This window comes from Desmodus rotundus, chromosome 1 (genome assembly GCF_022682495.2).
Source record: "Desmodus rotundus isolate HL8 chromosome 1, HLdesRot8A.1, whole genome shotgun sequence".
NCBI lineage: Eukaryota > Metazoa > Chordata > Mammalia > Chiroptera > Phyllostomidae > Desmodus > Desmodus rotundus.
In genome coordinates this window covers 168,870,665-169,014,843 of record NC_071387.1, presented here as the reverse complement: position 1 = coordinate 169,014,843, position 144,179 = coordinate 168,870,665, and the positions used below count along the sequence as shown (strand labels likewise).

At 44.4% G+C, this 144,179-nt stretch overlaps 1 protein-coding gene and 1 non-coding gene across 2 annotated transcripts; both read left to right on the top strand.

The window, feature by feature from the left end:
- The first annotated feature begins 42,732 nt into the window (after positions 1 to 42,732).
- On the top strand, positions 42,733 to 42,840 carry LOC112321224 (U6 spliceosomal RNA). The gene has a single exon (XR_002976504.2). It is a non-coding gene; the product is annotated as a U6 spliceosomal RNA (small nuclear RNA).
- Positions 42,841 to 49,619: 6,779 nt separating this feature from the next.
- Positions 49,620 to 143,975, top strand: MAP1B (microtubule associated protein 1B). Its single transcript, XM_024578422.4, has 7 exons — positions 49,620 to 50,074; positions 57,950 to 58,051; positions 118,135 to 118,217; positions 120,656 to 120,796; positions 128,539 to 135,049; positions 137,910 to 138,148; positions 139,406 to 143,975. The coding sequence occupies exons 1-7, from the start codon at positions 49,891 to 49,893 to the stop codon at positions 139,559 to 139,561; spliced, it is 7,416 nt and encodes a 2,471-aa protein (XP_024434190.2). The 5' UTR covers positions 49,620 to 49,890; the 3' UTR covers positions 139,562 to 143,975.
- The last annotated feature ends 204 nt before the right edge of the window (positions 143,976 to 144,179 follow it).

Genomic DNA, 144,179 nt, shown 5'->3' with positions numbered 1-144,179 from the left:
AGGAGAAGCCTCCACAGCCTGGGCTTGCAAGGTGGGAGCAGGGAACTGCCTGCCTGAGACTCAGGTGGAGTTTTCCTCCCAGGCAATAAAAACAGGTTGAGGTTTTTGTTGTTAGGGTCACTCATATTGATCTTCTATTGTTAGATTCTCTCTCTCTCAACACACACACACACATACAACTAACTGAAGACATGTTAGACTGAGCCCAAAAGAAATAAAGCTGCCAAGCGCAGACTAGACTGTTGGTTGGAAGAAGGGAACTGCTACCCACGACCCCGTCCCCACGTCTGTGGCAGTGGTCTAACGTCAGGGAGTGTAAAAATCGCCTGTGAAGCCTGATAAAAATGTGAATCCCCAGTGAAAACCTTTTTACTAATCACAGTATGCAGCCACAGTATTCAGCATTCTCTCTCTCTCTAAAACAGAGAAGAGTATATGCAAGGCCTCTTTAAGCAATAAGACCCCTGGGGAAAAGAATTCAAAAATGCATGGCTCCAAAGTGCTTCCATTTGCAATGGAGATGCTGAGATGCCATCCAGCCACTGGGGGTTAGACAGTCACAGGAAGCCTTTAAGACAATGTGAAGTGATATTCCAAGTTGAGGTCATGGTGCTGGACCCCCGGAATCACCACGGTGGGGTTAACGGTGTGTTGCTGCAGAGGGGGGACTCGGCACTCTGGCTGGCTGGTGCAGTAACCTCTCAAGGTCATGGACGATCCAGGTCCATTCACTGGTTGTTCAGATTTGGATGCGCCAGCCTCAGGGTTTCTGCACATGAGCAAAAGGCCTGTTTATTTTTATTTTAAAAAGCAGCATATGAGGTTTTACAGAACAAATATTTTGGAAATTTATGGCCCTTTATCACTCTTAGGCAGAAATTTCAAATCAGCTTCTTCATTTTTTAAAACAATGAGCCTAGAGGGCCGCTCTATCCAAATGTAACCATTGGACTCTGAAATATCTTCTAGACAACTTGGACACCTCCGATTTAAATATCAAACATAATGTGAGCTACAGAAGTAATTTTAAATTTTCTACTGACTGTATTAAGAAAGTAAAAAAATATAGAACTGATTTTAATACTATGTTTTAACCCAATAAATCCAAAATATCATTTCAACATGTAATCAGTATTTTAGAAATTACTAATGAAATACTTTACTTACTTTGTACTAAATCTTCAAGATCTAGTGTGTAATTTACATCTCAGTTTAGACTAGCCACATTTAAGTGCTCAGTAGGCACATGTGTCTGGCAGCTACTGTGCTAGACCGAACAGGTACGGACCATGGGCCACCCCGGGACAGAGAGAGGGCTGAGATGGCATCTGCTCAGCCCAGCGATGAGGAGGCACGAAGGAGGAGAAGCTGGGAGTGTTGATACATGCCTCATAGACGACCCAGAAAGAAATGCTACTAGCTCTTCCTTCGACATACATGCACAGTCCTGTGTCTTCTCACCCCTACACTGCTGCGCCATGGTCTCACCTAGATCACGTCTTCCTGGTCTCCCTGTTCCTACCCTCGCTCCCTATAGTCCATTCTCAACACAGTAGCCAGATTGATCCTATTAAACTATAAATCGGATGATGATACCTCTTCTCCTCAAAGCCCTTCAATGAATGAATGTCCATTTCACTCAGAGTAAAAGCCAGAGTTCCTTGAATGGACCACCAGGCCCTACCGGTTCGGCCTCCCCTCCCCCCAGTTACCTCTTCTACTTCCTCTCCCATGTGTTGCCCCTACTCCAGCCCCACTGGCCTCTCCACTATTCATCAAACATTCCTGTTACCTCCCATCTTAGGGACACACTCCTTGTTCCCGCTGCCGGGACATTCTTCCCTTAGACACAAGACATCTGCAAGGCTAATTCCTCATTTCCTTCAAGGTTTTGATTAACACCTTCTTTTAGACATTTGCCCTATATAATAGTACAAATTACTCCCCTTCCTTCATCCTGTCCCTCCCCTCCATACGGTGAGCCCCCCTTAGCTGGCTCCACTCTATAATATACTTACTTTGTGTTTATTACATATTATCTGCCACTTCCCCAAATGTACATTTCATAAAGGCAGGAATCGTTATTTTGTTCACTGCTACATCTGCAGTGCCTGGAATAGTGCCTGGCACACAGTAGGTGCTCTATAAATATTTGTTAAACGAATGAATGAGTGAACAGGGTGGAGGCACCAGCATGTCAGCCCTCCATCGGTGCAGAGAGAGGGTCTGTCCCAGCCTCCCTGGCCATCGTCCTCATCTTCCCAGCACATTGCAAAGGTTCTTGAAGGAACAGCCAGGGCCAGAGTTAAATAACCTTCCTCATTGAATGGACTCTTCTTTTGCAGCAAGGATTATTTACTGGTTTTCTTTAATCCTGGACTCTCTTGAGAAGTTGATGGCAACTATGAATGTTCTCCCCACAAAATCCACAAAGACACAATTTCAGGGAATTCATAGGGTTCTGATGCCAATCTGTTAGAGCCCAGGGACCTCGCTTTAAGAATTTCGGCCCCAGAGGCTCACCCCCACTCAGTTTTTCTATCTGTATTTGAAATCAAATCTTTCTGCTGCTCCAAAAATAGAAACCATATCCAGAAATAAATTATATAGCTCTAAAGCCTGAAGCAAACTTGAATGGTGATATAGTTCATCTTCCCACCTCCAAACAGCACTGAACTGTGTCTGCTCTTCCTAGGAAATCTGCACTTTGTGGGGGAGGCAGTTCGACACCATGCGTCTGAAAGATCTTCCTAACACTTCATCTAAATCACTCCTGTTTTAAGATTAACCTGCCCTCTCCAGTCATATCTCCTGGGAAAACAAAAACCCAAATGCTTATTTTGAAAATGGATTAGGATGCCCCTGCTCCTTCCTCCATCTCATCGCACAAAATAAATAGACTCTTTGGCCTATCATCCAAGCCAATACTCACTGAAAATGCCTTTGCTCAGGAGGGCTGGGGCCCTGGCTCAGGCTGGCCCAGAGACTCGTCTGAAGACCCAGAGGAGCAGGGCTGAAGGAAAATGGGAGGCCTGTAGGGGAGAAAGTCACACTTTCCAGGCAACTCTCCTCCTTTGCCTAAAATGTGGCGTGTGATGACCGAGAAAGACACAGAGCAGGGGTTCTTCACACTCTTCCCCAGCGCAGCAGCCTCATCCACAATGCCGTCCTGATCTCAGTTTAGGGACAACTAATGTGTTTCTGTCTCCGGCAATCAGATGGTAATCTTCAAAAAGGCCTCTTAATGGAATGAGATCAAAGTTAAGTTTGAATTTCAGTTAGTCATTGACTATAGCCGAAAAGCTTTAAAAGATCCTTTACAAACAGATCCTCAGAACTCCTTTTCTGAAGCACCATTACGTCAGAGAATAGTAAAGCTCCAAGGGCCAGAACTGAAACTGCCTGGGAATTCCTGAAGTCAAATGAAAGCACGGCCGTCTGCATCTTCCCAAAGCAAGTTCTATTCACTGGGCAACAAAAAGCAGGCCTGTTCAGGGGGTTCAGACAAAAATTGTTCTGTCAATGTTTTTAGTCGCGATTGCAGTGTATTTATAAGAAATTGCCACAGGGTTTGATGAATTGTGAGACTTCCTAAAGGAACCAGAATTGCACAATCAATGAAACTGAGGATAAAGAGAATACATTCCCAAAGAACCCAGAGAGTGAATGAAAAGTGGAATCAACGTATTGATTGTTCGCAGCTGTCTTCTCTTTGCCACTTGAGACTAGAGGTTATGGAAGCATGAGGTTTCAGAAAACCTTTGACATTAGCGAGCCCCACAATTCCCTGTGCTGCGTCCACGGAGTCTGCTTGACGTTCATCCTTTCCCTCCATGAACAACACACCACTGATAGGAAATTCACTAGCTCTCAGAGACCTAATTTACTGAAAGGGCACTGCTGATTGGTTTATGGTTAGACTGTTCCCTCCCTTGGCAGTACTCACAAAAATGGTTACTCTCAGGAATATTGGAAAGGAGAAACTGACTGTGAAGAACCGACCTCATGCCTTGAATGAGTTAATTAAAGAAATACGGGCTTTGGGGACACCACACGTTTTTCATGGGAGGGACTGGGCTCTGGAGAGTTGCCGGAAAACTTGCCTTCTGGAACATACCCATTGACTACTGGGAATGGAAATCCAAAGTGGGCAAGGGGGCCTGGGGGAAAATGTCCTGGCTTGGGTCTTATGCACAGGCTTTTTCCCCTCCACACTTGAAGCTATGCCCGTAAATGTGTCCGACCTCTTCCTTTTACACATGGGGGGACCCTGAAGAATTATCCTTGAGTCTTCAGGCTGAACTGGTTGTTTGGTTTAGGGAGTTTTAAGGAATCCTTCTTTGATAAAAAAAGATCAGTGATTTAATACTTTTTGTGTATGTATATGTATGTGTACACATCAAGCTTGAAATAAAGAAGTCAGTTTTTCCTTTAGCTATTATAGTCCAATTTCTTGAAGTGTCAAGGCCGTGAAGTTTACCAGTTTGACATGTATTATGAATCGGGTCTTTGTTAGAATAAATGGAAATCTGACTTTCTTTGTAGCAAATGCAAGGTGTGACTATGTATTGTATTTTGAGACCTGGATAAAAGTGGGATTTTTTCACACCATTTTTATAGAAGTATTGATCAGTTTTAAACTTACTTCATGTTTAAATGAGTATTTTTCCCCCAAAGTAGAATCGAATCTTTAGCTCTCAACCATGAGTGCTGGGTTAATCCAAGTTACTGAATTAGCCGACAAGAATACTGTTAGAGCTCTGGCCGGGGAGTTCAGTTGCTCTCGTACACCGAAAAGTTGCAGGTTGAATCCCCGGTCAGGGCACATACCTAGGTTGGGGGTTCCATCCCTGGTCAGGGTGCATAGGACAAGGATGTTACTCTCTCTCATCAATATCTCTCTCTAAAAAAAATCAACAAAAATATCCTCAGGTGAGGATTAAAAAAATAAAAGCAAACTGTTAGAGAAGGTGTGCCTGGTTTTACCTGAGGGCTGTCCTGCTCTGGAATCTGATTTTTGCTTCTGAAAGTCCCTAAGAACCAGGCCCTTATTTTGTGTGGGTTTTTTTGTTTGTGTTTTTTTGTTTTTTTGTCTTGGAAACAGACCTTTGTACTATACTTCACAAGACCAGGGCTGAGGGGGTTGGTTGAAGATCTTAGGAGAGCATGAAAAGAAGTTATTAGAACATTCTGAGAGTTGGAATGCAGTGTGAAATAAGATATTGAAAGTAGGCATGTTGGAGGATTCCACACAGCCTTTTGGAGAACGAGCAAGCAGTTTGGTGCTGGATGCTGCATGGGCAAAAGCACACAAGAAGGAAGATATGGAGAAGGAAATAGATTCAAGTAGTGGAAATCAGGTGGAAGAATCTGGATCTTTGTAACAATTTTTTCTAGCCCATGGATAAAAGAGATAGGATGACATTTTAGGTAAACCCTTATAATTTAAATTTTTTGGTACATGGATGTTCATAGCATCATTATTCACAACAGGCAAAAAGTGAAAACAGTCCAAATGTCCACCAACTCACGGATGGATGAACAAATGTGGTATATCCATACAATGGAATAGTATTTGGCAATAAGAAGAAATGAGTACTGATACATGCTACAACGTGGATGAACCTTAAAAATTTTTCTCAGGGAAAGAAATCATATACATGTTCTATAATTCCATTTACATAAAGTGTCCATAACAGACAAAACCCTAGAGACGGAAAGTAGGTTAGAAATTGCCTAGGGCTGAGGGTAGGAACGGGAAGTACCTGTAAATACGAGGCTTCTTTTGAGGACAGTGGAAATGACGTAAAATTAGTGATTAGTGTAGTGATGGCTGCATAACTGGAACCTTACTGAAAATTATTGAATTGTAGATTTACAATGGGTGGTTTTATGGTATGAAGATTATACTTCAGCAAAGTTGTTAATTAAAAAATTACTATCTGACTGTAGTCTCTGTTATTATTAATTATTATTATGAATTATATTTTCAAGGACTCTGTGCATGAGGTTATGGTCATTATGTCTTTAAATAAATGCCTCCACTTTTCCTTAGGGGAAAGGTTTCGCCTTGCTTTTCGTTGCAGGTGGCCAGAGTTGTGCTCAGATGCTGCTCACAGGAGTGACCAAGTGGACAGACACCTGGTTATCTCAAGACAACTGGCCAGAGATCAGGAAGAGGGGTCATCTTCCCCAACGCTACCCGATCCCACCCTCATAAAAGCATTACCTCTTCCTCTGTCATTGTGAGCCTATGACTATCCCTTGAAGCCCAGAGGGACATTGGTGGCATGATGGGTGTTAGAGATTGTGGGGTTTCAAGGATGAAGAGCACCTAGCAGTGCAGCAGCAGAAAGAGTGCCCTCTCCTAGTGTGGTGGGAAACAGCATCAATAGTCATGCAGGCCCGGTATTAACAACAAGGAGGGAAAGTAACTCAGGCTGGAGGACGACTTCCGTATCCCCTCCACTGACATTATTCCTTCAAGGCAGGTGGTTTTGAATTGCTATGAACAGTCTCATATTTACATAATGGCTTGTCTGTTTTTTTTTTCTATTACTCCCAACTAATTGCTTTAGAATAAAATTGTTATTTCCAGCAGACCCTTCATCCTAGGAGCCTGTCTGAGCATATGTAAGGTTTGGGTTTTTGCTACTTCAAAGTATAATACTGAGCCTTGTGCTAGTGTTACAAATCTTTCAACATCAAGGGTTGAGACAAGGTCTCAGACAAGCTAGGATTAGAGACACCTCCTGTCCCTCTCATCATAGGTCGTGGTGAGGACAGGGGCTAAACGTGAGCAGGGTTCAATTTCGTAGCTTCTAAGATCTTCATGAAATCTCCATGGTCTGATTTGGGCTAAAACAAGAGTATGGGTCTTCTAAATTTTCAAACCAACAGTGTCAACACTATCTCAAGTTAGCTAGCCCCGAGTTCCTGAGGACCACGCGACTCGAGCAGGTAGACATAAAAATAATTTCTGTCGTGATTTCACTCATTGATCCTATGTCCGTCCTCGGGGGCTGGACAGAATCAAAGCCTTCTTCAACACAGCAGCCCTTCATACAGATCAAGACATCTGTCAAACACAGTTCTTCTAAAACTTCTTTAATCCAGGCTAAACATCCCTGGTACATCAGATATTCCTCAGAAGACAAGAATCTTCAGTCTCGGCTGGAAGAACTCTGTTAGTGTCTCTCTTACAGTGTGCTACCAACTTTAAGTTCTCATCTGACAAGAGGTGAACATGGTGTGACTATCACCCTCCTCATCAATGACAGTGACAGTTATTTGTGGGACATAAAAGCAGTGCTGAGAAAGAATTCTGTCTGGGCAGGAAGAAAAAGCGACTGTCTGTGGCGTTTACCATGAGCAGGTTCTGTGAGGTGCCTTATAAACAATAGCCTATGAAGCGGATGTGGGGAGAAGGCAGTGTTTCTGCTCACTCTCAGGGCTCACTCTAGGAATGAGAATTTTGACTAAAATCACCGACTGGGTCTACCTGTTCCTGATGTCACCCTCAAGCCTCTTTCACGCGAAAGCTTACAAAGGCGAAAAGATGATTCATTGAAAATGACTAACCTCATAGTATGAAAAAGGAAGTGCATGTACTTTTGTTCAGAAGTTTACTAAGCATAATCGTGTCTAATGGCAAGTAACAAGTCATTCAGCTCAGATGTTAAGTGTAACTGCTTTTCACTTGGGAATCACTGCAAGCCTTCCCCGGGGTGAGTAAGGAAGCAGCCTGTGCCCCAGTCCTTTCATCATCCTGCGTCTGCATCACCCACCCTCCTGGGCACACAGGTCCAGGTCTGGAGCACCAGTCTGAGCTGTTGTGGCAGCTTGAATTAAACAATCATCACGTCTGTGATTGCTTCACGGTTAGTCCTTAAGTCCAACCTTCAGGAACTGTGTTTCTGAACGTGTTTGGGTTCCTTTAATAAACACTCCACCCCAGCTACATTCTCGGTGATCAGCAAGCATGCCCACCCTCGGAGCTGTAGCCGTGGGGATGGCTTTGAGTGGGCAGAGAGGAGGAGCTTGCTGGGGCAGCCTTTCCCCTTCCAGGGGCCTCCAGGTGTCCACAGGAGGAATAAATCAATGCCAGCAGTAGGTTTTCTTCTAAAATGTATTTCATATTGAATACATATGAAAAATGCTAAGTGTAATTATATAGTTGTTCCTATTACAATGTGACAACCAGCCTTTAGGAAGTGGTCTTTCATACCCAAGAATGTGAAGAAATCACAGTGCGAGAGCATGTGACTTCTAATCTTAACAGCACTGACCAAGTGGGCATTGCCTGGATGTGTATCATTGGGGTCCCTTGTCTCTTACATTACATTTAACAGACATTCGCAATATGTAATAGTTAGGGATGCTTTTAATACCAAGAAGTAGAAAACTCAGTTGGTTAACAGTGCCTGATGCAGTTAAAAATTGGGTTTTCTTACCTCATCAGTAAGTACTCAAGAGGTAGGCGGTGGTAGGTTTGGTTCCGCTGCGCAGGGACCAGACCAAGGACCTGGGTCTTTCTGGCTTTCTGCACAGGCGTCTTCGGCATGTTGCCTCATGGTCACAAGTCAGAGGTTGCCTTTCCAGGCAATGTGTTCACATAAGAAGGAAGAGAAGGGAGACAGGGCACAGCTCCTCCTGTGTTTTCCTCTTATCTGAAAATAAAATCTGTACTAACCCCCCTAGCACACTTCATTCATATATCTCATTGGTGAAAACTGGGTTGCTGGCTGCAATGAGGTTGGGAGAGGTAGCATCTGGGAAAAGGGAAGGATTATTATACCTGGTTTAAAGAAATCGCGATTGGCAGGATGGATCTAAGCATATGGTCTCCCCCAAGCAGAAGGATTCAGGGACGGAGACCTCTGGGCAGAGAGCAGTGATGGAGTGCCATGCGCTATTGCATACTGAGTGTATACACCGCAAAAACTCGCTTCCCAGGGGTCAGACCCTAAGGAAGGAAGTCTTAAATGAAAAGCCAGGTCTTGTTCTCAAATTCTTTCTGAATCAAATCAACAAAAAAGCAGAATTTTACAAAGAAAAAAAAAACAACCATGGACTTAGATTTCTGAAAAAGTTGAGACTAAGTATCCAGTACAGTAGTCCTCCCTTATTCACGGTTTCCCTTTGCGTGGTTTCAGGTACCTGCAGTCAAACGAGGTCCAAAAATATGGGATGGAAAATTCCAGAAATAGAAAATTCGTAAGTTTTAAATTGCACAGCATTCTGAGTACTCTGTCTCATCGCTGGGCGGTGTATGACCCCGCATCTTTACAAGAAGCATGGGTACAGTGCAATGAGCTATTCAGAGAGAGAGAGCCCACATTCATAGAGCTTTTATAACAGCATATTATTTTGTGTTCTATTTTATTACTAGTTATTGGTGTTAATCTCCTCCTGTGGCTAATTTATAAGTTAAACTTCATCATAGGTGTGTATATACAGGAAATAACATAGTACGTATTGGGTTTGGTACCATCCGCAGTTTCAGGCATCCACTGATGGTCTTGGAACATACCCCCGTGGTAATGGGGGCCTACTCCATAAGGCAATTAGCGGGCTTCACTGTGTTAAGTATATCAGACTATTACTAATCATGGAGGTGCTGCTTGTCATTACTTTTCTGCAATGTATCATTGAAAACAGAATTTTTTATCATGCTAAAAACAAAAAGGATAGACTTACTGAAAACATATGACAATGTTTGCTATACTACACAGTTTATTAAAACACACTTCTCACTTTTTAAAAGTTGATGTTGTGCATGTCATTATTTATAAGAAAAAAATTTACCTGCAAGAAGCAGTATTGTTTAGTGATGTCAGAGTAAGCTCTGGAGCCAGGCAGATCTGGGTTCATACTCTGACTTAGCACTTCCTGGCCTTGGTCAGCACACAGTGTCTTTCCTTGCAAAATGTGGATAATGGCATTGACCTTGAGTCTTACAGGAGTCCATGCTTATTAAGCAATAGGTAAGCCCTTGATTTTGTCCAGCTCAATGTTTTTCTTGTTTTTGTTCTAAATAAAATAAAAGTATTGGACTTAATTTTAATTGTTACTGATAACAAATGATTTTTTTGTGTAAAATCTTGATTGTCGTTGTTTACTTTAATCTAGGCACGCACGATATCGTGTGGTTTCTCCCTCTTGGTGTTCTGCCAAGAAAGTAGAATTTAAAAAATATTCAGTGTGTGTTTTGATAACAACCCTCTAATTAGACAGTGACTTAAACAGTCTGTGTTGTGGATCAGGCCACACCTAATGGAGTTGCTGGCATTTCCTAGGTGGCACTAGAGATCCCCCTGGACCAGCCATCCCTGGCTGCAGCAACTTGGGTTTGTCATTAACCCTTCGTGCCCAGTACTTAGGCTCCAGGTGCAACAGCTTTGGGCCTTCACAGAGCAGTGCTGAGTTATGCTGGCTTTTCCTTCCCAGACTTTCCAAGTTTCCCCCGAGAAATCTTGTCTTGGCCCACATGTCCCCACTTCTGTTCTTGAACAACACATTTTTTTGACTCAAGTATAAAATAGGACTATACTATAATCCGGCCCACATTATGCCATTTTGTCCTCCAGAACATCATAAGACACTTTGTCAAACCCATGCACATAAAGTTGCCTAAACTAGAAGTCAGGAAAAGGCACTGGGTTAGCTCAGAATGCTTGCTTGTGCTGTTGTCTCCCTCCCCTATCAGACAGTGAGAGCCGTTATGGTAAAAACCATGTCCGTTTTGATCGCAATCCTAGAGACAAGATAAATAATTGTTTTATAGTAATTTACAGACTGACAAACCAAACCCATCTGTTTCTGAGTGATGACTAATTGTTTTTTCTACATGCTCCCATGAGTGTCCTTCAGTAATTATTTTCTAGAAAAATGTCCATGATCAATGTCAAAGTTGTCACCACGGTGTAGAACCCATCTCTGACTTCTGCAACCTGACTCTTCCCTACTAATATCAGACTTGGAAGAAGAGCCAGACACGGGTAGCATGTCTGACCACAACCAGGGGAATGCAGGATAGCATTGTTTTTGTAAGGCAATCTAAGCAAAGCTAAAACCAGATACAAATAATGTTACCTTGGAACTAAGGGGATGAGGAATCTACTCATCTAAGCTCTTCTAAAAACAACGGTTTGTTCTAGCTTTTAAAATTCTAGGCTCCAGCATCTCTGAGATGGTTGAGGTGGTATCATACAAAAGCTGTATTTGTTCCTCTGGAGAGGATGTCTTTTTAAATAAATTCTTTACCAAACATGAGGCAAGGCAAGGGTGGATTCTGGGAACCAATGCCACTTGATGAAGTGTTGTTCTTTGGTTTATGAAGTCACCCACATATCGCCTTCACCCAGGGGACTTTGTAGCAGCACTGACTTTAAATTACTGGAAAAGACCAGGGTAGCCATTCATTGCAGTTGGCACTTCCACCCACTCAGAATACCACAGAATGTGGTGAGACACAAAGAATAAAACTGTTCTGGCCGGCTAAATGGAGTATAGAGAACAGAGGGGAATTGGTGCTTCTGAGAAGCATCAGATATGACTGTTTCGTCAGGGCTGCTGCTGAAATCTCCAGAGGAGATGGCTTCTCAGAAACAACTAATAGCCCAGGACAGAGCTTGCAGCAATGGACATGGAGACTTGGAACAGGCAAGAGACTTCCTCGAGGTCAACAGAGTGACCTATTTTGGTGGCCATGAAAATGCACCACTCAAAGCTCCTGCTATGGAAGACTAATATCTCCAGCTGTCACCCCCTGGACTGACCACTACACTCATGCCAAGGCCATGCTTACCCCCAGCTGTTTCAGGGTACTACAGTAGGCTCGTTCTGTGAGAGGCAGACTCCTCTAGGGATAGCTTTGCATCACGCACTCCCTGTAGGCTTGAATCTTTCTTGAAACTTCACTGTACTCTGAGGGTCTTCTTACTTGCCCTCCTTCCACAGAAGGCAGACCTCTACTGCAGTCTGAAAGCTCTCCTTGCCTTTCCTGCTCTATCCTCCAAGAAATCTCTTGCATATCTAATCTTGGTGTCTGTTCCTTGGCAGACCCAAACTAATGTATTTAGCAGCTCCTTGTCCAGTCAGCTGAACAGTGTTACTCATCAAAAACAAAACAGACCATACATAAAAATGGACTGTCTCGATCAGAGTGAGAAGAAAGAACAAATATATTTCTAATTCCCTGAAAAAGCCCAGAGAGCTTCTCGTTTTATTTTTTTTCCATTGGACAATCAAAAAATACTTGTGTCTCTCATAACTTATTTGTAAGATAAGTCCATGGAGGACACGGACTCAGTGGCTTCCAGAGCGCTCAAAGGCAGGAGTATGGAGGGCAGGGAAAACCAGACAGTTCTTTTAAGCTCCACTCTCTGTGGGTATTTCCATGTCCTCGTGGGCTGTGAAGGTGAATTATCCCGGACACGATGGTCCTATCATCCTGCAGGGTCAGCTCTGCTGGGCATGCAGGTGTTAGGCAAAGAAGAACAAGAGATCAAAGGTGAGAACTGTGGCCCCCTGGTTTGGGAAGGTAGGCAAGGGTTTGATTTCTAACATAGGGCATTCAAGGAGTGAACAGACATCCAGGTTCACCTATTCCAAAAGCAGCTGGGAAAAGATATGCAAAGCTAAATGTTCCCTTTACAATAGTGAAATTCCTTCTCCACAAGTTTTTCCTTCCTTTGGAGTTCTCCTGAACCACACCATGGTCGCCATTGCACTCACCCCCCAGGAGAATGCTGCATCTTCCTTCCCTCCTCCACCTGCAGTACTGTGCTGCGCTGGTATATACCAGGGGATGAGAGCTGACTGTCACCTTTCCCAACATTGCTTCCAGTGACTTCACATTGTCAGCTTGAAGTTGGCCATGGTGGGAGTATCTACATCATAGAAATCAGCAAATGCTACAAATCAGAACCCTGCCCTCAAATGGGTTGTTAAATATTTACCAGCAATTATCAATAACTGCCTAAGAGTACAATAAGGATAGGGAGAGCCGTGGAGCCCTAAATAGGCTGGTCGTGGAAGACCTTGATGTTAAGGTGGCATTTGGGCAAAGACTAGAAAGAGATGAGAAAATGAGCCATGCAGATATCTGAGGCAAGAGCACTCTTGTCACAGGAAAGAGCAAATGCAAAGTACCTGATGCAGGACTGTGCTAGGTTTTCAAGAGACAGCAAAAAAGTCCAGCGTGGCTGGAAGAGAGTGAATGCAGGACAGAGAGGTAGGGAATGAGGTCAGAGATGGATGATGGGGGCCAGGCAAATCGTGAAAGACTTTTTAGGTGATTATAGGAATTCAACTTTTACTCTGAGAAAAATGGTGAGCCATGGGAGGTCATAAAGCAGTAAAGTGAGATGAGTATGACTTAGATTTTTAAAGGATTACTTCTTTTAAAAGGGATCCTTTGTGAAGAATAGGCTGCAAAGGGCCAAGGCAGCTGCAGAAAGACCCATTAAGAGGCTATTGCAGCAATCAAGGTGAGACAGGATGGTGACTAGCACCAGAGGGCTAGAGGTGGAGGGGTGAGAAGTGGTCATATTCTGGACATAAATGAGGTAGAATTGTTATTAGCAAGTAGCTTTCAGCCCAATAACAGAAAGACCTTTCTAATAGAGTTTTTATAATCCCCAGTGAAGTACTAAGCTCTCTGTACCTGGAAATAATCGGGAAGAAGCCTGAGAGCCGCCCATCAGAAATGCTATAGAAGAGTTTCCCATGCTGGGAGAAGCTTATACCCACTGGCCTCTAATATTCTGCAGTGGCGTAGGAGCTTGGCTACACAAGAAAATGTTTCTGTTATGTGACAACCGAGTTAAGGCTAAGGGAGCAAATAGAGTGGATGTAGTTATTAAAGTGGCTTTATTTCTTTTAATGGTCTTTCTTGGATCTATAACATAATGTAATGTCATATATTTCCAAGGAAAATTATTAACTATTACACAGGGTGGGGCATAAGTAGATTTAAAGTTGTTTGTATGAAAAAAATAACACAATAATTAGCAAATAATAATACAAGAATAAACTGTTTTGCATACTCACACCTGTAATACTAATTTTGTCCTACCCAGTATTATATTGTATAATTAGATATAGTATAATATGAGATATTATATAATATAAATTATATATAACAAAACATCTAATATATTAATACTTGAGGGGGCCTGATATAATTGGGTATGCATAATATATGCGAATGTTATTTTTGACATAGGCATATCACCTCACAGGGTTTGATAGTATAGTTCGGTGGGGGTAGGTTAGCGTTGTGTCGCTCTCCGTGGTGCTGAAACGCCGGTGGTAAAGGGATCGTGTCCTCTCAACTGAGTGACTCATCTCTCATGGAAGGGAGGTTCCTGGGCTTATGAAATCACAGGAGGTATACATGGGGCGGTTTGGGGAGGTAAAAAAAAGTAAAGACAGGATGCTCTGGAATTCAGAGTATTACAATTAGAAAGGATTTCAGGGAGTATCTAGTCCAATCCCTTGATTTTTCAACTGAGGAAACAGAAATAGAGAGCAAGCCTGTTTTTCGTAACTAGCAAAGATCCAGGACCCCCCATAATCTGGGATGGGGTAAAATGAGAGAGGGCTAGCCCAGTGGGCCTGTTCCTAACATCTCTGACAGACCTTTCCACCAGTTAATTTTCTCTCATCATGGGATCCCATTTACCATCCCAGTGAAAAAGCCTCCTCAGAAATATGCTTGGGTTTGCACATGAATTTTCTTGTGCGATGAGTTTACCCCTTGCACCCCCAACCTGGACTTTATATCTGTGTCATTGAGCTGCCAGTGTCACCCCAACTTCCCAGGTCTTTGCAAATGACCACTACTTTTTATTAATTTTGTTGAGCTTCTAATTGGGGTCTTTCATAATTTCTGAAAGATCAGGACTTGAAAGAACTTGGTACGCATTTACATGTTATCTTTGTCCATGTATAGCTGACTATGTGGTCAGCGAGGCTATAGATCTGCCATTTGGCAGGACACAATTAATGAGACTGCTGAATAGGAGAAGGAGAAGAGGGGTAAAGCACCCAGTGATCAGTTGTGCAGATGTTCAGTAGAGTAAGAGCTCAGGCTATAATCTGGTTAATTTTTACAAACAAAAAGAAAGAACAAGAGTCTGCTGACATAGATAATCACACCGATTAAGCTGGTGGGTGCTTTCCTTGCTTGGATTATCTAGGTAAATACAGATGTGCCTAAGAGATAAGAGTTATATATGTGAGGAAGCCACATTAAATATTCATGTTAAAACTTTGTTAAATTCTAATTAAGTGTGTTTTTTAACTGGGCTGACAGACATTAATAACTACTGAACTAGTGAATTGCAAAATGCCACTGACTCCTGATCTGTAAATAGAACAAAGCCATCTGTGCAGTGGAAAGCACGAAAGTTCCTGCCTCCCCCTCCCAGAGGCTCATTGTAACCTCGGTCTCAGATGGAGGCGGCTCAGCTGCCCTGAGCACTAGCTTTATCTGGCCTCAGGGCCCCGGGGCCAAGAGCAGGTGTGGGCCACATGCCTAGTCTCCCCAGGGGCTAGGAAGAGCAGCCTGGAGGCTCAGGCTGCAGACAAAAGCAGGGAAAGAGGACTTTCTTCACTGTTTCTGCCTGAGTCAGTGGCAGAGCTGCACAAGGAGGGGAAAAGTGGTTTTCTTTATTCAAGCATCCCCTCCATGCCTGTGTCTGAGAGCACTCCAGATCAAGAAGGTGCTTTTGTTAAAGTCTATGTCCAAGACTGAGTCTTGAGGTTCTCATCAATATGCCATTTAAGGTCTGCACAGGTGAGACCAGGGAGGGTGCATCTGGAGAACCCTCCTGATGACTCAGCTTCCCCTCCATCCCCACCCCCAGAACTGTCCCACTCAACTTCTACGGAGATGGTTTTCCCCTCCAGAAATACACTTGCCATTGCTACTCTGCCTTTCTCTCATGCTAGATCTTTACTTTTTCTTTTCTTAACACTCCCCCCCACCCCCCATCCCCCACCACCAGACACACACAGGAGTGAATGTATTAGTTCCTTCATGCTTGTAAGAAAATTCCCTCTTACAAATGTATTTTAGCAAATGAAGCAAACATACTGGTGAAGACAGGGGCCTCCATCTTTCGTTATGTGATCCAAACAGAATCTCAGGAGCCGTGGTTTGCCCTTGTGGAGGAACTCCTGTCTGGATGTGGAGGTTTACAACGCAGCTAAGGCAGGACCCTTGCCCAGGCCTTCAGATTTCTCTGGCTCAGGGTGTTTCTGATCGCAGGGAGGTTTCAGTGGGGGAGGTGGGAAGGCAGGGGCTAAATAAATGGTTGGGGGTGGAGGAGGCTCCAGAAGGGCTGTGTCTTGTTCCTGTAAGGGCCTCAGGAGGCCACTGTGCAGGGCCTGATCCTGTATTGCAGGCTGAAGCCAGCTTAATTGCTGGTAATTAAGGCAGGATCTATAGTTTCTGGGCATGCCTGGTGGGGGAGGGGCTGGGTTTCTAGCTGTGGATGGGCTGCAGGAAAGCCAGTGGCTGCTCCACTGAGCTTGCAGCTTCACCACTCCCAGCAGGGCCTGTTGCTAGGCAGTTTTCAGCACTAGGAGTCTTTGCAAACCTGCTCTTCAAGGATGGAGAATTGTCTTTTCAAAGGAAATCAAGGTAGACTGGAAATAGTCTTTGTTGAGAATTTACTGTAGATTAGGTGCTAAGCACATTTAATTCTCAATAGGTGAATTTTTAATTGATGATGATAATAAAAGATTAGATAATTAGTCAAGGTCTTCTATTAGCACACAATGCCAATTTAGTTCATTGGATCCTGAATTCGTGCCTTCAAGGCCCATGCTCTTTTGCAGAGGTTGCAAGCTGGCAGCCTATGAAGCTGGTTCTTCCCTTCAATGTGCCTGGTCCCCACATTGCTTTAGAATACAGAAATGTCCAATAAAATTCAGGATTTATGATTGTCCTGAAAAAAAAAAAAAACCCACGGTAAGATCCGCCAACACCGGCCCCTGTTTTGCACAGCAACAATGAACAGGGACTGAGTAGCTGCTGCCCCTTCTAGAGAGGGAACTGCCTGTTACCCTGAAGGTTTCTTTTTTTTTTCTTCAGTTCATAGTGCTTCCTCTTGCCTAACTCATAGTCCATTTCAATCACTTTTGGAACTTGCCTGGCCCTTGTTGGCGTTTTGAGATTGTGACACCGCCTCTGGGAATGCAAAATAGAATAAAGCATAAAATAAGGATCAGAGCTAGAATCAAGGAATGAGGCAGTGAAGCCCAGTTCCATGAGCAGCAAGTGTCCTGGCACTCAGCTCACACTCAAAGAGCAAAATGTTCATTGCCGAGGCCGGTTGATCCCCAGTCTCCTTTTCAAGCTCACGGAGAAGCAGAGGAGAGCTGGGAGAGGTGCACAGAAACCTCAAGAAGTGTTGTAGTCTGAGACAAGCAACCTTCTTGTCTGCTTTTAACAGACTTTTCATAAAGCTTTGCTGTGGCTCTGCTTTATCATCCCCGCCTGAGCTTCCAGCTGGACAGAATCCGAAAGCTAAAAGCCTGCAGAGAAGGTGGGCATTTGGCTGCCCTAACAGCTGCACAGCCACAGTAGCCTGCTTGCTTCTGGGTAATCAGGTGGGAAATTTCATCTGAGTGTCGAGTTTCCTGCTGTATCAGTCTTCTCCAGCCCTGCAGCGTTCAGACCCACGGTGTCTGCATGGGCAACCCTGCTCTTTAAAAGGCTGAGGTGCCTTTTGGGGAGGGGAGGACAATCAAACAATTTAATGGTTTTCTTTTACCAGAAGAATCAGCCACTGTGTTCAAGGCGTGAGCCATTCTGAGGTGGTTCACTGTTGCAGTTCAAATTTTGAATACCTTAGGGTAAGAAGAGAATGATCTCACATCAACACCCCCAGGGAGGTACTGTGACCACCAAGCTGAGTGCCCGGGATCCAGAGGGCTTTGTCCTAGAATATGTCTTCTGTGCATAAAAGTGACAGTTGAGGGTGACTAGGCTTTTCTCAGCACAGCTGTCATTTTCACACTTTCATGTCCAGGAGACTCTGGCCCTATTTGTATGCACTCTAGTCTCTTTCTCCCAGACTAGTGCATCAGGATTCTTTACTGAAATATCTCAGGGAGGGCTGTTCTTCCGAAACCTCAGCCTCAAAGGTCCCTGACTCCAGTATGGAGCAGAGGCAATATAGCAGACCCAAAAGGGCAGGGTGTAGACTTACATAGCCCTGGGTTTGTGTCCCGACTCTGCCACTTGCTAGCTGGGTAGGCTTACTGGTCTCCTAACCTCTCGGAGCCATTTTCCCCATTCAAGAAATACATAATGAACCTATCTCTCATGGTTGGAATGAAATCTCTTCGAAAGAATGCAGCATATAAAAGAGCTTACAACACTTGGGCCCATAGGCAGTGTTTAATAAACAGTCTCACTTGTGCTGTCCCTGTCAACATCTCTGATTCTGTCTCTTCCTATCCCCCTCTCTTACTCTCAGTGTTGTTTCTTTTGATAAGAACATTCTTTTCCACCTTTCCCCTACACTTGTCCACCTCCCTCTTCTCTCCCCCCACCCCCCACACTGTCTTCCCTCGCTTCCAGACTCGATCAGGTCCCTAGGCTGAACCCTTTTAAACCACCTTGCACTTTCTCTTCATAGTGCTTACTGCTGCTTGTGAGATGGTGCTGCTCTCCGTCTCTCCCACTACATTTAGAACAGAGTAAGAGCAAGGTTCAGCTGTTTTATCCACTCTTGGGTCTCAATTACCTGGCAAATAGTAGACTCTTAATAAATACTCATCGAATGATTAATGGATGACAAAATTCAGCTTGAATTTTCTTTTGATTATATAATAAATGTGCAGTTAACAGTCATGTGTTAAGAGATCTTTATAACCACATACAAAAATTAACTCAAAATGGATCAAAGATCTAAATGTAAGAGCTGAAACTATAAAACTCTTTGGAGAAAACAAAGGTAAATTTCATAACCTTGAATTTGGCAGTGGAATTTTATAATATGACATCAAAAGCACATGAAACAAAATGAAAAATATAGACCAATTGAATGTCATCAAAATTAAAAACTTTTGTGCTTCAAAGGGTATTATCAAGAAAGTAAAAAGACAACGCCCCGAAAATATTTGCAAATCATATACCTGATAAGAAACATATAAAAAAAAAAGAACTCCTACAACTCCAAGAATTAAAAAATAAATAAGGCAAAGGATTTGAAAAGGCATTTCCCCAAAGAAGATATACAAATGGCCATTAAACATATGAAAAGATGCCCAACATCATAAGCCATCAGGGAACTGTAAATCTAAACCACCATGAGATACTACTTCACACTCACTAGGATGGCTAGAGTCAAAAGTCAGATAGTGACAATCATTGGCAAGGACGTGGAGAAATCAGAACTCTCATCCACAGCTGCTGGGAGCACAACAGTGCAGCCACTTTGAAAAACAGGTTGACAGTCCCTCAAAGGTTAAACATGGAGTCACCATTTGACAGCAATGCCACTTCTAGCTATGTTAGATAGGACAAGGGTCTCAAGGTCTGGGCTGTTCTTACCAAATGCTATTCTTGCTAAATAGTAAACTGTAGCACAGTAATGTTTTGCACAGCAGCTGTAGACAGGATGAGCTGGACAAGAACTCAAGCCAATAAGTGTATCCAACTGAAATCAATGTATAATTGACCAAATAGTGTATTTAAGCAAGGGTTAGGCCCCTCTTTTGAGAGACAGAGCTTTAGGTATGAATCCCCTGTCTCCTTTACTTGTTGCAGGTAAATAAAACTACCTGCATCAACCATGTCTCATTCTGGGATACAGAACCCCAAGTAGTGAATCCCTGGAGTTCGGTAACAGCTACATACCCAAGAGAAATCAAAATATGTGTCTACACAAAGACTTGCATGCAAATGTTTAGAGCAGCATTATCCTAATAGCCAAGAAGTAAAAATAATCCAAATGTTCACTACCTGATGAATGAATAAATAAAATGTTGCGTGTCTATGCAATAAGATATTATTCGCCATAAAAAAGAATGAAGTATTGATACATGCTATGACACAAATGAACCGTGAAAACATTATGCTATGAAAGAAGCCAGACACAAAGGACCACATACTGTGTGGCTCCTGTATGAAATGCATTATATGAAATGTCCAGAATAGGGAAATCCACAGGTACAGAAAGTAGATTAGTGGTTGCCTAGGGCAGGAAGGATTGGGAGTTAAAAGCTAAAGGCTACAGTGTTTCTTCTGGGAATGATGAAAATGTTCTAAAATTCACTGTGGTAATGGTTTTGCAACTCTGTGAGTACACTAAAAACCATTGAACTGTATACTTTAAATGAGTGACTTGTATTGTATATGCGTTACATTTCAAAACAGAGAGAGAGAGAGAGACCATTAATGTCTCTGAATTGTTAGAGACTAGGATGCATGTGGCTCTCTTCCCCACAAGATGGGAAGACAAGCATACATGAGACGATGGCTGTACAAGTGGGCTGGGATCTGTGCTGCCCTGGGAAACAAGCGTTGCCATCGAGAAAGCACAGGGCCTGGGGAAGTGGGAAATCTTGCACAGGAGATATTTTAAACTCCAAACACAGAAATTACATCCTGTGACAGTTGGTGGTGACACTATATTTTCTAGTACTGTGGTCTGATTTTTCACATGGTTTAGTCAGGTTGGCCAAGCTAGATGGACTGTTTTGGTTTTTTTTTTTCCTCCCCCAACTTGCGAGCACAGAGCCTGATACCCAGCTTGGGGTGACTGGGCTGTGACTGGGGATGGAGCCAGAGGCAGGATTTAGAGCTTCCTGTCTGAGCTGACCTGTCTCTTCCAATCCTGACTGTATCACCAATGGCTTCCTTTTTGCAAAAGGCTTTCCCATATTTTCATTTGTTAGCCTACCCCACAGCCACAGCCTGGGAGGGCAAAGGATCACGCTAATGTTACTGTCTCAAAGTAACTGGAGAACAGGAAGAGAAGGGAGGCTGGTCTTACTGGAAGGTCATCCAGGGGGCAAGCACCTGGCTGATCAGGGATTAGCATAGATGTCACTGTCTTGCTAAACCCAAAGAGCCCGGTTGTTTCTTTATCTCTGAGGTAGGTTTGTGGTCATTTAAGGACCAAAAAACATCAGTCTGAACCAATCTTTATTTTAGGACTAGAATAAGTGTGTGTGTTGAGGCAGGGAGGCAGATCATGTCTTTTAAGAGAAAAAAACATGTAAACAATGTTACGAAAAAGTGTTCATGATCCCCAATATTTCTGAGCCCCTTTAACATCTAGATCTTGAGATGCGGAAGGTTACCTTAAGCCAGCCTCAATGTTCCTTTGGCGACTTTGTTCTATTTAATATATTGTTTAATGTATTTGTTCATTTAGGCCATGACTCATTGCTTCTCTGAATTCTATTTTTAGCTGTTGCTCTCAGTTGGATTTTTCCACATATCAGATGCTCAACTACGTGTCTAAGGGGACAATGTCTGCCTCGGGGATGAAAAACTAACCATATACTTTTATTATTTGTAAGTTGTAAAAATGTCTTTCATTTTCCCTGAAACTTGTTAAGATTGAGGCACCATGCTACAGAGAGTATGTGATGAAATGCATATTGTTTTAAGTATTTTATAGGGTATGATACTGAGATACCCAGAGGAAGATGGGGCCTACCTACCTGTATGCTATTGTCTAATACTACAACATCTGACACCTGACCCCTCCTTAGAAAAGAACCTGGTAGTGACATGGACAGGGGTGACCAATCAAACATGCCATGTAGCAGGGGAGTGAGGCTGTGAAAAGCTGAAAAGACTTCAGAGAGAAGCAGAGGCTAGAATGGAGGGTGGCCAGGAGAACAGATTCAGAGAAGGGCAATGAGGCCTGAAGAAGACAGTACAAACTTGAGCTGGGACAGAGGGAACCTCAGGATAAAAGGATGATAATGGAGACTAACCAAGATGGAGAACCAGCCCTGGCCAGTGTGGCTCAGTTGGCTGGAATGCTGTCCTGTACAGTAAAAGGTCGTGGCTTTGATTCCTGGTCAAAGCACATGCCTAGGTTACAGCTTGGTCCCCGGGCTGGGGCACGTACAAGAGGCAACCAATCAATGTTTCTCTCCCTCTTTCTCCCCGCCCTTCCCCTCTCTCTAAAATCAATAAGTATGTCCTCCGATGAGGAGAAAAAAAATGACAAAAGAGATTGTGAACCACATGATTGTCAAGAAATAACCATTTCTTACCTTTATTTTTTCTGAGTTTATAACTGATGTATGCATATATTTATGGGTAAATGCCCCAAAAAGTGATGGAATTATATGTATCAACTGATAACAAATTCTGGAGAGGATAAATTGAATGGGGGTTGGGGAAAGTGGGATGATTGTTTTTTACTCTAAATACCTGTCTGTTGGTTTTTTAAATAATAAAAATGTGTTCATATATACCTTATGTAATTAAATAAAAAATAAATAAAAGACAAAGAGAGGATACAACACTACATGTACCCATTGTTAAAAAAATAAAATTAGAATCATGTAACTAGAAGAAAACAAAAACCATCTGTAACCCTTCCACTCAGAGATAACTATACTAGGGAAGCATTTCTCAACCAAACTCAGAATGGTAGATTTGGAGTCTAGGCAGAAAAATTCTCCACTGTTAGGGAAAAGGGTACCACACCAATAGGTTTAGGGACACGGGGCCAGAAGTGAGATTCATGCTAAGGCCTGAGCAGATGTAACCATCAGCTAAGTCAGAAAGAAGCAAGCAGCTGGTCAGGCAGTGGGTTGTGGCCAGAGGCCAGAGATCAGGGTTTAGAGGAAATAGCACCAGCAAGAGGGTCTTGGGGACTCAGATACTAGAGTCCGACATCCATCCTTAGTCCTGTTTTCGTTCTGTAGACATAAATGATAATGTCCTCAGCAAGAGGTCCAGCATTATAGTTGGATCTTGCCCAAAATGGATGCCGAAATTGCGCACAGAGTTCACACTACCACACAGGGAGCTCACCCTAGGCCTCTGGTGGAAATAGTTCTGGGAGGGAGCTTCTGAAGAGAGGGGTCAGTGGCCTTAGTGGTCAGTCTCAGATAAAGGAAGAGAGGCCTATGACTGAAAGGAGAGTGACTTAGAGAGAGTCCAGAAGACTCCAGAAGCAATGGGGATGCTATTGGCATTGGGACAGCCCTTCGTTGTGTGGCCTGTCCATGCATGGCAGGAGGTTGGCCACCCCTGGCCTTCTTTCACTAAAGATGCCCTGGTTAGAAGATGACCCAAAACGCCACCAAACATCCAGACATCTCTATGGTCTCAGTACACACCCTTATTTGGAAAGCACTGGATTGAATGCCCAACTAAAGGAGCATCAGTGGGATGGAAACACCCCCACTCATTCTCTCCTGCTATAGGAAGCTGAACTGTGGCTTCAGATGATGCTGTCTGGGCCCCAGAGAGGGTGTTCACTAGATGGGTTCTAAATAAGAAGAGAAATAAGGGAAAGACATGAAACCAAGATGCACAGTTGGTAGGAGAAACACCCCCCACTCCAACCTCTGAGGGAGAGAGCTAAAAGCCCCCTGACCTGAGCAAAGGCAGAAACCACCAGCTGTGAATCAAGACATCCATGCCAGTCCTTTGGACTTTAAGACTTTAACTTCAGATTTCACACTTTTTTTTTTTAAGGAGGCTGAAGAAGATAGCCAGTTGTTCGATCTGCTGTGAACAGTTAAAGAAATGTGCTCTTAATCTATCAGTACCTTAAACACCTCTTGAGATACAGCCTGTCACATCAATAAGATGTGGCACCTCAGCATCTCTCCAGATTTAACCACTTGGAGGGAAAGAAAACATTCATATTTACAAAGGCTATAGATAATAATCATCCAAGACACCTTGGTTCTAGTTTGAGATGCACATTTCTAGGCTTCCCAATAACTGAACAACAATGCAGTGGTTGCAATGTTAAATCAAGAAATCAGTCTCATTTTAAGCAGAAAATGCATTGTACTTGTGAGTTTGCTCATATCCATCTTCATAAGCTAGTTAATTGCTTGGGAATACGGGTATGTATGTGTTCATTCTGCTTCCCCTCCCCCGCTTAATGCTGTTCTATACAAAATTGCTCAAAGACTAAATACCCAGCTCAAAACATACAAAAAATTTTTGAGGTATAGAACAGTAAAGCCTACTGTGGCGATTGTGAGTGCAGGACCTTGGGGGGAAAACCCACAGATACTCTAGCCCTTGGAGGCTTCTAGTCTAATTGGAAAGGAGCCCCCACATTCTCCCACCCCTTTATAGAGAAACAGAGGCAAATCAGTAAGGGTGTCTGAGAAGCTCTCATTTCCTCCTTTCCCTGGGGCCCCCATCAGCTCTGGATGTCGCCCTGCATCATTAGCTCAGAGGCCAAGGATCAAAGCAGCAGCAACAGAGAACATGTATGAATGGTAACCCTGGGCCAGGCATCACACCAAACACTACACAGGCGTTATTTTATTTAATCATCACGACAACTCAGTGAGGTGAGTCTGACCCATCTACAGAGGGGACACTGAGAGACGCCAACTGAGGTCTCCAGAATGCCCGCCCTCCAAAAGTTTCTGACTGAGAGACAAAGATACCACCACCACCACAACAACAAACTTCCTCTGGGAAGCTCTGCCGTCAGAGCGAGCAGAGGTAAAGGAAGGGCCTGGGTCAAGGGCCGATACTGTGGCCCTAGGTGTGACCCCCATGCCCCCACCAAGGTGCTATCCAACATTCATTTTTCCAATACTCTCCCCCAGGCAGGTTTGCTGTGCAATTTTGGTTGACGCTGTTGCTGAGGGTCACCTAAGCCACCCCGAGTGAACAGGAAAAAACTGGCTCCCTTCGCCTGTTCCTTCTTTGCTTAATCAGCATCTTCTCCTGGATGCCGGGAGCAGCTGGGGTTAGTGAGCTGGAACCCAAGCAGATCGATACCATGTGCGGTTGAGGACATCGTTAGCAGAGTGCTAATGCTCAGTGCAGATTGGCCGGTGTGTCAGTCGCGGCGTCGAGGTTAAGTAGACTTTGTCTAATGTCAGCAGGAGGGTCACCTTACCAGAACATGGGACATTATTCTGCATCACTCACTCAATACAGCTCTAGAGATGGCAAACTATGTTATTTAAAATTTGGAATAATGCTTTGTATGCAGTGTTTGCATAAATAATAAAAATGCCACCTCTCAATATACACAGTAAACATATATATAACTTACATGTGAGTATATATATTTCAAACTTTAGACAATATATCCTCCAATCACATTGTGTGTAAAATATCTTTCAAAAATTAAATGCAGTTTTCCTTGTACAGGAAGAGCATACTGTAAAATATCCAGATGCCAAATTCTTTTGCAAAATGAAAAATACAATGGTAATGTAATATCGTTTACTTGTTTTGCAACATCAGTTTTTCTCGTTAGGTTTTTTTATTTTTGGTTATCATTTTCTTAAATGAGGGAAGAGTGCTATTGCAATTAATAATGACTTAGGCAAACTTGAATTCCTCCTCCTGATGTTGCTGCCACCTCCCCATGCAGGGGGAGCCTTCGTGGTGGCGAGCAGAGTGGAGGGTTATGCTACATATGCTGTCTTCCCTAGATTGCGTAGGGAGGCATGGTTCTTTGCTTGAGGTTAAAATTTTCTGTGGCTCTTTGAGAACCATGAATAAAACAGGAACACATGCTCACTGAAAATGGAAAACTAATACATTTTTTTCCTGTTGGAATATTTGCAAGAATACCTCTCCTCAAAATTAGAGATAGTTCACCAAATTTTGCTAGCTGAGGTCATTTATACAAAAATAATAACTACATTATAGGCCATAGATTCTGTCTGCCCTTAAGGACCTTACATTTTTAAGAAAACTCCTGCACAAATGCAAATGCACAAAGAGAGACGTTTTGTCAGATGTCTAGTCACACAGATAAAATTGTCCTGCTTGTCATTTTTCTCGCCTGCATCCTTAATAGGGAAAGAGGAATATTCGGTCCCTGTTGCCAAAGGCAACCCCAGGTCCTGGAGCACAATGCCACAAAGAAATGAAAATCCTTTCAAAGCCAACAAATAAAGATGAATCTCCAACTATAGGGAAAGATAGCACTATCTGGCTACCCCAGGACTAGAGACTTTACCCAGTCCCCCATAAGCCAGAAGGCTGGAGTTAGGGGGATTGCAGAAGACGTTGACCCTTAAAAAGACTCCACAATCTGAACTCTTTGCTGAGCTATTCGACAGAAGTGCTGTGGAAAGCCAAACCGCTGAAGCAGCCCTACACGAGTCTGGAATAAGAAGGTAGAACTAACGCTAGTGTGAAATGCTTACTTATGTAACTGTTATCTTTCTGGGGCATGTCTGAGCAGAGGTGCACTACAGTCTGGTACCTTGTTATATTGGCCTTCTGTTGTATTCATTTAAAACAGCTTTCCAAATAAACTACGAGACCCTTTAGACACCTTGGAACCGTGGCAATGCACATAAATATTTGGGGGCAATAACAACACAGGTAATGATATGCTTCTGAAGTCTTCCACAAATACACGGGAAAGTGCTTGGTTTACAGTGAAAGACTACTAAGATATAAGATTAATGATTATATAATGTGTTATATATAACATGTAATAGAGATATATTTAAATCTCCCTCTGTATATAGTACGTACTCTACCTTACAATAAAATGTAAGATATAATAAGAAAGAATACTAAGATGTTATTCCCTATGTTGCTGCTATTTACTAGTGAAAGGGACTGTTCAATGCAGGAGATCCCCTTGTTAGAGAGAGACTAGAGTTGGAAGGAATTCTGGGACAGAGAGACTTTTCCTAGGCAACAGAAAGGCACAGACTGTACCTGGATGATCCCAGCCTAATTCGGACCATTCTAGATAATTCAGAAAATCTGCGTATCTCATGAGCCAGTTAGCCCTGTTTGAGCTGGCTTGCCTGTCTCCATCGTCCAGACGGGCCAGAGCTCTGCCACGTTTACCCAGACACTATGCTTCTGTGTCTGCGGACCCAGGCTGGGTGTTGTCTGCAGGGTGCCAGTTCCATCACGCTAGGAGAGCTGGGGTGCTCCACATACAAAGAACTTGTGGGAGAGCTGGAGATCTTAAAATTACTGCTGCCAGTTTTCTTAGGGGGCCTTTGAAAAATCCAAACAACTGTCTCCCTTTCTGTCGTGTGCCTGTCTGCACGTGAGCAAGGACAAGAAACCCATCCTCGACCACGCCTTCTCCTTTCTCAGCGGAAAAAGAAACTTGCAGCCCGTAAAGCTGATAGCAGCAACCGCCTGCCTTTTAAGAAATGCTGTGACTGTAACCCATCATGTCCTCATTGTACATATTATACGGGTCCCTCAATATTTTCCAGGTACAGCGCTCTCCACTGCTGCTGTGGAAGACAAAAGAGGATCCCTGTCTCAGGCAAGGAGCACCCCTGCGCCTCAAGGAAGGGGAGCAAGTCATCAAATGACATGAAAAAGTGGGGCGTGACTTGAGTTTATGTGTTTTCCCATAACCTTTTTTTAAAAATCGAGATGATTTATTCATATTATTTTCATTGAAGGTAAGATTCTTTAGCCCATCTTCACCTTCCCATGACCTTGGCTTTTATGGTGTGATAACTGTGTTGATTACAGTCATGTTGGATACAAATCAGCTCTGAAATAACCTAGACGACAGCCTGTCCGAGAGCTGCAGATAAACAAGGAGGGCTGCGTTTATTAAGTGTGGGAGGGGCTCCCACAGGAGGTGTGGCCTGCGTGGTGGGGGCAACCTTGCCGAGAGCCGATGGCACAATCAGAGCAGCATAATCACCCTCTTGCCAGCTTTTTCCATTTGGTTTCCCAGTCTGCCCTTGGAAAAATAAAATGTGATCCCATCCCTGATGTAACTGGTTTCTTCCAAGGCAAAGCTCCTAAGAACTTTTTACATTTTGCTTCTTCCTCAAGCATACTAATCATAGCTCCCACTTTTTGAGCATTTTCTCTGTGCCATAAATGACTACGCATTTTATAGGCATTGATTATCTCATTTACTCTTCACAACTGCCCTGGGACATGGATTATTTTTACCTCCCTTCACCCCTGAGCAGTCTGAAGTATGGAAATGGAAGGATTTGCTCAAGAAGTGGCTGGGATACAAATAGAAGCTTGATGCTCATGTTATGCAGAATATTGGAACTTTTCTTTTTTCTTTTTTCTTCTTCAACCTTCATTTTTTCCCTCCAAGGCCTTGCCTTGATCTTCAGCCTTCTCCACTTCAACGTTTTAGGGCTGGTGCTTAAATTGTCACTGAAAGAAATGACAAAGACCTACAGGCCACAAACATCAGTTTCTGTATTGGTGTCAACATCGGGTGACCAGAGGTCTAAGTCAGCAGCTGATGCTGGGGTGTTGGGGAGAGGGAGCAAGGACTCTTTTTTTTTATTCTTTATTGCCCAACACAGGCATCATCTTGGAGCTCCGGAGGACTCCTGAGATGCATTGAAATAAGGGGCCATTTAGAAGGGCCTGGGGTCTGCAGGGGGCTCTTCAGAAGACCGCTGCCTCCAAGGAGCTTTTGGCCACGGAGCCCGTTTCCTCCCCCAAGCGTAGATCTCTGAGTGCACATTCTAGCTGTGGCTTCTAAGTGCCTATTTTTATCCCTGTGCAGTTATTGATGGGCTGAAACGTCTTTTATTTTCCATTGACATGGTCATCTTTGGCTATTTATTTAGGTGGATAAGAGGTCACGAGAACCAAACGTCACCACCACATCCACAAAACAGCAGAGGAGCAATGATAAAGCCCTTTGATTTATCCTCAGGGAGGCCACTCTCTGAACTGATGAAATGACTGCAGTCCTGTTTTAATATTCTTGGTGGGACTTTTCAGTATCAAAGGTCTCAGATTTTTTAAAAAAGAGTTTATCATTTGTATCTGCTGAGTAGAGATTTACAATTTTGAAACGATGGTGCTTGGCCTCAGGGCTGTGTGAGCTGCTGCGCTGGCCTCCTCCTGCCCTGTCTCCTTAGAGGACAGTGGTTCCTGCCCACAAGGGCTGACCAGCCCCACTCACCAGATCAGGCCGTGTTACTCCTCAGCCCCTGCTGGAGGGTCAGAGGGCAGCTGCCTGAGCACTGCCCTGCCCCTGCCATCCCTGTGGCTCTGTGTGTGTGTGTGTGTGTGTGTGTGTGTGTGTGTGTGTGTGTGTGTAAGGGGGGATGCCCATCGTTACAGCAGCTCACAGAAATGATCTGTGTGTCTGGCTTGACGTCTGTTGCTGGTACCTTATGTTATTGGGTTGGCCAAAAGTTCATAGCACTTAGTGGTCTTTAATTTCATCGGAAACAATTTTGTAGGTTGTATAGTGACAACTGTCACATCAGCATGCATTTAAAAAAATTATCAGAATTGGTGACTTTTTGTGCAGACATTTTAATATTGAAAATGGAAGAAAATATGCAACATTTTTGGATATTATGCTTTATTATTTCAACAAAAGTAAACACACAACTGAAATGCAAAAAAAATTGCATAGTGTATGGAGAAGGTGCCATGAACGATCAAACGTGTCAAAAGTGGTTGTGAAGTTTCTTGGCACTATTGATATTTTGACCAAATAATTCTTTGCTGGGGGGCTGTCTTAGGCATTGGAAGATGTTTAGCAGCACCCCTGACCTCTACCGACTAGAAGCCAATAGCAGGAGATAGCTGACATACTCAAAATATCCAAATCAATAAAGTTATTGGTGAAAATGAAAAATATGTTTTTTATTTTACGAAAAAAACCCATACAGACTTTTTGGCCAACCCAATAAGTTCCTGACAAGCCTGCATTCACCATCTTCCCTTCTTCAGGGGCAACTGAATAAATTCTCCAGAAAACAAAGGTTCCTTTTTCAAGGATCAAGAGACTATGCACCCTAAATTCCCTTCCTGTTAATTTTGCTACCAAAAAGAAACTTCTCGAAGGCCATCTTTGTAAAGGAAACTCAAGAGGGAATGTTGTACCATTGGCCTGTTTTTCTAAGGGAAGGCACAGAGAACATGTGGAAGCATCAGACTTTTAAACCCAGAAACCAGATTTGAATTGACAGCATAAGAAATGTAGGTTTTCCGTAGGTGATGATTCATTATACTTTTATTTTTAATTTAACTTTTGAACAAGTAATACAGCCACATGAGCCAAAATTCAAAATTTATACAGTGAAAATTCTCCTACCCTTCCTGGTTCCTTAGCCCCCGAGTTTTCTCTCCTGTGTGCCCTTCCAGAAACATTTTATGCATGTACAAGCAAATAGACATCTATTCCCACTTCCCCCACAACTAGTAGTCCATTATATTCAGCACCTTGCTTTTTGTTGTTTTACAGTATATTTTAGAGATCTTTCAATATTGGTACATAAAGCGCCTTCTCTTTTGTATAGCTGCATAGTATTCCATAGCGAATGCACTATTATTTCTTTTAAGATTGCTGCTACTGTTGACCGATAATTTCCTATGGTTTGTCTATTGACATCGGGACTAGTCACTGAGAGCATCTGAGAACCTGTCTATTTGGAGGTACTCGAACACGAGATAAGTTCATCATATGGCAGTTTGAATAATACCTAAGAGACAGGTTCCCTGAGAGTTCCTTTTGAATAGTGCCAGCTGAAGATGGCTGAGAACGTGGCCCCCAGAATCCTCCACAGCAGGACATAATGTACTGGGTGGTTGCTAACAAGGCTTCATCTACTTTTTCAGCGTTTTAAAAAGTACATGTGAAACATTAATAAATGGTATTTGATAATAATGTAGATATTCATCCATGTGTGCTTAAATGAGGGTCATTTTACCATTTGCTTTTAAAGCACTACAGTTACTACATTAAAACAGAAAATAATCTGGCATCTGCTCCGTTCCGCCATTGCACTTGACTAGGGTAACGGTCCCTTTGCCTGGTAGTGTGCACTTCAAATGCAGTAGAAAAAGATTAATTGCCTTCTAATTTGGCCCTTAAAAGGTTCAAACTGGCGCTATAGTGATTCACTTTAAACAATATTTGAACTGTATTTGATTATAGCTTTCAAATCCATTTGCTCCCTTTCTGAAGCTACATTATTTATGTCACTGACTATTATAATAACATCTATTTTTGATAGACCCTAGGACCATGCTCCATCAGCCATATCACGAGAACAAAGGCTCTCGGAACCTGTGCCACAGCGGGGAAAGACATTATGAGTGCGGGAAGTGGCAGCAGGTGGGACCACTTTCTGTGAAATACAGTGTGGAGGGTTCACCTGGAAACAGATGGTCAGGACGAGCTGTCAGGTTGGGTTCTGAGTGGGAACATGTTGTGCGGTGGCCCTCACAAGACTTGCTTTTAGATTGCGCGCAGGCCATTGGGAGACCCCAGCCGAGAGGCCGTGTGGCCCGTCTGCCACGGTTCCTTTACGGAGAAGAGCTGAGGCCAGGCACCCGGCTTCCCTGCATTGTGATCCCTGTGCCAGGCACACGCTAGGTGTTCAGTGGTTGCTTATTGAACTGAGCTATTCCTGCCGGCCTCGCTGGGGACATGAGAAAGTAGTTTACGGATGTTGGCCAGGTATTGCCAAGTGAGGGGGAAGAAATCAAACCAAGGCATACAGAGGGGAACTTATTGAGACATTAATGAGCCTTAAACTTCAGGACTCTTCACTTGTTCGGCCCCTTTCAAGGCCCTGTACATATGTTTATATTCAGAATTTTGAAACATTTTATTAAAGAAAACTTCCCAATTTTATAAGCTTCAGATCCACAAAATCTATATCTACTATACCATATAAACATGATTCTATTTTCAAAATGGAAAATTCTATTCAAAAATAGTGTAACAAATATGTATGCAGCATGCTCCAACGCACACAAGTTAGTGAGGATATATATCAAAAATATTAAAGCTGGTGTTCTCTGAAAGTGGTTATTTACTATTTTCCATTTTACTAGAGTGACCAAGTGAATTAGTGCCATGTTAAAACTTACATTTTTTATTCCCATGTAAGAAGCATTCCTTTGAATTCACTAACCTTTTCCCAACTTTTACTTCCAGTCATTATCATATTTCTCCCCATCCAGCACTGGAAATAAAACTGTCTTTTCAGATTCCCTATAATCATAACTCTAATTTGGGGAAGTAAAATATAAATATATGAGTCAAACAGGCTCTCTCTGAGTTAAAATTCTCCTATTCGCAGAAGGATGCATGCCCGCTGTTTGGCAGATTTTGGCAGGAAGTTGGAAAAGAGTTGAGAGCTCGTCTCTCCCACATGCCTTGGTCCCATCTCTGAGCTCCTCTAGTCCCATCACTCCCACGGTCACACTCTTCCACAGTCACACACGTCAACCCCAAGTGTCTTTGCTGACTCACGTCTCTCACCATCACCTGGTGAAGCACTTGCAATCTGAAACTCTGGGCTTGGTTATAAAGAAGAGAGTGGCTTTTAGGCCTCAGTCCCCGAAACCCAGGACAGCAGAGGCTGCATCCCCTGGTTCAAGTCTCCATTAGAGCGTCTTAGAATTAGACTCTTAGAACTGCCTTCCGCGGCAAGAGCTGGCGACGTCGAGTCGAGCACTGCTCGTTCTCACCGTCCCACACTCTCTCTGTCAGAGCCTGTCCTCTGGGGTATTTCACCTGTCCCACCACATTCTGGGCGTGGAGGTCCAGGCACAGGGAGGAGGCAGCAACAGTGATGTTGTCCTGAGGTCACTACCCTTGTCCTGCCATATTCTCTGTGACCCTCAAAGAAGGCCACAGGACAAAAGACCACACTGTGAGTGGGGAGCTGTGGACATGGTGGGGGTGAGGAGGAAAGAAAAAGAGGCAGACCTGAGGGGTAGGAGCTGACTTGGGAGCCACAGCATAACTCTACAGAAATTTCATTAATTTATTAATTCCATCACTCATTCAGCTTTTCAAGCATTCAACAGATGGCACATGCTCTTGCTATGTGCCAGGCACTGTGTTATATGCTGTGGGTACAGACAAAGGTGAACAAAGTAGATACTGACAAGGCATTCAGGTTTTTCACAACATGGTGAGATCATTTCCTGGTCATTTTTAGTATTGTAATTTTTCTAAAAATAGACACAGAAACATACCCCAAAAATACAGAATAGCAGTCTTTAAGCTTTCTAATAAACTTCAGTTACAATAAGCTGAACTTCTTAAAAATATTAGCATGGGTAGAAACCCCATACTTGCCATCTCAATTTTGGCACCAGCCCTTCAGTGGAAGGTAAAAGAAGGCATAGCACCATCCAAAACATGAAGATTTCTCTGGAAAAGAAACCACTTAGAACAGTGACAGGCACATAGGAAGCACTGTGTAAGTGCCAGCTATCATGATCATCATCATCTTCATCATTAGCTTAGGGGAGGGGCACAGAAAATGCAAAGGTTTGGAGGTGAGAGAGGGCATAACATGTTCAAGGAGTGTAAACTTCTAAGAGGCAAAAGGATAGTGAGATATTTGACTGGAGAGACAGGTAGCAGACAAACCATGGGGAGCCTTGGGCCTAGGGAGCCACCGATGGGTTACCAGTGCCCTCTACTTAGGGCCTCATTACCCTTCCCTTTGACTTCTACTCAGATAAAAGGTTGCTTGGCATCCTTTTCCCCCTTTACCTATTCTGACATATCCTCAACATAGCTGTCATGGCTTCCCATCCTTCCAGAGCAGGGCTCCCATTAAATCACTCCCCGACTCAGAAACATTCAGTGGCTGGCCAGTAACCACAGAATCCAGCCAACTGTCTCAATCTGGCACGCAAGCATCGCTGTGCTAGGGCTGCAGCTTCCCCGTCCACGCCCTCGTTCACTGTCCCCCACAAGACGTCTACATCTGGCCTCTACGTGTGGCTACTTGCTTCCAATTGTCCCTGTGCCTTCAACACCCTCCCTAAATGTCCCATCTCAATCTGTTGAAAATGTGCACCTTTCAAAGCTCTTCTCAATACTGCCTTTTCTTAGATCCCAAATAGTGTATGCCTTCTCGCATCTCCAAACACCCCCTTTGTATTTCCTCCAAAGTTCTTTATTACCCGTGCACTGGTCTGTTTCTCAGCACAGATCATTGGCTCTCTGAAGACTTCCTTTCATGGAGAACCTTTTGGGGTAAAATACACTTTAGGAAACGCAACAGGAAGGAATGAAACCAGACTCCAGGGTGGGTTCTCCCACATCCTCACCACTTTGGTCTGTTTTGTTTTCTGGTGGAGGAAGCCCCGGAGTCCTCTGTAGAGAGTGAAGCAGAAGATGAGTTGCCAGGGGAAGTCATGGCCACAGCACACTCTAGTCCACCTGGTCAATCACTGAGCCCAAGGAAATGGCCACTCCAGGATGTCTTTCAATGTAATTAAAACTAAGCCAGTCATTAAGGCTGTAGGTTGGAGACAAGATGCATGAAAAGAGATAACTCCATGGCTGGAAGCAAATCATATTATTCCCCTCCGCTCCACTTCCTTCCCTCCTTCCCTCCACTGAAAAACAGCCCCGCCGGGTGGCTGAACCCACTCAGCCTGATGCCTCCCGGCTTACCTACATACTCTGGTTTGTCTCGTTTCCCTGCTTAATTACTGTAATCAGCTTTCTAAACTTTTGTAAACTCAACACACTGAATAGTAAGGTTAATAAAACTGGTGAACCCCTTTGCCATGCACACAGACTGTTTCTATAAAAATGTCCAACGTATTATTAGCTCAGATTTAATCATCTTTTCTTGCATCTTCTAATTTTTTCCTAAGGAATCTGTTGGCTTTCCATTGGGGGCTTTACTTACTCAGTGTGAGATTTTTAATTCCTCTGGACTTGTATATTTATAGCTTCTAACATTTCTGCACTGAATAATTTCACCAGAGAAAATGCATCTGGAAATCAAGAACCCGAACAAGCAGGAAGCTCCCTGCAGAAGCACTGACTGGCCGCCCCTGGATTCATCTAAAACAACTTCCTGTTCACTCTTAGTTCACAGGGCTGTCAGAGGATGAAGTAATAAAAATATTCAAGCAGAGGGTATTTTTTAAAATCGAAGGATCAATCTTCAACATCGCACATATCCATTCAACAACCATTTGAGAGCCTCCTCTGAGCCAGGTGCTCAAGTATCTGGAAGACACACTGAATTAGGCAGATGTGGTTCTCAGACCCTCCCTCATTCTTCTCCAGCCCCCTGAAGCTTACACACTAACAGGGGCAGACAGGCTTTTAAATAGCTTTTCGGGAGCCTAGGAAAATCAGCTATAGGTAAGGTTCTTTTAGACAGAACACATAGGTTCAAGCAGAAGACATTTCTAAAAATGGAATTCTATTTAGAGTATAAATAAACCCTAGAGGCAAAAGATACTTTTTGCTTTTCTTTGGGGTGCAAACTGTCCCTGAAAAATAGCAAATCCTTTGAACTGAATTCCTGTACTACTTAACAGCATGCCAAGAAAGTAAAAACAAACAACACTGAAGGTCAAAAATGGGGATGCAGAAAAATGGAACACGGGTAAGTCACAGTTATTTCAGGGAGAAAATCCGTGATGACCACAGTATGCAGAATGTAATGAAAGATCCAAATATAGAATCCATAAGAAACCTAAGTGGCTTGAAATTGATCAAATAGGTCAGGCTCTGCTGAACTGTGACCAACACAGAGCCTTGGAAAAGTGTACTTCGCTTCCTCTTTCTGCAGCTGGCTGGGTTATGCAATCTAGAAACAACTTCCAAGTATGGGCTGGGTGACAGGGAAGCTCTAAAGCCACACACACACTTCCCCGATGACCCCATCATCAAGGCGTAGTGGGGACTTAGTCACATCAGGTACTGGATCCAGTCCAGCAAAAAACGAGGTTAAGGGAAATCAGCCCTACTGCCCAAGGCTTGCAGAAGGTGCTGAGCTAACAGAAGAGACAGACGCTCTCAGCATCTCCTGTAACTTCAATTGACATCTACTGTGCTAAGTGCGTTAGTTGTTTTTCAGCGTCATTCAGTGCACATGTGAAGTAAGTACCACTATCACCCTACTTTGGAGATAAGAAAAATAAGGCAGAGAGAGGTTTAGCAACTGGCCCGTGGCCATTTCTGCTGTTGAATCCAAGAACCAGAATGAACTCAGAGCCTCCGGTTGTAAGCAATCAGCTACAGCTACTCCTTTCCCAAGACTACATTTTCTACCCTGGGATGACGGAGACACTTCTTGCAACATTTACCTTGCTGTTCACTCTACTAATGATGCAAATTTTACTGTGATTAGATTGTAACTGTATTTGAAAGACATTGTGAAATAAAATTAATTCCCTCCCAAAGTCGAGGGAAAGTGGGTAAGGGCGAGGTCAGGGAAAGTTTTATCAGAAGCCAAATAAAATAAGGATTAAAAACATGGACAGAGGCAAAAGCCCTGAGAAGGGGGCGATCGGGAGTCAGCAGTGTAGTCCAGGCATCTGCACCGCCAGCTGGCTCAGCTCCCAGGGCACTGGGGCCAAAGGGAAATTCGGAGGGGAGGGGACACAGGCTAACTTCATAATCTCAGGGAAATGTTGAGAAAGGAGGTCATTTCAGAAAATGCTCTTAGGGCTCAGGTTGTCAAGAAAGAGATTCGAAAGGGCATCAGGGCCTCCCCGTGGATACAAGAGGCTGCAGAAGGAGAAAGGTGGGGCGTGACCAGTGCCCAGGAGAAACACATCAGTGGGGACTGAGACAGGCAGCCCAGCCTTCCTGGGGCAGACGTCGCCTGACAGGCTCTTGATGGAACTGGCACCTGTGCTGATGCCACAGCCCGAGTCAGGGAGAGCAGGGCCCTGCACCCGACTAGTGTCCCTGGGAAGAGCCAGGATGCAGGTAAAAGGGCAATTCTGAGTCTATTCAAGACTCAGAATTGATGGCAGTACGTGCTCCGGAGTCGTCAAATGTCTCACAGTGAGTGGGGGGAGGTAGGATGGACAGAAAAGAGCAAAGAACAGGAAAGCCCAATTTCAAGAAAAGTTTTTAAAAATTTACTCAGTGTCTATAAAAAGACATGTTCTTTGGGAAGCTCTGAGAGCACGAGAGCACCACCGAGAAGATAGGGATGCACGATTAGTACCCCAGAGGCGGCTCCTCTTGCTGTCCTTAAGCTCTTTTCCTATCCTTCATGTTTAGGCAGCATGACTTTTTTCCATCAAATATGTTGATTATTTAATAATTATTATTCAGGATGAGAAGCCAGGTACACAACTATGGGTCCAACTTCCTGCTGCAGTAATCACTTCCTGGGATCATTGCCACCCCCTCCCCCGCAGTGGCAGCGAGGGCAGTGGTGGATCCGGGTCTGGGGGCGGGGGCGGCACGTGTGGCTCAAAGATGAGCACAGTGGCCTTCCTGTTCAAACGACCCAAGCAGCACCCTCCCCCACACTGCACACTGCACGCCACTACGTCACGCCACTGTCACGATTCAAGTAAAACACCTTTCCAGATCCAGTCCGGGCCTGCTTTTACAGTTTCCCTTTGCTTTGGTTTGTTTTAAATCCTGATGATTAATATAAAGTCTCAAATGTTTACAAGGCAGTCGATTTTTATATTTACCACAGGAAGGCATATGGTTTAGGAGGATGAGAAATGGCAATTTAGTCATGTTTCCTCAAGGTTGTAATAATATCTGTTAGGGGTAGCTGTAATAACCTCCCCCTGCTGGCTTGTATTCTGGAAAAGGAAAGCATGAGAATGCGGAGACACAATGTTACTGAAGTCTGCCACAAACCGCGAGGGTAGTACAAATGCCCGGTCGCATGGGCACTGTTCTGAGCCTGGTCTTCACCCCACGCTCCTGTAGTTCCGGCAGATTCTGAACACTCTTTAGTGCCAGTTCAGGCTTTCTGATGCCATGTCCCCTGTGGCCAGCTCCTCACTCCCTGCTGTGGCTGGAGGAACGGTGGTTCAAGGGCCTTCAAGATGCCACCTCATGCCATGTGGAATCTGTGTCACTTCATAATCCTTTCATATGCATGTTGTCCAGTGAAACCTCTTTTATTCTTGTCCAAGGAATGTTTAAAATGCCATTCTCCACTTTCCCTGGTTTTCCATATCTGCACTTCTCTCCCCTGAAAAGTATGCTCTATGAGGGCAGGGACCGAGTTTGATTTCCTCGTCACTGCAGCATCGTTGTAGGAACTACAACAGCAGCTGGCACACGGTGGGTGCTCCCCAAGGATGTGCCAACTGATGAATGCACAAGCGACCAAATACACGATTACCTCTCCGTGCGCTGATATCACAGCTTGGAAACCTTTCTTTTCATCTGTACGCGATATTCCTTTTTCCTACCACCTTGTAGAAATGCTCACACATACACACAAAAAGAACCCATCTCTGATGTAACTAATCCATAAGCAACCTGTAGAATTCTAAAGAGAACCAAGCTCCTTTCAGAAATGGCAAAACTTGAAATACCGTCTAATGAGAAATCAGATACTTGCTGACCACGGCCACAGTTTTATAAAGGGCAGCTTTGATTGTATTGCTATTTTAAATCCCAGGGGTTTTCAGATGTTCGTGCTCAGCTCCAGCCTACCAGAGGGGGAATCCCATGTACCCTGGCTGTGCTCTGTGAGAAGCATGAAGATGAGAAGTGCTGAGTCGGGCAGCTTCACCGGCAGTCCCATCCTTCATCTGTCCCAGCCCAGAATGGGGGGTGGGGCTGGGCACAGCCACTCAGAATGCCAGGCTATATGGCAGCTTCCCAGAAGGAATTACTTGAGGAATAGTATCTTCCAAAGTGGTAACAAATCACCACAAACTGGGTGGCTTAAAACAAAACAAATGTATTAGTTGACAGTTCCAGGAGTCAGAAGTTCTAAAATCGAGGTGTCAGCAGGGTTTGATTCCTTCTGGAGGGTCTAGAGGGGGAATCCACTTCCTTGCCTTTTCCAGTTTCTAGCCGCCACTCACATTTCTTGGCTGGTGGTCCTCTTCCTCTGTCTTCAGAGCGAGCAGGGAACCTTCAAATTGCAGTCTCTCTCCGTCTCTCTCTTCCTCTCTTGTCATCACATTTCACTTTCATCATCACATCTCCTCCCACTCAGACACTCCTGTCTCCCTCTCATATGGGCCCTCGTGATTATAGTGGGCCCATCCAGGTCATCTCCCCATCTCAAAATCTGACTTAACCCCGTGTGCAAAGTGCCCTTTGTCTGGAAAGGCAGCGTCCTCACAGACCTCAGGGGGCAGGATGTGACCGTCGTCAGGGCCATCACTGCATCTACCCCACCACTCCGTCTGCTTTCTTCCTAATAGCCTCATAGAGTGGCCTGCAGGTCCTCTCCTCGCTCAGAGCTGAGCACACGCACAGGCTGCTGGAGGCTCCCTTGTCACCTGTTCCCTCTGTTTGGGTGCTCCTGGTCTTCCAGGCGGGATGCGCCTGCTTCTCCTTCCACACCCCTTTGAGCAACGTGGACCCTGTAGGCCATTCTTTTCCGCCACTTTGCACCATATTTGCACGTGCACATGCTGTTTTCCTGACTGTCCTGAGCCAGGAACCAACTCTCTGTGCCCTCCTGGGACCTAGAACAGTGTGGCAGGCTGCAGGTGCTCAGCTGTCACTGCTAGTGCCCACCAGAGGACACGTGAGCCACTTCTCCTGGGCCTGGTGCCCTCCAGATGTCTGCTCCAGGAGTCCTGACCCAAGACCCCTCGCCCTCAGCTCAGAGCACCTCCACTATCGAGTGATGGTCCCCTTCCTGTGAGCTGGCTGGACTGAACAATAGTTGCCCGTTCAGAAAATATTGTCCCCGGGGGCTGTCTGTGGCCCGGGAAGGCAGCCTGCAGTTACGCCTGCTGCTTCCCACCTTGCGCAAGCAGTGCTCGTTATTTGCTTTGCTGTTTGCTGCAGCAGGGGCTGCTCGTTGGCGGTGCTGGCTGAGACGCTCCTGCTCCAGGCAGCTTTGGCTATTCCCACTGTGATTCTCTTCCCCTCAGGACGCCACCCTCTACCTGTGTGGGTATGACTCACTTGGCACTTGTACTTGGTTAGAGCCTGAGCTTAATAAAAAGGCACTGGTTGAAAACTCCCCAGGCTCATTTTCAGCCACTCCCTGGGTAGCCCTTGCCTCAACCCAGGCCGAATCTTACCTCCCCAGCTGTCAGGAAATGCAAAAGTGAGAACTGTTTAATTCTGTGGACACTGGATAAGGTTTGGGGCTGAAATTGAAGTGGATTTAAGGGCAGAGTTGGTGAGGGAATGCAAACATGAAATCAAAGTTTCTGCTCTGACACATTTCAAAATCAACCGGGGAGAGAGGTAAGTTACCAAGTCATTGAAAAATTCTGCAAAATCTTCTATCAGCAAAGGGCTGTGGAACGGAAAAGATAAGTGGATCCATATCTAATAGTCATCCTTTGGATAAATCCGAAATATTAAACATGAAATCTGAAATATTAAACATAAATCCCAAACATTAAACCAGAAACACTCTGGGAAAATTTTTCTTGTATAATCTCAGGATGACAAAGACCTTTCTAAATATAATACAGGATCCATAAACCACAAAAGAAACAGTAGTTATATTTAACTGCATTAAAAAAATATCTCCCACAGAAAAATCTACAGTACACAAAGTGAAAAAACACGTGCCAACTGAGAAAAAGATATTTGTAAGTCATATACAGAAGAAGGCTGAATTTCAATGTATAAAGGATACCTGCAAATCAATGAAAGAAACACTAGCCATCCAATGCGAAAATAGGCAAAAAATGCAAAAAGTTGACAGAAAAGAAAATGCTGATAGAGCTGGCCAGCCTCATTTGTAGTAAGAGAAATGCAACTAAAATTAAAAAATCAAAAATCAAAATCAAAAATCACAAAGTTTGAAAACATTTATATCGTGAGGAATCAGAAGTCTTGCCACCTACTGTTGGTAGAAGTACCGACTGGTACACAAGACCTGCAGCGGGTAAAGTTTCAACATCTATCAAAATTACAAACACATATCCTTTGACTCAGTACTTTTGCTAGCAATTCATCCGATGGTTGGTTTCCACCCTATGGGAAAAGACATACATAGAACCTTATTTTCTGCAGCATTGTTGATACGATCAAAAGATTGGAAGTGACCGTCAACAGAGCAGTGACAAAAATAGCAGACTGGTAAGTTATTATATTTGCCCACAGCGGGATTCATGCATAGGTCAAAGGGAGGGGGAAGCTCTTCATGACAGCTATGGAAATATTTCTAAGATATCATAGGTGACAAAAGCAAGGTGCAGACCAGTGTGTCCAGTGAGCTGCCTTTGTGTTTTAAAGAAGGGAGGAGTAAGCTGTTTTCAAGAATAAACAGTGTAGTTCTTCTGGTGGTTTTGCTTAAGCTGTTCTCTTCGTGTAGATTGCCCTTTCTCCACCTCTGCTTACTGAAAAATTTTTTTCCAGGAAAATTTCAAATATCTCTTCTTGTATGAGCCTTTATTGATCTTCTAAATTAAATACTCTCACTTGAACAAAACTGTAAAATTGTTAGAATAGTTTTAAGGTGTTGGGTAAGATATCCTTCTTAAGCAAGACAACCCCCAATAATTTATAAATTAAAAAGACTGATTTAACTTACAAGATACTTATTTAATATTCTATATGGCCAAAAACATCCTAAATGGACACAAACCTAACAGATGAAGCACCATATACTGATAACAAAAGCTTATTATCCAGATTATATGAATACATCTATGGCAGTTGCTCAAAAAAGTTAAACATAGAGTTACTATATGACCCATCAGTTCCCCTCCTAGGAACTCAACCAAAAGAGATGGAAATATGTGTTCACCATAAACTTGTACACAGAGTTCCTAAGAGAGAGAGAAAGAGAGGAGCTCCTATAAGCAACAAACATAACTCCAACAGTCCAATAAAAAAAGAGGCATATATTAAGAAAAAAATGCTGTTAGTTAAAAAATAAATAAAAGCAAGTAAAAGTGCTCAATTTTAAATAACAAATATTTTTCTCTGTTTGATGAGCAAAAATTACAAAGATTTATACTATGGCGTGGGGAAACAGGCAATAATGTAGTGGGAATATAAATTGTTAAGTTATCTTTGTATAGTAATTCGGCAGGAGTCAGTAAATGTTAAAATTATGGATCACCTTCAATCTATCTACTCAACTGCTAGTACCTGTCCTCAGAGATACATATATGCACATAGAAGCACTTAGCACCTAAAAGCATGATCATCACAATATTATTTATAATAGGGGAGAAAAGACCTCTTAAGGGATCACCAATGGGAAAAAGGTGCATGAACTATGGTAAATTCATTCCATGGTATATTGGGCAGTAGTCTAAAAACTACGGCAGATTTCCACATATTTGCATAAAAGATAAAGGGAAATGCCATTGACGTACAGAAGGTAAAATACCCTGTGTATAGGAGAATAGCTCTATGTAGAAATGCAGGGTATAGATGTGTATATATACACGGAATACATACATAGAATATAGCAATAGTTACCTCTAGAAAGAGGAATAGAATTATGGGCGGGGAAGGAGAAACTTTGGTTTTCTGCTCTACACATTTACAAGGTTTTGTTTGTTTGGCTGCTGTTGGAAGGTGGGGATGGGAAGACCCAGTTCACACAGCGAGACGAAATTTGATCTCAGTCAATTGGCCTCCTAGTCTGAAATTTTCTCCAGTGTTTCACCAAAAGAAAAGAAGAGGCACTTTCTGAATCAGGAATGATTAAACAGTGTTTGCTTCAGCAGCACAGATACCAAACATTGGAACAATACAGGGAAGATCAGCGTGGCCCCTGAGCAAGGATGATACGCAAATTCATGAAGCGTTCCATATTTTTAACAGTAAAATGACAACAAACTCACAACTATCAACAACTGAATCTAAAAACAAACAAACAAAAAAACAAACTAAGCAAACAACTAGAACAGGAACAGAATCACAGGAATGGAGATCACATGGAGGTTATCAGCAGGGAGAGGGAAGGAGGAGAATGGGGGAAAAGGTACAGGGAAATATAAGCATAATTGGTAGGCACAAAATACACAGGGGGAGGTTAAGAATAATATAGGAAATGGAGAAGCCAAAGAACTTACACGTATGACCCATGGACATGAACTAAGGGGGCAGAATGCTAGTGGGCGGAGGGCTAGACAGAGGGGGATAAAGGGGAAAAATGGGACAACTGTAGTAGCATAATCAATACAATATACTTTAAACAAAGAATGATTAAACAGAAGTAAGAATGAGGCATTTTTCTCTGGCTATGAAGGATACCATTAACCTAAAGAGTCACTGCTGAGAGTGAGACCCACTTATCTTACGCCCACAGAGAAGTACTGAGCCCACCACGGCACAGCATATAGATTGCTCTTCTAAAATCTTCTCCAGTGTTCTATACTAGGGTGTCAAACTCATTTTTCCCGGGGGCCTCATCAGAAGGGCCGAATGTAACTTTAGGACTGTATAAATGTAACTCCTCCTTAACTAGGGGCAAGGAGCTTGGCACTGCTGCTGGGTAGAAACAAGGTGCCGGCCGGATAAGACAAGGTGGAGGGTTGATTCGGCCCTCGGACCTTGTGTTTGCCACCTGTGGTCTACCCACTATGCCGTACACCTGAAACTAATCCCAAATAATATTGCATGTAAAAAAATCATAGGAATGAAGTAGTATAAGATAATAACAGAATCAATAAAAAGTACATGCGTATATATACAATAGAAAACTACCAGTAATGACAAATGTAGTTTTTGGTAAACATTATTAAAATTGGTAAAACCCTAACAAGGTTGAATAATAAGACAGAATACAAATTACCAAGATCAAAAATGTAAGAGACCTTAAAGCCGTCAAAACGATAACAATAGCCACTTCTTGGGAAGTTTAAGGGAACTCAGGGAAGCCATATACATAAAGCACCTAGCATGGTAACCTGGCTTATAGAAGCCACTCATGTAGTCACCATAGGCTCTTATTGAGCACGGGCTGTATGCGGGCACTGGGAATCCTCAGGTGAGCTGGCGGGTGGGCATGAGTGTGGGTGGATAGACGTGGTTCTGGCCTCCATAGAGCAGAGAGTCCAGTGAAGATAGGCAAATTTTCATAATTACATATAAAATATAATATTGCAACGATGCCAATGTGCTACAAATAAGAATTGGGGCATGGGACTAAAAGCGAATACATGAAAAGATTAACCGATACGGTGAGGAAGGACAGGGAAGGCTTCCCCTACGGAAGAATGGTGAGATGCTCCCTGCAGACAAGGAGACGTTATTAACAGGTGAAGTTAAAGAGTAAGCATGAGAGTGGGAAGAAGTCTTGCATTGGGAGGAGCGTGGCCTGATATAAGGTCAGTGTGGCTGACGCCGAAAAGTAAAATTGAGTGGAAGGCTAGACAAAGCTGGGCAGACAAACAGGTGCCAGACTTTGTGGGACCCTGCAGGTTACCTGAAAGCACAGGTGGCAAACACACGTCCCATGGCCGAATCCAGCCCTCCACCTTGTCTTATCTGGCTGGCACCTTGTTTCTACCCGGCGGCAGCGCCGAGCTCTTGCCTAACTGTTAAGGAGTAGTTACATTTACACAGTCCAAAAATTACATTCGGCCCTTCGAAGGCAACTGCGAGGCTGATGTGGCCCCTGGTGAAAATGAGTTTGACACCTCTGCCCCAAAGAGTTTAATCTTCATCCTAAGAGCAATGGGAAGCCTCTGAAGGGATCAAATAGGGGTGAGGTGACACAGCCAGGTGAGAAGAGATCACCCCCCTCGCGAGTGAAGCAGGCATGGGGTGTGGACACACTGACGGCCAGCGGAGGACTTGAGGGGCTGCTCAGGGAAGAACAACAGCTATAACCACTTCGAGCTCATAATCCAAGTGCAGCTGGAAATAGCTCAACAAGAACTGCAATCGACAATGGACTGATGAAGAAAATGGCAGTAAATAAAGATAATATGAAGAGAGAATATTAATATTAACTTCATGTAATTGTGAAATTATCTCCAGGATATTTGTTAACTCAAAAAAGCAAGGTAAAAAAGTTGCGTATATTTGCTGCTGTTTATCTAAGAGATAAGCATTTTAAAAATGGAAGGCTAAGTAAGCCAAGGGGTGGGGAGAGTTATTTATAGGAACAGTCAGGGGACAGGGTGGAAGAGAAAGGGACTGAGACTGATGGTCTTTGAAAACAATTGTTTTGTAGATTTGCCTGTGAAACCACATAGTTTACATAGTTACAAAGCAAAATTAAGTATAAAAAATCAATTCATAAAAACCGAAAATGAAACAAAACAAATAAACCTAATTAGGTGTTGAGTTAGTGCCACAATCATAAAAAAAGGAGTTAATTGAAGTTACCCTACAACTGCACCCCTTGAGCCATATCTAACAGCAAAGAACACTGCAAAAAAATGTCCAAGCTGCTATCAGTAGCCCTGTTGCCACCAGTAGCATTTTCATTGTTATCCTGAGATGTTTATGCATGAATTGTGGGATAAAATTAACAAGTGATCATTTTGGCGTCTTTGGCAACTGGGAATTTTGTTCTCTGGTGTGATACATTTGAAGAACAAAAATAATCAGAAACTACTTTTAGTAACTATATCGTTGGGGAAAATGTTGTATTTTTACCCGAGACTCCTGTTAGTACAATTTGTATATAATTTTTGGATAAAGAAAACGAGAAATTATCTGCTCTTTTCTTCTATCACCCTTGTTGTCTTGGAGAACTTGAATTCTTGGCCTAAGAGAAAGGAAATACTGATGTAGGATTAAAGGTTAAGCAAAATCCTGTAGTCCTCATCCTGATTGGCAGTATTGAACTCGTAATGTATTTCATCTTGAAAAAAGAAACTACTTCCAATTCTTGTCCACTGACAATATCTAGAAACAATAACCAAGACAGTAACAAGTCACTTGTGATATCCAGATTATGGTCTCTAAACACCATTTCCCACGTAAGGAGCCAGGGCTAGAGAAATGGCTAATTCCAGGTTCTGGGGCCAGATATGTACAAGGTGAGCCAGGAACATCTTATGATACCACTGGCTAAAGACAGAAAAATTAAAATAACACAAAAATAACTTCCTGTTACATTTTTAATAATACAATATTAGTAATCACCTTTGGAGGGTATTAAGGAATTAATTCATTATTTTGAAAATTAGTAAATAAAGAGAGAAAAATCTCGTATTTACTCTTTCTTTCCTGCATAAACTGTACCTCAGGCTAACCAAGTGACAGGGAGATAGTTCTAACAGACGTGTTCAGGTGTCAGATGAAGGAAGAATAATAAAATTAGAAAGTTATTACTTTCCAACCATTAATTAAATAATAAATCTAGGTGATGATCATCAATGGCTGCTAAGATCTCAGAATGAGTTCAGCCAGAGTCTTCATGTGCCTCCTGACGGAAGAACATGATGTCATCTAAGAAGGAAACGTACCAAAACCAGAAAAAGATCAAACCTGTATCTGAACAAGACTTTAGATCCAACTATCATTGCACAGAAAATTCAGGAGATGGAAGAACATGTTAAATAATACAACAAAAGTGCAATGAGCAAAATTCAGAATTTGGGAAATTCTGCAGAACAAATGTTTTTACTATTCATCAAAAAGTTGCAAGCAAAAAAAAAAAAAGATCAGATGGGAACCCATAGATTAAAAGAGATTTAAGACATATTAATCAGTTGAAATAGATGGACCTCATTTGGATGTTGATTTAAACAAGCAAACGGTAAAGAATCACTTGATTGTGGATAATGGGTGTATGGGATAAAGTAGAGAGAATTACACTATTATAATATTCTCTCTACTGGGAGAATATTCTCTCTACATTCTTCGTATGTATAATTCTCTCTACTTTTATATGTGTCTGAAACTTTCCACAGTAAAATGTTAAATAATAATTAACAGCAACAAAAACAACTAACTTCCAGTGAGCACTTCTTACATACAAGGTGCTGTTCGAAGCTCTTCACATGCTCCCATTGCCCACCTGTCGGTGAGGTGGGTGCTCATCCCCACCATGCCAGTGAGGAAACTCAGGCATCGGGGGGCGGGCTAAAGGGAGGGTGTAGCTGTGAGTGCGCAGCACACAGAGTTCATTCTCGTGTTGTCCTCTATTCATTGCTGGGTTATTTTTCACATGAACAACTGTAGACCTACTTTTGCTCACCTTTGACATTAGTTTTCCCCTTCCTGCTCCTGGAACTGAACTTTTTCTTCCTCGGATGGGGATGGGAGTGCTCCTTTTCTAGTTTTTAGTATCACTTAATATTCTCTTCCTGTTTCCGAGGTGTTAGCATTTGAGCCCAACTTGATGTCACCTGCACCTGTTGTAACAATGCTTTTAATCGATCAGCTGGGAAACTGGGACAAATATGTCTGCTTATCAGCGATGCGTTGAGTGTTTACTCTATTCCTCTCACCGTACTAGGTACTTATATTCACGGCCATATTTCGCTGTGTATAAAGTGCACTCTTGTGCCCAAATTTCTGAGGGAAAAACAAGGATGCGCATTACATGAGTAGGACTAGGTACTTAAAAAACCAGCTTTGCTTGTTTTTGATCACTTCAAAGCCCGTGTTACACAAAGCGCAAAAGCATCCACGGTGGACTTGAAAATTCCTTTATAATACGAATACATAAATAAATAAATAATTGAATTAAAAAATTAAAACAAAATATTTTTTTCCTGAAAGTTTGGGCCCAAAGCGTGGGTGCGCATTATGCACAGCAAAACACTGTATGTCGTTTACTCCTCTTTTACACGGTTACAAAGTTATTCTTCCCAGCATGTAGATAAAGAGACTGAAGGTCAAAAAGAATGCCGCTCACCCAGAGGTCTGGAGCTGTGCAGGAGCGGCCAGCAGCTCTAGTCTGTGTCTCTGGTTTCCAGCACGTGCATGACCACGTAGGTGGTTCATGGTCGTGGCATTTAATTGCGCTTCCTCACCCAGTGAGAAAGCTCTGTTGCTGTTGTCATTCAAGCTTCTCTTATGGCATGCAGAACAAATCAGTTAGGTGTTAGTATGTCCTCAACACCTCTCTAACCATAGCTAATCTCCATTTTTACCCTAGAGAGTGCACCTGGGGTCAGAGTCCTGAGCAAATAACAGTGGTGTAGAGCAGGATATGCTTAATCGTAAGGATACTTTCTATTTACAAGTGATACTGGTGTTTCCATTTATACAATAACAAAGAATTTCAGTTACTTCGGTGCTGGCCTCACCTCTCTAACCGCAAACGAATGCCTTCTCTTGGCCAGGACAGAATCTGTTACTTCCCTTGGAAACTCTTTGTCCCTGTTCACTGGTGAATGCATCTCACCAGTGAGCCTGTGTCGGACCCCCAGCGCTGTGGGCCAGATGGTTATCTTTACTCCCCACTGATCGGACTCCACGCATGCAGGATGGGGCCACAGCCTTTGGCTGCCCATATGTCTCCCATGCCTGGGTTTCAGGGAAGAGCTAGGGGCTAAAAATACATCACCCATAAGTCAGGGTTGTTAATACCTAGGACAACAATCTATTTTGGAAATCTTAGCATATCCAGGTGATTTTTTTTTTACTAATGTTCATTCTAGTATTAGACCTATATTAACTGCTCTAATTTCCCTCCATTCCTCTTTCCTGAGCCTCCAGTCCCCCAGTCCTTTCTGATGGTACCATGTTTGCACATTTTGTTCCTTCCTTACCACCACCATCCCTTTTGGGGGCAGAAGCCATATTCAGTATGTTCATGAGAAATGGTTGTAGACGGGCTGCCTTAAACACTTTTATGAGTTCTTCTAAACATAGACAAAGGCAATAAAAATTCCCAATGCTTCATATATTTTAAAAGGCATCATTGTCACATGAAATAATTTTGCTTGTGTGTTCCCTGAGGAACTGAAAAGTACATTACAGTCACTGTAATCTTGCTGGGTAGAGACAGTATCTTCTCTTTATTCTTTGCTAAGTCTGATACTATCTGTTCAGCATATTATTAAGAAAATAAATCTGTGTGTAGGCTAATATATCTGTATTCCTCTCATTTCCTATGAATACCACAAAGCCAGTACTTTTTCATCATTGGGCCTTGCGGAGTAGGGTCCAAAGCCTAAACAATAGGTTTAGGTTTTGCGTTTTTAAAATGTGTTCTTTAAATGAAGTTAATTAATATTGCTAAGTACTTCCTAATTCCACAAGGCCAAAGAAAAAACAGGTTCTGTCTTCCTGGGCGGGGCGCCCTGAACTTGATGCGGGCCGTGCTAGCATAGCTCCGAGAACCTGGCTTCATCACAGGACACAAGGCAGAGGCCTGACTTGCGCCCCTCGGACGAGGTAAACATCCCCATTCTGCAAATGGAACCCCGTCCTGTCCTCCTGCACAAGCAGGGTGGGGGTTGGAGCGGTCAAGGGTACGTGAGGATGTAGGTGGGAGTGTTTTCACAACCGCAGCCCAGCCTTAGGGTTCCCCAACCCTTTGACTGTCGGCCGTGCCCTGACCATTGTCCGCACACCTCGTCCCTCCAGCTTCCGGGCCCGAGTGAGATGATTTGCTGCAGATGACATCAGCCCTGGGCCAACGGCTGGAAGAGCGGAGGCAGCCGCCCCGTGAGGATGTGCCGGGTGGTCCTTTCCTCCTCCTCTTCCTCCTCCTCCCCGGCTCCTCGCCTAGTCTCCATATAAAAGCGGCATCACCCCACCCGCTCTCACTCCCCACTCCTCTCCGCCGCGCTCTAGGAGAGGGCGGAGGGGGAGGCGGCGCCCCGCGCCGGGAGGAGGGGGGACGCAGGGGGCGGAGCAGAGACAGCACCTTCGGAGATAATCCTTTCTCCTGCGGCAGAAGAGAGGAGCGGCTGGAGCGGGACACCTCGCTGGGGCTTAGCGAGCCGGCAGGATGGCGACCGTGGTGGTGGAAGCCGCGGAGCCTGAGCTGTCCGGCAGCATCGCCAACCCAGCGGCGTCAACTTCGCCCAGCCTGTCGCATCGCTTCCTCGACAGCAAGTTCTACCTGCTGGTGGTGGTCGGCGAGATAGTGACCGAGGAGCACCTGCGACGCGCCATAGGCAACATCGAGCTCGGTAAGAGGCCCTGCGCCCCCAGGGGACGCGCTTGGGCAGACGCCCAAACGCGACCCCACCCAGGGCGCAACAGCCACCTTCTTCTTCAGGCTCGCCCCACACCCACCCCTCCCCGCCACCTCCCAGACACTGTCTGGGCTGTTTTCTGAGCTGATTTCAGAGAATAATGCGAATTTGATTGAGATCCGCATTAGGAGAGTCTCTCCGAACCTTGAAGGCTCAGTCACCGGGCTGGCGCTGCAGGTCCGAGCTAGCCACCATCTCTCCCGCTAAATGAAATGCAGGTGTCAGAGCAGTAGAGGCCACAATAAAGCCGCAGTCGCAGGAACCAAGGGCGGGGGGGGGGGTGTCTTATGCAGCCATTCCTTTCAGCCCCCTTCTCACCCCCACAAAATAATGGACACCGCCCCCCCCTTCCCATCAGACCCGAGGCTGAAGCACCATGTGCCAAGGCCCGCGTGGGAATCATCCTCACCACCTTGGCCACTTTAGCCCCTGAGAAATGCCTTTTCTGGTTTAAACCTTCGGATCTTCTCTTTCCTGGGAATGACTAGGCTGGTCCCAGGGCCACGCCCGTCCCCCCTCCCCCCTCCCCCGGGACGCAGATGGAGAGCCGCTTGCACTTCGTTCCCGGACGGTGCCCGCCTCGCTACCGCCCCTGGGACCTTGGTTACAGCTTTGAGAAAGGACAATGGGACCCCAAGTTGTGGGGTGGGGCTTCTTCTTTTAAAAGTCTCCGCTTCGGGAGTGATGGGTTTGGGGGGGAAGATAAGGGGGTAGGTGGGCAGGACCCGCGCCTCTGCCCGTGCGCGCACTGAGAGCGCGCTCTGCAGAGGCCGAATAGCGGTTCGCCAGGGACCCTGGGCGGGGCCGGGAGGGTCCTGCGGGCGCAGCCTCGGGTGCGAGGACCGACCCGCCCCTCAGCCCCACCAGGGCTGCGGCAGTGCTTCCACCTGCCTCCGCACTGCGGCGCCCCCATTGGGCGCAACCCTCCTGGGCCTCTGGCTTGGGGGTGCCGCGTGCCCCCACCTCTTCCTCAGCCCAGCTTTGTTGCGCTCCAAGCCACCGTCTGGGCGGCCCTGGTCTCTGCCTTTCCATTCACCCTCCACGTCCCAGACCACCCCTCGCCCCCGACGGAGGTTTCCAGGTCCCCCCGCAGCCCCAGCCCGCGATTGTCTCGGGGTGGTGCTGAAGCATTTCTGCCGGGAGACACCCGCGGGTGGGCGTGGTGCAGTCCGCAGTGCGGTCTCTACGGCGGCCCGAGGCGGACAAAGGGCGTTCACACAGCCTTCGTCTCCCCCCCTCCCCGTCCCCCCAAAAAGACTAGAGGAAAACCTCATTTTAGATGAGAAAATAAACGCTTGTCCGTCATTTGCCTCTGCATTTGGAAATGGCAGCTTGTCCCCAGAACAAAAGGCTGCAGGGTGTGGACTGGAGTTGCAGACCTGGTTCTTCTTTTGTTTAACTTTAAAGCACAGATTTTCCCCTTTAAGCTAAAAATAAAAATGTGGGCAGTGTGAAGACTATTTTATTCAGGATAAAAATCAAGAATAAAAGATTTCGATAATGAAATGCCTTACTAGAGCATCTCAATAACACTTCTTTTCAAACTATAGGCCTTTAACCTGATCTGTTCTAATTTATTGTATTTGCACATTTTCTCCTTGGAAAATTTCACACGTACTGACTTTAGGTGTGGCTCCTTATGAATCAATGACTTTGGCTTTAATTTTTTTTTTTTGTCAGCACCATTGGCAGGGAATAATAATACATTAGGAGGTGCTTGCCTGTCTATAAAATTTTTATAACCACACAATGTGGTACCATAGAGGGGCCTTCAGCCCCATTTTAGAGATGAGGGCCTGGAGAGGCAGGAAGGATAAGGAGACCAGCTCAAGGTCACAGCACTTGTAAGTGACAGAAACGCAGCCTCTGCAGCATCACTGGTGTTTCGCTCGGCCCTGTCATGGTGTTAGTGCAGGGCAGGCTAGTATCAGAGGGAGATCAAGCAGCAATTTTCAGTGCTTGTCTTTGTATAGTCTTTCTACTTGTGGGCTGCACCCCTTGCCGGGAGGTGGTTCAGAAATCACCTCCCCATTGTCAGTATCTTCCTGCTTTGTTACCCTGTGCATCATCTTTTCAGTACCCCATTTCTCAAGGGGTTCATTCAAGCTTCTGTTTGAGGATAAAGTAGATGCATTCAAGGACTACTGTGAGGTGCTCTCTGTCCTTACTCTTTTTTGCATTACTAACAGTGATAAAGTTCAGATTTGTCTTCCTGACATTTTTAAATTTTTTAAAGATTTTAATGAAGTAGTAGTTAGGAAAAGGCAAGAATCATAGATGAGGAACTCAGTAAATTTTCACAAAATGAACACACCCATGTTCCCCAGATCAAGAACCTGACACTACTGGAATCCCAGAAGCCCCGTCATGTTCCCTTTCTAATCATCATGCTTTCCTAGTTTTCATTCCCTAATTTGCATCAGGTTTTTGTGTGAAACTCCGAAATGGCTGTATTGATCCCATTAAGAATCAACCAAGTGAGTGAACAGAGCCACTTCCTTACACTCAGTAACAGATGCTGCTTTTCCTCTGGAGATTGCTCTCTAGGGTCCCGGGGTCTCGGATGCAGCTAAAGCTGCAGAGCTTTCCAGTGCTAAGTGGTCCCACAGCTTTCCAGACTGTGGGGGATGACTTGGCAACATGGCAGGCTGGCTCTGTTTCCCGTGCCTGACATGCTGCTGCCGCCTCTGCCTGCAGGTCCCAGCAGGGCCTCCTCCAGAGGTCACTCTGGTACCTTTGCTGTGGCTGCTGGCGCCTGTGGGCCACACTGTGTGAAGCAAGATGGAGATGCTCCAGGGGCTTGGGCTCTGACTATGTGCTGCATGCAGGCTGGGAAAGCAGTTCTGTACCTGTTACTCTTACTTCCTGATCTGCCCTCCTACCTCAACTGATGCTCTGTGGGTTTGGAGACCCTGGTGACTTGGATTTTTGCTATCCAATTATTTAGGAAGCCTAGAAAATCAATCTGTAGGGATATAGTGGTAATTCAGTAAATCACCAGGCCTGAAACAGCCCAATATAGATGCTTTGGAAATGCTTCTTGAAACCAAGCAAGGGAAAATGAATGCATTTTCTCAACTTCAAAAAGCGAAATGCAGGGTTTGGTCATTTCTTCTGAAGTTTGAAACAAGAGTCTTTCCTCGGACTGGTGTAGATTTATTTAGTTAGTTATGCAGGACTTTATGCCAAACCATTGTCATTACCACCAACTCCTGGTCCTTGGAACCTCCTTTGCCCCCTTCCTCATTAGCCCCCAATGTGGACATCACAGCCGTCCCATTTTGAGCAGAGCCCCCACTCTCCAGTTTGTTTTAGAACATGGACTACATGGACCCATGCCTTGCAAACTGAGTCCTGGAACTTTGTGAAAGGAATTTTCATTGCTTTATTTCATTGTTTTAAAGGGATACTAAGTGTCCGTTTAAGGCTTTCAATTACTGTTAGAGAGTATAACTTTCCTTTAGGTAACACTGGAAATCAGCAAGATTTGTTCATAGAAAGATACATGTGTATAACAACTACTGCCCTGGATTTTTAGATGTAAGTTTAGCTGAATACATTGTAACTTTCTGATGTCACTTTATTGAATATTTTCAGTCTAAGATGGCTTAAGAGAATTAAGAACCCAGGAAAGTTTGGGTTTTGGTTTTCATTTTATTTCAACAGGAAAAAAAAATCAACACATGGTCGTGGTTAAAGTAAATGTTAGAGAGCGTTAAATTTATAGTCATCTGTATACTTTACAAAGTCAAAAGGCAGATGGATTTCAGCTTGGACTGCTTAATCGGTATTATCTAAGGGTTCTACGGTCCATGCTGAAATATAAGCCAGTCTCCAAATTTAAGGTCATTAAATTGATGATTCATTGTTAATCTTCTCTAAATGCTTACTTTTAAGATAAGCTTTACAATAAATAAGTTACTATAAATGTCTTCTTTTGTTTGTTTCTAATGTGAAATGCTATCCAAGACCTAAATTACTTATCAGCAGTGTTTTGAAATGATGAGCTCTGCATGTAAGATATCGTCAGCATTATACATAACATCAAGTTGTTGGCTTTAAAAAAAAAAGGAAGAAAGTAAATCGGAGGTTAGGTCAAGGAAAACAACATAGGGAAACTTCTCTGAGAAATAAAACCTTGAACTTAACAATTCCTTTCTTTCTTCAGTTGATGATACTAATCTGACTTCAGATCACTTTTCTGCATGATTTTACAAACAGAATCCCATGGGTATAGATTGATCATTTAGGTCCTTGTAAAAAATATTAAAAAGCCAGTTTCTCAGAGGGAGCAACTGAAGCTCATAGAGGAAAAACAACTTGTCAAAGGCCCAAAGAGCTGTCAGATAGAAACCACATGCCATTTCAACATGGAAAACCCATGGTCAGTGTGTTTTGCGGTCTTCAGTCTACTTTCTCTTTTTGGAATATAGATTTTAGCCTTTAAGTGGAAGGTGATTTTTTAAAAAGATTGTTGGTTTCATTAACTAATCCTGCAAAATGCTTGCATGATTGGTAAACTTGCTCACATCTGACCTGTATAGAGCTAGGCACCCCAGCTCCTCATTGTTCATCTTGACTTCTCCTGTGGTGACCCCCCCCCAACACATACAACCTTTTCTCCTTTTTCCATCAAAAACTTCACGTGCATTCTAGCGTCCCCTTTCTGCACTACTCCCCTGGGGTCGGAGACCTGAAGGGAGAGATCCTTTCGTTATCCCCTCTCCTTGGCTGGAGAACTGGCTGACAGAGTAAGGGCACTCCTCTCCGGGGTTGGGTGACAGCCCCAGATTATGTGGGAGAGTTCTCAAGATGCCTGGCTGGAGGCCAGCTCCCCAGGGGTGACTGATGCCCTCTGAGCCCAGAAGTTCAAGAAGTAGAGGTTTATCTCCTCCAACTGGTAGAGCTATTCTGCTTTGCCCTCACCTGGGTAAGCCAGTAAAGGGGCACAGTCTTCTTAGAGGGCTGGAGAAGCAAAGTCTCAGGGAAGAGCTTAACTTGCTGTTTATTGAGGGGGCAGGGCAGGGGTAAGTCAGAAAAAGGGCCAGGAATTTACCCTGGCTTCTCTATAACCTATCAAAGACTGGACGACCTGCTTCTGAAAGCCTCTTCAGAGTGACCTGTTTTCTGAGAGCGGACACCCCACTGCCCTCTCCAGCCATGAATTCAGAGGGGAGAATGTGGGAAGGGCCAAAGAAGGTTTTTTGGTGAGGGTTTTTTTTTTTGGTCCTAAGAGTTCTAGAGGGCCCACTAATGGCTTCCTCTTAGACATTAAGGGGAGATACACAAACCTACTAAATGCAGCATCAACCTTCATTGAGAAGTACTATTTCCCTTTACTAATGTTATCCAGTAGAAGGCACAAAATAATTACAAAGTATTTTATTTCTAAAATTGGTGTAGAAAGTGGCCTGGTTCCAAAAGTTTCCTTTCTAACTAAAATAACCACTAAGTCCATTATAACCTTTATTTTATAAGTGGTAGTAGTGATTATGCATTGTTAAGAAATAATTTGACTAGAAATTGCTTCCTTGAAAAGAGAACTTTAATGTTTTAGTTTCATTGGTTGTATAAAACCAATAAATATTTTTTTATCAGCTGTTTACTAGTGTAACTTCAAAATTACTCAATATTTTTTCTACTATTTCATACTTTTTCCTTTGCTAAATTACAAGTCAAACAGCCAGGAGTTTGTGAAATATAGAGCATTTAACGGCCCATGTCGTGGCAGTTTAATTGAAGGCGAGGGAAAAGTGGCAAACGACAGTGTACGAGCCTGGCTACGTATAAGCCTCGATAAAGTCATTCAAATGATGTCGCAATTTGAACATTACTCAGAACAAAGGCAGAAAAGTTGTATGAATTTAATTTAAATACACACGTCTCATTATTGACTTATTGACCCAACTTGACAAGCCAGAAGATAAAGAGGAGCCCAGACCTGGAGCACAGAGGATGCAATCAACAGTCACTAATTAGCAGTTCAGACCCCGGTTTTCCACACTAGGCGAGGATATAGTGCATATAGGGTGAAGTAAAATATTCTAATGAATTCAGACCTCTCAACCTGTCAAGCTTTCTGTGAAACAAAAAGATCCCATTTATCATTTCTGCACTAAAAAGATGCACAAAATCTCGACATGCCTTTCTTGTTAAAATTTAAATGCTCCATTAGCACAAATGCAAACTGAGACTGTTAATGTTTCCAGGGAGACCCATAAAATTCTCCCTTATAATTTAGCCTCTCTTTAGGAGTGTTAACTCTTTCACACCTGAATTCTTCCCATGGATTGTAGGAGAAATTTCTACTTCCATTTAGTGGCTGTACATCTTTTGGAAAATAGCCTTCATAGTTGAAAAGGTGTTTTTGATGTACAGTCGACTGAGTTCCCAGAATCTTTTTGTAACGTGTGTATTTCTTTATCTATCTATCTATGTATCTATCTACCCACCTTTATTCTTTGCAAGATAGGAAGCGTGAACGAGAGATAAGTGGAAGTAAACGCGGATATGATTTAGGCTTTAGAGATGTGTGAAAATAACACACTGTCGTACATACTACCAAGTCTGTGCTCGTGACTAACGACCAGCAAAAATGACAGTGTACCAGCTGAGCTATACCTAGAGGGTCAAGCCCCTAACCTTAGCAGCTTTGCGATAAACGATGGTTGTTCCAGAGATTTGTTCCTGGCTGTGCTGGATGCTCCATGCAAAGGGACAGTTATGGACACTATATACTGGCTCTGCCATAACCTTCTCTTTGGAAAAATATAAAAATACATAAAGAACACATGCACACTCCAAAGTTTTGTGATTGCCCGGTTTCCTGGGCTTGCTCCCCAGATCTCCCTTCTGTGATGTCCTCTGGGTTCCACTGCAGCCCTCTCCTCTGTGAGGGCAGGAGAGCAGAGGTCAGGGGGGCAGGGCGGAGAAGGTAGGGGGCAGGGTGTCTGCAGTCCTTGCCCTGGTGTTCTTCTCGCCCCAGCTTCCAGCCTAGTGAGTGGAAGCCTGAATGTCTGTGGGAATAAACAGTGTGCAGCTTGCAGCTCTGTAGAAAGTTCATAAAATATAAAAAGTTGCTATATGTCTTTGCCTCTAGATACGAAAATTCAGCATAGCTAACAGGTGTGAATGACAGAGCTGCCTGCCAAGCTAGTCAGGTAAAACAAATGCCTGGGAGGACTGACAGGCCAAGTCTTGAAGATTGAGATCCGGCCTTTTTATCAAAGATCGCACAAATTTTGGATCGATATCCAGGGGTTGAGAAACCAAGGTCGAAAAATGGGACAGGTGAAGAAAAGAAACCATACGTGCACGCCAAGTGCACAGGGGCCCTACTAAAGGCAACGAACGGCCTGGGCTCGAGTGTCAGCCCCATGTGTCTGGCCTTCCCACCCTCATTCTACATTTTCTTGCTACTTACAAGTGGGCCATGGACAAGCCAGATGGTCTGGCGGCCTTTGGACAGCTTCAGAACTCACCATCTTTCTGTCCTTTCTGTTCCCTCCCTGGAGTAAAGCCTGTCATTTTCCTAATAACTGTTTTCTTTGACTCTCCCAGAAAAGCTGCATTTACGCTTTATGAGGGGCAGAAGTTCAGTCTACATTGCCATTTATGCCTCCCTTGTGGCTTGGTGGAGAGATCCCCCCAGGCCTCCCATCCTGTGGGCATCACTGCTCACCACCGAGCTCTTCCGAAAACGAGTTTCCACATCCTCCCCTAAAGCCTGAGAAATGTCACTGATATTTTCCAAACCTCTCTGAAATGACTAACTGGAAGTCTGTCAACTGTCTTCCTTTCCCTCCTTAGGAATCCGATCATGGGACACAAACCTGATTGAATGCAACTTGGACCAAGAACTGAAGCTTTTTGTATCTCGACACTCTGCAAGATTCTCTCCTGAGGTCCCAGGTGAGGCTTGGGTTCAGTCTTAGTTAACTTAGAATTTGACAGGATGGCGGAATAGACCATTGACCGGAAAGCTTTGCCTGGAACATCCAAAAGACTTTCTTATTGCTGAAGGATTCTTTGTGTTTGTTAGTATTTACTAGGTTAGCCAGAAGCCATATTTTAAGAAAGTCAACTCTAACTTGTCACTGTGTGGGTTTCATATTTTGTGGATTCTTAGTGAGAGGTGTTGAAGTTCTGGGGTAATTTTGTTGTTGTTGTTATCTCTATGTAGTCTGACTTTAAGGGATTGCAAACTATTTAAATGTTAATTTTACTCAAATGAAGTTATGAATATAAATTAGATGCCTCCAGAATCTCACAACGCCCTTCCTTCCCAAGAAAAAAGAAACATTTGCATTTCCAAATGAAATTTACATCATCATTTCATTCTTGCAGTATCACTCCCTTTTCTTAGTGTTGGTTAAAAAAAAAGTCTGAAATTCCACTGCTGTTAAAGTAGCCTTTCTTTCAGAGATGAAAAAGAATACTACAGAAAAATTAAAGGTAAGAACACCAACATTGGTCGTGAATGTGAAGATGCTCCCACTAACCAGACACCTCATGGGGGGATGTACCCTGGTCACTGGAAAGAGACCAGGCCGCAGCAGGTCTGCCCCAGTAAGGCCTGGAATGTGTGGGTTCTTCATGCAGGAAAGATTTCCCAACATGAGTCCAGGTGATTTTGAGAGCACATTTATTAAAATTGGGGACAGTGAAACAAAGGAAGGGCTTATGATAGAAGAAGCAAGATCGTAGCAACAGGAGTGAACGTAGGTGGAGCTACCCTGGCCCTTTGGAAAGAAAATCACAGAGGCAGAAGAAGTGAGCCAGCTGGGCTGCATGGCCTCAGGAAACAAGGCAACAGAGGCAAAAGGAAGGCTCCTGGAGACAGGTTTAGGGGGTTAGCCTGGGACGAGCTGCCACTGCCTGCTGCTCCCCTGGTTTCAAGTCTCCCAGGAACCTCTAGAGCTTAGGAGAAAGAAGGCAAAGATACAAGCCTGCGGGAAGAAGTGGGGGAAAGACATGGGCGTGCCTTAAGGAGAGCACGCACCAGGTTCTTTGTATAAAGGTTTTTATCTGTTTTCTAAAGGTGGAGAATTTTAGGGGAGGTCTCAGGGGAGGATTTCAATCTTAGGGGAGGAATATTCACCAGCTTTCCTGGTGTGTCCTTTGATATGCTGATGAATCAAAATGAGCACAGGGAGGGGTCAAGGTCACTCTCTGGTCAGTTTCACCTTCAAAGGCTGTCACTGGAAAGGGACCCGGACCCAGGCAGGTCTGTCCTGGCACAGTCTAAAAAGTGTAAACCATTTGCTCCTAACGTCCTTGATTAGGGAAGATGAGATCTTGCGATTTATTAGCCGGCTGTAAATTGCTTGGCCACCTGTCTCAGTTTCCCCATTCTACTCGCCAAGGAATTTTCCTAGCCTCTTACTGCCCTGCCTCACCCTGACCCCTAGGCCTGGGGATGTCGTCAGACTCACCCATCTGGTCTTCCCTTGTAAACAGTGACCCATATTTCTCCCAGCTGATCACGTTTAAGATGATGAGCAGAGTTATGGGCCCAAAAGACTCCAAACCTGGGACGTTTTTCTCCAAAGCTCTGCCATTGATCCATCATAGATACTGTATTACATTTCATTTCTTGAATATTACTTAAATTTTATGTAAAATAGAACAGAGAATACTCTTTTCTGTCTACATGATTTTGTTGTATGATTGCTAATTTTATGGGCGTTGATATAAAATCAGGAATGGGGTGCAGCCTTCTTTGACTGACCACATCCTACTCAATTGGCTCTGTCACACCGAGACTGGAAACCACTTACACACAGAATGTCAGTGCCTTCAGGAATCACCCTTGGCTGCAGCAGTATGCCCGCGAGGCAGTCCCAGTCCTTCTCTTTGAGTTTGATATTAGAATGAAATCCCATGTATTCGAGTTAGTAGATGCATTGTGGCCTTCAAAGGTGGACTCGAGTGTGTGCACTAAGAAACACATAGCAAGAGCTGGCTCTTTAGAAGTCAGACATGCTGTGGAGCCACGTGCGAAACCAGCCCTTTGTATTGAGAAACAGAGCGGTGTCGAGATGGTCAGCCAGCACGGGATTTGCGGAAGGGAAGGGGCAGTATGCGGCTGTGCCTCTCGTTGTTGCTCTCTTGTATTTTTATGTCATGCACGTCTCCATAACTCTTAAACCCATCTTACAAGAAGACAAATAAGGGACGTACCCTTTTCCAACAAGTCTGTTTCAAAATGAAAATTCAAGCTTTTGGCCTTTCTCTGTAGGTTGTTCTGGCTTTCCTACTGTGACAGTTTGTGAGACTACTTTTTGGGGGGCAGGTAGCAGAGCCTGTGGTTCCCATTGTGCTCGCTCACACTTGGATTGACTTTGTAGAATGACAGCTGTGTACTGCAGAATGAAAGCCTGCAAGGATTGCCAAAGCGGGAACTACTTTTGGACCAAAGACCTACATTCCTCTAGTGGACTAGGAAGGTCAAGTTTCCCCTCCCCAAACCACCGCTTTAGCCCTGTGTACATTCTCCCTCTTTTTCCTGCTGTCGTCACCTACAGTAAGGGCGGGTCACCTATCCAGTGGTGTCAGCGCTTTGCTGGGTGCTGTGTCTAGAGATCAGTTATAAGACTAGTGATAACCTCACAGTCCGTGAACAGCTCGTGCAGGCAGCACAACCAGATTTGTTCCTTTGTACTAGTTTTTAAACATGGTTTTCAGGTTCAGTTTGCCTTTTTCTCCAGGAATGCAGGTCTCAGTCAAGCCCACCCTGACAGGCTTAGTCATCTTGAACAAATATCCTTTAAGCAGGAACCTGGACTATGATGCTTGCTCTGTGTAAAGTGGGGGTCGTCTTGTGTGGACAGTGAGGCTGTAGGTGCCCTGGGTCTCAGAGAATGTGAGCCCTGGGTTCACTAAGGCCCGACCAACGCCCCCTCGCTGTGATTCTTGGCCTGGTCTGTCATCTAGGGCGTCTCACTCTCCGAAAGCAGTCGCGGCCTTGCCTTCCCTGAAGATCCTTCTGCAGACAGCCACTATGTGCCCAGACCAGGTCCCGCCCTTGTGCCCCGGTGTGAAACCGTTCCCGGTCACATCTAAGCGGGGCTCCGGCCAGACCAGCTATCTGGAGAGAAAACGTTAGGTTCTCGCACCAACCTCCTCAGGCTTTCACTCAAATGCAAGTTGAACAGTTGCGCCTTTTCAAATCAGAGTAACAGCCTTACGTTCCCTGATCTTTATTACTTCAAATACTATCCTAAAGTGATTTCTATGGTATAGCATGTTTTTTTTGTATCTTAAGCACGTTGAATGAAAATCATTTTTTATAAGTCTCACCACAAGAGTAGAAATAGGCTCACTGTGCGTCTTTGTCCATCCCTGTTGGCTTATTTCCCTAATTTAGCTTTAGATCTGTGTACATGGGATGGGAGGGGCTGTGTTCTGGGAAGTGCTCCATGACTGTCAGTGTCAGACAGACATCATCTCAAAACAACAAGTAAGTACCTATGGACCATTCCCGGGACAAGGTGTACCAGGAGGAAAATTAATTTTAATTTTGTTTTTTTTCCCATCATTGTGTCACGTCTGCCTATTAAAAATATTTAAAGATTTTGAGAATCCAAATCCTCACCAGCAACATAGCATAATGATCAAGAGTGTGGATTCTGGCCCTGACCGGTGTGGCTCAGTTGGTCGGCATTATCCAGCAAAGCAGAATGTCACCAGTTCCGATTCCCAGTCAAGGCACATTCCTGGGTTACGGGTTCAGTCCCTGGTTGGGGTGTATATGAGAGGCAACCGATCGATGTTTCTCACATCGATGTTTTTCTCCTTCTCTCTCCCTTCTCCTTTCTCTAAAAATAAAGAAATAAAACCTTTTTTAAAAAGTGTGGATTCTGGATCCTAGGTCTGACGATTGTTTGCTGTAGGATCTTGGACAAGTCACTTAACATTTTTATGCCTCAGTTTATAAAACAGGGACAATCATTTCTACCTCATAGAATTTTCATGAAGATCAAATGGATTAATACATGTAAAGCTCTTGAAACAGTACTTGTCACTTCGTTAAATAATAAACGTGAGCTAGTGTGAAAATTGTCTCCCTTGCTGAAAACCTATTTATTTGACTTGGATATTTGGAGATTGTTATTACCTATGGGAAATACTAGCTTTAGGTATTGGCTTACTTCCTTTTGGTAATGGTATTACAATTTGTAGTAAAGATGTTCCTCAGAGAAACAACTGCCTCTGGCATTATCGGAGGGAACATAGCTGCTGATTATGTGTAGGGGGCAGCAACATTCCATGAGTGAGTTCAGGAAGGCCCTGTAGGTGTGAGAGCAGAAGGGAGGAGATGAGGGCAGGGTTGAAGACCACTTGCAGAATGGGCCAGTTAGTGCCATGGAAGGATGCTGATGTGGGTGAGGGTGCTAGTCTGCTTTCTCATTGTGATAATCTTTTCATCTGTGGGGGAGGAAAGTATTTTTATTTACTTTTCCAGGTTCTGTTAGCTGGTCTAGTAATTAAATTGACTTAGGACAGATTCACAGGAGAAAAACATATTTAATCTCACAAAGACAATGAGACCCAAGGAAGGACAGGTTGTGCGGTTGAGGGTTTTAAGCCACCCTGAGCTAAGGAATATAATAAAGACCTGGAGCTTCAAGGAGGAGGAGGGTGATTTATAGGACAATAAGAAGAGCAGACGTTTGGTAATCAGATGTTTGCCCTGCCATATAGGCAGGTCGTTCATGCAAAAGTTATCTTTGTTAATAACTTTCTATGAGTCAGGCCCCCTAATTAAATTCTTTTAGGTAGTTAAGGGAGAAGTAAAAGTTTTTCTACAGTCTGTTGGGTCTTGCCTTCAGCTCAAAAAAATCCACATGCCAAAGTGGCATATTTTGAGGTTACATATTCTGCTCCCCTTCGAGGGGCAACTTCTTCCCCTCCATTCGACCACACGATTCTTTCTTCTGCTCTCTACAGTCAGCAGGTGACTACAGACTTTGCCGGTTTTAAGACATGGAGATTTCTTGTGGTTTATTTTCTTAGTCAACTGAATAAATAGTAAGGCCGTGGCATATTTACATTTTGTCGCTGGTTTTATAACTCCTACATCGCATGCACACAAACCTTCATACAATGTGATTGATTTTGTGACGTGTATATGGGTGGTTCTGTTTAAGAACCCAGGCCTTTTCTCTCGAAGATAAACAAACCACAGCTGAGCGTGTCAGATTTGTGCTGAGTGACTGCTAAAAATATCTGGCCTGGAGATTGGCTTTTGATGGAGAATTAAAATCAAGTCCCTTGAATTTAACTCATGTGAATCCTCTACTCCCTTTGACATTAATGAGGCAAGGTTTTATAATATTTGCCAGTAGAATGATAAGAAAATGCAAAAACGCCTTTAGCAAAGGTCTAAGATATTTTCGGTCGTCTCCTTTCTCTGTCTAGACTTGTATGTTTAGTCTGCCGTTGTACAGAATTATAGCCTAATTGTATGTGCCTCGAATGCATCAACTGCTCTATGACAGGGAGTAATGAATGTGCTTCCAGCCCAGCTCCCAACCTTTAAACAATAAAGCACACAAATACACGTTCACTTGCATCCAGGAGGCTGACTTAACCCCCGAGGAACCTGCGATTTCAAAAGGAACTTTATCCCTCCCGTTGTCTCTCTCAGGTGCCCACACTCGGGTACAAGGCACTTGCCCCACGCCAAGGGGGCTTGGCTCACCTTTACTCATTGCATCGCCACCTAAGGTTATTAGAAGAAAAGCCTTCTTTTTGTTGAAGTAACCAAACCTCTGTTTGACATCCACTGAGGCCAATGCCGCTGGCCTGGGAAGGAGACTCCCGTTTTAATGCAAATCACTTGCCTTTCTTCCACTTGCCCTCTGCCCTCAGCCTTTCCAGCCGGTGGGTTGCAGTTGGTGGGGTGCTCAGCAGCCCCTCCCGCCCCAGGGCTCCCATTCACTGGAGCGGTCAACTGTCTGGTTGCCTCCACCGGAATTCCTTTGAAATGATGAAAAGGCCAAACTTTCCAAAGAGAATAACTGGAATTTTAAAGTGTATGCAACACAAGGCGTAATTCCTGCGAGGTTTACATTTTGCACAACTTTGAAACATGGGGATTCTTTATGTCTATAGATCCTCACACACTAATGTATTTTTGCTGCGGGCATGGCCACTGAAAGGAATAATGTGGTGCTTCATTGTTGCCACTCTGGCGCCTTCATTCCTTGGGGTTGTTGATGGCTCATTCAGAGCACCCTAGAAATACCGATTCCTTTCACTTTTTTTTTTTTTTTTTTTTTTGAGTAGAAAGGATGTTTTACTCTACCGACTGTAATGGCACTCTTAGCGGCTCCTAATGGGCACTGTGGCACCACTCGACACAGACACGCATAGGCAGGAGGGTGGCAGAAAATTGTTTGCCTGGGCCCAATAACCATTTGGGGAAATGTCAGTAACCCACCGTTAAATCCAACCGAGTGCATTCCAGAACAGCTGCTGACACTGCCAGCCAAGGACAGCTTTTGTCTTTATTGCAAAGACCAAAGAACCCGTGGTTTCTGCTAGTAGAGTTTTTGTTGTTTGTTTGTTTTTTAAGCCCTTAATATCGGCAAACCACGAAGCAACAATAGTCCCTCTACTCTTTACTGCCTGCTCTTACATCTTTCTCTCTGGGACATTTTGTTCAGCATTTATGAGAGCGTGCTAGAAATAATGGTGGAAGATGAGGAATAAAGCATAAACTAACAGATTTCTTTTTTCTTAAATGTCAAGTACTATTTTTGAGTGCTTATTAATAAGCAAGGAAGTATAAAGGGATAGAGAGAGAAATAAGGTGTCCTCACTGTTTATAATTTAGTTGGAAAAATGTCATTCACAATTACAAAAACACTAACAAAGAGTGTTTTTCTTAATTTACAAATTGTTGTGTGAGAGAGAGATTTACTCAGGTTCCGAAAGAAGAGAAGGGGTGAGAAGGGAGAGCACAACAAGCATTTCATTTTGATTGTTCAACCACAGATGTAGTGGTGGTGACAAAGGTTACCCAGGTACCAGCTCCCCCACCCGCAGCCGCAACCCAGGACTCACTAAACGCTACCCAGGCAACCATGGAGTCTCCCCAAACGTCACACTCCAGGGCGTACGCCTTTGTTTTCTCTGCTGTGGTCCACGGGTAATTTCTATTCCCTGGGAAGTTAGATTTCCTTGGTCCTAGATAAGTGTGAGAAAGAAAACAGGGCCCCTGGGGAAGTACACTGAAAAGTGACCACAGGGACCGGAAAATTAACATAAACACAAGACAAAAATAATGTTTGCTTAATGAACTATTCCTACCTAGGCTCAAGAGTTGCCTCTACTCAGGACTGGTGAGATAACTGCTTATAGCAAATGCAGCAAGAGAGTCTACACGTGATTTAAAAATGAAATTATCGAAAGAAAACCAAACAAAAAGCCTAGGGAAGACCGAGTTTTACCGGGCGTGACCCCTGTCCGCAGTTGTATCTTACCGCAGTTTAGAGACTCAGGCTGGGCTGGCCTCTCAGCATTGCCTTGTGGGGTTTATTGCCTGAGGGGTTAGGGTAAACACACCCTGAGGACGCCGTGGTTTGGAAAGTCCTTAAATGGCCCTTTCTTAATCAGACAGCTTTCCCTGGGGGCTCTGAGTAAGGAGCCACTGTGGAGCATTCTGAACCACATTCACAGGCTTCCTTGTCTGCACCTCACAGGACCGGTCTGGGAAGGAGCCGCTGGTGCCCTGGGGCAGCACCCATGTGTCTAGCTACTGCCCCAAGGATACTGCTCCCTAAACCAGCTGCCGTTGCCGTCAATGGAAATGTCAGATTTGGGGGAGGCCATTTGATAGCAGTAAAACTATAGACGGGATAAATTCTGCACTCCAGGCCAGCAGCACTCTCTGTGCCTGCAGAGCTCCCCAGGCCCTTGGGGCAATTGTTTTCTGCCTTTTAAACTGTTACCCAGAAGTTTGGATGCGGTGGGGGTGGGTTGAGAGGGTGGGGTGGTGGGGAGAGGGAAATTACAATGAGGAGGAGGAAGGACCGGATATCTTACCGTCTAATCCATTTGGTAGGAGACAATCTTTTCACAGTGTATGGTGTATCTTTTTAGAAGGTGCCCTATGAGCAGCCCCAACCCGTCATTAAATATTTACGCAGTAGTTCCTGTGGCAAGACAGTCCAGTCCCTAGCTCTGCAGGCCATGGAAGACCGGCAAGTAATCCTGGCCTGAGGGTTGTTTACAGCTGGACATGGAAATAAGGTAACCAGCAGACCAAGTTAGCGTGTCGAATGAGAATTTTGTGGGAGGATACTTCAGTAAACTCTTTTTGTTCAGGATATTTAAAAAATGCACATGCATAAAAATTACTCACTAAAATCATATTATCTACCCCAATTAAGTGGAACTACAACAAATCTAATGCACTGGATTCTCTTTGTGACCAAGGAATTTTGGATCCAAACTGAATTAATTATTCCCTAGTTTGGAACTACATTTTAAGCTCAGCTCTTTAATTTAATTATGAAGAGACTGAATTGCTATTTTAAGGATCTCTTCCTTCTGAACGCATAGGAGAACGAGACTGCTGAAATGAATGCATAGGCTGGATTTCAAAATTGTCTTCATCCTCGAGTACTGGAACGTTGTCCATTGGCAGACTCGGAAGTCACTTGGGAGAAATTGTGAGAGGGAAAGGCGTTATGGAAATAAATCTGGAGCGATTGGTTTACTGCCTCGAGGCTAGAATGGAATGGACACTTGGAGAGCTCTGATTCAGCTGTTCCTGTATCCGGGGAGTAGGGAGGGGACTGGTGTTGTGAGCTGCTTCCCAGGACCCTCCTGGAAGCCTGACCCAATGCAGCAACTCTGGCCCCCCTGAGGCTATTGTTGCCCATGTGGCCCCCTTTTAGTTGCTGGGAGGACTTTTGTTTCCTGCACAATAAAGGATCAGTGTACCTGAAACTTTGTTTTGCTAGCTATTAGTTCTGTAAAATATTAATAGACAGTCAGTGGGAAAGAATTCCATTGTGAAATAAATCTAGTAACTAAGGCATACTAGATCTGACTCTTTGGGGAGTCATAAAGTAAGTAACTGCATAGAAAAAAACTTGTTTAATTTTGTGTAACCATAAATTTTCTTAACCTGTTTGATGAGTCATTTCTACCACGACTTGTCCCAGGGATCTGGGTTTCTCTAGAACACCGTTTGGAAAAGGATGGACTAAAACGAACTCTGAGTCTCTTCCAGTGTTTATACAGTGGTGCAGTGGTGCAAAAATAGGTTTACAGTAGTGAGTACGCAAAACACAGAGTTTCTTCTGGTATTGTTATTAATTTATTGTATTATTTTCCATATGAACACAGATTCCTACTAAATTGCCTCATCACTGACACAGAGAAGGAAACTTGTGCTATTCTCTGTTTAGCTTAAAATGGGTTTTCATCCTGGTTTTAAAATACCAATGAAAGAATTTAGTTTAGAAAATCTGCCTGTTCCATCTGATAGGGTTATTAATTTTAGGGGAACACGCACAGCTTTATGACACTCAGGCTGATTTCCTAGTTTTGGAATTCTTGGCCCTCAGCTTTCTCCTTCTGTCTTTACCTTGCAGATGAACCAAAGCAGATGGAACTTAATGGCTATTGCGCAGTGCCAAACACCTGCATGGAAAGTACTTGAAAAGTCAAATTCCTGAGTGTTTTATCTGCATCATGCCAAACAGGAAATAGCTGCATTTTTTTTTCCCATTGTCATTAGAATTTCCACATTGATGTTTGGTACTGCGTTGGGCCTGGGATTAGCTCCTTAGTCACAGATCTTTAGGAAGAGGCTGAAGATGAAATCTCCTGAGTTCTGGGGATCATGTCTAGGTTGACTGTGTTCAAGTGCTGGTACAATGTTCGTTATGGCTAATTGAGAATGGCCTGCATTTTAATACGCATGATCAGCTATGCACATCTTGTCCCGGGAGCCCTCAATTAGCACAACACAATATAACGAGTCAGAACATGCCGATATGATCGCCCTTGGGGAGCAGTGCGTAAATCACGTCACTGCTGCCCGTGTGCAGCTTGCATGAAGGCAATCAGCATCAGGAAGTCGTGACCGTCCAGAAGGAAAAGTGATTTTTATGGTAATACATCATATGATTGTTGGCATCTAATACCTGTAACAGTTTCAGTGTGCCCTATTCCCTAATTTAATCATGTTTGCAAAGAGTGTTTAATCCACTCACTAAAACCTACGTGTAATATTATTGCTACATCAAACCCCACCGAATGTTCTAAAAACCCAAATGAAATAATCTATGTACAATAACAGCATTAACGATAGTATCTCTATGGATGGGAAGTATGGTGGGCTTGTTAATCAAATATTCTAGTTCATAGAGAGTTGCCAGTAGTTCTTGTGGGCTTATTATTTTTTGAGGTTTTAGAACTCAGTGATATAGTCCTTTCTTTTTTATAAACATGACAAATTTATCTAGAATTGACTTAGAACTGCTAAACCAAATTTGTATGTTAGCCCAGGATATGTTTTAACTATTTACAGAAAACATGCACTTAGAAATCTGTTATCCCTTCTTCTTCCCAAACAGAGTGATATTTTGAAAAGGAGTTTTTTAAAAGGAAGCCTTGCACTGCTTGAGTGAATATTGGCGTTTTATTGGAGCACAGGCCAAGACAGATGAACCCACACAAGAGAATGCATTTTGCCACCTTCTTGGAACCTAAACTCAGAACAATCTAGTTCAGTCTTCCTTGGGTGATTCAGGAGGAGAGTCCCCTATGCCACAGGTCCTCATTATGAAGGCTAGTCGCAACTACTCTGTCAGAAAGGGGGCTTGCTGATTAGAAAAAAGCGAGTTCTTATTCCTGAAACTTTAGTGAGCAGAGCCTTTATATTGGGGTTGGCCAAATGGCCATCTCGATTTTAATATGATTGTTATTTCTATCTAGAACAGTGAATATCTTGCATAGGATATTATACTGCTTCTGAAAATAAATCATTCATTCTAGATACTCAAAAGAACTCAGAAATGCTATAGAGAAAGAGAAGTGTGGAGAAGGTAATAATGGCAATTTTCTAGATAGATTTGAAAAAAAATCTCAAGAGTTTCTCAAATACGCATCGGCCCACTTAGTGGTCCTTTGCATGTACAACTAGTACACCCCACTCCTAAGGCCCAGCCATTAAGGAGATCATTGTTTTTTCCGTGCATCATCTTACCTCCTAATGAGCTAATAAACACAAAACCCAACCAAGTGATAAAAGAGATGAGAACTGAGATTGTTTTTAAAGACATATTGTCTGTACTTTAAGGTTGTCCAGGACAGCTTTACATCCTAGGAATAGACAGGTTGTATGGCTAAAATTCTGTGAACATTTACGTGCCCATATGTAATTACATGGGTGTGAATGACTTAGCTTTTATATTATTTCAAAACTATCTTCCCTTTTAAAGAAGCATTAGAACGTCCACGTAAATGTCTGATGATGAAAAGGCCATTGTATGTGGGTGGACCTCCTTTCCTCCCCTTGTTTTCTCCTCTGTGTTACTCGTGCCTCCCCCCCCCCCCCCCCCCCGTACCTGAAGTCATCTACGGTGTCTCCCTGCTGTTTTTTTTTCTTCTTCTTCCCCCTTTTTCCTAATATGCCCTCTCTACTCTCTTCCATCGTAGCCTTCTTTTCTCAGCAAATAATGCTGGTTTGAGTTATGTAATGCTATTGGGGTTTGCTTTCTAAAGAATCATTACATTATGTATTAGTTATGCATATTATACTGTGTCTTATTTTTGTTTTATTGTTTTATATGTAGAACAGAGACTATTTGGAGCCTTTGGAATAACATTCCAGCATATAAATATAAATGAAATAATTTGGCAGATTGACTCATTCCAGGGTTGCCCAGAATATGATTCCATCATCAGATAGAAATTTCTGTTACTAGAATCCTTTAACCAGCAAATGGATTTTCTATGCTTGGTAAATAGACTCATCAAAAATATGAAAAGAGTTGCTCCTGGCCCCCCCAAAACGTTTCAGCTTACAACTTAAAAAGAAGGGAAAGAAAAAGCGAGCAACCAAACCAAAATCTACTTCGAATGAGAGAAGTGGAGACCAAAGAAGAGCTTGAATCATATGGCTAGAATTTTTAATTTTTCAGGAATCTGACTTTTCAGAAATGGCTTTTTCCCAATTGCAACTAAATGATAAGAGAAAAAAAAAACAATCAGTCTTAACCCCAGAACTAAGGAGGCCTTAGACTCATGTCCCTTGGGAAAGAGTCTTAGAATGGTGCCTGGCACATAGCAGCAGTACACATATGACAATGAATGATGAGGTGTTATGGGTTTGGGAAAGTATAATTAGCTCTTAGGTTTAAAAATAAGCCCTGGCTGGTGTGGCTCAGTGGACTGAGTGCTGGCCGGCCAAACCAAAGGGTTACTGGTTTGATTCCCAGTCTAGGGAACCTGCCTGGGTTTAAGGCCAGGCCCCCAATAGGGGGCACACAAGAGGCAACCACACATTGCTGTTTCTCTTTCTCCCTCCCTTCCCCTCTCTAAATGTAAATAAATAAAATCTTTTAAAAAAAGATGCATAACAACTTAAAAAAATTGCAGTGATTATATTGCAAACAATTTTTTTATTACAAATTTTCTTTAAACTTTGAGGTGTGGCAAAATGTTTCTTTACAGCCTATCGATTAAACTTTCAGAGGCTTGGCAACCTGGAAGTTCTGGTTAAGAGCCAGTGTGTTGAGAAGCAGTGAACAGAACCCTTGAGGGGTGAGGGGTGAGGGTGGAGGTAGAAAATCTATGCTCTAATCCCCATTCTACTGCGTAGATTTGTTCTATTGTGGACAAACTATTTATCATTTATGAACTACAGTTTTATTATCTCTAAGTTCCCTTTTTTATTTGGTATTCTGTGATATAATATCAAGCCATAATGAAAGAAGTCATGCTAGTATATTTTTTAAAATGGATTTTTCATGCAAAGTTGATAAGCATAGCTAATGTGCAAAGCCAAGATGAATTATCTATGTAAAGGTTTTTGGAATTCTTAGGATAAAATTACTTGCTTGGCTGAACAATGAATTAAAACACACACACTCAGTCTTCTCATTGAACAAATACATATTGTTTGTCATATGGGATCTGCCGCTGTGTCAAATACTGAGGTTAACAGTAATAAGCAAAATAAATAATCTGCAGTCCCTACATGGTCTTGCATGGAGCACTCTGTCAAGGTAAGGAGGCAGACATTAATCACATTGTCACACGAGGATGTTTCACAGTCTGTGCTACGTGCTAGAGAAGAGAGGATGGAGCTATGTAAGGACATAAAGAAGGAAACCTAGTACGGGGAAAAGTGAGAGAACTTTAGAGCTGAGATTTGTGCTGAAAGCTTTTTATTTTATATTTAAAACATTGGACACTGTATTTATGTTTCCTTTTTAATGTAACGGTAGCAATTTAGCCTCGTTTCACAGGTTCTAGACTATACAGATCTTTCTTGAATTTCACAGGAATCAATGTGAGGTTACAGTAGCACGCTTCTTAGGAAATAGGACCAATGAAACAGACATGATTTTAAAAATATCTCTGCGGAGATATCATCATTCTTGTAAGGATTCCACTACTTTGCGGTGAGTTAAGAATGAAAGTAAAAGGGCGCTATCTGAATTTTCACTGGCCTCTTAAAGGCATGGGGTTAATTACAGAGTTGCTGGGCTGCAACAAGCCCGATGATAGACAGGTGAAGCAACCAAAGTTTCTGGATCAGAATTCGAAGGTTTCTGTTGTAATCTAACTATGGTTCTTGAGTCCTTCTGGAACATGCCCCATGTACATGGTGCTTAGAGGCTCGGTGCCTTCTTCCCAGCAACTGTCCTGTGTCTGCTTCAGAGATACTCCCCTGGTAATTGTCACGGCCCCGTTAGCTAGTAATCTCTTCCTGATGGTGTCCCTTTTTTAGACAATTTATAAGCAGCCTTTCTCTTCTTTTTGTTTTTTTAATCCTTACCTGAGGGTATGATTTTATTCATTTTAAAGAGAGGGGCAGGAGAGAGAGAGGGAAACATCAGTGTGAGAGAGAAACATTGATTGGTTGCCTCCCTGACTGGGAATCGAACCTGCAACCTTTCTGGTGTACAGGACGACGGCGCAATCAACTTAGCTTCCTGGCCAGACCTATAAGCAGCTTCCTCGCATCACATCTCTCATCACTTGCCATCTGTCGTTTACCTTCTGGTTTAAATGCCCACTCCTCCTCTTCCCTGCCAATTGGTATCTCTTGGCCCAACTTGGTGATGGTAAAAATCTCAACTTTTGTACAGAAAAATACTTTATTTTTGGAGGATATACCTGAAGCAGATAGCCCATGTATTATTTGAAACCTGTGCCTTTTACTGGAAAAAAAAAAAAACCCTGGATTTACCAATTAAATCTAACACAGAACTGACTTTCCTGTTGTATATAGAATTTTAGGTAAAGGAGCTAAAAATTTACTTGCATGCAGATGAAATTTCTCGGTCAATTGTTTTCTCCTAAATCTTGTCCACTCTCCTGATTCTTATCTGAAACTAAAGTATATTGTAAAGAAATGCAGAGATATAAATACTTCTCATTAATTTTTTTCCTGAAATGTTCGGGACACTTTCAGTCTGCAGACCTTAGTCCTTTTCTCTGATAGCAAAGCTCTTTTCCACATATGTCCTTTTCATTGTTTCTATTCTTACGGCTCTGATTTCAGCCTGCAAAATATGTGTAATTCTTTTACTCAGACTTGTGTTGTACTCATCCTCTGTCTCGTCATGCTCCCCTGGGTGTCTTCCTGGGTTCTGGTGAGCACCTTGCATTTGTCCTGTATCGCACATATTCTGCGGCATTAGTTCTGGTCTTTACTGCCTTGGATGCAGACCACGTCCACCACCTTTTGTAGATAACAAGTATCGTTTTCTACAGTTTTATTTTATTCCCTATTAAAAGTCATTTTTAAAGACAGGTTTTTGACCAAGTCTCAAGACGATGCTCATTTTTGCCTTGTGCTGCAAAATCTTTTCAAAGGTCCCATTTTTTGTTTGTTTTCTCCTTCTTGTACGAGGAGAGAGGAGAGGTCTGTCCAGGCTCAGCATTTGCTAATAGATAGGGTTGAAGAGACTCCTTAGTGCCTTTCCCAGCTCACATGGGAGCTGGCACTTCCACCCTTTCATAACAAAAACCTGGAAGTCAGATTCAAGTGCACGTTCCCCACCCTGTGTCCATGGTCCCGTAGGCGTTCACCTGGCATGGGATGCTGTCTGAGTTTCTGCCTCTGAGAGGGAATTCAATGGGACCTGTTGTTCTTTACACAAACGAGATGTGAGAAGACCATATACTAGCATGCCCTCTTCTCTGGGTTCTTCCTCCCTCCTTCTCCTTAGCAGTGCTTTTCCTGAGAAACCAGTGCACTCAGGCTGTAAGGCAGGACTAAGGTTTTCCTGCATCCCCAGCCTCCGCCTGGTCCTGAAGGCTAGGCGCTGCAGGAGGGGTGCCAAGTGGTGGGAACCAAGTGTCAGTCATCAGCAATGAAGGACTGAGACCTCTTTTCCTGGTCTTCGCATCCTGGACTTAGGGGCAGGTTTTTGAAGAGCAAGTCAAAACCGTTCCAGCCTTCTTTACCTCTGGCAGAATGGTGAAGGGTGGGGACTCAAGAGCTACAGTGCCTGAGTTCAAATACAAGCTTTATTCACCGCATGCTTAAGTTCTCTGTGCCTCGGTTTCCTCATCTATAAACCTGCATGGCTATGGGACATAGAAAGCATTGAGAGGGTGGCTAGAACATGTTAAGTGCTCTATAAATGTTAGCTGTTGTTAATATATGTACTGTTCTGAGGTGGGACACATTTTCCAAGTGTTCAAAAGTGTGTATTTCAGTTCTCTTTGGTTGGTTCCTCCCCCTGCTGAACTCCTCTACCCTCCACTTGTCAGCATAGGACCGCCTCTTTACTTTAAATCACCATGGTCAGTTTCTCTGGTTTTGTGTATTTTTATGAATATTTCAGAAATTCATAAATTCGGATAAGGATATATTAGGCTTTCTCTTCTGTTCTGCTGCCCTATCAACCCGCCAGCCTTCCCAATTCCAGGTCGAAATGCTCACTAAATGTCAGCTTTATTTGGGACAATCTGTAACACAGGAGGCAGTGCCATTTCGGCATCTTGAATACAATTCAAAGTCGTATATTTAAGAGAGAATCACACATGTCATTTGAAAAACACAAATTCTCTGGTCAGCTTTATTGGTTCCATGCTAAACAGCATACCATTCTTACTGTAAATAATGTGCAGATATTTTATACTATTAATCAATAGTTTACCAAGTACATTATCTTTGTGAAAAAAGATTTTTAGATAAAATGCTTTTTTTAAAAAAAAAAAGAAAAGTTTTGTTAATGATTAAGGTTTTTAACCTCCTGTTCGAGGAAATGAATAAGAAATGGTAACTAAGTAGGAAGAGCTGATTCTTCTTGTTGTAATTTCCAAATGACCTGTAACTGTTGCTACTCTAGAAAACCTACACTGTTATTCAGCAATGATTCGTCCAGACTCATGGTTTCTTTATAGCATTGTCAGGTTTTTCTGTTTTTTGTTTTTTGGGTTTTTTTGGTACTTGAAGTTCCATTTCTCTTTATCTAATCACAACTTTACGCATTTCAAAAGTTTATATAAATCCCTCTCTTCTTTAGGGTATTGTACATAATCCTTTTCCCAACTTCCAGCTTCTGCTAAAGGAAGTGCCACATTCATTCTTATTGCCACTGGGTAAAAACCTTACGAATTATAGCTTCGTTTTTTACATTTAGTTTCTGCGTATTTGTGAGAGTTTATGTGTGTACATATTGTCTTTTGCGACCCAGCAGTTTCACGTGGATGAATAAGAAAAATGCAATTTTCTTTAAATGGTCACTTGGGGATATAAAGTGTGCATCAGAAAATCAAGCCTGAATCCGGGGCTAAGTCAGTGCTTTGAGTTCAGCTTCTTGTAGCATCCTGACGGCCAGGCTCCGCCACTGCTTCAGTGGGTCCCGCTGCCTTTCCGGGGAGTGCCGGGTGGGAAGGGCTTGCTGCCGCTCACAGCCACGTCCCTCATCCTGCATGTTAAGCCTGTAATTACAGTGGACGTTGCGTTTGGCCCCAGCTTCTGTGGAGTGATGTCATTGCATGTCAAACAGCGATTAGCATGAAGAGAGAAATCCTATTGGCACGTTCATTTTCATTAAGGAGAATTTGGTTTTACCTCATTTTGTTAACAGGAACTGTCATCTTGCTTCATAGGAGAAATTTTTAAAAAGGGGGGAAAAGAAGATAAACTTGAGAATGGAGAAGCAGACGTGTGCTGACTGTTTGAGTAGAAGTGTGCTATGTAGCGCCTCTCTACCAGTTAGTGAGACTCTGGGACACAAAGCATGCCTGGGAAGTCCCCTTTTCTTACAAAAGCAGAGTGTCTTTCTTCCCGAGGCCCACAGTGCCGGGCCCTGCTGCAGACAATGCCCCTGAGAAAGGGAAGCAAAGACTGCGGCCACTGCTGAGTGAAAGGGCCCTTCCGCGTCTGAAACGGTTTCCTTTTTCATGATGGCATTGATGGAGTGTGTCTTAACGCCTCATTCGTCACATCGCAGGGCAAAGCTCTTAGTTCCCTTCCCATATGAAAATAATAATAATAACAATAATACATCAGGGAGAGAGAGAAGCCTGATGCTGAAGGTGCTTCGAGCTCAGAACTGAGTCCATGGAGAACGTGATTTGTATCGATCCTTTCCAACTGCTCCAACACAAATAAACAGGAAGAATATCACGATCAGACTGGGGAAGAAGGAGTCCTGTCCTCCTGCGGAGCAATCTACCAGTAGTTCTGCCTCAGAACAGCTGGGTTTAAATTCTAGCTCTAGCTTTGAGTTAGCCCTGTGACCTTGGGCAACTGAAGTGCTCCTAGCCTCAGTTTGTCCATCTGTATAGTGGAGTTAACTGGCAATAGTGCCCACAGCTCATAGGTTGTGCCTGGTACCTATTGTTGGTCTTCATCTCCAAAAACACTAGCAGAAAACAGGCGACTGTTTGGAGAGGACCTTATTAATGTCACTCCAGTGAGTAACAGTGGCAACCTCCTCTTTTCCCATTTTCCTTCCCATTTCTGTCATTGTCTTGCAGTCACAGGTAAGGGAACTGACTCTTGCCAGTCTAGGTTCTCTCCCTGGGGAGTGGTCCTCGAAGCTACAAGATTGAGGGTCCCTGGATTAGATAGGCTCTGGACTTTCAGTCTTTTGTAGTTTTGCCAGAGCATTAGATGAATTTATTTAAAAGTCCCCACAGATTTTTCTCGGGAGATTTTCAAACCCTTATAATGTTTCTCAGTTTTCTATGTTTGGACACCAGAATTTTCTTAGCATCCAGTTTCTTTGGAACAGAGTTGTCCTGTGAAGAAGGGTGGATCCAATCCAGCTCAGGTCTTCTTGCCAGGTGATAAGTTTTCATCCAGGTTGTCCTGGGGCCTTTCCGTTTTTTGTTTGTTTGTTTGTTTTGCCTTGAAAGGTAGGTGGTGAGCTATTTTTCTTTCCTCATCTGAACTTTCAGGTCCAATTTCCTAGTTGATTGTTGCTTATTCGAATGGTATTTAGAAATAAGAAACCACATCACACTTGGTTTTCAGGTATAGCGTAGCTGAATTTGACCAAAAGTCTTCAGTTGCAGTTCAAGGTCAGTGTGTTCTGCTGTCTAATTGGAAGGAAACCAGAATGTACCAAGCTCAGTGTGAGTGTTCTAGAAAGGACTAGGTCATCCGAATCACCTATTCTTTTGCCTTCCAGTGGAATGAGAAGGAGAGGGAAGGCACTAAGTTGGGCTGAGCACCTACCCGCTCTGGCAAGTGCCAGTTACTCACTAGACATACCTGTGCACACGCGTGGTCTTTGAGTTTCCCAAGTTCTGTCCTGAGTTTACGGAACATTGCCATTGTTTCCTCCACGCCCACCTCCAGCACTTCCCAGGTTATCTGCAACACAGGACAGCTCTCTTAACACAAGTTACCTGAGTGTGGATGGAATTTATAGGAAACACTACAAACAGGAAATCAGCAATTGCTTTTGGAAGGTGAAATTACTGCCTTGGAGACAGCCAGATGCTCTTTCTGCAGGTGGCTGAGTCATCCATGGCTTGTCCTCACCTGTGGGTTTGTTCCTCTGAAATAATTTTAGTATCTGTTCTCCACCAACCCGTGCCAGTACCTCAGAGACTGGGTGGTAGGAAAAGGGAGCCATTCTCATTTGCTTTTCACTGGGGGCCATAATTGTTTTACTGCTATCCTCTGTCAGATCCTGTCTCAAGTCAGAGCTGGGCTCATTTTTTGTTCTCTCTACTTAATTGTTGGCTACCCCTTCCTCCCCCTCCAATGAGAGTATGCTCATGAGTTGTTTTACATTCTCCCCTGATTATAAACCACAAACTTCGTCCAAGTCAGTGTACAAGGAGGTTGCTAAGATGAGCGAACAATATGCAGATCTTCTTTTTGGGAGGGGTGGGCGAGGACAATCTAAAAATTTATTAAAAATGTATTGACTCAGTTTTGAGTGTTTTATATTTGGCCATTACAGGTTGTAGAGAGGTTCAGATTTCTGCATCTTCTTCCACCCAATGGACTACATGCCTTCGCTCTTACTGAAGGGTGTGTTTATGGAACACAGATCAGCAGGGTTATTGGAGTGATTGACATTTTTGTTTCCCTCAGAACTCTCAAGAGCCGAGTAATAATTCACAGCACCATAAGTCTGTTCGGTTCATTCATTAGGTGGCTCTTTACAAAGCAGCTCTTCCATTTATCTTCCTAGGGATGTCGGACCTATTGGTGATAGATGCTGTAGCTCGGCTGCTGACCTCCATGAATATGAGTGAAATCAATGACCTGTTGGCCCTTTGCTATACCTAGTCAATCATCTTGACGGCCTGTTTGTGTAGAACCTTTGAGTGGACTGTATTTCCTAGATCAGTTTACCAGGGGCATACAGCAAAAAGTGTGTTTCAAATCTGTTGCTTTATGTGAGCCACACACTTAAGCACATTTTCCAGTTGCACTGCACAAAAACCTTCTGCTCTGTAGGTGGTTACACCCATCTTCAGCCAAATGAAGTGGCAGCAGCTTCCCTCAATTTACCTGGCCAAATCGAGGCTCTATTGATTTTCAGTGATCTACAACTTAGAGCATACTAGTGTGCAGGAAAAACTCTGGTTTGAGGGTGTTTCTTTCTTTTGAAAAAATGCCTTTTATAAACATAAATTCATTCATCTGATTGTTAAATTTGGGTTTTCAGTTCTTACAATTCTTACAATGACGGGGCACGTGTATGTGTGTACAGAATTGGCTCCAGAAATGGCTTTGCACTGATTCAGAACTAAACTTTGCTTTATTTTAATAATGCATAATATGCGTCAAAGCTCTTTTGTCCATTTAAGTAAAGTAACCTTAAACATATTTAAATGGGAACAGAGATTCTTAGCCTTGGGATCCATGTGTATAAAATGTCATAAATAAGTCCAACCAGCCATTCTTTTTTTTTGTTTCCAACCCCTTAATATAATCAGCATGGAAGAAGTATTATCTGTGCACACTATCTTAGAAATTTGAAGTTTCCCCTCTATTTCATTTTGTTTTGTTTTTGTATTGGCAGGTGCTTTGAATTATTGCTATGGTGACAGTGTAAAAACCAATGCATCTTGTCACTTTACATTGTTATAGAAGTAAAAGTGATTCCCAAAGTGTTTGCCCAGTCAAAAGTTTAGTATCCTTATTATATAAAGAACTCTTACAAGTAAATAAGTAAAACCTTAACATTTCGGTAGAGAAATGGGTACCTGTGAACATACACACACAGTCACAGACAGACAGACAGACACATGGCTGGGGTAGGAAGGGGCTGGGAGAGGGTGAGAGACTGAAAACTGGCCAGTAAACTAAAACATATAAAGATGTTTAACCTGCCAATTAAGAAATGTCAATGAACACAAGATACAAATTTTTACCTATAAATAAGGCTTTAAAAATTATACTACTCGTCATTGGCAGAGGAGAAGATATTCTGCTATTTGGATATAAGCAACCTTTCTAGAATAGGGTTTTTTGTATCAAGAATCTTGACAATGCTTACCTTACACACTTTGACCCAGTAATTCCCTACTGAGAATCTATTCTATGGAAATAAGCAAAAATATGCACAAACGACTCTGTAAAAGCTTCCTGCCACATTACTTACATATGTGAAAAGCTAGAAAAACAGAATCCTCAATAACAGTGAATGACGTGATGAATAATGATTCACCAATAGGATGTAATGTTTGGCCCACGTTATAAATATAAAGCATATGTTTAAAGCATCTTTACTGGTGTGTAATGTTCAGTGAAAAGGGCAGGGATATATAAGGGTATTTTTTTCATTTTAATCACAATTTTGTACCAGGAGAATTTTGTATATTAACAGACAAAATACCTGTATTTTAATCTGGGTTATCACTGAGTAATAAGTTATTTTAACTTTCATTGTAATCTTTTTCCTTCCTTACTTATTTTTTACATTTTATACAGTGGACCCATTTTCTTTACAGTCAGATAAAAGCATTTTCAAAATTGTTAAGCCTAGCATTGGAGATATGAATCACTGCTGCTTTTGTATTTCTCATGGAAATGAGATGCAAAAGTAAGTTATGTGTCTGGGGAAAATGGAGCTCATCTGAGTCAGAGGTTGTTGGAAAGCTCCCATAAATGCAGCCTCAGAAACCTCCAGCTAGTGTGTAGTGGAACGACGACATGGCACGGAAAGCCGCAGATGTCAGTTTCAGTTAAGGAGGTTGGAAGAGATGCATAAAGCAGCCCGTAGAGTCGAAAACTCACTGATTTCTTATCTCCGGCTCTGGGAACCTCTGTGGTCAGTGTGTGCCTCCTCCATATTTAATCTGTGTCAAAGAGCACTGCACTGGAGCTGGACTTGGAAGTCAGGGTTGTCATTCTGGCTGCTCTGCTAATACATTTTGTACTTAACCTTGGGCAAGTCACCAGACTTTCTGCAGTCTGAGTTCTCTTCCAGGGCTGGATGTTTATTCTTTCTGTGCAGTTTGGCATTCTGATGCAGGTTTGAGCCCTACAAGGTGAGAGGTGAGTTTCTTATGGTATCTGGCCAATGCTGAGGCAGATAGAGGCTCCTTCTGGGCCACACCCTTGGATCGGTTGCATCCGATGTCATCCTGGTCCTGTCACTTTGTCAGTAATAGATTACCATGACATAAGTCCCTGAAAAGGACTGCATCTGAGGTAAGAAAGGCAGTTCAATTCTCTTGGAGATCACATGAAAGCAGAGATATGTCCCAGAATATGAACAGAGCTGGCATATGCTTTAACAATATATTTTTTCGTACATTAAAATTCAAGTCTGTAGTTATCGTCAAGTTACTTTTCACTCCATCAGTGATAGGGGTGGTTTCAGAATGAGACTTTGGGGGCAGCAGATCTGCATCCAGTGCACTGGTGCATAAGGAGGGCCCACTGCAGGGGATTTTATTGTGTAACCTAAAGGCAAAGTTATATTTATAGATACAGTGTATACGAATGTTTTGTAAACTTAACCACAGTGTAAGAGATATATGGTGACCTATGCATATATATAAAATGGAAACGAAAGTTTCACAGAACAATACCTGTCCTTATTATCTGCAACGTATTGCAACATTTTTTTCCTTGGGATTGAAAGGATGAGCACACAGTAAACCAGCTCTAGGCAGCAGCCCCTGGGGCCGGGGAGAGTGCACTGCCGACTCCCGCCTGCCTTCTGGACCACTCCATTCGTTCCTGGAGATGCCCACTGCCGCTCACAGTCAGCATGATGGCATGTGCTTCTTCTGGGGAATGTCTTCCAGAGCATCACCCCGGCCAGTGCAGGGTGGAGCACCCTGTACCCGCGGGCTTCACTCGCACCGTGACCTGCCCACACTCTGTTCCTGCACCTCGCTCTTCTCTTGCTTCTAGCTTCTTTTCCTTGTTTCTTCTTGCTTTTTCCTCTCCTCTGCCTTTGATCTGCCCATGGCACCGGTGACCATGATATAACCTCAGAGCACGACCTGCAGAGCTGAACACTTGTCACCACGGACTCCAGGATTTAAGTGGTAGGAGCTCCTCCAGCAGGACTTGGTAGCCACAGGCCTTTAATTTCTAAAGCAGGTGCTTAATGGCTTCTGATGCCCAGTTAGAAATAGATGAAAAGACCTGAATTCAGAGCCTTTGTGCTGGGCATTTTACTGCAGACCAGTTCTGCCTTCAGGCTGAGTGAGTCTCTTGAAATCATTAAGACTCGGGAGCACGGACCAGTAGGCAGGGTGATGCTTCTCCCTCATGGCCAGCCTGGGGCCGAGAAAGGTTAAGCCCTTTCCTGTGTGAGCCATCCTCTCAGCCCCCCTCACCGCATGACTCAGAAAGCTGGAAAGTGCCCTAGAATGACTTTCTCCATTGAACCCAAGGAACTACGAGTAGAATCAGCCTGTCTGGAAACTCCTTATATGGAGAGGTTCTGAGACTCTGTTTTATGTTTGGTTTGTAAGAGGATTATGGTTTTAAAAAAAGAGAGAGAGAGAAAAGAAAGAAAAGCCTGACCGATCATATCGTATTACTAAGAGGCTTGGTCGAAAAAGAAAATACCCCTTCCCATCGTTTCCACGTTCATTTTGGGTTGCTGTGGGGGTGAGAGCAAATCCAGCATTTGCATCGGTCCTGGCCAACCTCCCCCGAACGCTTGGGAGGAGGGATGCCCTGGGTGATGAGACACTGTCTGCTGGTGCCTCCCCGCGCGGCTGCCGAGAGGCTGCGAGGCCTTAAAGCCTGCCGCATATTTCTGCAGATGGGTAGTTTTTATTGCTTCTGGAACATAGCCCCCAACCCTAAATCCTAAAGTGCCGACAGTGCAAAAGCAAAGGGGACACGTGGAACCTCAACCAGCGACAGTTTGCTAACCCTTTCACCTTGGCTCCGTGCCCGGAAGCATGAACGACAGCAGCGGGGACAGGCTGAGGGGCTGGGCCACCCTCTCTGTGCCCACGTGTGATCCCTCAGCCCTCCCACCTCCTCTAAGTTGGCAGAGGGTAGAGGGCAAATTGGACCTCTTTTAAAGCCAAGGTGACAGGGAGTGATTTAAGTCCCTCTTAAAACGGGGTGCGGGTCGGGGTTTGGGCGCTGATTATGGCGCAGATGGGGTTGCGATGTGGCTATCCGCGCATCTGTTGGTGGGGCCTGCCTTTCCACATCGGCATCCTCTTCATTAGGCAAGGACCCGGGCAGGCTTTCTGCAGAGCCTCCGAGTTGTTTACCCTGAAACCCGATGGCCGGGGGAGAAGCTGCCTATAGGCCTATCCAAACCAGGACATTGGAGCTGACCGAGAAATAATAACATGAAAACAAATATACCATCAAACCCCAAAAAGAGCATGCTAACGAAGTTACATAAAGTGCATGTGTCATTTTCAGCGATGATTTGAGGAGACTTAGCACTGTTCAAGCTAAAGACACTTGAAATAAAGAAAAAGAGATTTCTCAGGGGGAAAAAAAAGCTCCTCAAGGGGAACAAGAGAAATATCCCAGTGTAAGTTTCAGTGAAAAAAACCAAACCCAGCAAACTGCCTTCAGCACATGGTGTTCAGGTGGAGAACCAAAGACTGAATTAAAGCTATTATGGGTCATTTTTATAGTCTATATTTAGGCCTTTTTAACTTATGATTTTATTTTCTATTTTTTACCTAATAGATAGGTAGGTGGTATGGAGTGAGGCATAGAGTTTTTAGGTGATTTGAAGACATGAGAAATAATTCTAAGCCCAACTGCACAGCTCATCCTCGAGAAATAAGTCATCCTGGTTCTCGTGTGAAGCCCGGAGTGTAAAGTTGTGTTGCTTAGGCGTCAATATGTTAAGAGTTATAAGGGACGATTCCTGTGTCCCTAAGGGGTGTGGGGGGGTTTGTGTGTGTATTTGTGCAGTTGCTATAGAAAGAATTGTTGACCAAGTGTAGAAAAATCTTTACACAAACCATAGAGAAGCTGTATAGTTGGACCAGGATTCCCAGAAAAAAAAAATTGGATCTGAGAATTTAGTAACAAAAGAATACCCTGCCATGTGGAGATGCTCACTATAAAAGAGAATGTTTAGTGCAACGCAAGAGGCAAACAAATACATTTCCTTTTTAGGGCTGTGGGGTGAGGCAGTGCAGTGAGGCCTCATGTGAACACTCTGAACAGAGTCCAGCCTTTTAAAAATCAGCTCCAGGTGACCGTTGTGAACGTCCACCATTGCATTATGTCATTATGCCTTCAGTGTCCTGTTGGTTGTGGCGATGGTTTTTTAATTCATACGACTTTTGGAAAACAAACATCCTTTTGGTTTGCTCTCTTGGTACAGTGCTGTAGGTTGTTTCTTTCTAAATTACCTTCAATTGTTTCTAAATAGACTTTCATGTTCGTTTCCTAGAGTTGCTGTAGGAAAGAATTACAGACTGGGTGGCTTTGTAACAACAGAAACTGTTCTCTCACACTTCTGGAGGCTGGAAGTCTGAAATCGAGATACCCCAGCTAGGCTGATGGCTCCTGGAGGCTCCGAGTCAGGATCTGTTCCGTGCTTCTCTCCTTGCTCTCCTGGTAGCCGCTGGCAGTCCTTGGCATTCCTTGGCTTGTAGACTCCCAATATCTGGCTTATCTTGGTTTATCACTCCAAAATCTGCCTCTGTCGCCACAGGGTCTGTTCTCTCTCTGTCTCTGTTTTCTGTTCTTATAAGGACATTAGTCATTGGATTAGGGCCCACCCTAATCTGACATGACGTCATTAGAACTAATTGTGTCTGCAAAGACCCTATTTCCAAATAAGGTCACATTCTGAGGTTCTGGGCAGACATGAATTTGGGGGGAACACTGTTCAAACCCGTGCCTTCTATTTTGTTCTTTTGAATCTGCAATAGATTCAAAACTCAGCAACTAAGCTTATTCGACCTCAGCCTATTTGACTTAGTGGTATCTATTTTGGGGGCCTCCCCCCCCCATTTTTTTAAACTGGATTCTGGGATGAATGTCTTACAGTTGAGACTGCTGGATAAGGAACTTCTGAACACATGATGTACTGTGCTTGGACTTTCAGACAGTGCTTTTTAGGGTGCTGGGGAGGAAGGGATGAGCCACGTCATGCTTCTGAGAGGTAGCCTAGGCCCTACCCAGAAATGTGTGAGAAGAGGCTGTGTGGGAGAGGCCCTGGAATACACTCCTTCTTACAACTAGAACACAAACTCCCTCTTTCTCTTGGCCATCTGAGCTGCTGAAGACTGTTGCCCTTGTGCATGACTTTCAAGGAGGGCCCATCCCAGCCTGTCCCTACTGCTGCCTGTGAATTGCTCTCTGTGTCGGTGTGGACCACGTTCCGTACAGCTGTGGGGGACTGTCTGGGACAGACTCCCCACTCAGCTCAGCGTGTTAATATTTGTTGAGGACTACCCTGGTGCAGATTTACCCACTGGACTGTTCAAGGTGAGGGCACTGGCCTTGAAAGAAAATGATGGAAACCCCAGTGCAAAATGTTCACCAACACGGTGTGAAATTATAAAGAGCCTCCTGAGAATCTGAGATCTCTTGCATCAACCTTTTTATTTCTCTGCCGAAAGAAAATACTGAACCTCAGAGGAACGCGAAGTGAGAGAGTGATATTAAACACAGGATGATTTTCATCTTTGGCAGCAGCCCACAGACATAAAAAGAAAAAAACCCATTTCCATTGTCGAGCACCTGTCATTACTGTGAATGAGTGCTTTTTGTCTCTTGATGGATGGTGGTCTTGACTGCTTGGGGCTTTTCATTAGCAGAGGGAAGGAGGTGCCAGTGAGAACGCTTTGTCATTCTGATGAAATAGAGTGCACGCTTCAGTGTAATTATTCAGTGTTTGTATAATCAGCAAGATGTTGAAGGGGAATGTTGCACAACTCAGAAGAAGCCTAATTTCACCTGACCTTACTACGTTCAGTCTCCAAGCTTCCCCTCCAAGAAGCAGTGACGTGGTGGTGGATTTCCTTAAAGCAAGCTCAAGGTGCTGACGGTGGGAAATTGAGTTGTTCTAAATCACTGGCTGATTATGAGGCTGCCCAGTGGAGCGCTTAGAAGGTCTTGTTCTAGATGGCAGATATAGTCATCCCTATTGTTTTCGGAATGTCATTTATTTATTATGCATGAAGCATGATACTATATTGTTCCACACGGATCTAGTAATAAACCAGCCAAATCCATTAATTTCCATCCAGGAGTAAAGTCAGACCCAGAAATGTGGGCTGTTTGCCAGGAATCCCCCCGGAAAGGCTGAGCTGGATAAAGAGATAGGCCAAGTCAGGGACTCACTGGGCAAAGCTACATAAACTAAATGCACTCTTCTTTTTGAAGGAGGTAGCCTGTGTTACAAGAAAGAAGCTTGTTCAGTTGAGCTGTTGTAGAAACTCTGGCAAGACCCGTTGCAAAGAGGGAGACTAATTTTGCATTAGCTCATTTAAATCCATTTATTTTAGCTCAGCACCATACCAGAACCAAAAATCTGAATAGTGCCCCAGGGCTGGATCTCACAGTCACCCAGCCCATCTAATTTGGACTAGATTGCTTCTTTTTATTAAATCTAAAAATAATTTCAGGCAGGCCACCTTCCTAGGGATTTCTGTGATGAATCATATTCTAGGGAAGAATCCTTGCTTCTCTCAGACAGAGCTAGTGACTTTTGAGTCTTGGGCTGTTCCCCTTCCCTCCATGAAGCCTGCCTGCCTTGATCTGCGTTCTGGATGAGAGCTAATAATAATAACGTTCCATAGCCAACACTTGCTGAATGTTCACCGTGTGCCAGGCGCTGTTCTGAGGACATCACATGTACTAACTAATGTAATCCTCACAGCCTCCCAGGAGGGAGGCACTGTTGTTATCCTCTTTTAACCATGAGGAAACTGAGGCACAGAGTGGTTAAGCAGCCCGCCCCACGTCACACGTTCAGTGAGTGGTGGAGGTGGGGCTGACACCAGTAGTCAGGCCCCAGAGCCTGCTGTTCCATTCTAAGGACCCTCGATTACCAGTGGAAGGCGTTCTTTAGTTAAAGAGCTCCTGTTCCCAGGCAGAGTTTCTGAGGACCCTGTCGGTCTGGGGCAGATGGATTCCAAGCACAAGGAAGTACTTGCTTTTGACTTGTGGCATCGGCCCTTTTCTGGGGCACCTGACACCTTTTTTGAAAACAGAGCCTGACCATCAATGGGATGTGCTAAAGGATACTGTCATACAGAGCTGATAGAAGAGTATCTTTCCTCAAAGTCCTCTTTAAAAAAAGAGTAATGTGTACAGCATAGTGGTTCGACAACCATATACTTCACAACACGTTCCTTTGACTGGGTGGTGGGTGCACACTGCAATGTACAGATCACGTATCATAGAAGTGTACACTTGAAACCTGTATGATCTTAGTATCCAATGTAACCCCCATAAATTTAATAAAAAAGAGTAATATAATAGCATAAAAATATAGTAATAACTGTATGGTGCCAGGTGCGTACTGGAAATATCAGGAGGAGCACTTTGTAAAATATATGATTGTCCAACCACTATGCTGTATACCTGAAACTAACACAAAATAATAGTGAATGTAAACTGTGAAAAAAAAATAAAGACAAAAAAAGAAGTCTTTAACAACAATAGAAAAAAGAGAAAAACCTAGAATCAACACTGCTGGCACCTTTCCCAAGAAAGCTGTATCAGGAAGGCATGTCTTTGTCTCCGGGCCAAGATCTTGAAGAAAACCTATCACCTGCTCTGTACTATTTATACTCCACGTTATATGAATTACGGGAGGAATCCTTTCCAGTGATTAAAAAAGAAATGGGGGGAGATGTCTGGGAGGGAAAGGCAGGCCCCTGACATAGCTGCTCAGTCCTTGGAAGCCAGGGTGAGGACCACAAAGGACACCAGCTGGGTGATTTATTGGCCGGACTCATGCGTCCTCCCTAGGACTGCCCCTCCTCTCCTCCCCCACAGACAGAAGATGAGTGGTATGGAGCGGCTGGCCAGCTGGGACGGGAGGACTTGGGAGAGATGTCAAGGGAGAAAATGGGTGACTATTCGATGGACTAGGGTTGGTGGCCGTTGCCTGGGAGACTCTGCCGACTACGAAGTGAACCCGGGAGGATCCAGTTTGCTGTCTTCACTGACAGATTTATAGACTGAAGAACAAGGCCTTCTTCCCGGACCCGAATGAAAAGTTAATGTGAGAAGTTACAGGAGTCTACAGGAAGTGGGCTTAGAACAGTGGTTTCCAAAACTTCCCTCGGTTGCAGAGGAGGGAAGATCACCCAAATTAGGAAAATGTAAAGTTTCCTTAAATATAAGAACAGTTGGTCGTAAAAATGTTATCCAGTTAAGAGCAAATGATCCATATTAATTATAAATAAATTTGATGATAGTTGCGAGGGGTATGAAGATTTTTAAAATACAAATTATTTCATAAAACACTTCTTTCACAATGCTGCTGTGGAACCAAAGAACACATCCACCTTAGTTAAGCCACTTTTGAAGTTTTATTCCATGGAATTTTCTATTTCACCCTGAGGCTGCACAGGGCTCCTTAAAGTCACTCCTCTCTCCTTTCTGTCCCCTGAGGATTCAGAGGGCACCCCAAACGCTCCATTCACAGAGACCAGTGGGGAGACCTGCAGAAGAAGGGCACGCACAAAGGGAGGCCTTTGCTCTCAGCTTCTGGGAAAGAAAGGAACCAGCCACCTGTCCTCAGTGTTATCCTGCTCGTTCGCTGTTCTTTCTGGACTTGAGAAAGCTGCATGGTCAAGAATGTAGTAGATGACCCCTAAGGTCTTTAGAATCACTGTTGCTTCAAACTAACTTGGAAGAAATTTCTTGTTTCTCGCCAAATGAGTTATCTCCTGTTGGAAAAATGTACTACTAAACCATGTTGAGGTACAGGAGGGGTGATAAGTAGAATCTAATTTCCCTTATTTCAAAATTGACATTTATTTCACTGTATATTCTCGACATATGAGGTCTGTCCAGAAAGTATCCAGCCATGTAAAATGAAAAATAGAGACATTTATAAAGTAAAATACATACAAGAAACATTGTATATAGGACAAGGATGCCTCAGTCCCCTTCAAAGCAGGTACCTTGGGAACCTCACATAGTTCTCCCAATTGCCATCATATTTTCCTGAATCTCATTGACGGTGTGAAATGTCTTCCCTTTCAAAGGTGATTTTTGTTTTGGGAAAAGCCAGAAGTCACAGGGCACCAAATCTGGGCTATAGGGGGGCTGAGGCACCTAGGTGATTTGATGTTTCACCAAAAAACTCTGCATGAGACGTGATGCATGAGCAGGCATGTTGTCGTCATGAAGCTGCCAATCATCAGTTGCCCATACCTGCGGCCTTCTGAATCATCCAAATAGTTTCTGCGGAGGAATGTTCAAGCTTAATGCAAAATCTGATGCAGATTTGTTGCCATTCTTGCTCAGTCATTTTGAAAGCAATGGCCACACAGTACACATGCTCACTCAATGGTGTCTACCGCCCCCACTGACTAGTACAGTGAAGTCATCATTGTTCGTGAATGCCCTTTCCAGTTCACCCTCTTTGGCTGCCAGGTTACATTGATGCTGTGCAAACCATTCTCGTTATATTAACAATGGCCTGGACTTTTTCCAGACCTCATATATCGGATGAACACTACACTGGACAAGAAGCGTTTGGTGGTTTGTTGCCTTTGTTGAAAAGATTGTTAGCTCATTAGTAAGACTGCTTCCTAAGGTCCAGCTTCCTAAGACTGGAGATCCTGATTTTCCCAACCGATTGTTGAAAGCCTTCCAGGACGCCCCCTGGACAGAATCTCTTTGCTCAATGAGGGTGCCTCTGTCCTCTCCTGTTAACTCCTCTGTACTTTTACTCAGAACCATGGAGACAAGTGGGTTAGAACTGAAAAATGGGATGGGGGTGGGGACAGGAGACAGAACAAAAGGAAAGTCTTACAGTTCTAGATACACCCAATAGCCAGAACAGGGGAATGAGGAAAATAAAATTCAAATAGGAATTTAAATTTGGTCTTGAAAGCCAATATTTTTGTGTATGTTTGACTTTTCTTCCTGAATATTGTAGCCACTTGCGTGCTCTATTGGGAGGAAAATCTTAGCAGGATTAAGTTTATTTTAGGATTTGGCCATGTGTTTGTGTGTGTATCTGACTGAGAGTATCACGTGGGATCTCATCTCCCTGAGTAGGACCTAGGCCTAGGCCGTTCCTGCATCTTCTACATCCTAGGAGCTCACTCAGTCTTAAATACATCCTGGGCTGTATTTATTCCTACTTAGTTTTTACAAAAATGAGTATGTTGACTTGGTGTTCAACATAAGCAGTCTGGCTTGTGAAGACAACACCATAGTTTTCTAGATCTTGATGTCTGCTATTTTTATTATTCACCGGCAATTTTCAACCAGTGTGCTGTAAGGATTTTTAAAACATGCAATACTTGACTGTTTAGTCAGGGGCACTGGCCTCTTTTACCCTAGACTGTCAAATAAAACAATGACAACAGCCAACACAATAGCTGTCCAGTGTGAATGAATCAAAATTATACCTATTTTTAGTCGGATTGGCAAAAAACATACTTTTTGGTGTGCCGCAGAATTTGAGTAATTAGTATATGTGTGCCATGAGATGAAAAGTGTCGAAAATCACTGTTATACACTAATTACTGATTTAGAATCCATTTAAGATTTTATGCCAGTATTATCCAAGGCACTTAATTTGCATTCTCTTCTCTCATGGTCTAAGATTTTCTTTGGTGGTGACTGGCATTTTATTCTTAACCATATTAACTGGCCACAGAGCCAAAATGGACCCAAACATTCTGGACCAACTTCCTCACCTAATTTACCAGTGAGGAGTAACGTAAGCCCAGAGAGAACTGGATACAGACCTGATTTTTTTTCTTCAGCCATCCTGCGGCACCAACCAAACAGCCATAACCTCATTGCGCCCCATGCCAGCACTCGCTGTCCGGGCCGGTAGACTGCAGACCTGGTGCGCAGCGGAGGCGGGTGGCTGTTAAACCTTGTGTTTGCAGCTTTGGGGTTAGCGTGGGGAAGTCATTTATGGTAGGCCATTAAGTGAAGAAAGCAGGACCACACAATTGTGTTTCCAGTGTGCCCTCAACTTTGTGAAAAATGTGTGTGTGGAAATATGGTGGAAGATGAGTAACAATGATTGTTTGGGGGGAAGGCGATTATAGGTGAATGCCGGCTGCTGCTTCCTTGTGTCGTCCAAAGTGTCCACCATAGGCATGCATTCTTTGATCCTTCCGTAATTTGTTAAAGGCTAAGAAAAACCATCTCTGTGAGACAGAAGGGGGTGTGGTCTGGCTGCTCCTGCAGGTGGGCTCCCAAACCCACCGCACGGGGCTGGCCTAACCCCAGAGTCCTGGTTCTGTCTGTCCCTGGTCTTTCCCTTGTCTTTCAGGTAGGAAATAACCTGTCTAGACTGAGTGTGCGTTTAATCACTTTGACGTTTCTTTTATTTTTGGGTAATTTTAGATTTACAGGAAAATGTTAGATACCCATGCTATCTTTTATGGCCTTTCTTATAAATCAACAAAGTTATTTTTTTAATACAGTTTTTGTTGAAAAAACACCATTTTGAGCAAGAACATTGTACAGCTAGGCTTTTGGAAGCAATGTGGTTGCCATGTGGTCCCGGCCGCTGGCCAGCCTCGCTGCAACAGGAAGTAGCAATGTGGCTCCAGCAGAGCAACCACAGGGGAACCCAGGCCGTCTGAAGTCTGAAACGAAGGATGTCTAGGGTCCCAAGAGTAAGTATAAGGAAACAAAATGTAGTCAGGAAATTGCTCTATGGCTAGGTCTGTCGTCTGGCTTTATGAATTCTGACCAGACGATAGACAAGTATTTGCTGAGTTACCTTGCTTTTGCCTCAGATAAGTATTTGCTGAATCTTTTTGCACAGATTGGTCTTTCGTTCCTTCCCTTTTGCACACACAAGGCCACATGTTAGCTTTGCTCTGTTACATGGCAATAGGCTGTGCTGCCCACCACGGCCGGGTTCTCACACGTGGGGGCCAGGAGGGGTGAGCACGTGCCAGCCCATGGCATCTGCTGGAAACTGTTTCTCAAGTTTGCGGGGGTCACCTCTCACTTGCCAAGAATCACTCACTGCAGTTTAGTCATGTGAAGGTCTTTTAATGGGCTCCGATCTGGAAATATTTGTTAGAAGCAATAGTATTGTATTTTGGCATTTTGTATTTTTTATTTGGAATATAAATCCTTGAAGATGTCAAAATCAGTTTGCTTTCCTTTTATATTCTTTGGGTTGGTCGTCAGTCAAGGAGATAGAAGGGATTCCTTTCCCTCCGTTTAGAGACCGCGGGCGAGCTTTGCTGAGCTGTGGGCCCTTATGGACAGGATGCCACACAGACTCCCTCCCCAGACCTCGTGCTATTGCAAAAACCCAACACAAACGCCAAAAAACCTAAAACCAAAAAATCTCTTTTTTTCTTTTGTCTGACAAGATGATCTTCAAAACACAATTTCTGGCTAAAACTTGAAGGTTGGAACTAGAGTTAGGAAGCAGTTCTTGATTTAAATGCCCTGCAAATCCCTCATGTTTTGAACACCAGCAAAAACAAAACAAGTTTACTGGTATGCGATTATTATTACTTTCATTGTTTTGCTTCTATTTCCACGGGGGGATTCATTTTCTTTATTACTTGCCTCCTGTTCCTAGCTCACACTTGTGTGTCTGTCACAGTGGACAGGACACCCTCAGATTCTCTAGAAATAGTGTGTACATGAGGTGTTCTCATGAGAAGGGACAGGGTTTAGGACCACGGAATCCGGACAGCTCCCACTCGGTGCCCCTGGCTCGTGCCACGGACTTGGTGACTTTCCTCCAAGTACGTGTTAGGCTGATGAGTTTTAGGCCAATTGAATGCTTCTGGTTCCATTCCAGTTTGCTGTTAACAACTTTCTCTATTTGTAAACAAACACAGAGGTAGGGTCTGTCCAACGTGAAGGGAGGTTTGACAACTTTTAGTTAATTTGGCCAATACAGATGGCCACGGGCAGGTGACAGTCGGGGGAACTGTTGGGGCACTGAGGCTTACCCATTCAGCCGTGCCTAGCGTCCTACCCAGCTGAGCGCCTGATCTTTGCCAGGCAAGGTTTTCCTGAGGAAATAAACCCAGGGCCCCTAGCAGATGGAGAGGTGATTATAGAACAAGGCCTCTAGGCCTAGCGGTTGTACCATTCTGTGTGACCAGACTTGGGGAACGGAAGCTGCTTTTGTTCATCAGAACCCTTGTTCCCCAGATCCACTGGTTCTGGGGATTCCAGTGGGAATTGAGCTTTCCCACTCCTTCCCCTTGGCGTATTCCTCCACGCATGGTGAACGGGCATCCTAACCGCTCCTGTCAATCTCTGCCCATCTCGAGAGTGGCTTCTAAATTGGGAATCTTTTAGCTGGGGAACTTTTGGCCTGACAAATCCAGATGCACTGGATTTTAAAAAAAATTTATTGATTGATTTTAGAGAGGGGAAGGGAAAGAGAAAGGTAGAGAAACATTGATGTGAGAGAGAAACTTCGATTGGCTGCCTCTCACACACACCCCTACAGGGACTGAACCCGCAACACGGGAATGTGCCCTGACCAGGAATCAAACCTGTGACCCCTCGGTTTATAGGCTGATGCTCAACCAACTGAGCCACACCAGCCAGGGCTGGAAATTTTTTAATGTTATCAAGGATGCTCCAAAGCCGAGATTATTCTAGATTCCAGGTTAGATAGTGAATGAGGCATTTTTCTAAAAAGAATAGAAGTGGAAGGCTGGACAGTCTTGTGAATTGGAAGTGAATCCACGTCCTTACACATTGTGTCCCTTCACTGCCTCAGCACTTGATTATACACGAGTGTATATTATTTTCTAACTATTTCATATACAGAAATCTGGCCTCACTGTCTAGAACTGCTCAAAAGTGGTAATTCCATGTTATGTACATCTTGCTCCCCCCAGAATATAGTGAACAGCCAATTTATAAAAGGGCCGAAATTCTAGGCTTAGGAGCTTGGATTTGATCTTGAGGACACTGGGGACCATTGGTGGTTCTTGAGCTATGGACCAACTTAACAAAAGCAATGGCCGAGAATATGATTTAGTAAGAGTGTGTTCGCTCAGAAACAAAGAGGTTGTGATTTTGTGTGTTCTTGTCCTTGGAAGTTGCTGGTAGTTAGACACACTAACAACAAAAATGTGTGCTGGATTCAACGAAAATCTCCCAGTAAATTGGGCAGAGTGGCTAAATCTTTCCAAGGGCGATGACCTTCATCACGGGATCACACAGCCATGGTGTCCAGGCAACAAAGCCACTTTCGGGGTCTCCACGCCCGAGTGTTCCCAGCATCAGCAGCACTGGGGAGAGAGCAGTGGTGTTCTGATCTGCGGTGGCCGTTTTTGAAACACGTCCTGAATCACTTCATTTCTTCAGTTTTCCCCACACTATTGAGTAGGCTTTTGGTAGAGCATCCGATAGGAAAAGTACTAGAGGGGGTTGTAAGATTTTCATTTTGAACACACATCCAGCTCCCCAGGCTGCACCTCTGCCCTCCCACCCCGGCCTTTCTTTCCTCTGCTTCTGAAACCTGAGTTGTCTTCACGGTGTTTGCCATCCCACTTGCAACTCCAGGCAGGGAAAGAGTGCCAGCCTGGAAGGTGTGGATTTTGCCTGAGACGCCCACCACTCCCTGCCGGTCACGCGGCCCTTCTGCATGGAACTTCTTAAGGCCCCAGTATGCATACATTTTAAGAGAGAAAACAGAAATCTGCCTGGTTAAATGAAGCATTTACTTAGAGACCACCAAGAAAATAGATGAAGGCAGGAAATTTTAAAATCTCTTCTTAACAAAAGGCAGGCAACTTGACAGTGGGATGAGCAGCCACATAGTAAAAGCTGCTGTGTGCTCCTGAGTAGTCAAAGCTGAGATGACAAGGCAGAGATGCTGGAGCGCAGTAGGAATGGAAAGGTGAGCCTTCCACTCCTGATCCTGAAGATGGATGTTAAATTTCAGGGATGTTAGTGGTAACTCACGTTTCTGCAGGGCTTTCTGACGCGGTTCTCCTGCAGTCCCGGATCGACTCCGTAGATAAGAGTTGTCATTGTCTCCATTTTGTATCCCAGGAAACCAGGACCTGGTAAGATTTAGGGACTCAAACATGGTTCTTCTGGTTCCGTGCACAACATGGGAAACAACGTTATGTGCGGATACACAGGGACACAGAGCAAGACCAAAGGACCTGAGTTACTTTCGAGTGTTAGAGCAGAAAGGGACTCTGAGGAGCAGCCAATCTCCCTTCCCATCTGTCCCCACTTTACAGATGAGGAGACTGAGACCCAGGGAGAGCTTGTGAGTCAGAGCTGAGAAGCAGTGTATCATGGACCAGACCTGCGGTCCTCACAGCCTCCAACCGCTGTGCGGTTACTTGAATGGAGCAGTGTGTTGTGTGCTCCCCACACCACCCTGATAGCCGGAGGCCCAGTGACCGGCGCTTAGTGAGTGCTTAGTCAATGTGTGTTCAACAGATGTGTGAATGATTCACTGACTTTAATTGTAACCATGTGCAAATTATTTTTATATCTATCTTGACCTAGTTTTCCTACCCAAAGATGATATTTTCACCCAGCATGAGAGGGTAGTATTTATAAAAATCCTGAGACAATCAGCTGAGAGGCCCTGTGTGTATATAAAGTACCTTTCGTGGTATGACTGAGTTGCTTTTCTGTGGTACATTGGGGTTAATCAAAGGCCTTTATTATCATTGTTTTAGACATAAATCTCCACTTTGTTATTTAATTCGTTGCTTTTATTAACTTATTTGAAATGCAAATAGCAGCAAACACAGGTCAACAGCTGCAGCTGTGGGTTGCAGACAGTGGGAGCCGAGGGACAAGATGGAGGTGGGATTCCTGGGGACAGCCTCCCTAGGGACCCACTGGGGAGGACATCTTTGGTTATAGGAAAGGGAGGAGGGTCTGGGGGCAAGTGGGCAGCGGAACCTACAAGGAATTATTTATCTCAGTCCCTGAAAGTGGAAAAAGTGACTAGGTAGCCCATACCTGCCTGGTAAGATTCATGGCCATTGTCTAATAGATTGTTGCTGGAGAAGCAAAATCCCAGCCCTCCAGTCATTGCTTCTGGGCTATGGGAAGTGGCCATGGTAGAGGAACTAATACATGCAGGGCACTTTCACCAATGCCTACTTAGCACAAAGGAGGCAGTTACTAAATGCTGGCTCTTATTATTACTCTGCCTCTGATTTCTATTATAGTATAGATGTATTGGGAAGGGATAGTGGGAAATTCTAAAATGGTCCAAAACTAAAAGAACCTTCGATGTTGTCCCAGTTTCACACAACTATTTAGATGACTGAAGCAATTGCAGAGGAGAAAGAGATTCTTAGAATATGTGACCAAATACGCTTAAAGATATGGGAACACAAAGGAAAGGTCATGTGGCTGAATGCGGGAAGTTTTCAATGGTGTTTTGGTTTTATGATTCGTAGATGACTAATTTGGACAGGGTCACCAGTGTGCTGATTGGTAACGCAGTGACAGCTTAGAGTTTCAGTGACTTCCCTATGAGATCCAAACTGCTCCACACAGACGTGAAAAAGGAAGACGGCAGTTAAGATGGAGCTGGTCCGAAGCACTGTGCGGTCTCTGCTCCAGGACTCTACGGCAGGCCGTTTAGGAGTTAAGTGCTGCTGGCAACACTGAACGAAGACCATGGTGGCGTCTTCGAGAGGAGGAGAAGGATTTGGATCAGGGAGGTTTTATATAAGTGTCTATACTTCAATTTTTGAAAGGGTTCATTATGCAGGAAGTTAGGGATTTGGGCAAGATATCCACATCTAATTATTATCGTAATTATAGCTACACCCATTTACTGAGCACCCACATGCCAGGCTCCTTATGAACAAGACCTCATTTAATCCTTACTGCAGCCCTACAAGGTGTGGGTCCTGTCATTCCCGTTTACTGATGAGGAACCTGAGCGTCAGAGAGATTAAATAATCTGCTCCAGGTCATCGCTAGCACGTTGCAGGATTGGGATTTGAACCCAGGTCTGCCTGTCTCCATAGCTTCTTTCACTGCCTCTAGAAGAGAAGGGGCTTTATGCAATCAAAACTGGAAAAAGAATGTGTTCAGCATCTGGAAGGTCCTGAAAAGGCAGAGAGGATATGTTAACACATTGAAGAGTGTTACGAAGTGCTTACTTCCTAAGGGCTAGCAAGTAATTAACATCAGGCCATTTCCTAGCTTGACTGTGTATATGAAATTGTTTGTTTAAGTTGACATATTGTGTTATATTGTTGATAAACACCATTATTCCAGTGATTTAGCTTATGGCCTGGAGGAAGAAGTGCTTCCCAGACCCTTAATGTTCATTAAATGTTGACATTGATGGATCTAGTTATTGCATCATGGAAATAGAGAAAAGGACATTTATTAAGTTTCAGTAGGGATTTCAGAGGCCCTCTAGTTTCATACCAAATTCATAAAGAGTTTTCCACAAATAGCGTGAGATCCAGGCCTTACTTGTGGTTGTTTAAGCTTGAGAAGTACATCCTCTCTCTGTCCACATGAAATTATACTTTTCACTCAGTAGAGGATGGGGCTCCATCAGAATTCTACCTGAATTGCTCCTTCTCTATTGCCTTATGTTTCTGTGGTGTCTTCTAGAGCCAACATGTGATGACTGTTACAAATTTGTTGGAGGAGGGCAAATGTGTTTTTGAATTGAGCAAGGGAAGGTTTCACCCATTCCTTTATCTCCTTTGTATTTCCATTTTCACTTTGAGCATGAATGAGAGTCAGGAAGCAGGAGGGAAGAAGATGCTACTGTGGATTAGGGACAGGGGAAAAGGGAGGTGGTCAGCTGCATTTTCAGAACTGACCCCCCCCTAAAAACTTTCTGCAGCCACTACTCAGCTATTTCTGAAAAGACTCTGAAAAGGACATAACATCTTTAATCAAGCACAATAGTATTAGTCTTTTACTACAAGTTATAATTTTCTTGGAGCCAATATTTATTTTGCTGGGCTAGAAATAGCTGAAGTTATTTTAGCAACCATGACTATTGTCTAGGAATTGAGTGTAGGCTGGGAATAGCCTGGCTGATTACACTGTTTAGAAATAAGCCCTGTTTTGTTTTGTTTTTGCAATCTCTTCATGTAAGAGGGTTTATAAATGTTCTTGTGGCTAATGTTCCGTGGTGCCTTCTTTTATATCAATTCAGTAGCCTCATAATGCAATCATTTTATTCTAGACTGTATTCTTTTAAGTCTGTTATAGAGAGAACAGGGCTAGTCCTATTCCTTGAGACAAGTATTATATATAGGCAACCGCAGAAAGGCTTGTAAGAAATCTCTTAGTTCTCACAAAGTGAAGAATAGGCAAACAGTAGGACTCCTGTCCTCTCCACTTCAGGGGCCAGAATCCTCTGTGTGACTTGCTAGAGGCCGTTGTAGAATCTTTGTCCCTGGAGAGCTTCAAGAGCAAGCTAGACTGACCACAGAATGCAACAAGTGTTCATTGGTCCTGGGCCTTGAAGTAGTACCTGGATGAACGAGTGAGTCTGGCCTTAGGCCCAGAGACAGTTGGGATTTCATAGGCCAGAAAGGCTGCAGAGCGTGCACCTGGGTGTCTTATCTGCAGAGACACCATTTACATCTTGTGAACAGTGAACTGTGCTCCTGGGCCTTGGCACCACAGTGGCCCCGGGGAGAACGTATTGCTTCTCCCTCAGGCTTTGGTATGTCCATCTTCAAGACTTGCAGGGGTGGGTCTGAGGACAGAGAAGAGCACAGCTGTGATTTGGTCAGGGCGGTACCGAGGGGGCCAAGGAGAGAAGATGAACTGCAGTGTCGGATCCACCTGGGTGTGAATCCCAGCTTTGTCACTCGCCAGCCATGGCTTTGGACCAGTCACTTAATGTCTCTGCACCTAGTTTCTCCATGTAGTTCTGAACATAAAATGAAGTTGCTCGTATAGCTCTTGTTGAGGATTAGATTTAATGTTATCCCCAAAGAACACATAACGAACAGTCAGTGAGTGGCGGCTGTGTGGTTCCTCTGGATACTAGCACAGGGCTGGTGTTACAGAGAAGGGATGAACGAACTGACAAGGCTTCTCTCTCTGACACTCTTCTCAACTGATACGCGCTCCTGCCCGCCACAGCCAGCAGTCTGGCAGACGGACAAACGGACAGGGTGAGTTGCCGTTAGTGAAGAGTAATGGTGATGTTCCTGGCTTCCTCTGCCTTTCTTTTCTACTCCTAATGATTTCTGCACCCTCAGCTATTGCTGAGGCTCTGCTGATGGTGTGGCAAAAAAATAGGTGTTGGCAAAACCAGAACTGACAGGTCACCAGGTCAGAGACCTTATGATGAACTAGTACTAAGTTATCATCACCAGGAGTGAAAAGGGCCTTCAAGTCTGGGACAGCATCGCGCCATTCCAGGTGCTAAGGCACCGGACTGATTCTTCGGCACTTAAGACCTAACATTCTGTCATCAAGGATACTGTGTGTCTCTTGGCAAAACTGGTGTGATTGATGTGCTGAGTGTCTGAGTGGGGGAGAAAGGGAAGGACCAAAACTAGAGGCAGAAGAATTATTTTCCCTATGAAAGTCATTGTCAACGTGATAGTTAAAGACCTTTTCATGTTTTCTGTGATCTTTTGGTGGTGACTAACTTGAAAATGGGAGAGGGCATCTTATTACCCGCCCCCCCACCCTTTTCTCTTAGTCCTTGGAGGAGAGATGAAAATAAAATGGTGCTGAAGAAAAAAAAATGTCGTTAGAAAAAAGAAAGTTAACAAAAAACCAAAAGGAATTCACTCTTTAGAAACAGCATACTACCTGACTTCCTAACATTGCATATATGACCTTATGGCTGTGCTTTGAACTTTTTCTAAAGAAATTTAAGGCTTAGAACTTAGTTCACATCATCTTTGTTTCTTTCCTCAGATTCTATCACCTCAGCAGAGCCCACAGGGTTTGCTGTTCACATGTATTGTGAGGGGCCCAGCATAGTAGGGGCTTTGGAAATGTTAAATCATTATCATTAAAAACTCTTCCCCTTGTACTTGGAGACCTTTTAGGAATGCACAGGCGTGGAATATTTATTTCAGCACGTAAGTGTCGCCCAGCGGTGATTATGCCACCTGGGTGGAGGTTTCTGGTGTAGTGTATGAGGATTTTCTTTTGTTTTTTAAAGATTTAATTTATTTACTCATTTATTTATTTTATGTTATTTTTAGAGAGGGGTGAGGGAGGGGGAAAAACATGAGTGTGAGAGAGAAACATCCATTGGTTGCTTCTTGCAACCGGGGACCTGGCCCACAACCCAGGCATGTGCCTTGACCAGGAATCAAACCAGCGACCTTTTGCTTTGTGGGACACTCAACCAACTGGGCCACTTTGGTCAGGGTAAGGGTTTTCATTTCATCCATCCCTCAGAGTTTGCCATGAGGGGTCTCTGTAAAAGCAAAACCTAGAAGAGCTAAAAGAGAGGCGACCTACTAGACGTTCTGTGTTAGATTAGAATTTCTTGCTTCTACTCTAATTGTTTGGTGAATAAAACAGTTACGTTTTCTAGTCTAATCCTTTTCTAAAAGAAGGGAGAATGGGTGACCAGCTCTAAGCCAACAGTTTTAGCCTAAGTGGGTGAGATTCAGTATTTTTGCCATCACCGACCCAAATGAGGAACCTAAGAATTAACTTTAAACTACTTCTCTTGTAGCCCATCTTTGGATTCTCATAAGGAATCTGAGCAATATCTAGATTAAGAATCAAAGATGCCTTTTATGTCACTTGGGAGGATACCACTTCATGGGTGCAGGCATCTGGGTCACAGAGCTTTGAGGTCACAAGGCCCTCCAGGAGCCACCCTGGCCTGTGCAGTGGTCCTTTGGGGAGGAAGAGGCTTGCGTGTCTGGCTGTCCACCCCTTACTCCTGTTTCTGCCATCATCTTGCTGTGTGACGTGGACAAGCTACTTAGCCCCCTGAACCTTCATGTCCGTGTCTGTAAAACATTTGGAATAGATCAAATTCACATTTCTGTTGACCTGGATTACCGGCTCTGGGCCTTCCCTGAGAGCTTGTTTCACAGGCTCGTAGCTTCCCTGTTGTGTGGCTTCTTGTTTCATTTTCCCCACCATCCTTTAGGTCGCGTCTAGATGCCATCTCATGAGGAAGCCTTCCTACACTCTCCTGTCACCCCACGACTGTCTTCTGTGCTCTCTTACTCACTTTCTCTCCTGCCACGGTGTGTATGTACCCGCAAGGCAGGGGCCGTCTCTTTTCTTCTTTTTTGGGGGGTGACCACCACCAACAGTTCTAAGGGACATGCCCATGCCAGCCTTCTGCCAGTATTTGGTGGGTTGAATTATACCCAGTCATGAAATAAAGCAAGACCTCTCAGCCCAGTTGTTTGTTCTTGTTCTCACCTTGGCTTCTAGCTTCTTTCCATGATTTGTTTCCTCTTCCCTCTCTTGGCTTCCTCCTGGCTAGAGATCTTTTTCTTTCCTTCTGGGAAGCCACCTCTTTCTTTTCCTATTTTCTACCTTGTGAAAGTCCCTTATGATTATCTCACATTTCAAATCCTAGAGATCACTATGCTGATATGTTGACAAGAGGGGTTTACTCCATGGAGTTGCTTATTACAAGGTCAAATACAGTTATAAGTCACTGAGACTTAGGTGTGAAAGGGGTCCCTCAAGAAATTTTGAGGGAGGTCACCCAGCATTAGAACAGAGGTCCCCAAATCTGCCTGGTGATCAGAATCATCAACAGAGATTTTAAGTCGCAGACTTCAACCCTGACTCCTGAGATTCTGATTCAGTAGGTCTAGGTCGGGCTCAGCTGTGGGTAGTTCTAATACACACCCCTGTGCTTCTGCCGCTCAGCCAGGGCCAGGAACCAGCACTCTGCAGCCGCTGACAGGTGCGCCACCAGCTCCTGGTTTCCTATCAGTCTCCACAGCGGGGACCGCGCTGGCTCATAAGATTACCAACCCTATTTAGTCAGTCTTTGGAAATGTGCCTGGGCTCTTAAGTGGTTTAAATTATCGGTTGATTGGACTTAAAACCCATATTTGTAGGTAAAATGTAGTCATTTATTTAATGACTAGATTGAATCAGGTACCTATTTTTAGCATCTTGCTCTTGGTATTTATGAGTAGGTAGAATCATAGCTTGGGGGATACACTGATGCAGCTATTTTAAAATATCTGACTATAAATTTAAATCAGTTTCTATTCCCGTCTGCTGCATTTGCAAAACCTCCTTTCAACTCTTCTGCACCCATTCAATCAATATTATTGTGCTCTTCTCAAAACCTCGAACTACAGTTTCAATGAGGGAGACATTTTCCGCCATCTCCACCGATGAATAATAAATCAATGCCAAACATTCATCTGCAAGGAAACAACAGATTCCACCCTGAAACCCGATTTCTGGCATCAGAGCGGCCTCAGCCCTGGCCGTGCTCAACAGCTCAGTGTTCGCGACCATAGCAGTGAGTGCCGGCTGCTCTGGGGACAGGGCATTCTGGGAAGGCTCTGCAGAGGCGACGTGTTGCCCCAAGAGCTGAAGGACCAGTAGGGAGCAACCAAGTACATAGGAGCGGGCAGTTGTCCGGACACAGGGAACAGCATGTGCAAGGACCCAGAAAGCTGGGTAGAACAATTGAAACATCCTTGGTTTGGCTAATGTAGGGAAAAGTGCATATTTTATGAGGTATGTCCCAGCACTTCGAGTCTCAGAGAGTTTTCTTAACATCTTCCCCTAGAGTAATAGCTGCTATGGCTTCTACAGAGCCTCCCTCCCAGGAACGCCGCTGTTTCATGGTCCACACGAGAGTCCAGGGCGGTGAGGACATCATGTGGACCCATTTCCAGTGCCTGAGAGGAGAGAAGTGGCCATTGGAATTGTGGTGGCGAAGAGTATTCTGGGGTCTTGTTATATGAAGGGCACCTGGGTGTAAAAATGCATATAATTTTGGCCCAAAGTGCATTCAGTGTGGTCTGGCTCTCTCTCCTGCCCGACTGAGGCACAGTGGTTACATACATAGCAGTGTTCACTCCCTAGAAATTGCTTCTGAGCACCCAGAGGAACCTCTCTCATGCTGCCTACGGCACTTTAAATTTTTCTGCTTTTCGTTCCTTCGTTGTCTGCAGTTAGCGAGACCTGTAATAACCGGAGGCCAAGCGAATCCTCCTGGAAAAGTCCAGCAGTAACATGACTTGTCTTTATGGTTGTTCTCTGATAATGTGTAAAGGGAAATGCAAGCCCCAGGCAGCAGCAGCTGGCTGGGTTCCAGAGCCAAAACTGAATTAAAAACTCATTAAATTCTTTGAGCTAGTAAAGCTGGCAGGTTGTGCAGGGGCTGGGGAAGCAGAAAGCAGCGGAAGGGAAGGGGCAGCATCTCTAGTTGGCAAACTGCAGGTTGGGAGCAGGGCGGGGCCGGCCAGGAAACTAGACAAAACAGGGCCGACTTGCCTGTCACCCAGACATGTTTGCGAGTAGACTGGTTTGGTGCAGCTACATAATGTATGCTAATTGCTCTATTTCCTTTTTTCCTCCATGGGAAATGCTCCATTGTAAATTTCTGAAACCAAAGAGGCCATGCAGAAATGCCAAAATGTGGCCATTACAAAAAAGCGAGGAGAAACAAAGGGAAACACGGGATCTGAATTTACAAAATGGCTTAGCGTTCTGCTAAATCAGCACCTCTCTCTTCCATGCAAACCTGCCGGAAAAGCAGTGAGCAGAGGGTGTGGTTTCCTATGTGTGATGCTCTCTGCAGCATCTGTCCCATAGTCTGAGATTGGTTAGTGGAATTTAAAAAATTCATTAAATTTTTTTAAATTTATTGATTTTATTTTTTTAAATGTTTTATTGTCTATGCTATAATAGCTGTCCCATTTCTTGCCTCCCCCACACCGAATTGTTTTTTTTTTTTTAAACTAGAAGCAAAATTCCTCTGGAAAGACTAGAAAGTGAGCAAGATGAAACCCCAGAATAGTTATCAGAGCTTCCAGTAAATATCAATACGAACGTGTGAGATGGCTTTTCTGGACAAGACACAATAGGACTCAGAGGCAAACTGAGGAGGGCACACAATTGGGCCCATTAAACATAATTATCCATTCACAGGAGAGACTCTCTCAGAACATCTTTTTTACCTGTCAAATCATATAACTCATGCTCCTTCCATTAGCTACCCTTGCGCGACTGTTGTTGTTAAAATCAAATAAAACAGACTAACATATTAAAATAATGGCTTTTCTAATGAAGCTTATCTAAGTGTGCAGACATTTTATATGGAAAAAAAATGGGCCTGGGAAGAGAAATATATTTGTTCTTCAACTTTGACATCAAAATCCCAAGGGTTGAAGTATTGCTAAGTGGACTTCTCGTCATTATCCTGATAACCCTTAATTTTTTATAATTAAAAAAGATGTAATTTATTTTTAAAGCAATTTTATAGACATGAGATATATAGGAAATTTCATAATGGATTTGACTGGATCCAACAGAAAGGTGATGCAGGTATTTTCCAGAACAGTATTAAAAATAACACATTAAAGCATCAGCTTATATCATTTAAAAATAATGAGAAAAAAGTAACATAAATTTTAAGCTTCTTTTCCAGATACCTAAAGCTTCCTGTATAACATTTTGCCCCTAGAGTAAACATTTGGCCACATTACACAGAAGATACTGAATACATAATCAAGCGCCAGTAGAGAGAAGTCCCTAGTTTATATTGTAAAACCGCTCCTGGTCTATTTTCTACCCAAGCTATCTGAAGGCCGATTCTTTTTGTGAAGCCTGAAGTTATAAGAGAAAGAGCATCTACTTCTGGAGCTGGCATTTTGGTCAGAATTCAGTTAGGAAGCTGCTTCCAGAACTATGTCCAGAGCCTGATAAAGAATAGTTCTGTGCCCTGGCTGGTGTGGCTCAGTTGGTTGGAGCACCATCCCGCACACCGAAGGTTTGCCCGTTTGATTCCTGTCAGGAGATATACCTGGGTTAGGTTCGATCCCTGGTCGGGGCGCTTAGCGAAGCAACCAATCGATGTTTCCCTCTCAAATCTATGTTTTTCTCTCTCTCACCCTTACCCTCTCTCTCCTAAGATGAAAATTAAATATGTGTGTGTATATATTTTTTTAAAAAGAATAGTCCTGTGAAAGAGGGACACTTTCTGGACCCTCTTCATTGGAAAAAGGTCAGGCCTTAAAGAGAAGATTGTGATGGATATGCCTGAAGACGGGAGGAACAGTGGTCCTTTTCTTCAATGTAGTTTGCACAATAACTCTTTGGAGTATAGCAAACCCTTTGGCACCTGGCTGTGCAAGTAGTTTAACCTTGTACTGAAGATTCCAAAAAACAAACTGAGGAGAGAGCCAGGAACCTGCTCGTGACCGGCATACTCCAGGCTCTGGCCTTGTGCACGCCAGCCTCATGATTAGGAGCATGGCGAAGTGTTCTAGACTCATTTAGAAAAGATTCTCAAGCCTGAAGCCTGACCCAGGACCCACATCTCAGTTTCCTTGGTTTGGGGTCCTTTTGTCCTTGAAGGAGCTGGCAATCGGGAACCAGGTTAGATTCTCCTCTTGCTAGAACACTGGACCTTAGAAAACAGGCCAAGCGCTGCCCATCTCTGTGTGACTCCCATCCCGGTCTGACTCCTGCTGCTCCGCCAAGGCCCTGAGCCTACAAGGGCTCAGGAGGGCTCAGTCCTGCCTCTCCTTGCATTTCCCTGATATCTGAGTTCAGATCGAGTTGGGAGTGCCTGCTACAACCTGAGTGTGCTGTCTCACCTTTCTAGCTTCTCCAGTGACAGCCTCTACTCCAAAAGAAGTGGGAAAGCATTCAGTGTTGCTTTCCGGAGCAGAATCAGATGTTCTGCCTTTCCATAATACTCCGGAACTCCGATGGTGGAGCCTGCGTCCGTCCATTCTCCAGAGCTGCCTTCCTTACCTGTTGGCATTTTTACTGAGACAAAACATACTCCCAACATACATTCTTTTATTTGCGAGAGAGCAAAGAATAGTGCATCATAACAACTTTGCTTGCCATACGTATGAATAATTGCATGTATCCCAAGTCCATAAATACATAAAAAATAACCGATAGAGAATAATGCAGGATAGGAATGTAGAAAGTGGTTTTATGCATGCTGATTTTCTTACAAGATTCTATTACTTCCCATGAAAATGAAAATCTGGAGATTTTCACCAGAGCAAGTTTCCCCAGAGTCCCCAGTAGATCTGCCTGCCTTCCTAAACTCCTTCTAAACTGGAATTTCAATCTTTCTTAGAAGAAGATAAAAGAGGGTGGAGTTTACTAGACTGCTTGTCTGAATCACTTCTGCATCATATAGGTTTTGGACCTCTTTTTCTCAGGAGAGCTACGTTGGAAGTTTCTGAATACATTTATCAATGCCTTGAAAATGTCCCTTAGTCAGATTTGCTTGTTACATAAATATTGATTAAATATATGGTTCTGCACCGATCCCTGGTTTCCTGTGTTAAATTTCCCCAAGTCTACAGACACAGTTATTCAGTCACAGTCTCCCAGAAGAGGTCAAGCGTGGTGTGGGGACATGCTGGGGCACCCCATTCCTACTGACCTTGTGAAGACCTTGTAGTTAAATATAACATCAAAATCAAAATAATAAATGCTGAATGACCAGAGGCAAAATTCAACGTACTTGTGCAAAAAACAAACATAACTCCTAACACTTTGGGACATTTTTTTCCCCCTAATCACATAAAAAGAGCTAAGCAGTGTTTCCTGTTTCTTTGTATGTGGCAGTAGGCTTCCTGCTAATGATGACACGGGCCAGTATTTTTCAGATCCTGAAAGTAGATACCTGATTTGCTCACTTCTATAGGCTGAATTTCGATGTGCACTATTATGGTAAATCCGACTTAGAAATGGGATGGCTGTTTGTGTGTAACTATGGATATCTATATTTTCAGTTGTCCTACTTTGCAAAACCGCCAACACCCGAATGCCTATAGGTAGAAGGCTCTGATCTAGGTTCTGTGAGATTTACATAGAAATTGCCAATTTCACAGAAAATTCAAATGAGATATTGTGCGTGAAAGTACCTAAGACTTTCTAATTTAATTGGATGCAATAGCTCATATAAATTTTACGCACTTCCTGTAATTGAGTTATATGGTATAGGGGCCATGAATCACTATCGGAATTTTGGAGGAAAAGACAACTCAGAATTGAAGTAGACAGGGCAATTTCCCTAGAGGAAATAAAATGTGAGCTGGGCCTGTAAGGAGTGGATTCGATTTAAGTAGGTATGATGCCTTATTTTATGGCACAGTTAAGTGGTATCATCAAACAACACCCTTTGGTTAAAAAACCTTTAGGCCAACTTGAATATCTGAGATGCTGAAAATTTAGATTACTTAGTGTGAATTAAGTGAAGACATCAGTATTGTAAATTACCAGTTTATTTCATGTAAACTTGTGACAGTATGACTGATTGACGTTGAATGCTATTAGGTGAAATGGAAAAGCACTTTGGCTGACTCGAAAGCCAAGGGCCTGCATCCTTCCATCGAAGTGCAATTCTGCATTGGGTCTGAGTCAGCAGTGAGCTGGGTTCCATACCTCTTTCTTCTCTAAAAACAAGAAATAGTATGAAAAACAGTGAGAGGATCAACTCTGTGGATGGTGTTCCTAAGATAATACTAAATTAGTTTACTTTGCCCTTCTAATAAATATTGTATTACTGAAACGCAGGGGTTGGATTTGCTTGAGGAAGGAGAGGTGAGAAGTTTGGTTGGAGAAGGTTCTGAGAATTCTCCTGCCTCTGTGCCCACCGAGAGGAGCTGGAAGTACCCATGCACGGGCTCAGTGTTGTCTGTGACAGTCTCTGGAGACCAGCTTCTGCAGTTAACCTGCTAGACATTGTTGCATGATCTTCTTCAATTTTTAGTCAATAGGGCTAAAATATCTACCCAAAGCTTTGTGTTCCTGTATCTTCCCCAGTCTTCAACAACGGCACCCTTCTCCTGTTACAGCGACACAGCAGGTCGCAAAGGATAATGCAGAAGGGGCTGGAGAGACTCCCCTCTCTGCTTAGAATAATAAAAGGAGCCTACCATGCAGGAAAACTTGTGAGCCAGGATGTTGGTTCTTCTGGGGCCATTTGTCAGAGGACAGCAAGGGATCAAGTTGCCATGGAGAACGTGAAAGACTGGCTCGGAACCATGAATTTTAAGAAAAGACCTCAAAAATGGCAAGAATGTATTCTGGATCCGACGGCCAGGCTCTAAGTGGAACTTAACTTTGAGTGAGCAGACAGTGCACATAACTGAGAGCAAAGACCAGGGAAGTGAAGAGGAATCGGGGCCCTGGTGTGGGTTGAATTGTTCTTCAGCACCCGTAGAGCAAGCCCCAGGTCAGTGAGAACGGGAGTGCTTTTCCGGGCAGCCCAGGCACGGAGGGGTGAGGTGACTGGACGGCACAGCGCAGTGGGAAGTGGAAATACACACGTGCTGCTGCCGGCAGCATGTGCGAAGGAGCCATCTCCACCTCCCCCTGCGGAATGGGGCAGTATGTCAATAAACAAAACTAAACCAAACAGTAAAAACCACAGCTCCCGTGGGCTGGGCTGGGGCCCTTTGCCAAATACTTTAAGGGATATCAGGTTTACTCCTACCTGCTGGACCACGGCACCTGAATATCCAACCACCTTCCCATTAACTTGTTGCGGGGGTGGCAGCTGAGGCACCACTTCAGCAAAGACCAGATCTGAGGTCCCTGGAGCCTCATCCTCCCGGGTCAGGATCTGGACCTTAGGAAAGCCCTTCCTGGCAGATCACCAAGCCGGTTGCTGTGCTTCAGCCTGACGCTGCCACTGTTGGGTAGCATTGCCCCTTGGAACTTTACTGGGAAAAGACCAACTCATGACATTTTTCTCTGGTCCAGGGCTAACGGCTTCCAAGGGGTTGGTACTTATTAGATACAAGGCATAATATCTGTTATGTCAGCTGTTTGCATTTCCCCTTTTCTGTTTCCTTTTCAATAGCTAGTACCAAAAGGATTAATTTGATTTTTAGCTGGCTTTGAGGGTGAATAGTGTGATGATTTGGCTCTGAACAGTCATGGATGAGGGAGAAAGGTCAACCGTTTTTCTGGATTTGATCAATGGTAGGAGTTTGATGGCAAATTAAATGTCAGATAAAAAACTGTCAAATGAGTCGAGAATCGATACTTATCGGGAAAAGTTGTTTGAGCCCTTAATGACCACATTGTTCCCAAGGGAAATAATTCTAGCAGTAGGTTCAGACATTAGGACAGCGATACATAAAAAACACTGTGAGGGTGATTTGAAATAAGGCGACTTGCTGTGTTGTTATTGATCAGCAGCGTATTCATCATTCACACTGTCTTATTTCTCAAAGAAGGGACCAGAACCATCAATATCGCCTGAGAGATCGCAGAAATGCAGTCTCAGACCCCACCCCCGCCTCCTGAATCAGACAGACCTTCGGAGGGTGACCCTGCAATCCGCACTTTAGTGAGAAGCTCCTGTAATCGGTGATCTTGGGGCTTGTCACATGCTGAGACCTGCCGGCCTCTAGTCTTATTCTCCCAGCAGGCAGATGTCTCCTGGACAGAAAATAAAGCCGTGTCCACAGGCTAAGCAATATCAGAGCAGTGAATATGTGGGTCAAAGTGAGTATGTTTGGGGTTGGATTTGAAAAGTAGGTAAGAATTATTATTGCATTATACAGTGTCTTTGGAATAGTCTACCTGGAGTCTCCTGTGTGCGCAGGTGGTTTAAGTTTGCAAATCAGCACAGCACTGCGGTGCCAGGTCCCCTCGGGGTGGGGTGAAGGCGAGCAGAAGAGGCATGGCACCGTCACTTCTGCTTTTTCTCCATCACCTTCATGGGCTTTCCCTGGCTTCTGTCCATCCTTTAAATAATGGTGTTTCCCAAGACTGTTCTCAGCAAAAGGCTCTTTCTGTGTTCTCCTAGAGCACCACCTAAAAGCACGCTGATGCCTCCCGGAGTGGTGCCTCTGGCCCAGCCTGTTGCCCAAGCATCAGACGCACACTTCTGCCGGCCCATTGGACAGAGCCACCGGGTTCTGTCCCACAGGGAGCTCCAACTCAACGTGCCCCAAATCAAACTCACCCTCATCTGTCTATCATCCTCCCTTTTAAAGTGACTTATTAGCTAAGAGCTTGGACTCTGGGCGCCGGTCCCCCAGCTTCCATCCTAGCCCCACTACACACTCCCTTGGGCTGTTGCTTAACTGCCTTATGCCTCATTTTCCTCCTGTGAAGTGGGACTAGCGCTCTTCTCATGGGGTTCATGTGCAGAATAAATGTAATGACCGCCCATTAAGAACATGGGCTGGGGCCTGACTCAGGGCCCGGTATTCAGTATATTTTAGCCATTTTTATCAGTCATTCCGTTATCAGATATTGGCTGAGCTCCTGCTGTGTATCAGACCATACTTCCGACGTGCATTTCCCAAATGAGATACTGTCAAAACTCTCAGCCCCCCCATTAAACTTCCTTTCCTTCATAGGGACAGCCTTATATTTATGTTTTAATATCAATGCTAGTTTATGAAGGCAGCACTAATTTGCCTGAATTAAACTCCAGAAGACTGTGTCCTTTGTAAATAATTCACATTGTCTTAACAAACAGGAAATATAGCATCTCTTAGGAAGGCATGAGAAGACCAGTGAGATTAAAAAACATTTCCTGAAACTTCATTTTCCTACTCTCTTCCACTTCTAAATCTGGGAGGCCTGCATTGTCATTCCTTCGCCCTGAGGACTTTAAAAAAGGGAGAGGAAGAAGGAAGAGGAGAACCTACCGAATGAGATTAGGTGGGAGAAAAACCCTGAAGAGAGGATTTAGAAAGAGGGTGCAATGAGACCCCTGCAAAAGGACCCAGACCTATTGTCACCTGGCATTCCTGTCCCCCACACGTTCTCCCAGGGTGAGCCGTAGGGCAGGTGGGGATGTAGAAAGCAAAACAAGCCTCCTTCTACCAGCCTGAGCAAAGCCAGCCTGCCCTGCACCCTCTTACCGTATTTTTTGGACTATAAGACGCACCAGACCATAAGACATACCTAGGTTTTAGAGGAGGAAATTAGGGGAAAAAAACCCCAGCTCCACCGCCTACACCCATCTCCCAGTGAGCCAGGTAAGCTACTTTCGGACTATAAGACGCACCCCCATTTTCCTTCCAAATGGGGGGGGTGCATCTTCTAGTCCGAAAAATACAGTAGTTCGTCGGTGTTCAGTGCACACGTTGAGGACAAGTCTGGGGTGTTTAGTTGTTTGCTTTGGGGGGCAGGACAGGGAAATATAAATTAGAGGATGGCAGAGACACCGAGAGAAGGATGGGGCGGAAGAACTAGCAGACACTTGAAAAACCTAACCAATGACAACAAAAAGGGAAAATAGGCTCAAATTCTGTAACAACTAAATTCTCTGTAACAAAAAAGATATCTAAGGTACAAAAAACGTTTAACTCTCAAGCAGTGATCAAGTTATTACATTACAAAAATTATTTACAGAGTCTCCTGAACTTGTTTATAATGCAAGTCAAGTTTCTATTCTCTAAAAACACAAGCACTGAAAATTGGAGAGTGACGTGACTTGCAGGAGCTCGCATCAGGGGGTGAAACAGATGCAGAGATGAAACACGCTCATCGCCAACAGAGAAGATACGCCATTTCCAGGAATATTAGGGGGAAAGTGGGAGAGAACTGGGCTCTGATTGTTCAGCAGAAACAAAGAGGGAATTGGCCTCGGGGTGGGCGTGGGAGGCCAGCGTGCCCGCTGGAGCGGGTAGTGAGTGATTCAGCAGGCACTGGCTGACCAGTGGCTGACCCCGGCTGCATGCGTACCTCTCACAAAGGGGAATGTTGGCATCACACCTTGAAAACCTTAGTTTTGGATGAGGGTGGGTCAGGAAAAGACAGAAAAGAATAGTATGACGGCCTTGGCCATGAGCCACGTCTGCTCTCTCACCCCGTCTGTGAGGCCTGGAACACGTCACTAGATCTCAGGTCTTTGGTCCACGGAGAGGGGGTGATAATTCTTGTCCCCACCATTTCACAGGGATGTCAGGATGATTAAACAAGGTACCACCTGAAGGACAAAATGCACTGATAAGTCTAAAGCAGCCTGCACAGGGAAGGGTTCCCTGCTGTGTTTTTTTATTTTTATTTTTATTTTTTTAATCGTCACCAAAGGGCATGCTTTGAGGGGAAGGGAGGGAGAGAAACATCTATCAGCTGTCTCTTGCACGTGCCCGTACCAGGGACCAAACCTGTGACGTTTTGGTTTACAGGACGAAGACACTTTAACCAGCTGAGCCACACCAGCCAGGTGTCCTGCTGTGTGCTTGTGATGGGCCCCTGGTGTTCAAAGAATTGGGTGCTGTCACACCACCTCCAGGCACTCTCCTGGCACTTAGGGGTTGTTCTGGTCCAGGTAGAAGAGCACAAAGCATGCGGAAGGTGCTCCAGTGTGTACGTGACCTGAAAACCAGCACGTTGCTGCCATCTTCCTCTCCGCGTTCTCTGTGGCCTCTGACAGCCTAGAAAGGTGCCTTGTCCCCGCCTCGGGCTGGGAGCCTCAAACACTGAGAGATGTGACAGATAATGAGTTGATTCTGATGTGTGAGGGATGATGGGAAGTCAAACCCCCTCCAGCTAGGAGTTTGATGTCCCTGGAGGGGGATCTGTACAATCTCCTGGTAACAGCTGGCTTCCCGTGTTCTCTGCTGACACCAAGCCTTTGGGACCTGTGTAATCAGGAGATACCAAGTCTCCCAGCCCCGGTGTTTTCTCAAGAGCGCCTCAGTGGCAGGTGACAGGGGCTAAGTTATCTAGCCCTGCCTCATGGTCATGTACTCCCACAGGTCTGAGATGGTTTCATGTTCCAAGGAACAAGGGGACGCTTCTGTTAGGCCAGGATACTCTGAGCCCTCACTCTGGGCACCTGGGAAAGACCTGCTGATTGTGGCCTTGTTCACAATTAGCCAGGTTCACCCCCATTTCTCTCTCTTTCTGTTTTTCTTGCTTAGAAATGATGAGGTGGGATAGAAGGAGACAGGAAGAATCGCGAAGGCTCTGGGAACAGCCCTTGGTGCTACTTGTGAAGCCTTCTGACCTGCTCATGTCCCCCTCCTCTGAGAAGGGAGCCTAGCGGACATCTTCCTGCTGGTGGGGGCTGGGCCTGGGACCTGAGGCCTGGGACCTGCTCTGAGCCCAGCGTCGGCTGTGAGGGACAGAGGGGCCATCTGTGAGGGCTCTGGAAGAACAGGGGATTCACTAGAAAACTGCTGGTGCAGGCATCTCCCCTCCTGCCACACCAGCATCCTTTCTCTTCAGGCCTCGCCCATCTCTCAGCACATTCGCTTGGCCTGATGATGGGTTTTCCTGCAGAAAGGAGGCCTGCATGTTATTCCAGACCAAATGCTGTTATGAAAAGCCGCTGGGAGAGTTGCTGCTAATTTATTTTAGTTCCAGCACTGAGTGCTTTTCATTTCTTGCTTTCATCTGTTGATGTAAATTTTAGCCTGGGTGTTTCTTGCATGTAGGACGGGAGGTGAGCTGTTTCCTCTGCACGTGCACTTTGTGAAGAGGTAGAGTTGAAGAACTCTCACTGCTGTCATTTTTCTTCCCCCGCCCTCCCCTCTCCGTCCCTCCCAACGAAGACAGACTTTCCTTTCAAGGCATTCTGTGCTTCTGGCCTTTTCTTCATCTACCAACCCCTACTTTTAGCTAGCTAATCCTAGTCCTTCTTTACACCATGCATTTCCCCTTCTAACTCTAGAAACTTCTTTAACTCTAAGATTTCTGCTTCTTCATACTGGAGGGTTTTCTAGTGCTGAGTCACACTGTCAAATGCCTTTTCCAAAAAGAATCCTCTCTGGTTTCACCTGGGCAAGGGGCTGGAGGAGGAGGCGGGTGAAGAGGGGCAGCTGTGCGAGCTGGCGGAGGGAAGGGCGGAGATGGGTGGGCACGGCGGCCCTTCTGCTGGAGGCCTCAGCCCTGACGCGGTTCTGGTTACCACTCCCTCCCTGCCAGGGGTGCAGGGCCCTCCTTATCGTCCCCCCTGCACACTGAATGCACATTGAAGATCTTCTTTATTCTTCAGTTTCTATTTCTAGGTTATGTTTGCACCGTGTTCATTTTTCAGGAAAAAGGAGTTCTACAAATAAATGTCTGGATTGTGATCATTAATGGAAATAAAAATTAAATATTTATCCTTAAGACATACGGAGTTATCATTCACTTAAAGACAATTTAAAAGGCTTTCGCATTACTAGTTACTATTTTCATCAAGGGTTTCCCCTTTTTCTGAGCGCTGCTGCCACTTGAGGCCCAGTGTTCTCTCCTTGTGCCAGGCTGCTTCCTTCAGCAGCGGCCTCGCTGGACTGACTGGCTTGGGTGTTCTCTGGCCCCAGCAGAGATGTTACAGCCTCCTGGGCACTATGTTCTGGGGCTGGTGTGTGTCGGAAGGAAGAGTCAGCTGCTGTGTGCAAGTTTTATGGAGGTTTGGTTGTGGCTGTGCCTCAGCACGGGGTCTTGAATGTAGCCATGGTTAGCCTCTTCATAAACCAGGAGAGAGAGAGAGGGAGAGATGAATATTAAACTCTGTGAAGAAGAGAGCCCATAAGCATCCTACAAATTATACACCCAAAAAATAACATTTTGTTTTAAGCAATTTTCAAGTCACTTGAATATAGTAAAACGTAAGTCACCAGACTAGCCCAACCTTACAAGATATAGATGCAGTGTTCAAAAAGGAACACTTTAGGAACAAAATAGTCCCAGCAATAACTGAAAATTATGGGCTTATTTGAATTTCAAGCATGGCCTTTGGGAATGTACAGACAGAATTGTCTGCAAGGACCCTGCTGCCTCAGTGGGTCCCCAGACCCCCGTTTGTTGTTTCTAAGGTGGAGTAAGACCCCTTTTTCTGTGTCACATAACAGTCCCCCCACCCCTCCCCGAGGTAGAGCCTTTGCAATTACACCGAATTTGTAGGGAGCCCTCAAACACTGTCTTGTCAAAGCAATTGTGACCATCATTCCATCTCAGAGCCCTGCTTTTGCTTCCCTCAGACCAGCACTGAGGGGAAGCACCTACGCATCCGGCTGCCTAATGCTTCCCCTGCGAGCTGATTCTGCAGAACAAAATCTGTAACGGTGGAGAGAGAGTCTGCCCCTGTGTTGTCTTTCTGTCCTGGGAACTTATTTTCTGAAGCAACTGAATGAGACCTTTACAAGCGAGGGTGGTGGCCTCGCCTTCAGAATGCCTGGCCCGTTTCCCAGTGTGAAACATTCCCCAAATATGCAACTTTGTAAGCGTCCCAGCAGTCGGGGCTGGAGCAGCTTGCTGCCTGAAGAGCTGGCATCCCACGGAGACGCCAGGGACGAGCCGGCGTTCCGGCCCCTCAGGCAGGCCCGGCCCCTGGTTACGTCGTCAGGAGAAGAATCTGGCCAACAGTCTGGCTGTGACAAGAGCTTGAAATTTCTCTCTCTCTTTAAATCCCCTCCTTCATTCAAATCCATTCCTATCAAAAGGCCTTTGTTGAAGGAGCAGCCCCAGCATCTTGGTGCACGGCTGTGTCAGTATTTCCAAAGATGGACAAGAAGAACATCCTTAGTTGAATTCCTGAGCAAAGAGGTCTGAAAATTAACTTGGAAGGAGGAGAGGTACATGGCTGCTGTCACATGGCATTTGTTTTGTTTGTGTGAGTGACGAAGCCACAGATGAAAGGAACTTCTTGTGGATGGTAAGAAGTCCCCCGCCAGGACGTGTCTGGGGAAGGGCCCGCTGCGCTGGCCAGGCTGTTGCTTAGGTGCTGCACCTGGAAGGATGCAGTTCGCAGGGTTGGGGCAGCGGATAGATCTGTAGGGAAGGGGGGGGGGGGGGCTCTGATTTCTTTACCATCTCTTGGGGGAGGAGCCAAGTCTGTTTCTGTGGGCCCCACAGAACGTAGTAATGACGATGGCCATACTATAGCATCATGCTGCCTGAAAACAGCCAGGCCAGAAGTTTGATCACGTTAACAACCACTTGTTGGTCTTAGGCTATTGCTTCATTTTGTTTCAACTTAGTGCTCTTGAAGCCCCTGAAGTCTTCGTTTCCCAGAGGCTACTAATGGAAGGACTTAGGGGACAGTTTGTTTTCTGTGTTTGGCTGGTTGTCCCTTTATCATTTGCTTATTTAATTTGATGTTCTTTTGCTTGAGCTTTAAATATGGTTGTCAAAAGCAAACACAACCAAGCCAAAAAGCGGTGTTCAGCAAATCATAGACTCCAGCTTTCATAAACGAACATTTTTTCCTTTGGCTGAGTTGAATTATTTTTCTTGAGGCTCAGTCCTTCGCCTGCTCACATTGTGTGACGTTGTTTTGTTTTGGGGTTTCTTCATTTCCAGGCATTGGGAGTAAAGAATCACACACCTTCTCTTAAATTTACCCTCTTTTATGTGGGTGTTCTGCCACCTTGGCTTTTTTGTTTTTATTTTTGTTTTGTTCATTTTGTTAATATTCTTCTCCTGATGCTTTCTGGCTTCTTGCTTCTTTAAGCACATTTCTGATTTTATTCCTCTGGATTTTCCCCTAGCTCTTCTTTGGCATTTAACGTCTGTGCCTTGTTCAAGCCCTGGCTCCTACACGTTGTGCGACCTTGGGCTAGTTAATGGTCTTTTGTAGACCTCATTGTTGTCACAGTAAAAGGGAACACAGTGCCTCAGTCACTGAGCTCCTCCGGGGACTGAGCGAATCAGTACCGGTGCGGTGCTTAGAACAGTGCCCGACACTATTCGTGTTTCCTTTGGGCTTCTTCCACGTTTCACGTGGGGTCTGATGGTAAATATTGGCTGATAGGAAAGGTGAGCCAATGGAAGAGAACAGGCTTGACGATGCAGTGGTGGTATTTCAACACGAGGCAGTGCCATAGTAGTTCTGGTCCTTGATGATATGAAAGAAAGAAGCCCTAAGCTGTGTACCCTGGACTGCTTTTTTTTTTTAATCTCTTTATTGAGATTACAATGTGCACACCATATAATTCACCCATTTAAAGTGGACTCTTCGATAGGTTTTGGTATATTACATTATTAATTTTTTAAGTTATGGTAAAATATATAGAAAACATAAAATTTGCCATTTGAACCATTTTTAAATGCACAGTTCAGGGGCATTGATTACATGCACATTGTTGGGCAGTCACCACCTCGATTTGCGGAGTTTCTCAGCACCCCAGACAGAAACTCGGTGCCCACTGAGGCGTCAGCCTCTGTTCCCTCTCTCCCAGCCTCTGACAACTCCTCATCTGCTCTCTGACTCTGTGAACTCGCCTGTTCTAGACATTACATGCAAGTGGAATTGTACGGTATTTGTCCTTCTGTGTCTGGCTCCCTGCACTTAGCATGATACTCTAAGAGCTCACCCATGTCGTCGTATGCATCAGAACCTCATTCCTGTTCATGTCTGAATAACAGTCCACTGCACGGGCACAGCGCAGTTTGTTTCATCCATAGGTGGACACGGGGTTGTCTCCACCTTTGGGCTGTTGTGACTCATGCCACAATGAATGCTGGCATGCAAGTGTCTCTTCAAGTGCCCGCTTTTAGTCCTCCTGGGAGTGGAATAGCTCAGTCATGTAGTAATTCTGTTTTAGCTTTTTGAAGAAACGCCCAACTATTTTCCTGGAAAACAATTGCTTTTTGGTCATTCTGTCTTCTTGTGTTTCTGTCCTTTGGGGTCTGTCTTCCTTAGATTCTATTCCATTGCCTCCCATTATCCAAGTTTCACTGTGCTTCCAATCAGCAGACGTGTCCTTGTCTCCCCTCCCAATCATGCATCTCCCTCTCACACCTCTTCTTTGTCCATCCACCCGCAGAGCCTTTATCACCCACTCTGGCCACACACACCGCCTGATCCCTTTCATCTCATTGTCTAAGCAGGTGGGGGGAGCCTTCCATAGGCCTCAGTCCACTGCAGCTGGAGGTGGTTTCGGCCCAGGATGTCCCTAGAGTCTCAAAGGCGTGGGAAGTCAGGGACATGGAGCCAAACACACTGCAGAATCCTAGCCCTCCTTAGACAGGCTTCCTCCTTCCCACACACCTTGCTTTGTTGTTCTCCCTCCCCTTGGCTTGTATTTAGGGGCCAGTTTGGCCTCCCTGTCCAGCAGGAGAGCTGTTCCCCACGTTTCATTTGCTCGCAGTTTCTCCACTTTTCTATGAGCGAGTGAATGAATTAATGAATACCCTGACAGCCTGTAAGCCTGCCTCAGACAGCCATTCTGGTTGTTGGGCTAATTGTTAGCTGGGTTTCTGGATGTCATTCATTTCACAATAAGGCTCCTAATTAATCTCAGCACCGTTCTCACCAGAAGAAAGGCTGATAGGGAGAAACATCCCCGATTACCATGAGAAAGGAAATGTCAAGAGCCCCGTGGAGTTTTCCTGGCGTCCACCCCTGTCTCAGATGAAAACCGCCATTAACCCTCAGACAGCCTGGAGATCAACCATGGAAACTAGGGGGTTATGAGAGCGTGAGGAGCCCCGGACCACACGGACCCAATTCCTGGAGAAACCTGCTGGGCTCTGCACACTCTTGCTTAGTAACACGGGTTGTGTTTCCCGAGATGAGGTGGAGAGTCCCGGTGCCCGGTGCCTCATCAGAAGCAGAAATGCTTCAGCTGCCCCAGAAGCTGTCAGGGAGGTTTTAATCTGGCAAAACTAAAGGCCTACTCTTTTGTCTGTGTTTTTCTGCCTGCAGGACAAAAGATCCTTCATCACCGAAGTGACGTTTTAGAAACAGTGGTCCTGATCAACCCTTCCGATGAAGCAGTCAGCACCGAGGTACGCGTGCAGCGCTGCAGCCTCTCAGGCCGAGCCTCACACAGTGGGCGGGACCCAGCTGTGGAGAGGGACTCCAGAGAGAAAAGTTCTTGGTCCAGGATGCTGGGTCCAGTCGGTGGCTGTTCTCTTTATCAACACCACCCCAGACTGCCCTTCCCAGGAGGGGCAAAATGGAAGAATATTCAAGGACTGGGGTGTTTTATCGAGGCCAGTGGGTAGAAATCTTGGCTGTGTGTGGAAGGTGTGTTGCTGGGATGGATTCTGCTAGGAAGTAGCAGGGGAAATACATGAGAGCCCTTGGGCCAGGACATCCAGGACCCAAATTTGGAGAAGGGCATCTCAGACGCAAGCCCCCTTCAGACCCATCCTGCCCACCAGATCATGGTGGAATGCAGGGTAGCATGGGGGTCAGGGGCATGGCCTCTGGTGCCAGACTGCCTGGGTTCTACTCATTAGCTGGTGGCCTTGGACAAGGTGTTGATTTTGCTTCGTCTCCATTTCCACCTCTGTGAGATGGAGATCATCCATGTTTACATTTAATTTTTATGCTTGATGTTGTGCTTGGGAATATGAAGTACTTAGACCACAGCATGGCACATAGCAACTGAATATAAATGTTGGCTGTTCTTATTGCTAATGTTACTGTTTCCATCATATGAAATTTTTGCCAGAGAGAGCAACAGGGTATTCCAGAGCCCACTGTCAGATAGGGACATGGCTGAAGCCAGGAGTCTCTGACCCAGGCCATACAAGTTGATACGTCTCCATTTACCCCTTCATTACAGCTTAGCACCTTTGTGACTGAGTTGCTTCTTGGACACTGAAGTAGCCACAGTCCCTGGGGGCCTCCATTACCTGGAGAGTCTCTTCTGCCCACGCTTTGGGCATCTCTGTGACTGTGGCCTCTTTTGTTAAATTGAGATATTTTACATACCACACCACTCACATATCACTAAATCCATGCTTTGAAAGTATGTAATTCAGTGGATTTTAGTATGTTCACGAACCGGTGCAACTAACCCCACTAATTACAAAACATCCCGCTCCCAAACCCTAAAATTGTTAGCAGTTATTCCCCATTCCCCCCAGCAGCTGGCACCCACTAACCTACTTTTTGCCTCTATGGATTTGCCTGTTCTAAATATTTCAGGTAACTGGAATCATACACTGTGTGGCCCCTGGTGTCTGGCTTATTTTACTTAGCATGATGTTTTCAGGATTCATCCACATCGTAGCATACATATATCAGTCCTTTATTCCCTTTTATGGCTGAGTACGCTGCTGTTGTACAGATATACCACATTTTGTTTGTCTGTTGATCAGTTGATGGACATTGGGTTTGCTGCCACTTTTTGGCTGTCATTATGTAGCCGGTTTTGGTCCCACTTTCTCCTGCTTCACATGAGCAGGACCTCTGGACCTCTCTGACAGTCGGTGAAGGCACTAAATTGAGGCAAGTGATAGGCTAGCAACTCTCTGTGACTAACAGAATCAGGAAGTAAATACGATGTGAAGAAAGCCGGAGGATGAATGTGTATCCAGCCAGACTGCCCGGAACAGCTGCGGGAAATGGAAAAGGAAAAAAAAAAAGGAATTTCTTTAAGGAATTCAGGCTTTGCCTCTGTAGCAGGTGGGGCCGGCACAGCTACTTCAGCCTACGTGTGTCTGCTGGATTGCGCAGTGGGGTGGTTGGAGAAGTGGGTCCTCACGGTGGTTTGCTTTTGCGTGCTCCCTGAGCGGAACTGGGATAGTATGTATGCCTTGGTGCTTAAGGCAGGGTTTCTGCTAGGACGGGCTGGCGTCCTGCCACATTAAGTTCGCAGAGTTCTTTAGTGCAAACCATTTACAATTCTACTGAAAAGATTCCCATTCAGGGGCAGCCTTTTGTTTATGTTCAGTGTTAGTTAGGTACGTGGCCGATCCCATTGTAGGCTGCAACCGGAGCTGTGTGTTTGGTGTGTGGCTTGGAAGCAAAGGGATCCTGGATGGGAGGGGCTGACTGGGGACCCTAGCTGGAAACCTCTGTTTCCTGAGGCAGCAGCAAGGGTGTGTGTGTGGGGGGACCTGGGCTGTGCTTGGTGACTCAGCCTGTGAGATGTTCATGAAGTCTCAGCCCACATGCTGCTAGCAGACACAGCTGTGGAACAAATGATCACCAGCTACGGAGACAGCTTTGAAAAAGACAAGCAAACTAAGGGGGAGAAAGTCAACTACCACTACTGTATGGGTTGTAACCAAACTTGGAAAATGGCCTTGGTGGGCGATCTGATGACCACAGTCACGGCTCTGTCCCCTTCCCCAGGGGGAATCTGAATAACCAGGGAATGGAGGATTTCTATTGGTAATAAACATCCAGTGTTCGGAGGGCTTGCCCTGTGCTGAAGGTGGCATGGGGGTGCTGCTATGACTCACTTCCTGTGCCCTGCGCTTTGTTTCAGGTGCGCTTAATGATCACGGACGCTGCGCGACACAAGCTGCTCGTGCTGACGGGCCAGTGCTTTGAAAATACCGGAGAGCTCATTCTGCAGTCCGGCTCGTTCTCCTTCCAGAACTTCATAGAGATTTTCACGGATCAGGAGGTGGGCTTCTGCCTGGGAGTAGCTAAGCTTTACAGTTGCATTGTTACTGTCGTAGCCTCAGGCTGCTCTTTGAAGGCACTCCAGGGAGGTAGAAGAAGGGGAGGGAATGTCATGCCGCCCTTGAAATGAGCAAAACCGGGACCCAACAACTATAATTCTGTGGCTCATTGCCAAGAGAATTTAGAGCCCTCATCTATAATTAATTGGAAGCATTTTCAATGGCCCAAGATACAGATGGAGGAGGGTTGGGACAGTCAGCACTTCACAGGTGGCAAAAATGATGGAAAAACTTGAAAAAAGCCCAAAAGAAAACCCCAGTTTCCTGTTTTCTGAAAGAATGTTCTAAAAATCTCTTAGACTTTTGGAAGGATTTAATCACCCTTCTCTCTTTCAGTACTGGAACATACTTTTCCTGATCTAATGTTTGGTCCCAGTGTTTGAACTTGGGCTGTTTGAACAGCTCCAGAAAGAGAGGGCTCGAGAAAGGGATGCCTGTAGAAAAAGGGGCACATCCGTGGTTCGCATTCATGCCCCAGCAAAAAGAGGGCTGAAGTAGCTGGACTGAAGCTGGGTCATTCATGTTTCTAAGGAACATATCTTATCAAGGATGGTACGTGGGAAGTGCTGAAAACTAGATTACAGTAGTATTTGGGAATATCAGAATCAAGATTTTAATTTGGTTATTTCTGCTTGAGAATTTATTCTGGCTGGGCAACTTCTCTTTGCAAAATAATGAGTCTCTTTCGTTTTGTTGATTTGTTTATAGTAGTTACCGCAGCAGTTCAGGGCTGTCCCCAGGGCAGGTTGGGGCCTGCCCGGAGCTGATAGCAGATTTCCACAGGGAGGCTGAGGGAGGTGCGGACAGGACGAGTCACCACATCTATTTAAAACCATCTTCCTGGTAACTTCCTGAGATGGCGGCCTCTCGGTCTCAGGGGTGTCGTGAAGGGCCATCTGTCTTTCTGCATTTAACCTTCCCCAGACTGTGCTTCCCCGAGAGGTCTCTGTGTACCTTTCATTACTGGCAAGAGCTGTAAAGAAACTGCCCAACTCCCTTTGGCTCACCTGGAAGCTTCTATAAAAAGACTGGTCTGGTGACATCACCATGTTTCACTCTCCACCCACTAGGGGTGCGGGGATCAAAACCTATGAAAAGGAACGTTTTACTTAGCATTGTCACCTAGGTCCTGAGACATCTGGTCCTGGCTCCTCACAGTGGGAAGGGGCCCATGGCCCTGTTCTCCGGAGCCTGGGACCTGTCTTCCTCCAAGGTGTGTCGTCCTCTGTCTCATGTCCACTGCACCGTCCGCACTGTGAAGGCCCAGTAACCCTTTGTTCATTGGCATTGAAATTCCCAAGGTAGAGCTACAATTCTCACTCTACCTGCTGCCCAGAAAATTGGTACGTGACCACTTTAAAGTCAGAATCTTGTGTCCCCAAGTGCCTGTTGTGCCCGAGGGCAGGTGGGCGTTTGGTAGCTCAGAGGTCACACACACTATTAGCACCTTTCCGCAGGGAAGGGAGAGAGCTACAGAGACCTGGAAATTGCCCTGTGGCCTAGTAACACCGGTGGGTGGTTAGCTGGGCTGCTGGTAGACTCTGAGTTCAGCCTTGAACCCTCAGCTCATTAATATGCATGGTTGCCTCCCCTGCATTCCTGTGCAGTTCTGCAGTTAGTTTCTAGTGGCTGGCTTCTATCCCAAGTCATTGTTCCGCCCTCACCCCCCAGTAAAACTGAACAGAGGATGAATATAAAGAAAAGGGTTTGTCATTGCCCACATTTTAAATAAGGAGGTATCACAACTCATCCATCCAGACCCCAAATAATACCCCTCTCTCTCTTTAAGTAGGGCATAGTGTTATGAAATTGTGCTTAAATCATTTTTTTATTAGCCCACAGAAGTTGAATTTTAGCACAATGGACAGTGCACCTATCAGAATTTACCCCTAAGAAAAAGAACCAGCCTTAGCTGAAGAACGTGAGTTCTGCAGAAGGGCAGATACCCCAGGGTTTGTAATCCCTGGGATGGATTCTGAAGAGCGTACACCTTCATTATATTAAGCCTGGTACCGTGTAGGCCAGAGACTCTGTCATGGTCTCCTGTGCCCACCCCACAACCCCACCCAAATATTTTGGAGAAAGTGATGTCCAACACATGTGGGAAAGGACCTCTGGGGTTCGCCCGGTCGGACTAGATCAGTGGTGTCAGGGTGGGCGAGGGGCAAGAGAAGGGGAGAAGGTTGGGTCGAATCCACCATTTTTTTCCTCTTGCCACAACCAGCCCAACTCAGCCTTTATCCCTCTGGCATTGTGGACTTTGAAGAAGGGCTGCCACAGCTAAAATGGGTCGAAAATTGCTGGACACAGCCAGTGGTTACTAGCCTTTTAGAGCTACGTTTGCCTGTGGTTGCATTGGAAGAAGGGTTTGAGTACAGAATGACTGGGTAACCAAGGGACCTTAAAGGCCATTTGGCATCCAGTTTTGTTCCTTTTATCCAGTCCTTGATACGTGTTACTCAACAGGGGCCTGGCCCTGAGCCGGGCTGCCCAGGGCCAGCTGGAGTGTGCGGGTTCTTGACTTTGTGTCAGAAAGATTTCACAGCATGAGTCCAGGTGACTGTGAGGGTACGTTTATTAAAGCTGGGGGTGGTAAAACAAGGAAGGACTTAGGACATGAGAAGCAACAGGAGAGCCTAGGCTGGGCTGCCTTAGCTCACTAGGAAGTCAGAGAAAAGGGGGCCTTGGGGACAGGTTCAGGGGATTAGCCTGGGACAAGCTGCAAGCTGCCCATAGCCTTAGAGTTTAGGAGAGGAGTGCCTGTTGGGAGAGAAGTGGAGGAAGGAGGGAAAGGGAATGGGGCAGGCTGCTGCCCAGCAGCAGAGCTCACTGGGTCCCATGCCTTGGGGCTTTTATTTCTCTCTTGCAGGTGGGAATCTTTGGGGAGGTCTCAGGGGAGGGTTTCAGTAGAATATTCATCAGTTTTCCAGGTGTGCTCTTTTAGGGTCATGGTGTCCCCTGATTGGTCAGTGACAGGGCAGGGGGTCTTTAGTCATTGTAGATGGTTCTGGCATAATCTGATTTTGCTGCTTTTCTCGGCCTGGAGCTGAAATACAATTGAGGCCTAGATGTTATCTTCTAGATGTTGTCTCCAGGGAGGAAAGGCCAGGGTAGGAGAGGTTACCCTGGGGGTGAGGTCCTTGTTTTCCCACTTTGGCCCCCTGCCTGGACTTGGGAGGGCCAGGGTGCCTGGTGACCATCTGCACCTGGCTGTAAATTGCCCGGCCATCGTGTTCGGCTGTCTGTCTCAGTTTCCCTGTTCCACTTGCCGAGGAATTTTCCTAGCTTCTTACTATCCTGTCTCAGTGCATACTCATCACTCCAGAGAAATTAGAAACACAATTTTTGAAACACAAAAATGATACATTTTTGGATGAGAGTATCTTAAAAAATGAACTTAAAAATAGAACTATCACCGCATTTTGAGCTTCAGGTTTTGGGGAATCTTAGTCACTGCAGGTCATCTAGAAAACTAGAATTTAGAGTTAAAACAGTCATCTGGCAAACGCATCCCTCCCTGAAATCGGAGGATGCTGAAATCACCATGTCCTGGGGACATTTTTTAGTCCCTCTGTTAGAAAGTGTTTCCTTATTTGTCTCATTGTATCTTCAAGGAAGAAATGTGATCTCTATCCCACCTGACAGTGTCCTAGGTACCCTCCCCTAACGCCACCATTTTTTTTCTTCCAGATAAATTATTTTCAGTTCCACTCACTGTTCTTCATAGACCAAAATATTAAAGCTTCCTTCCATTCCCTGGTCACTGTCCTTCGAGCGTGTTTCATTGGTGGGAAGGCCAGATGGAATGGGTAAGGGGAAAATTCAGGAGTTCAGTCTTGGTCATGCTTTAGTGCCTTGTATTACCAGACATCAAGTTGGATATATGGGTCCAGAGCTCAGGGAACTAAGAGATGGCCGGGTAAATTAATTCGGAAGCCATCATCAGCTTCCAAATTAATATATCCTGTCATATTATTATAAATGAGAACATAGATGAAGTTGTCTAAAAAGAGCAATGCATTAGAAGAGGAAAGGGATCAGGTCTAGCATTTCGAGGCTAAGGCCAAGAAGAAGGAGCCAGCAAGGAGACTTGTTTCAATACGTTTGCTTCTTTGTTTATGGTCTAGTTTCTCTAAAATGCCGTGACTCACACCGGACACCAGACTCCAGGGATCATAGATCAGGTTAGGACTGTGAGAGTCGATGACTTCTATAGTTTTCAATATAGTGTTTTATTAAATAAGTCTAAAAGTAACTTTTGACTATTACCATTCACAATTAAATATCAATGGCGAGAGGATGTAGGCTTTGAGGGGCTCTGTAATTCGCATAATTTGGGGGCTCCCTTTAAGTAAAAGAAAACAAAATTGTTAGTGCACAGCTAAGTGCAGGGCTTTGGGAGACACCCGTGCCCGTGAGGGGCCTTGAAGTTGAAGCTTCTTTAGCTGTATGATAAATCCATTTGACCATCAAATAAAATCCCTGAGTTTTTTCTATGGATGTTATTAAGCCATATCTCCAAATCCTGCTCTTTACCCAGTTGGTTTGTTGGGCCTTACGCTTATCCTTTTAGAACATCATCTTGTTAGAGTTGACTTAGCCATAGCCGGCCCAATGTCCAGAGCTTTTGTAAATGTCTTAATTTTGCTGTGCCTCTCGTCTTCATGCCATCACAGATTTGATAGTCACGTCTTCGTTTATCCAAGGACATGAATGAGCCCTGAGGCAGCCCACCATAGACCTCTTCCCAGGTTGACACTAAGCAGCACTGTGTACGGGGCTTGCTACATATTCACCTATTTCTGCCATCACACTGTTCAGAGATCCTGTTCAATGTCTTGCTAAAACCCAGAGATAATGCAGTTTACTATATTCCCTCATTAGCCAAGTGAGTAACCTAATCAAAAAAGGAAATGTAGTTAGTAGGCCATGGCTAGAAATTCAAATCCTATTTCATTAATGTTATCTGCGGTAAAGTCATTTATTTCCTCTATCTTCCTTCCTCTTCCAGTATGCCTGCATTTAATTAGAAAAATAAATCGACAAAAGAGGCTGTCTTTGGCCGGAGCAATATTTCTTCCATCTTTGTAAGAATAAGGGGAGGGTCAGTCCACGTGTTTGAGAAATATGAGCAGGCTCAGGTCACTTCCCCAGTGCCCACTCCAGCAGGACAGCGCATATTGAATCGGTCAAGTTCAGTGCAGTTCAGCAAACATCATGGAGCCTGGCGAGAGGTCGGGGAAACAGAGGTAACTACAGTACAGAGATACAGAAGATGGGTTTCCTCCTATTTAGGAACTTTTGGTCTAATGGGCTGTAATAGCTACCCTTTAGTGTGATGATGACTTCCAAGTGTTTTTAGAAGCCTCAGTTTCCAAGTCCAAGACCTAGTCGCAAGTTTCCTTGCCACTGCTCCCTTGTTGGATCCTCCTTATTGTTCTCATCTGTTCATTGAATGAACGTTGATTAAGTGCCACTGCGGGCTGGACACAGGCTGGATACCAGTCTGTGTCCTTGAGGTGCTCAGTGTCTAGGATGTGTGTGGGACTAGAGGCCTGGAGACAGGCTTGGGATGGGAGGAGGGGGGAGCAGGTAAGTGGGGAGGTTCGTTTCTTCTTTAGAGCTTCAAGGCTGCAGTAGTTCCCCTTCTTGATTCCTTTCATCGCTCCTTGAAGGGCTCCTCCAGCCTGTCCCTGCATTGTCTCATCCTGCACAGTTGGCTGCTATTTATCCGGAGGGACCAGGTTTTCCCTCTCTGGAAAGAAACCTGCCCAGCAATGCCGACTTTTTTCTCTGTTTTCCCCATAAATCATAATTTTCCATTCACCAGCCTCCTTGCTACTTTTTACTACCCTTGACTTCCTCGGAATTCTCTGCAACCTTGTTTTCTTTTGGGGTCATTTCCTTCATTTCATAAGAACTCTTAGGATACAGGTGGAAAGATGGAAAATGGGGAGGTATTCCTCCAGTCCTTTTTCCTTCTCCTCGAACCTGGTGATTGCGCCTGTCACATAAAGAGCTAGTGATTGAATACACACAACGGGGTCGAATGCTTGGCTGCCATACCCCTCAGGGTGGAATTTCAAAAATTAAAATAAATGAAAATTAAAAGTTTACCATTAAAAATTCAGCAGTTGAGTTGTCCTAGAGTTCTTCTCCAAAATGTATTCTAAAACATGAATAGTTTACATTGAGAGGACCCTAATTGTGTTATAGTGGTGGTGACAAAGGTCTGTGCTAATTATTGTACAACATACCATATTAAGTGGTTATGTTTGCTTTGGCCAGAAAACAACTTGAGCAACAACTACCCAGGGATGGTTACCATTCACTTTTTCAGTTTTCGTAGCCTCCAAAATAGTTGATTCTTATCCATTTTATAGGAGATTGCCAAGGCAGAGGAAACAGCGAAATCGAAGACTCGTTATTTTGCTGTTTTGTGACTCTTCATATGACACGTAGGAAAAATAGGCTAACAAAACAAAAATGGCTGTTTTACTGCAATCACGGGTAGAAAAATTCAGATTCTATAGGTGACCTTTAGCACACGCACTGGCGGCCTCAGAGTTCGGTGGCTGGAAGGTTGTATGAAACAGAGGAAACCACTCTAGAACTAGAAGTTGAGTGCAGACTCAACTGCCATCACAGGGATGTCTGAACTGCATGACATCGTTGCTTTGCCCCTTCGTCCTTTACTGTCAAGGACAAAGCTCTTGTCATTTGAATGTCTGGGCTGATTTATGAGATTTGCCGCGCCCAAAAGAAGACTGGAGTTAATGGCATGATTCTTCCTCACTGTTTAGACCATGAAACCTATGGCCACAATGTGGAGTGAGACAAAAATTGCATTGTCCACGAGCCACAGTCTCTGTCTTGGTCACAGTTTGCTCTTCTGCATTCCTGTCCGGTGGGAAGTACTAAACATTGTATTGAAAAATGTCTGAACCAAATTTTTTTTTCTGGTTTATGCTTGACTATTATTTCTTTTTGAAAAAATCTTATTTTTAAATTGAAGTTTACATTCAGTATTATTTTGTATTAGTTTCAGGTATATAGCAGAGTACCTAGACACTCATATACTTTACAAAGTGCTCCCGCAATATTTCCAGTACCCACTGACAACATACATAGTTATTGAAGTTTGGTTGACTCTACTTGTTATGCTGTACTTTATTTACATCCCTCTGACTATTTTGCAGCTGCCCTTTTGTGCTAAATTCCTTCAATGTATCAACCAGGCCTTTTTGCCAGGCCCAGTGGAATAACAGAAAACATTTTATATCAGTGGTAAAATGACTCATATAACCTTCCCCGTGACAGTTTAATATTTTTTAAAGGACATTTTTTTTGCATGGTAGGTACCTGGGGTACTATTCAAAGTATTTCATTAGCACTGTGGCACAGGCACTGATCCTCCAAATGGTCGCTGGCTTAGACCAGAGTTCTGCAGTTCTGCTGGACAAGAACAGAGGATGGAGAGATGCTGGGGAGATGGCTAAGGCATAAGGGAGTAGTGTGTGGGGTGTGGGGCGGTCAGGACAGAGGCTGTGCACCTACCAGCATCTCTGAAGCCCTTTGTGCATCCAGTGGTCCCTTGATACCTAGTAATAGATGGAGGTGATGCATCAGTGATTACATTCACTTAAACCTTTTCTTTCTTTGTTATTTTTTTTTTTTATCCCAGATTGGGGAGTTGCTGAGTACCACCCATCCTGCCAACAAGGCTAGTTTAACCCTCTTCTGCCCCGAAGAAGGGGACTGGAAGAACTCCAATCTTGACAGACACAACCTCCAAGACTTCATCAATATTAAACTCAACTCAGCTTCTATATTGCCAGAAATGGAAGGACTTTCCGAGTTTACCGAGTATCTCTCTGAGTCCGTGGAAGTCCCCTCTCCCTTTGACATCCTGGAACCTCCCACATCGGGGGGATTTCTAAAGCTCTCCAAGCCTTGTTGCTACATTTTTCCAGGAGGGAGGGGTGATTCTGCCTTGTTTGCGGTGAACGGATTCAATATGCTTATCAATGGAGGGTCAGAAAGAAAATCCTGCTTCTGGAAGCTCATCCGACACCTGGACCGAGTGGACTCCATCCTGCTCACCCACATCGGGGATGACAACCTGCCTGGAATAAACAGCATGCTGCAGCGGAAAATCGCAGAGCTTGAGGAGGAACAGTCCCAGGGCTCCACCACCAACAGCGACTGGATGAAAAACCTCATCTCCCCTGACTTAGGAGTTGTGTTTCTCAATGTCCCAGAAAATCTGAAAAACCCAGAGCCAAACATCAAGATGAAGAGAAGCATAGAAGAGGCTTGCTTCACCCTCCAGTACCTAAACAAATTGTCCATGAAACCAGAACCTCTATTCAGAAGTGTAGGCAATACCATCGATCCTGTCATTCTTTTCCAGAAAATGGGAGTTGGTAAACTTGAGATGTATGTGCTTAACCCAGTCAAGAGCAGCAAGGAAATGCAGTACTTTATGCAGCAGTGGACTGGCACCAACAAAGACAAGGCTGACCTAATCCTGCCTAATGGTCAAGAAATAGATATTCCGATTTCCTACCTAACCTCCGTCTCATCTTTGATCGTGTGGCATCCAGCAAACCCTGCAGAGAAAATCATCCGAGTCCTGTTTCCTGGAAACAGCACCCAGTACAATATTCTGGAAGGACTAGAGAAGCTCAAACACTTAGACTTCCTGAAACAGCCACTGGCCACCCAGAAGGATCTAACTGGCCAGGGGGCCACTCCTGCTGTGAAACAAGTAAAACTGAAACAGAGGGCTGATAGCCGAGAGAGTCTGAAGCCAGCCACGAAGCCACTTGCCAGCAAATCTGTACGAAAGGAGTCTAAAGAAGAAACCCCTGAGGTCACAAAAGCCAACCACGTAGAAAAGCCACCCAAGGTTGAAAGCAAAGAAAAAGTAACAGTGAAAAAAGACAAGCCAGTAAAAACAGAGAGCAAACCTCCAGTGATGGAAAAGGAGATGCCCAGCAAAGAAGAACAGCCTCCAGTAAAAGCTGAGGCAGCTGAAAAGCAAGCCACAGATGTCAAACCCAAAGTCACCAAGGAGAAGATGGTGAAGAAGGAGACAAAAGCAAAGTCTGAAGAGAAGAAAGAGGAGAAGGAAAAGCCAAAGAAAGAAGTGGCAAAAAAGGAGGACAAGACACCAGTCAAGAAGGAGGAAAAAGCAAAAAAGGAAGAGGTAAAAAAGGAAGTCAAAAAAGAAATCAAGAAAGAAGAGAAAAGAGAATCCAAGAAGGAGGTTAAGAAAGAAACACCACTGAAGGAAGCCAAGAAGGAAGTTAAGAAGGAAGACAAGAAGGAAATGAAAAAGGAAGAAAAAGAACCCAAAAAAGAAATTAAGAAACTTCCTAAAGACACAAAGAAATCATCTACTCCTCTATCTGAAGCAAAAAAACCTGCTGCATTAAAACCAAAAGTACCCAAGAAGGAAGAGTCTGTCAAGAAAGATTCTGCTGCTGCTGGAAAGCCAAAGGAGAAGGGGAAAATTAAAGTCATAAAGAAGGAAGGCAAGGCAACTGAGGCTGCAGCGGCAGCCATCGGCACTGTGGCCACCGCAGCAGCCACAGCGGCAGCAGCCGGAATAGCAACCACTGGCCCTGCCAAAGACCTGGAAGCTGAGAGGTCCCTTATGTCATCCCCTGAGGATCTAACCAAGGACTTTGAAGAGCTAAAGGCTGAAGAGGTTAATGTAGAAAAAGACATCAAGCCTCAGCTGGAGCTGATTGAAGATGAAGAGAAACTGAAGGCATCTGAGCCAGTCGAAGCCTATGTCATCCAGAAAGAGACAGAAGTCATCAAAGGCCCCGCCGAGTCCCCGGATGAGGGCATCACCACCACTGAAGGGGAGGGTGAATGTGAGCAAACACCCGAGGAGCTGGAGCCAGCTGAGAAGCAGGGGGTGGATGACATTGAAAAGTTTGAGGATGAAGGAGCAGGTTTTGAAGAATCTTCAGAGACTGGAGACTACGAAGAGAAGGCAGAAACTGAGGAGGCTGAGGAGCCAGAAGAGGATGGTGAAGAAAATGTGTGTGTGAGCACCTCCAAGCACAGCCTCGCAGAGGACGAAGAAAGTGCCAAGGCCGAAGCCGACGTGCACATCAAGGAGAAGAGGGAGTCTGTGGCCAGTGGCGATGACCGAGCAGAAGAAGACATGGATGAGGCAGTGGAGAGAGGAGAAGCTGAACAGTCTGAGGAGGAGGGTGATGAGGAGGACAAAGCAGAGGATGCCAGAGAGGAAGAATATGAGCCCGAAAAAGCTGAAGCTGAAGATTATGTGATGGCAGTGGTGGACAAGGCTGCAGAGGCCATCGGTGTCGAGGATCAGTACGGATTCCTCACCACTTCACCCAAGCAACTGGGAGCCCAGTCTCCTGCCCGGGAACCTGCATCTTCAATTCATGATGAGACTTTACCTGGAGGCTCGGAAAGTGAGGCCACTGCTTCTGATGAGGAGAATCGAGAAGACCAGCCTGAAGAATTCACTGCCACCTCTGGCTACACTCAGTCTACCATTGAGATATCCAGTGAGCCCACCCCAATGGATGAGATGTCTACTCCTCGAGACGTGATGAGTGATGAGACCAACAATGAAGAGACAGAATCCCCATCTCAAGAATTTGTAAACATCACCAAATATGAGTCTACACTGTATTCTCAGGAATACGCCAAACCTGCCATCGCATCACTGAATGGGTTGTCTGAAGGGTCCAAAACAGATGCCACTGATGGGAAAGATTACAATGCTTCAGCCTCCACCATCTCACCCCCTTCATCCATGGAGGAAGACAAATTTAGCAAATCTGTGTTACGTGATGCTTACTGCACGGAAGAAAAAGACAGGAAAGCCAGTGCTACACTGGAGATCAAAGACGCCGTTGCAGCGGTTTCAGATGAAAAACTTAGTCCATCCAAGAGCCCATCCCTGAGTCCATCTCCACCATCACCCATAGAAAAGACCCCCCTGGGTGAACGCAGTGTGAACTTTTCCCTGACACCCAATGAGATTAAAGTCTCAGCAAAGGCAGAAGCAGTCCCAGTGTCTCCTGAGGTGACCCAGGAAATAGTCGAGGAACATTGCGCAAGTCCTGAGGATAAGACCCTGGAAGTTGTGTCCCCATCTCAGTCTGTGACTGGCAGTGCTGGTCATACACCTTACTACCAATCTCCCACCGACGAGAAGTCCAGTCACCTCCCCACAGAAGTCACCGAAAAATCATCAGCAGTTCCAGCGAGCTTCGAATTCAGTGAAGCCAAAGACGAGAATGAAAGGGCCTCCATAAGCCCCATGGATGAACCTGTTCCTGACTCGGAGTCTCCTATTGAAAAGGTTTTGTCTCCTTTACGGAGCCCTCCCCTAATTGGATCCGAGTCTGCATATGAAAGTTTTCTAAGTGCGGATGACAAGGCTCCAGGTAGATGTACCGAAAGCCCCTTTGAAGGAAAGAATGGAAAACAAGGCTCTCCAGACCAAATAAGCCCAGTTTCTGACATGACTTCCACTGGTCTTTTCCAAGACAAACAGGAAAGGAAAAGCACAGACTTTATACCAATAAAGGAAGAATTTGGTCAGCAAAAGAAAACTGACGATGTTGAAGCCATGAGTTCTCAACCAGGACTTGCTTTAGATGAAAGGAAGTTGGGAGGAGATGTTTCTCCTACACAAATAGATGTCAGTCAGTTTGGATCTTTTAAAGAAGACACGAAGATGTCCATCTCTGAAGGCACTGTTTCAGACAAGTCAGCTACTCCCGTTGATGAAGGTGTAGCAGAGGACACATATTCTCATATGGAGGGTGTGGCCTCAGTCTCCACAGCTTCCGTGGCTACGAGCTCATTTCCAGAGCCAACAACAGATGATGTGTCTCCTTCTCTGCATGCTGAGGTTGGCTCCCCGCATTCCACAGAAGTAGACGACTCCCTTTCCGTGTCTGTCGTGCAAACACCTACCACTTTTCAGGAAACAGAAATGTCTCCATCGAAAGAAGAGTGCCCAAGACCAATGTCAATTTCTCCACCAGACTTCTCCCCTAAAACAGCCAAATCCAGGACGCCAGTTCAAGATCATAGATCTGAACAGTCCTCCATGTCTATTGAATTTGGTCAAGAATCCCCGGAGCACTCCCTTGCTATGGACTTTAGTCGACAGTCTCCAGATCACCCTACGATGGGTGCAAGTGTGCTTCACATCACCGAAAACGGGCCAACTGAGGTGGACTACAGTCCTTCTGACATGCAGGACTCTAGTTTGTCACATAAGATTCCGCCGATGGAGGAGCCATCCTACACCCAAGATAACGATCTTTCCGAGCTCATCTCAGTATCTCAGGTCGAGGCCTCCCCATCCACCTCTTCTGCACATACCCCTTCTCAGATAGCTTCTCCTCTCCAAGAGGATACTCTATCCGATGTTGTTCCTCCCAGAGATATAGCCTTGTATGCCTCACTCACCTCTGAAAAAGTGCGAAGTCTGGAAGGAGAGAAACTGTCACCCAAATCTGATATCTCTCCACTCACCCCAAGAGAGACCTCTCCTTTATATTCACCCAGTTTTTCAGATTCTACCTCTGCAGTCAAAGAGAACATAGCCGCTTGCCACACTTCTGCTCCTCCACCAGCGGAAGCAGCATCCGCAGAGCCCTACGGCTTCCGTGCCTCTATGCTATTTGATACAATGCAACACCATCTAGCCTTGAATAGAGATTTGACTACGTCTAGTGTGGAGAAGGACAGTGGAGGGAAGACACCTGGTGACTTTAGCTATGCCTATCAGAAGCCCGAGAAAACAACTAGGTCCCCAGAAGAAGAAGGTTATGACTATGAGTCGTATGAGAAAACCACCCGGACCCCGGATGTTAGTGGCTATTACTATGAGAAGACAGAGAGAGCCACTAAATCCTCGTGTGACAGCGGCTACTCCTATGAGACCATTGAGAAAACCACCAAGACCCCTGAAGATGGTGGCTACGCTTATGAAATTACTGAAAAGACCACACGGACCCCCGAAGAGGGTGGGTACTCATATGAGATACGTGAGAAGACGATAAGAACCCCCGAAATGGGTGGTTACAGCTACGAAAAGACTGAGAGGTCTAGCAGACTGCTGGATGATATCAGCAATGGCTATGATGACTCTGAAGATGGTGGCCACGCTCTTGGAGACTCCAGCTACTCTTATGAGACCACGGAGAAAATTGCCAGTTTCCCCGAATCTGAAAGTTACACTTATGAGACTTCTACGAAAACGACACGAAGCCCCGATACTTCCACATACTGTTACGAGACTGCAGAAAAAATCACTAGAACCCCCCAGGGGTCTACCTATTCCTATGAGTCTTCAGACCAGTGCTACACTGCAGAAAAGAAGTCCCCCTCAGAGGCTCGCCAGGATGTCGACTTATGCCTTGTGTCCTCCTGTGAATACAAGCACCCCAAGACAGAGCTGTCACCCTCCTTCATCAATCCAAATCCTCTTGAGTGGTTTGCCAGTGAAGAGGCAACTGAAGAGTCTGAGAAGCCCCTCACCCAGTCAGGGGGAGCCCCACCCCCTCCCGGAGGTAAGCCACAGGGGCGACAATGTGATGAAACCCCTCCCACCTCAGTCAGTGAGTCAGCCCCATCACAGACTGACTCCGATGTTCCCCCAGAGACTGAAGAGTGCCCCTCCATCACAGCCGATGCGAACATCGACTCTGAAGATGAATCAGAAACCATCCCCACAGACAAAACTGTCACCTACAAGCACATGGACCCACCTCCAGCCCCCATGCAGGACCGCAGCCCTTCTCCACGCCACCCTGATGTGTCCATGATGGACCCGGAGGCCTTGGCCATTGAGCAGAACCTGGGCAAAGCTCTGAAGAAAGACCTGAAAGAGAAGACCAAAACCAAAAAGCCAGGTACGAAGACTAAATCATCTTCACCTGTCAAAAAGAGCGATGGGAAGTCCAAGCCCTCTGCAGCTTCACCAAAACCAGGGGGCTTGAAAGAATCCTCAGATAAGGTGTCCAGAGTGGCTTCTCCTAAGAAGAAGGAATCTGTGGAAAAAGCAACAAAACCCACCACCACCCCCGAGGTCAAAGCTGCACGCGGGGAAGAGAAAGACAAGGAGACCAAGAATGCCGCCAATGCCTCCACATCCAAATCAGTCAAGACTGCGACTGCAGGTAGGTGCCAGGGGTTGGCATCCACAACTGTTCACTTTTTCCTGGAGCCGCTGAATTTCCATTCGACTTCGTCCTGGGGAGCTGAGAGGGCGCACCTGGTGCTCTCCCTTCCTTTTGCTATTCTCTTCTGCCAAAAGGTTTCAGTCTCAGTTCAACGTTGTCTGCAGGCGCGGGGCTAGCTAGCAGCTCTGGTTCACCAGATGAGATTCCTGGGTTGGCTCTTTCTGCAACACAGCAACTGCAGCCTTGTTCTAAATCTTCAGAACCAAGGAGGTGTGTTTCAAGCTCCTTTGGAAGACTGTGTTGGCAGTGGCTTCAGCCATGCTGACCCCAGAATGAAGCTCAGGTGACACAGTCCCAGAGCTCCCAAAGCCCTAGGGAGAACCTGAGTTCCAAGCCAACCCTGGAATGACCACTGTAGGGCCCGGGATTTAGATTTCATTTTTTTAAATAAAATTATAACATTTTAAAATTAAAAATTATGACATTTTTAATTTTTAAGAAATTACCAGGCTCGAGCTACATCCCATTAAAGGCAATGTTCTGTTTTTTTTTTAATTGGCCTACAAATACCATAATTTGAGTTGTCCAGTGGGTGTTCTGAACGAATTGAGAGAAGGGCATTGAAGGCTCTTCTCACACCCCTGTTAACCCCCAGCCTCACTAACAGGGTCGGAATTCTATGTCAGATTGAAATTGCACCTGGCAGGAGCAATATCCCTGACTTCCGATTATTTCTGTTTTGGTCCCAATTCCCAGCCTTACCAGTCCTCAGCAGTACCTGGGTTTTTGATGGAACAGGTCGCTGACAGCCCAGATTTATTTTGTTGCTTCAAACCAATCACAGGAATTTGCGTGAATACATTTTACTTGCTTTATATAGATACTCCAAGATTTTAGACTACAGTTCATAAAATAATATGAATTGACCCAAATATATAAAGCAAAAAAATAACTTAAATAAGGGAAAATTTGATAGATAAACCTTAGGACTCTCAAATTCAGTGCATCTTAGGAAGTATTACAACTGCAAAGTTTTACTTGAAGCAACATGGAAGATCAATTCCAAGACTCACTTCTCATCAGATTTCCTTTTTTGACATGCATGTGGAAAAATTGGGTTCATGCTTACACTTAATGGAACTTGGGAAAAAAATGTGAAATTCATTCAAACAGATAATAACCAACTGGAATTTGCTACCCATCTTGCTAAACATACACACTGTAGCCCACATAACTGATTTTTTGAAACATCTGGCATTTGAAGAGATAATTTTAAGGCAAAGTAATTAATAAAGATGAATTAATTAGAATGTACTTGAAGATGCTTTTCCAATACATTTCTCAAAAGACAGAACTGTACTACTAATTGATTTTTAAAACAAAGCTGGGTTAACTTCTTGCAGTTTCCTCATTTTGTGCTTCTGTATGAGAGGTACTCAGCTGGTGTCGATTGAGGTGATTTAGTTTGCAAGGGAAAATTGCAGGCATTTTTAATGATTAAAACGATGTAACTCACAAACTTCTACTGTAAGCCAGAGTTCTTTGGGAGGCCTACATGTGGATATCTGAGGGCTTTCAGTTTGGATTCATTCAAATGGCTGGTTAACCTGTTTATAAAATGAGTCAGTTTATCTAAATATCAGTTTGGCTGATTCTCATCAATCCCCCAAACACCTAAAACTGGACAGGTGAGGGAGTTCACTGGTGGTTTTAACTCTGGGATGACAGTCTTTAAACATCCTATGGAGAAAGAAATAGGATTAAGTATACGGGATCCAGCTGGTATTTTGTCATGAATGACTTAGCAGTGGTCTCAAACCAGCTGCACATTTGAATTATCTGGGTTGCTTTTAAAAGATGATGGTGCCCAGGCCCCCACCCCAGCCCCATTAAGTCAGACACTCTGGGGCACGGGGCCTGGGCATCAGTATTAAGCATTAAGTTCTAATAAGTTTTAGGGATTCTCATTATGCAACCAACGTGAAGAACCACAGCCTTAGAATGCTAGTTCTATTAATGTTTCAAAAATTTAAACCTTCAACGAGAACAAGTCAGAAAGCCAGCTCACCAGACAAGGGGACAGGAAACTTCAGGGGTAACCTGAATCTTTGCTTTGCCCAGGCTTTTCTCGTTTAGACTAGGGATTTTGGCATCCAGGTGCCCCTCTCTCCATCTGATGTGTCCTGATTGGCTAGAGAAAGCGCAGTCTTTTGGAGCCTTCCTCTTACTCAAGTTTGGTATCCAGCCACGTCTAGCGAGAGGTGTTTCACCTTCAGACGACTGTGCTGAGGAGAAAAAGCAGCCTTTCATTGGTTTGTGAATGAGGTTGAGGTGCCGAAGGCCTTGGACATCATACGAAGTTAAAATCTGAACCAGCTACTAGGTCAAGTGTTAGGGTATGGTACTCAGCTGCGGGCAACAGTGCTGTCTAATGAGATCCTAACACGGAGTACTAAATCGCTTAACTGTGGTTTACCAAGTGTAGATGCTTCCTTTCGACTTTTAAAATCTGTATCTTAGATCACTTCAAATTAAGATGCACATCAGCAGCTCCCTAGGAGTATTATTATTATCTAGTTCCATCTTTTGGAAAGGCCTTGAAACTCTTCTTATTTCCTAATGGGTTGGTTGTCCACGGGGGGAAACCATTCCATTCTCATTTCTCCTGGTGAGACGACAAATGTTACATCTTCTCAATCGTCAGTGCAAAATACCCGCTACCAGAGAGAGGGAAGGGCCCCACCTCCCCTTTGCAAGTCCTGTGGACCTTCCTGTGGATGAGCAGGGAGGTGTACCGGAGCTGGGCGTCTCTTCTCATTCTTGTGACCCTGGCTTTCTCTTTGTTTATTTACCAAAGGACCAGGAACCACCAAGACGGCCAAACCCTCAGCTGTGCCTCCCGGCCCCCCTGTGTACTTGGACCTGTGCTATATTCCCAACCACAGCAATAGTAAGAATGTCGATGTTGAATTTTTCAAGAGAGTGAGGTCTTCCTACTACGTGGTGAGTGGGAATGACCCTGCCGCTGAGGAGCCCAGCCGGGCTGTCCTAGATGCCTTGTTGGAAGGGAAGGCCCAGTGGGGCAGCAACATGCAGGTAAGCGCTCCAGGACAATATCTGCACTGAGTGGGGGGGGGGGGGCTGTGCCCGCAGGCGGAGGGCAGGAGTCGTTTACAGAGGCATGGTTGTGCTTGTGCATCCACACGAGGTGCCCGCAGGCCTGTCACACATGAAAGACCCCGAGGACAAAGTGGATTTCACACACAGGAGATAGTCCAAAATGTTGTTCTGGGTACTACTAACAACCATGGCCTGGGAAGAAAGCCACTTTACCACCCTCGGGCAGCCCAAGATTACTTGCCCTTCCTGCTAACATATCGAGAGTAAGTGTGTACAAATGAAAGTGCTCATATTTCTGTGTGAGAGCTAAGGGATTGCCTTTACTGCTTTTGTTTCATGAATAGACTAAAGCTAGCAGTGTGGCCGTTTAGATAGTAACTGTCTGTGTGGAATTCTACAGGAGGGGCATTGCTGAAGATGGTCCCCAAGAGGATATTCCCAACTCAAACATGACACTTGTCATGACACATGACACTCAAACAAGTGGCCACCAGCCACTTGTTATTATTACTTAGGCTTTGAGCTTTGCTTATCCTTATAAGGTCTGCCTGTCTGCAGAGTCACCCAGTAAACTGTATTTGCATAACACTGAACAGAATGACTTGTTAATCATATGAAATCTCACGAGAAGCCCCAGGGGCCTCTTAATGAATACTGGATGGAATTTCTAGTATTCAAGCCAGTATGCCCCCCACCCATCCACCCCGCCCCTGTATCCCTAATCACATGCACAAATTGAAGCTGCAGGTCTTTGTGCCCAGGACGGAATGTGAGTTACACGCGTTAGAGAGCTGTGAGCTGCATTAATAACCAGAGCTCCTTGGATCAAATACGCAGTGTCCTGGGTGCGAAATGTACCAGGTGCGTTAAAGGAAATACAAGAAATTCCACCTTAACTGAGACACTTCTGTTAAAACTAAAGGGCCGAACTCATGGTGAAAACAGATGAACCAATTGACTAGTCATTAGTTGTTTCCGGTTTCAGTTTTCAAAAAGCTTGCCCCCCCCCCCCCCCCAGCAAAAAAAGCTTAGGGGTTTTTGTTGCAGCTTTATTATGGTTCCTAGAAATTATAAGTTGAAGAAAAGTCCTATGCATTTCTTGAGGAAAAGAGAAATTTTCCTTTCTTTACTTTCTTTCTAATTGTCTAATTAATACCTTATTGTTGTTCTATTTTTTCCCCCCCTCTGATTTCTGGCTCTGCCCTTAAACAGTTATTTTCCCTGTCCCTGCAGGTGACCCTGATCCCGACTCATGACTCGGAGGTGATGAGGGAATGGTACCAGGAGACCCACGAGAAACAGCAAGACCTCAACATCATGGTCTTAGCAAGCAGCAGCACTGTTGTGATGCAAGATGAATCCTTCCCTGCATGCAAGATTGAACTGTAAAGACCAAGGCCAGCCACGCCGCAGGCTTCGGACTTTGTTTCCAGAAATTCTTCAATTTGAAACTACCTTTTCTAAAAAGTCAATTAGTCTAAATAAGTCGCTGAACTGTCACCTGCCAAACGCTATACTCTGTCATGGTGGTGCAAGTCACTAACATTTCTCAATTTTTGCTGATTGCTAAGGGAAGTAACAGCATTCCCACAATAGGGTTCAAATTACTGCAAAATGACCTACCCCAGTTCATCTCTGCTGATCATTTGGAAAACAAGCACTAGCAAACCCAACTGACTTCTGCTAGGTAGAGGCATTTGTCTTATAGAGCGAGAGAGAGAGAAAGCAAGAGAGAGAGAGAGACAGAGAGAGTGCGCGCACAAAGAGGGAGAACACAGGAGAGAGAGAGAAAGAGAGAATGAAAAAGAAGAAGAATGCAAAAGAAGGAGATGTAATGGTAGAGAGCGCTGGTGAGATACCCAGAGAGAAAAGGAGAGAACAGGGTGGGGTAATGAAGAGAAAATTTCTCAGCCAGTCTGTATTCTGTAGTCCACATAGGCAAAGTTTTCAACTGGTGTCAGTCTGAGTCATCAAAAAGGGTCTTCATTTTCTAAAACAAATTGGCTGGAAGAACACAAAAGGAACAAAACTTGTTGGGAGGGCATGTGAGATTTTCACGCCTTAATTAAGCGCCTTCAGTGTGAAGGCCGCACACTGACATATACCGTAGTGAGTGTAGGCCGGACACGCAAGTGGTTTGAACCCCATTCGGAACTCTCAGACTCTTCAAACACGAGTAGGTTGATCTAAGGCACGCTCCCAGCACCTGTGCACCCAGTTAGCCCACTCTGAGTCAATTAACCTGCATGCGGAAACACCCAAGTCCACCCCAATCAACAAGCAAATACCAAAGCAGTTGGGAGTACATACGGTAGACAATTTGCCTTAGAAAGTGACTTGAATGTACAAAGATTCTTGATGCACTTATTATTTTTAAATGTGAGACGGCAAGTTTATAAAACATCCATGTAGGATTATAGCTACTCCAGTTACAGGAGCACATGTGTGCGCGTGTGGTGTGCTAGAAGCCGATCTGAACGGCACAATGGTTTGCTGCTGGGTCATGCCCGTGGAGTGCCACATCGGTGCCCCTCTGGTCCCTCAGCCAAACAAGTTGAGCCTTTCATAGCTTCTTCACTACTGCAAGTTCAGGATTGAAATGGCTTCTATGATCAGAACTGGGAAAACGGTGAATCATATGGTGGGAGAGGTTCTCAGCAAGTGTACAGTATTTACCCTCCTTTGTCTTACATTGGCTTTTTTTAAATTTTCCATTAATTTCCGTATAATTATGGGAACAAGTGTACAGAAGAATTTTTTTTTAGATTTGTCAGAACTTTTCCTAGATGAATTTTTAACAAATGTTTTCATTTGCAGGAAAATGCAAAGAAAATTTTCAAGTGACAGTTTTTTTTTTTTTAAGTGTTTCGTAAGACAAAAAAGTGAATAATGTTTTTTGAAGTTCTGGTGAGATTGAAGTCTGATAATGCAGTAATAATATTTATTAAAACCCATAACTACCAGGAATAGTGACTGATACCTCCCACCCCTTGATTCCTGTAACATAACAATCTGAGTATGTGCTATTTGAGAGGGAGGGAGAATGGCGTGGTAGGCTACTTTTCCAGGCCTGTACATTACCCAGTGATATCCTACATTCTTCTTTCAAGATCTTCAACCATGAGGTAAAAGGGCCAAGACAAGTTCAAAGAACCCTAGCGAAAATTTGCTTTGGGATTTCTTTCCCGGAAAAAAATAAAAGAAATAATACATTGAAAGCAAATGAATTCCCAGCTCCTACCGTTCATCACGTAGAGTTCAGACCCCATTTCCATCATTGTCGTCATTGCACTATGAATCTGGGAAGCCAGATCATGATTCAAAATCTCGGTCAAGTTTCAAGCTACAGATCAATGCACCCGGTGTTCAGATGTGGCAAACTTCTCAGCGACAACTGTGCTGTGCTGTCACGTTGCGTTTCCTGCAGACTCTAAGATCTACGGAGTAGTGAACAGTGACCTCATTTTATTTTCTGTGTTAGCTATTTATTTCAAAATTAACATTTTAGTTTATTTTTGTCTGATAAAGTGTATGTTTTGCACTGCTAACTACTATGAGGGTTTAACCAATGCTTCTTCGGGGTCCCTGCACTGCGGACCTATGCAGTCTACTTAATGCTGTGAATTACATTTTCAAATGTTTAATTTTTTAAAAAAATTAATATTCTATTTTTTGTAGGTTCTCTAGAAATTCAGCTTTTATTTATTACTCCATTTTTTTCAAGTCCTTAAGAACAACACTTTGATTAAGGGTACAAAAAATTATCACATGATGGAAAACTCAGTGTGACAACATTGAATTTCTTTGAGTATAAACTTGTCTGCTTCAAACTTATTTAATTAGACAACCTAAGATACCCAAGATAATTATCTAATGATTGGTTGTTGAGTTAGCCTACATAATGCATGGGAAGAGAAACATTTCCAGTCTTCTTGCCAAATCCAGACCTCTGGTTGATTTTTCTTTGATAGAAGATGAAATTATTCTCCAATTTCTCAAATTCAATTTATTTAACATGTATATTCTTTTCCTTTGAAAAACTGCAAACATTTTAGAAGAATTATAGCCAGTCTTCAATTATAATGATTCTATCCCACTACTTTCTTTCTTCCTTCTTTTCTTTCCTCCCTCCCTCCCTCCCTCCTTTCCTTCCTTCTTTCCTGCCTTCCTTCCTTCCTTCCTTCCTTCTTTCCTTCCTTCCTTCCCTCCTCCCTCCCTCCCTCCCTCCCTCCCTCCCTCCCTCCCTCCCTTCTATCTTTTTCTTTTGGATTTAGTGGGGAAAATATACAAAAGCTGTTACTGGTCAGCTGGCTCTTTTTCCTATGAAATATATCAGTACTTTTCCCCATCCATTGTTCTCAGTGATGACCACAGAGCCTGAGGTTACCAGGAAAACCAATATTTGCTCCTGTCCTTCCAGAAACCTTTTCTACCTGGGTGACTAACCTAATTTTGCTAGTTCCATAAACACACAATTAGTTTAGTAACAGCCATCACGATGTACCGTGTGCATTCATGGTGAGAGCTAAAGATTAGCACAGACTTCTCGGAGCCGTATACATACCGGTTACTTAATCCAATTGCGTAGATTGAATATTTGAGTGGAAAGAATTTACACTCTGTTTAAGTGATAGGATTCCATCAAGATAGCATTCACAATCATGACCTTTTTGGTAGTATTCTTAAGCAAAATTCTACAGAGACTAAATGTTAGAGATTATCCTCCATTTTCAATTTGAACTAATTCTCTCCCCTTTCTCAAACCCGACCCTTGTGCATGCTTTCTCAGTCTTGTGGTGGGACTGGGTACAATGACTAACTAACCCCCCTCCCCCAAATGCCATTTCCATGGAGTTAAAAAAAATTTTTTTTCTTAACCTTACATATCATAGTGAATGGTTTCCCCAGTGTATATGAATGTTTTAAGTGTCTCCAATAGCTTATGCAGTTTAGGAGCTTTTCAGTACTCATTTAATAAGATTAAATCATTTGCTAATTGGAAATTTTGCCACCTTCCATTTTTCCTGTATGACCAAATTTCAGCTCTCAGGAGCTGTTCTGTGATTCTGAAATTGCCTCTCTTAGTCACAGGAGATTCTTGCTCAGTGATGATATTATATTGTGAGTTAGATTAATAACCTTTTTTTTTTGTGCTCGGATTTAGAAGAAAAGATCTTGTTTCCATTTGAAAGGAACTGTAAGCTTTTCTCTTCTAGCCAACTGAACAACACACCAAAAGCAGCCCAGGGATGAGCATTTCTTTGAAAGCAATTAGGTTATTCACCTGGTATTAAAAACGATTTACTGTTTTAAAATTCTGTGACTTTCTTAAGTTCATTCAAAAGGCAACATCAATAACTGAAAAGGGAAAAAAAACAGCTTCTCTGCACTCGTTTGGAGCTCCCCAAGGAGGAACCATCGAGATGAGACATCAAGACCAGGTTGCCCTTTCGAGAACACCCTGCAGCAGGTCCGAGTGCACGTACCACGCGGAGTGCAGCCCTTCTCTTTCCGGCCCTGGAAAGAAGTGGCCTTGAGCCCAGCGGAGAGGCACCTCCCACTCCTCTCTCTTGTTCTGAATGGTGTTTGTGTCAGTCTGCAGCTGTGTATGGTATTATGTCTTATAATCCTGCATCACTTCTATCCTATCCAGTCATATCTAATGTAGAAAATTAGTTTCCAGTGAAAGTAATATGTAGTGCTTTTATGATATTTGTGTGCAATATCCCCTCTTCCATTGAGGATATTTGATGTAAAAGAAAAAAACTCAGTTCCACAATAAAATACAAAAGTGGCAAAAGTTCATGTATGTGCTGTCTTATGTTTTGTGTTACTGAGTTGGGCTCATCAGGAGTTGGGATTTGCCACCCATGGGGTGGGGGGGGGAGTAGCAAATCTTGGAGAGGGTCCTGATACTATTTCTCTAACTGCTACCTCGTTATCTTGTATAACCAAGCCCTAGAGGATGTTGGGGCCTTAGGGACAGAAACTGGGAAGTGAGGGAAAA

Coding starts and splice junctions, on each gene's coding strand:
- MAP1B (XM_024578422.4), top strand. CDS start 49,891: ATGGCGACCGTGGTGGTGGAAGCCGCGGAGCCTGAGCTGTCCGGCAGC. Junction 50,075..57,949: donor CATAGGCAACATCGAGCTCG/GTAAGAGGCCCT, acceptor TTCCCTCCTTAG/GAATCCGATCATGGGACACA. Junction 58,052..118,134: donor ATTCTCTCCTGAGGTCCCAG/GTGAGGCTTGGG, acceptor TTCTGCCTGCAG/GACAAAAGATCCTTCATCAC.